At 41.3% G+C, this 144,179-nt stretch overlaps 1 protein-coding gene across 1 annotated transcript; it reads left to right on the top strand.

Annotated features, from left to right (window-relative positions):
- The first annotated feature begins 10,133 nt into the window (after nucleotides 1-10,133).
- LAMC1 (laminin subunit gamma 1) lies at nucleotides 10,134-118,449 on the top strand. Its single transcript, XM_033092756.1, has 28 exons — nucleotides 10,134-10,784; nucleotides 77,118-77,422; nucleotides 81,421-81,551; nucleotides 83,543-83,709; nucleotides 86,166-86,354; nucleotides 87,150-87,267; nucleotides 87,642-87,740; nucleotides 87,840-87,976; nucleotides 88,354-88,476; nucleotides 88,565-88,754; nucleotides 89,061-89,173; nucleotides 90,974-91,195; nucleotides 91,317-91,505; nucleotides 96,641-96,886; nucleotides 97,382-97,535; nucleotides 98,088-98,230; nucleotides 99,442-99,620; nucleotides 100,730-100,886; nucleotides 104,661-104,866; nucleotides 105,299-105,378; nucleotides 106,501-106,638; nucleotides 107,192-107,336; nucleotides 108,551-108,700; nucleotides 108,953-109,067; nucleotides 110,547-110,746; nucleotides 111,789-111,947; nucleotides 114,247-114,346; nucleotides 115,951-118,449. The coding sequence occupies exons 1-28, from the start codon at nucleotides 10,373-10,375 to the stop codon at nucleotides 116,205-116,207; spliced, it is 4,824 nt and encodes a 1,607-aa protein (XP_032948647.1). The 5' UTR covers nucleotides 10,134-10,372; the 3' UTR covers nucleotides 116,208-118,449.
- Nucleotides 118,450-144,179: the final 25,730 nt, after the last annotated feature.

Raw genomic sequence — 144,179 nt, forward strand, 5'->3', positions numbered from 1 at the left:
CAGATGAGGGGATAAGGCTGATCAGGAGGGCAGCCTCATGACAATGATTCTTTCATGCACTCAACCGACATTGATATGATGGTTTCATAATGAGCTGTCTTAAGACGGAAGTTCCAGAATAAGAAATACTCCAGTATTTTAGAATAATGAAAAAGCTATCCTGTTACTTAAACCAATCCTATACACAGAGTGAGGGGAAGTACTATAATTCTTCTTACAGCTTACTTCCATGAAAATATTAGGATATTATTATACACGTTAAGTGAAGAATATTCATTCTTAAAATTACTGAAACTAAACTTTAAATACCTAAAAGCATAAGCGTTAGAATATACTTTAGAGCTACGGGCACACAGGATTTTGACATCTTGTTGTTGTAATTACTTGAGCTTTACTGAGTAACAAGGAGTTACTGTTATTGGTATATGTTAGAGGTCAGTGAATATTAGATTGTGACAGACTTGAGCGTATGAAGATATAATTTATTCCTGTGTTTAGGATCCACAACCGATTAAGAAAAAAAAAAAAGCAGGCTCATCTTTAGTACTCCCAGAGTCACAATTTCTGAGAGAGAGCAGGTCCACTCTGTGTCCCCTTGGTGTCTACTGAAACAAAGTGAAGGAAGTTTTTAATAACTGTATTAGTCAGCCCACGCCGCCTTCACAAATACCACAGACTGGGTGGCTCAAACAACAGAAATTTATTTTCCTACGGTTTTGGAGGCTCAAAAGTCCAAGATCAGGGTGTTAGCCTGGCTTGTGGACAACCACCTTCTTGCAATGTTCTCACATTGCAGAGCGAGGAAGAGGGGTGTGGGAGAGAAAGAGGAGTGGGAGGCGGAGGGACATGCTTGCTCTCTGCTGTCTCATTTTACAAGGGCACTAATCCCATCTGACTGTAGCCCCACCCTCATGACCTCATCTAACCCTAATTGTCTCCCCAAAGCCCATCTCCAAGTACCATCACATTGGGAGTTAAGGCTTCAACACATGAATTTGGGGGAAGGGGGGTGGGGCACAAACATTCAGTCCATCACAATAATTTAAAGGGTTTTTTTTTCTGGAAGCACTTCTGGCTCTTGGGAGTTGCCATGGTACCCATTTCCAGAGTGTGTTACTTTTTTTACATTCTGCTGGTTTTTCTTTCCCAAACTTGAGCAATTTGCTTTGACCTTCATGTTGTGACATCCTGAGAAGAATTCTTAGGAAGTGGTTATTTTCTTTCTCCGTTTAGGAAGCCAAATGGGATTATTTTCACTTGCCTGATGCAATGATTATATAGGATTCCTGCTTTACAGCCTGGGATATTTTCTTTGCTAAAACTGTGATGATGTCACAGAGGACCCCTCTATTCAGACTGTCCTTTCCACAACTCATTCCAGAATAAGTGATCAGTGATTCCATTAGCACAAATGTTCAGATGCTCTTAAAAACAAAACAAGGGTGCTTTATGTCTAAAAAGTTCTACTGTCGTGCCTGTAAATGGGATATCCAAAAGACCCATATCCAGATCTTGGAAAGAAAATGGCATTCTTGTATTCAGTGAATACTCTGATGTCAAATTACTTCCTGGAATGAACTTTGTCATAAAATAGCTTGAGTCAGTGTTAATTCTCGCTTTGGAAAAGCATATCCTATGTGGTTAACAAATGGGTATAGTGAACACACATCAAAGATCAAAGGTGAAAGGTTAGTAGAAAACAATTATGACTTCAGTCAAATATGATTGGGTAAAGGATTTAGATCCCTATATCTAAAAATTGTGGCTCTCTAACATTTAAAAGCAAATTAAGGACTTCAATTACTGTATAATTTACTGGACAGTTTTAAGAAATGTCATGTGTGGAGAGAGGATTGTTCAACTTTGCTGTCATTAAGCTTAGTGGTTTATTAGGTGACCCTGTCCTTGGACTTGGATGAAAAAGGACCCTTTCCCCCTTCATGTGGAACTAACACCGCAGAAGCCTTGTCAGTACAGCATATTTATGAAGTCCTTGAGTAGTTTAACATTAAAGTTTAACTTTTAAACTTTAATAATTCAGGTTGTAGCCATGGAAAAAAATAACCTGTGTGTGTAACTTAAGGCAAATTGAAGTTTTGTTTCCCTCTGCTGATCTTATCTGTACCAGTCATTTCTTTTTGTCATTTCTATAACTCAAACTAAAAATACAATCGGTATTTTTGTGTAATGATATTTGTCCTAAGCTTCATTGTTGGCAGGCTATTTCTATTATGGCTGAACATTATGTTTTTAAATGATAAAAATTGGAAAGAACTTCACAAAGACCTTGTTTATGAGCAAAGCATCCATTCCAAAATAAATGTCTCATCATTTCTGACATAATTATCAAAACCTAGGTGAATGTTAGTTTGATCTTGTAATACATGTGGACCGATGTGTTTGATGCTGGTGAAGTCTTTGGTAAGTCAGTTTGGGAGGCAGTGCTTTGTAATGGTGAAGACAAAGACTCTGCAGCCAAACTGCCCATGTTTGAATCTCAGCCCTGCCTCTCACTAGCTGTGTGATCTTGGGTAAAGTACTGAGCCTCCCTGTGCCTCCACGTGCTCATCTATAAAATGGGATGATAGTACGAATACCTACCTCATAGAGTTATTGCAAAGATTAAATGAGTTGATCACTTACAATGTAATTGTGACCTAGAAAACTCAAAATAAATATTTATTATTATGCATAGCGGTTACGTGCATTGGCTCTAGTGTCAGACATCCTGAGTTTAAAGCCAGGCTCCACCAGCAGCTGAGTGACCTTGGACAAGTTCCTTAATATCACAGTGCCTTCATTTCTTCATCTGAAAATGAGGATAATAACAGATATGAGGACTAAGTGAAATAATAGAGGCAAAATGCTTAGAAGACTGCCTGGCACCTCGTAAGTGCTGAGTAAATACTAGCAATGGCTGTTACAACCACACTAGGAGACTAAATCATATTCATGTCTCTTAAAGGTCAAATGAGATGTGATATAATAAATATGATATCAAATGAAAAATGTGATATCCTGTTCTGTGAGCTTGAAGCATAACTTAAGGTCACATATTTTTAGTAGTATTATGACTCCAAACATATATCCTGACTATTATGAGGATGTCTTTCCTTTTCTGGGTCCTCAAGTCCAGGAACCCAGGGGTTGTGACTCGGTCTCAAGGGGTCCGTTCTGATGGCTGTTCTCTGCTATCGAAAGGCCATTACCGCTCCTGCAGTTCACCCTCAAGGTCCTGGCTCAGAGAGGTTCTGGTGCCAGCCTGCCCTTTCCAAGTTTCTCAAACCACAGAGTCTTCTTTCTCACCTCTTTAAAGCACAGCTAGGGGCAGACTCCATGATCAAGCAAGACAATCACAATAATCAACAGTACCTTTCCTAAGGCCCCCGTTATCCCTTTCAAATAATGATATCATAACAAAGAGCATCATAACATAGAGAACTGAAAAAAATCCCCAAATGTTTGGAAATTAGGCAACCCCCTTGTAAATAACCTATAAGCCAACGTAGAAATTGTAACAGAAGCTAGACAATATTTCGAAATTAATAATAATGATATGGCACATCAAAACTCATGGGTGTAACTAATGTAGCATGTAGAGGCAAATGTATATCCTTAAACACATATATGAGGGGAAAAAAGGGCTGAAATTAGTTCTGTACGATTTCATCTCAAGAAGTTAGAACAGGATGTCAAACTCAAAGTTGAAGGAAGAAAATAATAAAAAAAAAGAAATGAAGAACATAGTGAACAAATAATAGAGAAAAATTACAAAGTCCAAAACTGGTAATTTGTAACAATTAGTTAAACTGATAAGCCCTAGTAAGTACAAAAAGAGAGAGAAAGTACCAGTTTACCAGTTTCAGGCATGAATACATTTCCTGCCATCATTAAAAAGAGAATAAGAGGTAATTATGAATGACTATATACCAATAAGTTTGAAATTTAGATAAAATTGTCAAATTCTTGAAAACCACATGTTATTAAAATTGACTGTAGAAGAAATAGAAAATTTAAATGTTCCATATTTATTTTAAAAATGGAATTTATTATTAAAAAATCTCCTCCTCTCCTTTTACCCTCTCCCCCAAGAAAAACAGGCCTAGTTGGCTTCGCTGGTGAATTATTCCAAATATTTAGAGATGCAGTAACATTTGAAATTATTATTCCGGAGAACAGAAAAAGAAGGATACTTTCCAACTTGATTTATAAAGCCAGCTTAATCTAGATATTAAATCCTGACAGGGACGTTTAAGGGGAGGGAATAAAAAGAGATTATAAGAGGGCAATTTCTCTCATTAACATAGATGGAAAAAATCCTAAATATAATATTAGAAACTATAGTGATAGATAAGAAGACAATAGCACAACTAAATTGGGTTTATTCCAGGAATGCAAGGTTGGTTTAGCATTTAATAATTAATCAATGTAATTCAGCACAACAGCAAAATAATATCGTACGGTATGTATAATAGAAAAGTCATATGAACATTTCAATAGATGCATAAAAATCATGACCAATTCCAACATTCATTCATAATTAAAAAAAAAAACACCCATCAAACTAGGAATATAAAGGAATTCCTTAATCTCATAAAAGGTAAATATACAAAATGGACAACAAACATTATACTTAATGGTGAAATGTTAAAATGCTTTCCTCTGAGGTCAGGTACAAAATAAAGATGTCTATTGTCATCATTTCTATTCAATATTATATTAGATGTCTTAATCAGTGCGTGTTGAGAAGAAAATGAACCGAAAGCTATTAAAAAGGAAAATGAGAAATAAAGCTGTCACTATGCACAGATAACCTGATTGTGTAATGGAAAGTCAAAAAGAATTTACAAACTATTGGAAATAAGTGAATTTAGCAACGTTGTTTGGAATAAGGATACATGTGACATTTGAGGAGAAGGAAGGGGAACTGATTGTCAGGGGACAGGATGGGGCTTTTGGGTTAGGGTAATATTTTATTTCCGAACGTGGGTAGTGATTACACAAGTGTGTGCACTTTGTGATACTGTGTTTCCCCAAAAATAAGACCTAGCTGGACCATCAGCTCTAATGTGTCTTTTGGAGCAAAAATTAATATAAGACCCGGTCTTATTTTATTATAAGACCGGGTCTTATATAATATAATATAATATAATATAATATAATATAATATAATATAATATAATACCAGGTCTTATATTAATTTTTGCTCCAAAAGATGCATTAGAGCTGATGGTCCAGCTAGGTCTTATTTTCAGGGAAACACGGTATGAACTATCAAACTATACTCTTGGAATTGTTTTCTGTATGTAAATTCTTCTTCATTAAAGGATGTTTATTAAACAAAAGCATGATATAGGCTAGGAAAGGGGATTCTGATAAATGAAAAAGTCATTTCAGTGTAGTAGAATTATGGATGAAATTTTAAAAGCTTTGCTTTAATTTGGTTGTTACAGTACATAAATTTTGAGGGGGAGGAATAAGCAATTTAGCATTTATTCAAATGCATTTGGTATAAACTGGAGATAGAAACCCTTGAGTTCGGTGCCAGGACCATAACAATTTCAGCCAGAAAATTTTTTAAAGCTAGTGTTGTAATAGCTTCCCAAAGAGTCTTGAGCTATGAACTCCTAATTTTGACCAATGTAATTTCCAGGCACACCCTCAAAAAAATCCTAAACTGTTGCAATATATATCTGGGTAATTGAATGAGATAATGAACAATAAGGCAATCCAATGTTAGAAGAAAACTACCAAAAATAGTAACTTTGGTTTTGATTTGAAAGAATTACCCTTTCTTTCTTCTTTTTTTTTTAGAGTTGAAAAATTTTAATTGAGGTATAATTGACATATAACATTAGTTTCAGGTATACAACATATTTGTATATATTGTCACCACAATAAGTCTAGTTAACATCTGTCACCATACAGTTACAATTTTTTTCTTGTGATGAGAACTTTTAAAATCTACTCTTAGCAACTTTCAAATATGCAACACACTATAATTAACTATTCGCTATGCTGTTACATGTATCCTTTCTAACAGTATTTAACCATCAGGGTCAACAATTTATTAAGGATATTGAGTTCCCACAATAAAACCATGTCATCTACCTGTAAAAGATTATTTTTCTGTCTGTTCTCTACACTGGGATACAGTCCACATCTGGAAGTAGAATAATACAATTTTTGAGATGTGAGGTTCTCTGTTCCTTTGATGGGAAGATTTTGGGTTGGGGAGTGGTTTATCCTCATTTTGGGAAATATTTTCTTTTTTATTGTCTTTGTAATACAGTTCTAGTTTAAACTTTATGAACTATGATATATGTCCTTTTCTCTCTTTTGAAACTAGTATCACAGTATAGAGGTGGTTTCAATTGGGTACGTGGGGCTGGGTGGGAAGGAAGGGCTTTACCTCACACAAAAAGAATCCTGTCTTCACCTGAGCATGGCCACAAAAGATATCTTATCTTGTTATGCTTGGACTTGTACCAAGGACCCAGGCAGGATCTATAAACCTAACACAAAGAGTCATGTGTAGTTAGTGTAACTTTGAAATTGATATTGTAATTCTCTTCTAGTATCACATTAATTTTCACCTAATTTAAAATTTCCATTTGATAACCTCAAAACCTTGGACGTTTGAGACATCTCTTCCTTTACCCTCTTCTCTACCATGACCTTTACACAACAGAAAAGAAAACAGCCCTGGACAGGGAGCCAGAAAGGGCAGGCTGCAGTCTTGACTTTGCTGCTTATGAGACGACAGAAATTACTCAATCTCTTTGAGTCTTAATTTCCTCAACTCTATCTACAGAGTTAGTATCTCCTGCTTCAGAGTTATTACATTTGGAAAACTTGAACAGAATGCAAATATGGGCTAACAACATTAGAAGTTATTACATTTGGAAAACTAGAACAGAATGCAAATATGGGCTAACAACATTATATTATTAGTAGTAACTGTATCTTTAGGTTGCATTCTAAATATGAAAGATAAAGCATAGAGCATTAATGGTGCTTAGACTTGGGAAGAATACAGGGAAATGAGGACAGAAAAACTAAGGAATGGAAAAATAAACACATTGATAATTCTAAAAGGATAAAAAAAAAGGGCAAAGTTACAATCTTAAGAGGTCAATACAACTTTTAAATTGTTTTTCTACTTATATCACAGATTCTCAATCTTGATGTCGTAGACATCTGTTTTTTGTTTGGTTTGGGTTTTTTTGTTTGTTTTTTTCCTGCCTTATAACCTGCCCCCTTTCTGGCATCAGAACCTCTTTCTTTGGAGAACTGCTTTTCCCAGACTCTGTGGTTTTCTGGTGGGCTGCTTAATCATGTTAAGTACTGTGTGTGCCTGGCCAGGAGGGGGTATGTCCTGGGATTTGCAGGTGACCCAGGCCAGGAAAATCAGCATCCTTCCTTGAAATTGTTTATGTAGACCCTGATGGGGGAAATCTCTTTTCTCTGTAGTTCTACATGGGATTTTTAAAAAATGTGGAGCTCTTCTGTCTGTACAACAAACAATTACATCCTCTCATTCTACCTTTCTCGCTGCATAGAGGCACTGGCGATTGGGTACCACCACCATCTTTTGAGGCATCCAAACCCACTTCTCCCACACCTTCACATTTTTCTTCTGAGTACCACATCTGTTTACTAGATAATGGAGTTCCCAAGCAGTAAGACCATGTGTTCAAGGGCTCTGGAATTTTTTGAAAAGACAGGGTAACTTGAAGTAAAAGAAAATCTCACATACTTCCAATCCAAAAAAAAAAAAAAAAAAACCACAAAAAACAAAAACAAAAAAAACCCCTGCAACTATTCAGTCAACAGTACCATGTCCAGTACCTAAAATACTTATTTTGTTATCACCCAATATCTAATTAGTATTCAAGTTTCCTTAATTCCCTTAAACAAATTTGTTTTAACCTTTGGTTTGTTTGAATCAGGATTCACATAATGAAGCAAAGGTTTTTTATCAAGCATAGTGGGCTGTTGTATTTTACTTCTTTTCAAAATAGGTATTTCTTTGTCACTATAACACATCCGCATGAGCAACAGAATTTATAAATTTATTCAAAGTCTCTTTACGTGCTTTACAAATACCAGAAGAGGTTCTGGTAATGAAATTATGGGGTAAATAGCATAAGCAATAGCTCAAAGGTACCCTCACTCCTGAGAACCCACAAGAGAGCAGTGACAAGGAAACATTTATGCTGATTTTGCAGCTTTTGGGGTCTCTTACCTTTAACTGTTTTGACTTGGTGACACCCAGACAAAAAGACCCCACCCTTTTCTTTGCCAATATCTAATTTTTAAAATGATTATTTATAAGGCAAGTGCATTCATATAGTTATTAAAAATATCCTTGGCTGTATTGACAACTAACATCCTTATCTTTGTCCTATATGCCCTCGTTTGTTTCCGAGTACAATCAAGGACTGAGAATATCATGCCCTCTAGGTATAAATGAATATATTTATTTTGCTTCCACTCAGGCATGAAAGGATTAAAACATTGTTACCCACAGCCCTTCAACTTTCTGCTCCCACAGAGGAGGCGCCGAGTGGTGAGGAGTTAGAGCCGGTTAGCCGTGCACCATCTCCACCCACCTTATTAAATAAATGAACAATGTAAGTGATCCATGTACTTGCTAAGCAAGTTCAGCATTTTGACAAATCCCCTGAACCCCTCCCTGCCAATCAGACCTTTATTCCTTAAGGTCCTTTAGAGGTAACACTGATTCCACCATAGTAACCTAAAATTTATTTTATTATATCAGATCCCCACCATTCCTCTTAACGGGACTAGTCGGTCCAAAACCAGGTATGGCTCCCGCTCCCCGCGCCACCCCCCTCCCCATGTGTTTATTATTCTCACTTTACTATTAAGTTCTTGAAAAGTTTTCTCTCTCTCTCTTTTTTTAATCTGTCACAGGAGAATCCCTATGTGCATCCCCTTAGCCTGGGGACTCCAAAGGTTTAAAACCACCGCCTTGGGCTGTTGACTTTTGCAGCAGGCTCCGTTCCCTCCCTTCCCGGTCTCTGCTGGTGCTTTCAGCACTGGTAACTGCGCAGGTTCTGACCTGGGAGTAACACTCCTGATCTTCTGGCTCAGGTTCTGTGAACTGAGTCATTCTGGCACGGAGAATATTCCGTGACTCAGCAGGCCCGAAAAGGAGGATGTCAGATCCAGATAATTTTGAGTCTTTTAAAGGCAAGCTGGGGAACATAAACAACACAGTGGAAGAATTTCGCAGTGGGTGCGTACCCAGGGGAAAAATGTCATTCCATTCCCAGCCTTTTCACTTCCTTCCCTGCCCCTGTTAAACGACTGGTTACACTTTAATATAGAGGCAGGAAATCGCTTCAGAAAATTCAGACTGATGCTGCTGCAACCAGGCCCTTTATGCTCCAGGGATCGGGTCAGCCCGCTGGACACCCCGGGCCCTCTCCTCCGAAAGGGTTGGAGCGGGGCCCCGGGCGGCAGGGGGCGTTCCCCCGGCAGCCGCGGGGAAGAGGAGCCTGCAGGCCAGGCCGCTCCCACCATCTGGCCCGGCAGGACGCGAGGACCGACACCTGGCGGGCGGAGACCCGCACTGCTGCGGCCCTGGGTGGCGCGGGGCCCGGAGGCCGACCCCGAGCGACCTCCTCGAACCGGGGTGGCCCCTTTAAGGCCACCTCCATTAACCCCTCCCGCAATCCGGAGTCATCCCGGGGCCGGGGACCCCGCTGTCCAGCTCGCGCCCGGCGCCGGCTCTCCGCAGCCTCCCCTGCCCTCCCGGCATGCACCGCCCCGCCGCCCCTCCCGCTCCCCCGCTCCCCGCCCACCCCTCGCGCCCCTGCAGGCCCCTCCCCGCCGATCCGCGCCGCAGGCCCGAGCGCAAGATGCCACCGCCCCCGCCACTGCCGCGAGTCGCCGGGGCGGACGCGCAGTCCACGGCGCGCGGAGGGCGGGGGAGCAGCGACGGGGGCCGCGGGCGCTGCTGAGAGGAGGCCGGGGTTGGTCTGGCTCGGCGGCCAGACCCCACCCCACCCCGCCGACCCCACCCCCTGCTCCTTCCTCCCCGGGGGCGCGCGCACGCGGGCACGCGCTCGGAAGTCGGGGGTCGGCGCCGAGTGTGGGCAGTGTCCCGGGTGGGTGAGGGAGGCGCGGAGGCGGCGCGCTGGGCAGTGGTCAGCTAGCCGCACGGCCCTCGCCCGCGGTGCCCACGGGCCAGTCTTCCCCGCGTGAGCGGCCGCCACCGCCTGCCTCGCCCGTCCGGCCCCAGGGCCCCGAAGCTCAACCCGCGGAGCGGCCTCCGGGGGACGCCGCTGGGCGAGAGGAACGCGCCCTTGCCTTCGCCGTGGCCCAGCGCGCGGGCAGCGGGATGAGGGGCGGCGAGCGGGCCGCGCGGGCGCTGCGGGCCCGGGGGCGGCTCTGGCCGCTGTTGGCGGTGCTGGCCGCGGCGGCCGGCTGCGTCCGGGCAGCCATGGACGAGTGCACGGACGAGGGCGGGCGACCGCAGCGCTGCATGCCCGAGTTCGTCAACGCCGCCTTCAACGTGACCGTGGTGGCCACCAACACGTGCGGGGCTCCGCCTGAGGAGTACTGTGTGCAGACCGGGGTCACCGGGGTCACCAAGTCCTGTCACCTGTGCGACGCCGGGCAGCCCCACCTGCAGCACGGGGCAGCCTTCTTGACCGACTACAACAACCAGGCCGACACCACCTGGTGGCAAAGCCAGACCATGCTGGCTGGGGTGCAGTACCCCAACTCCATCAACCTCACGCTGCACCTGGGTAAGCGGTGACAGCCCTGTCCCCCTACTACTGCTCGCCTACAGCCCAGCGTCCCGGCCACCTTCACCTCCGGCCCAGCCTGCGGGGCCCCAACATCCGCGCGCTGGCTCTCCGCTCCCTAGCGTGGGCCACACACACATTCCCTTCTCCAACTTCTAAACTAGATCTAATACTTCACCTCCCGCCAGGGCCAGGATGCTTCGCGCCAGCATCTCTCTGTGTGCTTCTCTGTTCTAACTTAACCGAATTCTCGCTCCCTTGATTATTCGCCATCCCGACTATTGTGGCCCCTCTTTTTCTGAAGCATTAATCAGAAACCCCCATCCGCGCTTTTCTCTCTCCTAGCAGGGCCATCACAACGCATTCTTGGATCAGAGACAAGAAGGTCCACGGTTACCTTGTTGCAATGTCTCTCCAGGGTTGAGGGTGGTTGCTGTTTGCTCTGTTGAATAAACTAGAGAGGAAAGGTCTAAGATTAGGGAATTTGAGGAGGAGCAAATGCGTCTACTTCAGGTAATACCTATGTGTAATTAAAATAGAAATTCACTTTTAAAGTTATTGTTCTTTAGAGTTGTTCAGCCTGAGGGCCACAAAACTATTTTACTGCTAATCCTGGTATAGAGAAAACAAAAGGAAGTGTCTGCACTCACTATAATTGCCCGGCCCAGGTTTGTCCCCGGGTGAAAAGGCTCCCCTTAGTGATTTCCTTTTGCTTTGATTCAAAGCAAGTGTAGAAACATGTATTAGTGACCTTTTGGAAATCAGGAAAGGGATGTATAGGAAACGTCTTTACTGGGGAGTGAATGAGGATGGACATGTTTATCCTAAAGTCGCAAACATCATGATTGATCTAGGTGAGTTTTCCTTCATCATTGAAATATGTAAACAAACATTATTGTGTTTAACAAAGTAACAAACCGTGTGAGAAACCGACATTTGATTTGTAGAGCTTCAATCCCCATTGCATTGAGAAACTTGATTTTACCGGTAGCTGGTAGTAATGAACTTCCAGAGGGAAGAGAAGTACCAAGCCATTCTTTGGTCAAAGCAAGATAATTCTGTAAGGCTAATGACATTATTTGGGGCCTTTGAAAGGAGTGTTTTGTAGGCAAATGGTTGTTGTGGTCATGGTTTTGTATATTTTCTTTCCACTGCTCTGTGGTATACTGAACTTTTATATAAGTGTCAAGATGCCAGAGAAAGAATATGAGTTTACAAAAAGTGCTTTGAAAAGTGGAGTTAAATTATTGTGTGTGGAGTGAGTTTTTAAAAAGCAGTATTTTAGCAGCTTTATAGTAAATACCATTTTATTTGGAGACAAGTCATTAGGAAGATGAAACTTTTTGAAACTAAGTTCATAAAATGAAAGTCTGAGATGCCTGTTTTTCAGACATGGAGGGAGTAAATTTTACTGAGTTCCAGTTTTTCAGAGGTATTGGAAACACACAGAACTAGCAGTATCTTGTAACAGGTGCCTCTCTACAGACTGCAGGACACCTAGGGTCTCCTATAACTTTGTGGGGGGCTCTTTAACTATTTTCTCCTAGGTGTTCTATTTTTATACTTGGCCAAGATTGCTTTTGAAATTTACATCCAACTATTTTTGTTTCAATTTTGACTTGTTCAAGTGTGTTGAATTTTGAATGCTCACAAAATCTTATTTTATCTATTTTCAAATAGTAAGCATTTTCAAGCAAAGGGGTTGCCTTGATGTCTCAGGAGTGCCTGAGAGTCCATTGAAAATTTCTGAACAAGAATCTTATGTTGGTAAAGGGAGGCTGTCAGTCTTGGCCTTCTGAGTTTTCTGCGGTGGGTACTATGTAGCAAGAGGTTATTTCAGGTGATTAAAGAGGTAGGTAAATTACTTAGAGATTGCTTCTCTGTTACACAGATAATGTGGTAGGTAAGAAAGTATCAGTGAAGTTAGGTTGCTACTACTGGGCGGTAGATACATTCACTCTGGGTCCTGGCTGCTTAAAAGGTCCAAAGAGATTTTAGAGTTCACCTACTTAGGACTCTAACATGACTTTTTAACTCTAAAAATATTATATGTTTGGACTTGTTTTTGCTGGAAACTTCTTCAGTTTTTGATAATATTCTTGGTAAATGAAATTCATAAACTGAATTTAAAATTCCTAAGTAAAAACAAAAAGTGATTTAAAATAGTTTTCATGTGAGGTTTGCGATTAACTCTAAAAACATTTAACTGTTCAGAGAGACAGTTTCTAAAAACTTGATTAGAACTTTATTGTACTTGTTCTTGGATCAGAAATGATGTCCTGGAGGAAATTGTGTGTGGTGGGGAAGGGGAGGGAGATTTGCATGTAGTCCGGTTGATGTCTCAATATCTCTTTCTCCTTCTCTCTCTCTCTCTCTCTCTCTCTCTCTCTCTCTCTCTCCCTCTCTCTCCCCCCCTCTCCCTCTCCCTCCCTCCCTCCCTTTCTTTCCCTCTCCCCCTCCCTTCTTCCTTCCCTCCCTCCCCCCCTTGCTCTTTTTAAACGATAAAGATATGTGTATACATGCATGCTATGATCCATTATTTATGGCAAATAGGCAAGGCTTTATGGTGTTCAGCCTATTCACTCCCTAAGTCCAGTTACTCCATGGACTCCAGCTAACTAATTATCTCCCATGAATTCAAGTGCCATGACTGTTTGTGCATCTATTAAATCTCCCATCCAGTTCAGATTTCACATACCCTTAAACAAGTGATGCGTACTATGCTTCGCCCTTCCAGAGCATGTGAAACTGGAAGTGCACAGTGTGAAAGAATGAGGGCTAGCCACCACTTTTCTAGCCTGCCTTTTCATGTTGATCTTTAAACACAGTAAATTTTCAAATAAGCAAAGTCAGATTGTACTTAAGTAGTCACATACGTGTTTTGGCACAGATTGTAAGTCATTTTTTTTAATGGTAAAAATAAAACATGACATGGTAAAGTAACGCAGTAAGTATAATGCCTAGTGAGTCTAGCTGTTAAGTTGCCTTGGAGACCACCCTGCACATTTTCTTACGTAACCTTCTGGAAACTTTTTCATGCACACACATGTATACCTAAAATTACATGATCATTTTAACTGGTACCTTTTGGGGGCGGGGGGGTGGGGCTGAGGCACATTTTAACAGATGGCAAGTACAAATTAGATCTTTGTACAATTAGCATCGCTTATACAAAAGCCAGGAAAATCAGCGTTGATTCTGAAAGTAGCCATGTCTCAAATAGCATATACAGTGATTCAGGATGCAGGGTGCCATGTATCCTGGGATAACATGAGTTAAAGTTGCTGTGGGAACCAGAACCACATTTTCTGCCTATTGTGGAGAGACATCTCAGCCAGGCACCCTTTTTCTAAAGAGAAGTGTTTCCTATTTTGCCTTCAGCTTCTGTATGGATTAAGTTTTCTGTGTAAGTTTGGCTTGTGTGTTTCATAATAAGTCATAACAACTTTTGTCAGTATCACTGGGGCAGTTGAGAATTTGCTTTTTATTAAATAGCCATTTTAATGAACTTGATGGTCATTGTGGATGGAAACTTGGCAGAGTAGTAGCTCTTGATCTTAGAGGAAGGTAGCGTTCCCTCTTTCTAAAAACAATTGGATTAAGGGAGCGCTTATAAAACCAAGTCAATCAAAGTTTATGGAACTCCTAAAATTTACACCAAGATCACATTAGTTTCCAAGCTCCTCAGAAGCTTTAGGAACAAATAGTTGATCAAATGATGCTTTTTAGCTGTATCTTAATATCCTTTTCGCGTATTTATATCAGAATAATTGATGTATAAGGACATTACATTTTATTCTGTTTGGTCCTCTGAGCGTATATTTAACATGAAACAGACAGCAATTTTCCCCCCCAGGAAAGTTTTTGCAAGGTAGGCTCTGACTATGTCAGGCAATAGTTCACACAGGTGACTTCACTGTGGTATTTGCGCACCCTGAGGGGACACTATTTTCGTTTGTCTCACAAAGGCCTGATTTACCTTTTTGCAGGTTTCAACTTGAGTCGCGAAGGAGCTCTTCTTTAATGGCCAGCGGTTGTTGAACACAGTTTTATAACAGTTGCTGTTTTCCAGTTCTACAATTCACTGCTTTTTCCTGTAGATACCTTCTCTGTGTTTCTAAAGCATTCAGAACGACACTTTACACCTTAGGAGAGAAGTTGGAACTAAAAGTCAGTCCCTCCACTGACACCCCCCATAATTTTGTCATTGGCCACACTTGTGGCAGGGATGAGGTCTGACTATTTTAATTCTAAATCCTTTTAGGAAGTTGGATTTGCCTTTTGCTAAGCATGCCTCCCCCCTATGCATACATTTTCATGTTACTGCCAAATATTCTGCAAACATTTTTTAAATACCCACTAAATACATAGCATGGTACCTGGTAGAAAAGTGTGGAAGGCTGACGGTCCCGTCTTCACAAGTTTATACTCTATTAGACGGGATTTTCATACTCAGTTGTAATGCCATTGCAATAATAAATCAGGAGTGCCTGTGTAATAGTTCACGGTTTATAAAGTCTCCAGTTTGTCACTGGTGAGATTTTCACAGCTTGGTGCAGGCACATGTGAGGATGCTAAGGTGTGATTTGCCAAAAGTCACCTTGGAGGTAGGTTTTGACTCCTTGATCTAGAGCACTAGCCCTGCACCTTTCAGCTTCTCCAACAGATCTCTCAAAAGAGTCGACTGCTTTATTCCAGGGCAACTTTAAAATGCAAGTTCATGTACACACTGGTTCAGAGATACCAGACTCCCTCGGGTTTCCTTCTAGTCCTTCTATTCCTTTTCCCTTCTGTTTTCTGGAAGTCTTTTCTTCATGCCGCTCATTCTCCCTCAGTGAACTTCTCTGAATCTCAAGGCGTCATTTGCTGTGTGCAAATCGCTCAGTTCTCAGTTTGTATCTCCAGCTCTTTCTTTCTCCAGCACTAAAGACTTGTTGGACAGCATCAGTTTGGGAGGTCCAGAGGCCATGTCCAAAACTGAGTTCATCCCTCGTCATCGTCTTACCCAGCTCAAAGCCATATCTTAATGAACCACATCAAGGTTTATGAGGCTCTTTGATCCACCTTTTGCCAAGTGTCTCATGAAAGATAACCATGGTCGACAGGCTGTGATCAGTCAAGGTTACTCTTTGGTGAGCAGATGGGCCCCACTGCTGGGAGGCGGGTCAGTTGTGGGCAGCTGTAACTCCTCTCCTTCCTTCCCCCATCCTTCCTTCCATCTGCCGAAGACTCGACTCTCGCCTCCTATATGCAGCCACTGCATCCCTGGAATCCCCGCCTCTCTCTCTGCCTTACTGCAGCTCCTCGCCGAATTCACCTGGATTACTGCAAGAGCTTCCTAACTAACTGGTGGTCTTTCTGCCTTCAGTTTTGCCCCTCGTACTCAGGCAGCCACACTTTCGACCAAGCGATGGTTCTGAACTGCAAACTGATGATACCACCTCCCAGCTAAAAGTTCTGCAGTGCTTCCTCAAGCCTTTAGGATCAAGTCCAGACTCCTTGGCATGGGGTGTAAGGTACTTTAGGATCTAGACCTTTTTAATCTCGAGGCTGAAATTTTGGCATTTTACATGCTTAAAGGCTGCTGCTTTGGTTGGGAATACTTGTCCTGGTGTCACTATGTGCAGGAATCCTTCCCCAGTTTCTCTCTCTCTCTGCTTTCTGTCTTACTTCCTGGCCTGGCTGAGGTGATCCACTCACACTGCCCTGTACGGATCTGCCACAGCACTTATAACATGGCATTGACTGTTTCGTGACTCGTGTCTCTCCGCTTCTGGGCCATGAGGTTTTTGGAGGCAGGGTCAGAAACTCAGTCATCTTTTCAGTTCCGTGCAATGTAACTAACATCAATTACTGACTTGCTGCACCTCAGCACCCGGCTGGAATTTATAGTGATTCACAAGACATCACCCCGACTTCGGGACCTAGGTCTAAATGAGGGGTAGGCAGATTATAGCCCGCTGGCCAAATCCAGCCCAGGGCTGCCACCCATATTTGTGTGGGCCATGAGCTAAGAATGGTTTTTACATTTATAATTAGTTCAAAATCAAAAGACAGTAATATTTGATGATGTGAAAATTATATGAAACCCGTATTTTTAGAATCCATGACGTTCTATTGGAACACAGGTTCATTTATTAACGTGTTGTCTGTGGCTGCTTTTGCGCTACAAAAACAGAGTTGAGTAATTAACAATAGATACTGTGTATCCTGGCCCACAAAGCCTAAAATGTTTACTCTCTGGCCCTCAGCAGCACAAGTTTGATGATCTCTGCTCTAGACTAGTACATTCAATGTTATATAGTAAATTCTAAGTGAAAGGTGCACGCACAGAGAGCATTGACTCAGCTTCCCATTGGGACGGAGGCTGGAGGCTCTGTATCTCCAGAGCTTCTCAATGTGTCTGGCAAAGTGTTCAATAAAGATGAGTAGAAGGAGGGAATAAATGAATGCCTGAATTATTAGGAGTCTCCAAACGTTGCACATTATCTTAAATTCTTCTGAACCTGTGTTTATTTTTTTCAGCGCCATCTCTCCATTTTGGGGGTATATATGTCACGGTAATAGGTAATATTAAATATGGCACACGATTGTTTTATTTCTGTAGCTTTTTTTAAAAAAAAATCCTAAGCTATGGAACTGGTACGGAATTGAAAGATCTATAACTGTCCTTGTTTGGGTAACAATTAGACTTTTATGTGATTTTGAAGTCAGCTTGGTAAATTTTATGAGAAAGATGCTCATAAAAGTCTAATTATTACCCAAACAAGGATGCATCTCACATGGGAATATGTATTTCTGGAATTTTAACGTTAATATTGTGTTTTTTCTTTAGAAATGGACACAAACACACTTAAAATATATAGTCCCATGTCTATTACTGAAATAAACTATTAAGAGGGATTATTAATGAGTGGTGGGGAAAGGTTACAATGAAATATATTATTTGCTTACTGTGTGTGGCATTGTTTTTAGTCTAACTCATTAGGGGTACAATTAGAAGACGGACAGACTGGGGTATGCCTTCTCTTTCTTTTCAGAATCACGGAGAACTGGAGACATGCAGTACAGTGTAGCCTACTGTATCCACATTAAAGCCGTTAGGCAGATGAACAACAACCACTTGTTTGTCTAGAATTAACAGGCCGCGGAACCAACAGATGCTTCTTCACTTGTTCCTTGTTTCCAGCTGTACTTAAGTGACAGCTCTATTGCTGTTCTGTTTGGGTTTTAGGGAAAAGTGTCAAAGTTTAGAGCAGAGCTGTTTGTTTGTTTTCACTGCCCAAAATTCCTGAGAAGATTTAAAAAAAAATAAATAAATAGGGGATTAATCTGCTCCTTATCTTAAATTGTCAGTTTCAAAGGGTAAAATTTCAAGATGGCTGTGTGCTGGTCCTATTCCCCTGCCTAAATCACTTGCCCAAAGATTTGTGAGAGGGACCTGCTGGGATTTGCAAGCTGCCCTTTTCTTGTGAAATGATAAAGTTAGATGTTTGCTCATTTGGGCCTAAAATTGACAGCTTGCTAAAAGGGGTGACCAGAAAACGCATTTATAGAACTGTCCCTGAGGTTTTAGGGTATTGTGCCAAACCGTGGTAACACTAATTAAGTATGTCTGCTTTTCTTTCCATGGGCTCTTCCCGGGGGCCATCCTAAAATAACTGGGCCCAGTCAGCCTGGTGCCCTGGGCAGCTACATATTCATGAAATAAAATAAAGCAGACTTATCTCTTTCTTAGACAATGACTCTCTCAGATCTCTTGTGGGAGGAGAACCTTGTGGCAAGGCTGGTGGATGAATTAGGGGATTTACATGATTTCTTTTAAAACTTTAGGAGTTATATTCCCTCAGCTCCCTTCTTTTATTCTTTGTTTCCCACTGTGTTGCTGCTTCCTGTTCTAGTGAAGGCAACACTGGATTTTTGTTATATCATCTTGTTTGGACTTTTTTTTTTTGTCTTTGGATTTTTTAATTCTTTGTTATCCTCTTTTTGTTTTGAAAGTTCTTGGAAATATTCATTCAGAATCAGCCTCATTCACATTTTTTTTTTAATGTCTTAAAATTAAAAATACAGTTGGTTTTGTAGAGTTTGGGACTCAATGAATTTTGTTTCGTGATGATCAATCACAGGGTATGTGAAGGTTTCTGCTGACCAGAATGATTGCCCATGGCAGTGAGAGAGAGACACCTGTCAGTGTTTTCAGAGCTGCAGTTAATGACCAGTCTCTTTTTCTTTATAAGTTCTGCCTTTATGTCTTATACCTTGACTTGGGTAGAGGTTACATGGGTGTATAGGTGTGTACAAATTCAGAGCTCTACATTTAATATTTGTGCACTTCATTGTATGTAAATTATTCCTCAAACTAAAGAAAAAAGAATTAAGAAACATTTTGACCAATCATAATACAAAATAATATGTAGGAGATTTCCTTTGGTTTTCTTCTTCTTTTGTGTGTGTGGGTGTGTGTGTGTGATTTTGGCTTAAAACAGGAGAGCATAGAATCTGAGAGTTACTTGTCAAAGATGTATTTCTGTTACCATCTTTCCATTCCCTACCAGCAGTTGCTGGCATTAATAGGTGTTAACAAATATTTGCTGAGGGAATGGACAGATAAGTGAACCAGCTGATTTTAGTTGAGGTTTTGGCTGGTTTGAATCGAAGTACCTGCAGAGTGCTTTCAGAAGAGCGTCCAGCTGAGCCTCACGCCAAGTGCGAGGAAGTGGAGTGTGGTGACTGTGTGAGACGAGCAGTTCTCTTTGCTTCTCACTTACCTTTAAGCAGGTAATGGTTTTGGTTGATGCTTTGTGGTTTGAAGTAATAAGATAGTAGGTTTGTGGTTTGTGTTGCAGGTAGAGAATTCTCTTAAGAGTGTTTCTTCATAGCATTTGCTTTGGTTACAATGTCTAGTTTTTATATAACTTATCATTTAATTGTTATGGTGAAAACTAAATGTTCCACAAATTACTTAAAATGTGTAATGCGAAGACCTCATCTTTCCTTTGGCATGTTTTATGTAGTGGTTTTCTCTCCTTGAGCCTTTTAGAAATAATAAATCTGAAGCTTGAATTGTGTGGCTTTCTGAGAGAAGTTGATGAAATTTTGTGAAGTATTTCCAACTAAGTGAAAAGACCTGCCCACTCAAAATGAGGTGAGCATATTGGCTTGGGATTCTTATCAGTGGACAAAGGTTGTGGGGACAGAGCCCCAGAAAGCAGTTTCCAGGCTCTCGGCCTCATGTGGAAAGGTGCTGGCTCAGGTAGTAGATAGCCGTCAGCTGTGGCTGGTTGGCCGTCAGCTGTAGCCATTGAGCCATTGGCCACTAATATAACTGCTGCGGCTATGGAGGGAAGTCGAGGAGAGAGGAGGAGACTGAAGGAGAGTGGAGGAGTGGAGGAGAGTCGGTCGGTTGGCAGCAAAGCGGACAGCAGGTCGCACGTCGTGTAAACCCAGTGAGACCATAGTGGTATGACTTCCCTACCTATGGCTCCGTGGGTGTTCCTTTTTGGCCTAGCCATATCCTGCGTTCTTGTGTGGGGAGCGGGACCAGAGACCCCGCCGGACACCCCACGTGACAAAGGTCTTATGTAAATAAGGCAGCTAGTGAGAAAATTCTTCATTTCTGGCCATGGTAATAGATGATATCTGGGTAACAAAAGACTTCAAACATTCTTTATCCTCAAGTAATTTGTAATGTGTTTGAGGAGTTGAGACAAAAACATTCACATACAGGACATCAGTGTGACAATCTAAGCACAGTAACAATAATTCAGTTGCAACTTTTTGAAGTGCAGAGTGAATATCTGCAAAGCACTTTGGAGAGGGTAGATTGAAGTTAGCCAGGAAAAGCTTCTTGGGTCTTGAAGAAAAGACCCAAGTGGACATGAATGGAGGGTGAGTTGTTTGAATAAAGATCTAAAAGTAACCAGTAATTGTGAAGGTATCGTTTGCTTTTCATGGAGTAGTGGAGACATGTAAGATGTGTTCTGGGGAGATAAGGATCTTGAAAACTAGGTGACAAAAGAAAGTAATTACCTTTCATTGCATGTCTCCTGGTTACCTCTTTGAATCCTTAAAACAATCTTGAGAACTATTGTCCCCTATGGAAAAATAATATTAGGTGACTAGGGACTTCTCCAAGGTGCAACGGGCCGAGTTTAGGTTGGAATCCAGACCTGTTGTGGATTGATTCTGCTCTTGCTACTTGCCCATGTTAAAACAGACCTGGGAAGTGATAGAGAGCTTTTCAAAGAGCTTTAACTGGGGAGTGAAATAAATGTATATGAAACCAAAGACTGAACCTGGAGTCTCAGACAGACCTCCACTGGAGGAGCTCTGGATTTGCATTGCTTCTCTTTAAAAGGGCTTTGCACTTATGTGTGAAAAACAGAGATTGTTGGTGGTGGGAGAATTTTAGGGTTTGGGTACTTAAACTAGTTTTATAATATTTAGCTGTTAATGTCTATAGGAATTTCTAAGGAATTTATTGAATTTCAGAATGAGATCCTGGGTTTTGTCAGTGTCTCCTGACAGGAAAAGTGTACCACATACCCCGTTTCTTGAAGGGTGGTCAGGGGAATGCCACCTTATCTCCTTTCTACCTTATCCGTGACTCCTTTCTGGTTGTTGAGAATTGCCGAATTTAGTTCAGTTGCTTACTTTATCTGACATCTTTGAAGATAAGGGTGCCAGGTCAATCTCCAGGTTCTGTTTCATTTCCCTCTGCTTCAAGTCAGCTCTAACTCTTATGGGGAGGCTTTTTTGTTGTTCAAATTGCTAACTGAATAGGTCTAACCACCTTTGATTGATTGATTGATTGATTGATTGATTGATTGATTGATTGATAACCACTGTGGTTCTAGGAGATTTCTTTGTCAGAAGTGACTCCCTTCACCTTGATTTCTGTATATGTTAATTTGTAAATCTCTAACTACTCAATCTGTCTTTTTATGTATCTATCTCTTTTTCAGTCTGTATTTCCTTAGTTTCCCCAGAGTATTGCTGAATGAAGATTCAATCAAGGGACCGTAGATACCTTTTGAAATGTTTTCTTCTTTGCTTTATCTCTGAAGAAGGGGGTCGTAATTTCCACTTAGATTTTGTGTTTTGTTCTGCTCCCCCACTACGGACTATCTCCATTTCTAGAACTCAGTGGTTGTAGGGTGGGTTTTTCTTTGTGACTGATTACATTTGAAGTATTACTGAATCACAGCCCTGCTTTCTCTGCTTTTGTCACAGACCTGCTTAGTACACATTGTATTTCTGTGGTGACAAGTGGTTAGTTTACATTGTCACATCCTAGAGACCTGAGGTGATTTTTAGATGCACCTGCTCGATTTCCTCTCGTGGAGAGGTTGGTGGAATGGTAGCCACTGCTACATTTCAGCGCTGAGTGTTGGTTTCCAATGCCCCCCCCCCCACCCGCTTCCTGCCAGTTGGTAAAATATAGAAGCATAAGCATTTTCTCAAAGCTTCTCCATCAACTTTTTCGAAGAGAATGGAAGGATCTAACTACAGTGGACCCTTGAACAACATGGCTTTGAAATGCATGGGTCCACTTATATGCGGATTTTTTCCCAATAAATATACAATTGGCCCTCCATATCTGCAGTGTCACATCCCTGATTCAACCAATCTCGGATCAAAACCAGTATTTTTCGATCCCTGGTTGGGAATCCGGGGATAAGAATCCTCAGATGCTGAGGCCAAGTGTATGTATTCTGCGTTTTATATAAGGGACCTGAGCATACACGTATTTTGGTATCTGTGAAGGGTTCTGGAATGAACCACCTGCAGATACTGAGGAATGACTATAGTTTTTGGGGAGTCAAAAGTTATACGCAGATTTTCAACGGTGCGGGGATTGGCGCCCCTAGTCCCCGTGTTCAAGGGTCAACGGTATTTCCAAGAGAGAAGCTTCATCATTTTTGAAAAGCGAGTAGTGACAGCTTGATGAGATGAGTTGAACAGCTTTTTTTGGGCTTCCTAATCACGGGCAGGGTCCAGGAAGTGATATTTTCCTGCTGTGGCGGCACAAATCCTCATTAGAGGCAGGAATGGTCATATTCTCAAAACCTGAGATCATCTTCCTATCAGAACTACTAAGGAATACGTGATAGTCACTTGGCAATGTAAAATGATTAGATCTAAATATGGAGTTTGTTTTTTTCTGACCCCCGTCCCTTAACAACACTTAGACCTTAGTTTTCTGGAATATTGGCATCTAATTTTGGAGTTGGAAAGAAACAGAAAATTTCAAGCTATAAAAAGTTTTATTTGGGGGATGGGTCCCGGTTTAATTTATTTACTCTTTTACCAAAGAAGTTGGGTATAGTTGCCCTGGTTTAGCCATTTAACTGTACACCTGAGCTCCGTGCTGTGTGCCATTCCTCGTTCAGTGGTTTCTGCTCACCATGGACCTTCTTCTGATAGACAGATGACTTCTCCTGTTGTCTGGTGTCACTACATTTTTAGATGATTATTGTAATGCCAAATCATGATCTGGTAGAGATGAACATCCTGAAATTTTCATTACAATTGTGTATTCTTTGGGGAGGTGGGAAGAAACAAGGGACTAAGGGCGAAGATGATAGAGAGAAGGGGATGGAGACCAAAAGAACAATTGTAGACTTTCATCGCTTTGGCCATGTGATGGCCCCTTCGTGGAAAAAGGGTCCTATTCTGTGGGGTTGCGTGTCTAGTATTAACTTTTAGAGCAGCTCTATACGCGGTTTTGAATTTATAGTGAGTATTTTAGATAACTTCGTGGGGTAGAAAGTCTATTAAAGACTAAATTCTTAGAATTCTACTACAGATTATGAAAGTTTGTGGGCACATCTGTACTACAGCTGCAATAAAATTTGTTTACTTTATCAGGATTGCTTTAGAGGCTCACACTGGTTTGCTTCCTGCTGTTTTCAGCATTTTTGCCACATGCCAAGAAAGAAGTTAGCATCGACTCCTGGTGGAATGGGGATCATTCAGTTTTGTGGCCATTCTAATAAGATTTTGGTTTTAAACTTGTGCCCACTTGGAAGCTTTTCTATCCAGGCACAAGACGGGGATGGTGAATCCAGGATATCAAAAGATGGACTAATTCTGGACATTAACACGTTTGCCAGATGTTTGGAGAATGTAGACTTGTTTTCTAGGCTGCTTTTCGTGTGTTCTTGTGTGCGTATCTCTGTGTTTCTGTCTTTTTATAGGAAAGCCCCTTGGGGAAGGGAGGATCTGCTGTTTGGATTGGAAAAAAAAATAGGTATTAAGCTTTCTCGTGACGGCTTTTGCGTTGCTGTTGCCGTTTCTGTGACAGAAAGGACAGTCAGCTTTATTCCCATGAGGGAGACTCTTGGGAAGGGTGGGGTTGGGGTGAAACTCTAGGGAAATAACTAAAAACAGACTTATTCGCGTCTCTAGTGAGTTTTCAATTATGAAATGGGCCGCTTATCCTCTGAATCAGCAGCTTTTTAACCGTGCCTGACTAAATAGACCCTGGTTTTGAAATTCACAGCAGTGCGCTAGATCCCTGCTGTCTTTTTGTTCATCCTGCTAACACACAGCTGGTTTTGTTCATACATCATTTTGTGTTCAGCTGCCTGGTTACTTCCTCAGGTCCCTTTTATGGTGAATAATGGACACATGGGAGTTTGAACACCCAAGTGTGTGCTTATTCAAACAGGAAGTCTCAAGGAAGCACAGTAACCTTGTCAGAGGAACAAAAGATGGACCAGGAAAGGCCATTGATGATTCTAGGCTTCAAACATCTGCAGGGAAACATCTGACAATTTCTGAGATACAGACATTTCTGCAGCTTCCAAATGGGGTGGTTTGTTTGCAACTTGCTTCATATTATTTTTTTTAACGTTTGAGGTATGAAGCCCTAATCCGTAAAAGACAGAAATGGAGGTGAAAAAAGTCTGTAATGTGGCATCATTGGCATTCAAAACAGGAAGGAAGCTGTACCTGTGGGGGTGACTGTCGATCTCGGGGAGGAAGTGGCAACAACTCATCTTTACTGAAGGTAACAATGAGGCTGTAGGAGGAACAAGCGAAGAGGTGGGACTGGGGCTTGACAGGGACTTCGAGAGCTGAGGGGATTGCATTAAAGGATGATTTTAGGCAGAGTTTTTGGTGAGTGAGCACTGGAGGAATATGAGATAAAGAAGAATGGAGGTTCTACATAAAGAGCATGCATTCTAGTGGGAGAGCAAGCATGTGTGTACCAACAAGTACACGCCAGGACAAAACGGAAAGTGCCCTAAAAGATGGATAAAAAAACCCCATGTGACTGCAAAGGAGATCTGAATATAGCTGATCAAGATAAATGACTCCTCAGAACGTGTACGTGGTGACTTTTCAGATTCCTACCAACTTTGAGATTCTTTGATTATAGGACAGAGGACTTGTTAGAACTAGTCCAATAAATCCTGATTTTAGATTTCAAAATGAAAATTAAATCTGAAAGTTAAAGAAGAGGGAGGTCTGGGTTGACAGCAATTCATAATTCAGCGAGTAGGATGATGTAAATACTAAAGGATTTCAGTTTTGGGGCTTAACGAGAGCATTAGTAGCCATGTAAAGGGGTACAAGCTACGTTCATTGTAGGATTGCAACTGTGCCCTCAGTTCTGGTTATAGGAAACATGTTCACATGGCATAGGTGCTGCATCTTTTCCTTTTTTTTTTTTACATTTTCTTTGGGAAACTGTGTGTTTTTCCAACACCCATCAGCTCCAAGTCAATTTGTTGTTTTTTTTTCAATCTTGCTGTGGAGGGCACAGCTCACTGGCCCATGTGGGAATCGAACCAGCTGTCTCAGCGTTAGGAGCACTGCGCTCTAACCAATGGAGCCCACCAGCCGCCCCCTATGTCTTTTCTTGATTCCTTTTTTTTTTGTTCAACTCCAGGAAGATTTTATTGATTTCTCATTCCTTCTGCCCTTCTGTAGCTCTCGCCATTATGTTGTTTGATGTTCACATCTTCATTCGTTTCTAAAAATCCTGAAACGTTGCATGCCCATGATGTCAAGAGGTGCTATATTCTGTTGTTTTCTCCATTTCTTTCATTAGACTGAGTTCCTTGAGGACAACTTGAATTTATTGATCCACCTAACCAATATTTATTGAGTGCCTGATATGTGAAAGGCACCGCAAAGTGCTGGGGACAAACGAGGGCCTAACTTCTGGGTGAAAAGCATGCAGTACCGAGGGCCTGACCCAGAGAGGCTTTCCTTGGCTTTCCTTTTCCCCCGTGGTTTTTAGTAGCGCATAATGCCGTTTCTCTAGGTGCTCAAAAGTTTGCTGAATGAATGAATTCCTATTTCTACAGAGGCTATGGCCAGAGAATGCAGATGTGGGTGAGAAACGGCAATTTTGTTTAGATTTTTCCCTCGGTGGGGTTTGCCTTTTGGATAGGGGTGTAGACGTCGGACAGGTGGAATGGGATGACCAGTACCTGGTACAGCTGCCTTACCTACACTGTTAGGTCAGCACTCAGCCACAGTAGCAAGGAGCCCCAACAATCCAGTAGTTTAAAAAGCACTGAGGTTCGTTTCTCTCTCACACGACAGTCCTGAGGAAAGTGGGCAGCAGGGCAGGTCTGACCCACACAGATGTTCTGGGACCCAGGCTCCTTCCATCTTTATGATCTGCCATCCCTTACGGTGTTGTCCTTATGTGTGTAATGCAGGTTGGGTGATAGACTCCTCCGTGTCCCAAATAGGAAGATACTGCCAAGGAGTGTGTGCTCAGTTGTTAAGACAGACCCGCACGTGGCACACATCTTCGCATCATCTGCCATCGCAGAGCATGTAGTCACCTGGCCACCTCATATACGCAGGGGAGGCTGGGAAATGTTGTCTGACCGGGCAACCTGTGGCCAGCCACAAGTCTGTTAATGGTGACAGAGGGTGAACTGGTTTTGGCAGATGGTTCTGGCATGCTAACACTTCTACTCCGGTGTTATACTTGCCAGTCTTGCGTAGAATCCTACCTCTCCCAAATTTTGGTCTTCCTGGAGCTCCTCCTTCTAGGGGCTCCCATTCTGTGGCTCACAGTTTTAGAACCTAGATCTAGAAAAACTAACAGACATGCTCTCTGTGGACGCTGCCACCCTGGGTCTTCAGGAGCAGAGCCTTTGAAGAAGAAGAATGCATGTTCTTCCTGCTCTCCTCAACATGCAGCCTTCACTCCCTACCTTTGCAGAGTTCGTTTATCCTGAGACTACCAGTTTTCATGTCCGTGGTCTCCTCTTGGCACTGAGACCTCACAGTATTGGTGTTGCTACTTTATATTGACAGGTTCTGGATCAGATCCGTCTTGAAGGAGCACATCCCAAGGAGGATCATGATTTTCGTGAGTGACAATACGCCTCCCGTCAGCTGTGATGAATGAATCAGAGCTATTTAAAAACCCTGATGTGTTTTAGAAATGAGAATTCCAGGAGGGATAAAACAGTGTCTATTGTTCGTACCCCTTACTGGCCACTTGACCATACGGTCTTGTTCTGGAACCTTTTTAAATGTGTATTTCTCTTTTTTTTCAAAATGAGTTCATGGAAGGCAGGAACTGTGTTTTAACCATTAATTCAGTGAGCAGCTTAGAGCTGGGTACTTGACTTACGGAATCCTAGTAAATTTAGTAAAATGGGTGTCTACATAACAGCCACAGCAGTCCCTCCAATCAAATGCTTTCATGTTCCTGCAGTGAAATGCATTTACACGTTCGAGTAATGAAAGGCTATAAGGGTCTCACACTAGTTTAAGTCATGTTTTATGGTCAAATGTCAGAAAACTCTGCTCTTTAGCACTTTTTGACTTTAGAAACAGATTCAGGATGGTGAACTTGTGTCACACTGGCTTATGTTATACGACTTCTACAGATAGTGATAATAGAACTCCTGAAGATTTTGCAAAAATTTGGCCCCCAATAGGCATTTGATAAATTGGTTATTATCTAAATGAAATGAATAATGTCCATGTAATGGAACTACTGTTTCATTGAAAGGATAACTTTTAACAGACTTATTCTGAGAATTTGAGTGGATGGGTTACTAAATTATGGTAAGAATATTTAGAAGTACGAATAAAGCATTACATAAATGTTTCAAAGAAGTAATAGTGGTTGAAGTCTAACCAAAAAATACCTAGTGTAAACAAACAGTACTTTTCCTCCTCTATGGACATTAGGTCATTTTTTGTTTTTGTGTGATTGTTTTTTGTAAAAATGCAATTTCATCTCCAATGTCTATGCATAGTTTTGTTAGGAAACTGGCTGGGCTAAAGCCATTTCATTTGAGAGACTTTTTGAATTGGAAGTTAATTTTGAAATTCTTGTTCTCTGAAGTGGATCGTTTATTTCAGTGATGTTGTGTCCTTACTCTCTTCACACTTGATGTATCTCTCTATCTACCTACTTATCTATCACAGCTTTTCTTCTTTCTGTCCAGTTGTTATAAATCAGTGCTCCAGGAATCTTTAAAGAATCACTCATGTTGAAGGTGACTGTATAAATGGTTATAAATGATTGCTTTGCCTGTAGGGTTCTCTCAGCTTGGTTTATGCTTTCTAAAAGATTGTCCTTGAATTCAATCTTTTCTTTTTATTTCCCCCTTCGTCAAACTCATTGTCTTTATTTGTTCAGGGTCCTTTGCCATCACCCTTTGCCTAAAATATATCATGTTCTGTGAGCTAATTTGTCATCCTAGTGTATTTTGGAAGGAAATTGCTTTCTCTACAAATTCTTTTTTTTTTCTTTTTTTTTACAAATTCTTTTCAGCCGTTTAGAAGTGGGGTACAGCATTGCTTATTGTACCACTCATTGGTCACTTGAGCACACCGTCTTGTTCTGGAATCTTTTTCATGTGTATTTATTTCGTTTGTATGAGCTCACTGAGGACAGAGGCTGTGCTTTAAACTATTAGGTTAGCAGCTTAGAGCTAGGTGCTTGACTCGTGAAATCTTTGGCATTTGAATACTCTTTGGTTGTCTTTGTGAGTCAGAAAATGCAGTTCTAAACAGATCGAGAAGCATAGGGCTAAATTCATCCATTAAAGCCATGTCCAGACTATGGCTTGGGAAGAGTGTTTGAAAAGAGGCGTGCTCACCAATCTTTGGACAGAGGCCACCGAGCTGTTTTCTCAAAGTTTAAAAGTCATCACCCTTGTTGTGGACAGTAATAATAGAAGACCTGCCTGTTTGTTCTGTGGAACTTTCAAGAACACAAAAATAGCTGAAACCAACAATAAAAGTGTTTGTTTTGTTTTGTTTTAAGAAGCCCCGTCCATCTTCCTTTCCAGGATCCTCAATGCCAAGTTAAATACCTTTCTTTTTTTAGGATAGCAGAGTTTCTCAGACTGAGACTTTTAAGAGTTTCTGTTTCACGGAGTATAAGGTCCTGTAAAGTAGGTGTTTAAATTCCTTCTTCATGTCATTTGAAGGTTATTACAACGTGACACTTCCCTTATAAATTTTTAACACCAATTGCCGGTGAACCTGGATATTATTCCTCTGGGAGGAAATCTCTTGTCACCTAGGCTAGTTGTTCCCAAGTACTCACCAGTGACAAACAAATTGACTCATCTCTGGAGTTTTTGGTGTTTTGTTTTGAAATACATATGGTCAGCTTTGGATGACTATGAACTGTTGTTCTTGTATATACAGGTAAATACAAGACAAAATCAATAATTCTAGTATTTGTGCAGCAGATACTCTTTTAGAGGCAGAAATCCGGAGCAGACGTGAAAACTTTGCTATGAAGCAGATGAGTGAGTAACTCACTGCTTCCCATCCTCCCCGTCCTCGGTACCCACTACCCTGGATTTTGGGTTTTATTTCCTCGCTTCTAAAAGAAAATCGTTTTATCATTCCTAGACAATGCATTATGGCCTGTTTTCGAGCTTTCTAACAATGGTTTACTGCGTGTAGTCATCTACAACTTGCTTTTTTTCCTCACTACATTTCTAAAGCATAGCTGTCATTCAGTGGTTTGCCTTCCTGGGTAGTATTCTGTCAAGTGCTTATACTACGGCTCGTGTATTGATTATCCTGCTGACGGTCTTCTTGTTGTAATAGTATGAGTAATGTTCCACGAGCAGTCTCATGCATGTGATGCTTATGTGCAACCCAGATACTAACTGGGTTGCTGGCTCAGAATAAGTATTTTTGGTATTGTTAGAATTCTTAAATTTTGCCCATTTGATGGTGTAAAATTATGTCTCATAGTGGTTTATTTTATACGGGTGAGTACCTTTTCATGTGTTTGTCGGTTTTCATATTTCCTCTCCTGTAAAATGTCTCTTCATGGTTTTTTTGCCCATTTTCCTTGTTGATTTTTAGGATTCTTCATAGATTCTGGGTTCTAATCCTTTATCAGTTACGTATTGTCTGTGTATCTTCTATCAGTATGTGATTTGTCCTTTTTATACACTTTGATATCTTTGGGGCAGAAAGTCTTAATTTTAGTGTGATCAACTATGTCAGTATTTTCTCCAGCAGTTAGTTTGCCTTTTTGTGTCTTCCTATGTATTTTCTTTTAAGGATCTTCTAAAGTTTTAAAATTGGCCTTTGACATTTCAGGCCTTAATTCATCTGAAGTTGATTTATGTGTTGTCTTTTTCTCCTAGGGCAAGTCCCTTTCAAAATTATTCTTCTAATTTAGTAATATCCTAGCTGTTTTGGGGCCTTTGCTCTTCCATGTAAATTTTAGAATCAGGTTGTCAAGTTCTTCAGTAATCTCTCTTTTTGGATCTTGATTGAAATTACATTCACGTTATGTATCCATTTTGGTTGAATTGACATCTTGACAATGTTGAGTGTTTCTATCCATGAGCATAGTATAATTTTAGGCCTTCTTTAATGAATTCCAGTAATGCTTCATAATTCTTTCCAAGTGAACCTTGGCCTTTTCTGTTCGATTTATGCTGGGTACATTTTATTTTTTGTTGCTATTATAATCTTTTCTAAATTTTATTTGCTAACTTTTTGTTGCTGGCATATAAAAATGTAACTGGTTTTGGTGTATTGATCTTATAATCAGTTGCTTAGTTCTCTTATTAATTCTGATACTTGTCTTTAGATTCTCTTAGATTTTATGTGTCGACAATCATCATCCATAAATAATGACAATTTTTTTACTTCTTACCAATCCTTAACTCTTTCATTTATTTTTTTGTTGTTTGTCGATTAGAATAGTATACAAAGTTTCTGTTTAAACACTCCCCTTAAGTACTGTGATTTTACAAAGCTTTGCTAATTTGAAAGATGAGAAATGTTTTTATTTTAGGTTGCATTTCTTTTGTAATTGTGGAGGCTATTTTTTATTCTGTGGCATAACATTTATTTCTGTACGCTACCTCACTTCCTTTTTTTGTAAAGAGATGTAGTATTAATACAAAAATATTTTCAGCTTAGTTTCCAACTTGCACATCCACTCTGGAAAACAATTTTTTTCTATCAAACCACTTTAAGGAATGTTTTGGGCACAGGTTTCACTGGATTAAAATAGCTCTAAAATATTAAACTTAGTAATAACACAGGTATTACCCACCTGTTTGGTAAAATTTGTTACCAAATTAGTTGTTCTTTGACATGATAAGTGGTAATTTGGAAAATGAAAACATTGCTATTTATAAAATCCACTGAAGACTTTATTAATACATTTGTTTCCTAAAACTCAGATCAGACTGTCTCCGTGGCAACTCCAGGAAGCACTGATAGAAGGACCTGGGTTGTATTTTGGTCTTCATAACTGAGTTGTTCTTGATTTCATCGTTTGATAAATTTCGCAAGCTCCTAAGATGTATCAGGCCAGTCTATCATTAACGTGGGCCATATACTTGAAGCTCTTTCCCATTCTTCTCTTTAAAACTGTCCTAACTCAGAATCCTTATTTATATCTGAGAAGTGGATTGAATTTAAAGGTCTTCGAACAAAGGATGGTGAATCTGTGGGACTTTATAGAACTGATTTTCTTGTACAATGTAAAATGTGATACCTGTGCAGTCTTTCTTGGGGTGGATAAGCCCCCTATGTCATTAATCTATAAACCCCACAAGGAGTATGGAGTATGGTCCTGTCTCTTCAGGGGCATTTAGTGGACAGTGGGGTGGGAGGCAGGCAGTCCCACACAACAAAGAATTGCCCAAATCCTGCCTAACTTTGGGATTTCTCACTCAACATGTGTGCTTTAAAAAAACTGATTATAAATATCTGAGCCTAGAACATAACTTTGCCTTCATACATAAACGCAGAGGGTTTTTTTTGTATCATGTTATTATATACAATTTCCCATGAATACAACTACTATGTAAATAAATAAGTTTTGAGCTTAGCAAGAGTCAATCCACCAATTAGGAAACTCATTGCTCTGCCATCAGCGCCCCTTTCAGGGTTCAGGTTGCCCATACAACACGTGGATTTCCAGCACTCGCAATCAGAGGGGCTCTGTGTCTTTGTATATTCTTATTTAGCTTCTTTTTTCCGAAAGTATCAAATGTAAAGGAAAGTGTTGCTAACATTCAGTTGAAATTTTGAAATTTGCCTTTACAGCTTTTCTTACAGGTGAATAGCTAGTTACCAACATGTCTACCTGCCAACATGATTTTTTTCTTATGGAGCAGCGACATCATTAAAATTAAGTGAACATTTTATAAGGAAACATGCTGACCAAGTTGGCAGACAGAGGTTTATCATTTTTCCTCATGTCCTCCGCTTTGACAGTCTGTGACTGTCCTGACGTGTTATACCTACTCAGTTACAGGGATATTCCTCTTTACCCTAAAAACATGTGGGTAAAATCTGGTCTGTTCTTACTTCTGCTAACACCAATTTTTATTGCGTTGTTCATCTGTATCTCTGTCCCTTCATTTTCTGTGTGTCTTGTACAGAATAGCATCCAATCCCATTTCTTAATAATACGCAAACTTAATATGTTATAAGTCAGTAGGTACAAGTGTCTGATGGGTTGGTTATGCCTTCTGCTGTAGCAATTCCCGAGCTTTTACCTATTGAAATGTGTATGTTTCCTTTTAATTTCTGCTTTATATTATAGTTAAGGCTACACACACACACACACACACACACACACACACACACACACACAGACACACCACTTGGAAGTTATATGTGTTGTAGATTATGTAGCTTAGGGATTTCATTTTGGGAGGATAAAGGGGAGGCCTTACAAAATGTTTGTTATAAAAGGGGGCAGGAGTCTGGTGGGCTTGCGAATCATTCTGCAGCAACTGATCTTCACACATGTGGGCTGACTGTCTCCTGCCTCCATGTTCTCTCGCCCTTTCCGTCTGCTGGACACGGGAAGCCAGAGCCGTCTTCCTAAAATACTAGGTGTCACTTCTCCAAGTGCTACCTTGTATTAACGTTTTGGTGTATATATTGTCTCACCAACTGGAGATATGGTAGGAGGGACTTTATCTTAAATTTCTTTCTATCTCCAACACTGACCTAGTCTTGGGATACGCTAGGTGCAACTGAAGTTAAAGAAAGATCTCTGTGTTTCCTTAGTAACGCTCCCATTTGTTGTGCACAACTGCTCTTTAGATGAGCCTCAGCAGTGAGTGTCACCGTAATGTTTCCATGGTGGAATGGCCTGTAGGCCAGCCCTGGATGTGGAGAAAATGTATAGGGATGGAAGGGCCTTCGCACCGTCCGATTGTAATGACAGTGTTAGAATAAGTTGTGGCACAAGCATGTCTTTTTTTAATTTTTATTCTTTAAAACATTTTAATTGTGGTAAAAGAAGCCTTAGTTTTTAACTTTGTCTAAAAAAGTTATGTCAGCACTAAATGCTTGACTTTTGTTTTGGTAGCTTTTTTCTCCAATTTGGAATTTGATTTATTGTGTGAGTTTTTATTTTTGTTTCCTGTCGAGGGAATTTATTTCTTTTCTCCTTAAACACCATACTCTCCCATTCTCACCAAATTAAAAACATATGTATGTGTATGTGTGTGTGTATATATATATATATATATATGTGTGTGTGTGTGTGTGTGTATACATATATATATACATATATATGTATATGTATGTTATCATTCTGGACCTTCTCTTTTCTGTCAGTTGTATTTATTTTTTAACCTGGGTATAGCAAGAAGAAGAATTTGGGCAGTATCCGTGGAAAAATTCGATCTGTAGTGGGTAGCATTTTATAGGTGTTTCTATATATTAGTCTTTCAAATTTAATATCCTTGCCTGATATACTTAACGTCCTATGTGTTGGAAATACAGTTTCCAATCAAGATACTATTATCTACTAATTAATCTTGATCCATCAGATTTCAAAGTTGCTGTTGATCACACAGTAGTATAGGGTTTTATTACCTGTTTGCTCTCCGTGTGAACTTTATTATGTAGTTTAATCTTCTTTTAAAAGACACCTTTGTCTATATTTACATATTTAGCCCATCCCTTGTTAGAAATATAGGTTACTTCTACTTTGTGACGATTGTAAATTGTGCTTTGATACATTTACCTAACTTGATGTGCCTTATGATTGTTTTCTTAGATAGAATTATTGAATTAAAGCACATGAATATTTGTAAGGCCTTTAGGTGTGTTTGTCTTCAACTCTGAGTAGCAGGGTCTGAGTGTATCTATTGCTCTGGAAATTCCCCTTTCCTCCTCTCCTTTGAATGTGAGGTAGTCACTTGAATTTTTCTTCATCTGAGTTTTTAAAATTTGCGATATTCAGTAATTCACAAATCATGGCTGCCTAGGGCACAGGTCTGCTTTTGGTTGTTACAGTGGATTCAAGATGACCACAAGTGCTTTGACACTGCCCCCTTTGCCTGTGGGCTGACCCAGTATGGGATAGCAGATGTTCCAGGCTTCACCTTTGAGAGGCGGGCAGGGCCGCCATGTAGAGAAGTCCGACAACCCTAAGACCACCAGGCTTGAGAGGGCACGGACAGCCGCTCTGGTAGGTATTCCCAGCTGTATCCAGCCTTCCTTCTGTCCCCACCAGGGCACCAGGATGACCAGCCCAGCCGCCAGCTGAGTACTGTCAAGTGACTTCTCTCAACACCTGTGGAGAGCAAGAATCACCCAGCCAAGCCCTCCCCAAATTCCTAACTCAGAATTAGGAGAATTAAAGACGGTGGTTCTAAGTCACTGAGCTTTGGAGTAGCTTGCTGTGCGGCAGTAGAGAAGTGGGACAGTTACTGAGTCTCTGGGTATTGAGTTGGAGCGTCTTAAGCTGTTTTTCCCCAGGAGGAATCAGCTTTTATTCCTTCCTGGAACAGTTACTTAGAAAGAACCTGTGGATTCCCAGCTGGAATTGCACTTCTCCTTGGCTTTACCTAGAGCGCAGCGAGAGAGGAGCCAGGAGTATCCCGAGGCTGTGTGTTTCTGTGTGAGAACTGAAGCTTGGCAGACGTTTCAAACCAAGTTACGATCCTGTGTCTGAGAGAGCAGACTCGCTTCTGGTCTGTATCCTTTTGTGTCTACGGACTGGGAGGCAGGTGCAGGGACCCATCTATAAAGATGATCTCCAGGAGAGCTATAAGTGGGGGTAAAAACAAGCTGTGTTTAGATTCTCGGTACCCATAGGTTCCTGACATTCCCCCGACCAGAAAGCTTCTCTTTCATTGCCTGCCAAAGAAAATATACAGCCCCTGGTTGCTGTTCAAGGCACTCGTTCCGTGGGCCCAACACAGAAAGCACAGCCTCAACACACACCGTGATCCTACAGGTGTCCCCTTAGCTACCTCTGCGTTCTGATATCACTCTCATGCCTTTCCTGGCTGTTCTCTCCTGCTTCAAAGGCACCCCACTTTCCACCCCTCATCCTGTCTCCCCCAAACCGTGCCAGTTGATACTCTAGTCTTACTCGAAGGCTAATTCCCGTTGCTGCTTTCTTCTTAAAAATCTTTCATTTCTTTCTCTCCCTACTCAGGTCCCTCTCTCTCCCTTACCTTCAGCACAGTAAGCGTGGCTTTTTGGGTTTGTCTTGTATCCTTCAGTAGATTATAAGCAGCCTGAAGACAAGAGGAGGTCTTATTTATAATACAAAATAGCATTCGTTAAATTATTTGGATTAAGAAGAAACCTTTTATGTGTTTGATTTTTCTTCTCTCTTATTCAAAGAAACGTAAAAGTTCTTTGGGGGTGAGTGGAAACTTACGGAATGATTGTCTTGAGAGCATCTGGGTTTCCTTATGCAAACACAGGTCGGTGAGGTAAGAGGCTTACACAACGCTTGCTTACTACTACCTACAGTTGCCTGGAGTTCTCTGGAGTTCTGCTTCCTGCCCAGGAACGTAAAAAGTGAAAAGGAACTAAGTCATAATCAGAAGTCATCTTTAGGATTTGCTCTTGTTTAGCAAATATCAGCACCTCATCTCTTTCTAAAAATAAACCGTCAGTTTAGGTCACTGAGTATATCTGACCATGCTAAAAAGAGACTCCGTCATTCTCTCTTACACGGGAGGACATTTCTTATTTTTTTTGTCTGTGATGTAATTTTCTAAAAGTTCATCACTACTGGCTGCTTCATTCTGTTCTAGATTTATTAGTAAATTCTTGGAAATATACGTAAAGAGGCAGTTTAAAGCTTTTATCTCAAGCCTGCTGATTGTGTAATGGAGTGGATGCAAGTTTTGGTTCAGTGTATTTCATACTGATAGCATTGAGATATAGGGGGTGACTGGATTTTACAATGCTTTGCAGTCTTCTACATCTTTATGTCTGCCTGCTTCTTGAAATGAATACATTACTATTTGTGGTGAAGACTCCTCTGTTGTTATTTTAATGTGCTTGGCTGATGTAAGTGTAAATCTGGTCTTTTTTCTTCTCAGAAATTAATAAAATAGGTATATAACAGATAATAGTGAGCCAGATTGTTTTTTGTCCCCAGAAAACACTGATTGAAGAAAAGAAGGATAGATTTGGTGATTTGAGAGTCTGGTGTGTGAATGAATCCTTAGAAAACACATCTTAAAGGATTCCAGTTTAAGTGTTGTAGTTCTTATATATCTTTCCCATTTTCCTGTAACATTTTCTTATATGTCAATATGTAAATATTTTATCTTTACTCATACTAATATTCCTTGCTAACCACATTATCTCCTAAGACTGTTTATGTAGACTTGAAGTAGTTTTTTTATGTCTCTGGGTGTGGGTGTTCTAAGTACCTCCCAGAAAACCTCCAGGAATTTTTGCCCACCTACTTGGTTTCCCTGGAGGGTGAAAGAAGGTGATTAATGGAGAAGAAGGAAAAAAAAAAGCTACCAACAAAAAGCTACTTACATGTTTATTAAAGATAAAACCCATCAGCTGCAATCTCAGTAGCTAAGGGCTTTCCAAGTAGGTAATATCTATATATTGTTCTGTTTTATAACCTGTAAAATTTTCCTCTCTTGGAATAAAGTCTCAAAAGATTCTCTTGAAAGATCGATATAGTAGGACAGGATCTGTTTTGTGACGTGTCTCAGTTTAGTGGAAGTTTAACTTAGGTAACTGCTTCCATTGTGTTCCCTGCAGCCCTTTGCTGACCTTGTGATTTTCTTAGCATCAACTGGTAGTGATGTGGCCTCTAATTCAAGCCTTCAGAAGCAAAGCATCCAGGCTTAGAGGAGGCTGTATTAGCAGAATAAGAAACCTGCTCAGAGGGAAGAGGGGGCTTCAGTGTTGATGATTTTGTTCATTCAGGCTTGGCTTCCTGGTTTGAGTGATGTTCTGCATAAATGTTGATGGATGGACGATGGATAAATTCTGTCATGGTGGACTATAGCATCCTAGGTCGTATCAGCCCACTTGCCCTGTTATATGCCAGCATGTGTGGTTTGTAGTAACCCCAGCTGTGCGGCAGGAGATAATGGAAGTGATGTGAGAGACCACCTGGTCGAATTCTTCATTTCAGCCAAGGAAATAGCCAGGGTGAGTGACCTGCCCACTGTAAGTCACAACTACTGTGTGACCACCCTGGGCATAGAAGCTGCGTCTTACAGCAATTAACAAGAGATAAATAGACTGGGAGAGGACAAGGGGAGTGCAATCCAGGGTTGGGTTCTGTATGGCAGAATGGATGGAGACCATGGAATCTGGAGTTAGCTTTGAATGGCATCCACCACTACAAGCTGTGTGATATTTGGACAAGAAAAACTTAATTTTTCTGACTCTGTGTTCCTTTATCTTTCAGATGTTGTAAGGATTAACTAAGATGATGGTACCAAGTGTCTGGCACAGTGCGTGGGCCATAGCAGGTGTTCCGTAATGGCAGCTATTACAGTTCTGGTAGTTCTAGGGGGGAGGGAAGCAAGGAGAGACGTGAGCAGTGCAACAGTAGGGGATGTTCTAGCCAGGGCTTTCCAGAGCAGGTGGGAATACATACATGAATGAAGAGATGTGCCATGAGAAATTGGCTCACGTGGTTACGGAGGCCGAGAAATGCCACGATCTGCTGTCTGCAAGCTGGAGACCCGGGAACGCTGGTGGTGTAATTCCAGCCTGAATCCAGAGGCCTGCAAACCCTCGGGAGCCAGTGGGGAAAATCCCAGCCCAAGGGAAAGAGAAGCAGGCAGACAGGAAGCGAAAAGTGGTAAATTCTTCCTTTCTCTGCGTTGTTCTGTTCAGGCCCTCCGTGGATTGGCTGATGCCCACCCACGTCTGCTTTACTGAGGCCACCGATTCAAATACTGTTGTCACATGGAAACACCTCACAGACATACCTAGAGATAATGTTTAATTTGAGCACCCCTCGGCCCAGTCAAGTTGACACATAAAATTAACCATCTCTAGAAGGCTCTGTTGATCTTGAGAGTCTATTCAGAGCAAGCCTTTAAAAACCTCATATTTGATCATGTCACTGCTTAAAAATCACCTTTTGCTCCTTGTGACGTATCTAGAAGTTCAAGCCTACGTGAACGTACTTTCCAGCTTTACTTGTATTTTAGTCATGCCGAATCTCTTGCGGTTTCTGGAACCTGGTATGCATTTTCATTTTTTTCTTAAGTAGTAGTTGTCCCTTTATCCTGTCCCACCACTCCCCATGAGTCATCTTTTAAGATTTCATTCAGATTCATCTCTTGGACCATGGTCTCCCCATCTCCTACCTTCCCTTGTGGTGAATCACTGCTTCCCTTGCGTTTCCATAGTATCCTGTACACAATATTATAGCAATTGCTAAACTGTGTCCTAATGATATGTTTACATGTCTGACTCACTAAATAATCATTATATTCCCTGAGGTCAAGGACCAGGTCTGAGGTCATCTTTGTATCCCTAGCACTCGATTGGTGCCAAACACATAGTAGATGCTCATTACATGCTTGTATGAATGAATGAATGAATGAATGAATGAATGAACGAACGACAACAGAAATTATCCTAATTAGAGGTTATCCTACATGGATATAACTGTATGAGCAAAGACAAGGGTGCAAAATTAGCATTATTTTGATGGGAAGCATGAGACAGTTTACTTGGAAAGAAGGATTTCTGTTGGGGAGGAGGCTTGTGTAAAAGAGAGAGAAAGATATGATCACTTCATTGGGAGGCTATACTACGAAGCAGAATTGAGATGGGCTATGGAAAGGAGCCGCCGAAACTTTTTTGTCAGAGGAGTGACATGGTTACATAGCAGAGTTAGAGGAAAATATGTCTAGGGGCTCGCTGGCTTGGACTGAGGAACATTTGGATCCTGGAATACTAGTTAAATTATTGTAGCAATCCAGATGTGAGTTAATGAGGGCCGAGAAAGGCAAGAGGACAGACACGTAAAACAACAAACCACAAAACTCTGGCAAACTAGTTCACTTTGAGATTTCTCACATTTTGGTTTGCCAAGGTGTTTTTTTTTTCCCTCCCTCTTCTCTTCAAAAGTAAAGTCCTTTCCATTTGAATCTTGGACATTAGTGTCTAAAAACTCCACCTAAATCTGATACTCTCTACCCTGATTTTTCAAAGATGAACAGAAGTTCTTTCTGTAATAACTCTTATCTTTAGTGTTTTGTTTTGTTTTTAATTTTTATTTATTTGTTGTAGGCTCATTTCTCCTGGGCTATGGGTCCAGAAGGAAACTTGAGAAATAACTTACCGGTTCTCTTTTTTCATTTACGAGATGTCCTTATAGTCTCCTTATAGCATGGCTTCCTGACATTTTGTCATAGTTGTCGTTGACAGTGATTATTGGAAAACAGCTTCTGTACCTTTTTTTTTTTTTTAAGTGTCTATATTTTTCAAGTTTTATGTCTCTTTGCATTATTTCTGTAAGGCCTTTTTTTTCATGGATTATGAGAAATGTCAAAAGGAATTCTAATCAAAAGTCAGTATTGTTCCATGAACTTGTACATTGAAAAGTCAATGATCGGGCGGTCAGGTGGCTCAGGCGTTTGGAGCACCGTGCTCCTAACGCCGAGGTCGCCTGTTCGATTCCCACATGGGCCAGTGAGTTGTGCCCTCTACAGCTAGAGAGAGCTGTGAACAACAGCTCTCCCTGGAGCTGGTCGGCATGAGCTGCCATGGGCTGCCGCGGGCTGCTGTGCTACCCTGGGCTGCCAGGAATGGCTGGTGGCCAGCATGCGTGACCAGCAGCCAGCGTGAGCGGCCGGCAGCTGGCGAGAGCTGCCTTGAGCTGCTGTGAGCGGCCGGCGACTGCCTCAGCCGGGGGAAGCGCAAGGCTCATAATACTAGCATGGGCCAGGGAGCTGGGTCCTACACAACTTGATTAAGACACAATGGCTTGAGCCGGAGTAGGGGGAGGTGGAAGAATGGGGAAAAAAACATAAATAAATAAAAAATAAATGATCAGGTTGATAAACTTCTGTTGCTCAATTTCACTTACTATTGAGGTAAACACGCATGGGCCTAAGAAGGGAAGGGGAACGAATATCAGTGGCTGTCTGCCCCAGTCTCCGAGCTGATGTTCACAGATGTTGTATTGAATGATCACAGCACCTAGCAGAGTAAATTATAACCTAGTTTGTTAAGGAAATTAAGGCTTTGAGTAGTTAAGTTGTGTCACTGTGCACAGTTGGGAAGTGATAAAGGAAGACCACATCTTTTTGAATATGCCCAGTTGACACAGCACCTTGGCATACAGCGCTTCTCAAACTTTCTTAGTAACAAGACCCTTTATCCAATGAAATCAAGCACCCGATGCGTAAAACGGACAAGAAAAGTGTTCAGTTATATACGTTTATTCAGTATACTAAATTGCAGGATGAGAGTTATTTCTGTCTTTAGTCAGTTTCATCTTACAACTTTTGTTTGCAAAGAGTTCAAAGTCACGTGACTAATTCTAATAGCTTTTTTTATGTGTATCAATATTACTGTTTTTCTTGTCAGAAAGGGTTAAAAATTACAGCGTGAATCTTTAAACTAATAGCTTTTTAAATAGTTTGTCTTGTAGTTTCAGAGCAGGGTCTGACTACACTGACCCAGAAAACTTAAAGGAGAAATAGTAGGAAATTTTGTTTTAAAGTTGAATTCCTAATCATATCTAGTGATTGTCCACATTATTTCTCAGTTAAGTCATTTGGGGGTCAGACAGCGAGTGAGGGAATGCCTCCACATCCAGTTTCATCACTGACTGTTTGGTAGAACGTGGTTTTTGAGTATACCTTGTAACATTCTAAGATGTTCATGGTTACTTAAAAAAATCAAAAGCCCATCAGCTTTTCACTCAAAGTTTCAGCGTAATCAAATTTATTTTATTTTACATGTTGATTACAAACTAACACTTATCTTCAGTCCTTATCATATAAGATTGGAGCTTGTTCAGAAAGACAGACAGGTTGTTTAGTGCGGACAGGTGTTAATTAATGGAATTATCAGCAAAAAAGGATTTTCAAACTCATTAGAAATATTCAAATTAGCACATTGCCTCAGAGCAAATAGCAAACTTAGGTATAAAAAAAAGTTGAAATTGTTATGTATAGGTTTAGACATCCTGGAAAATGAGCGTTTCAAAGACAGCTTAGTGAAATTGACAGTTTTCACGGCATTGTCCATTACTATTTGGAAGATGCTGACATCTGATGCGTGTTATCGACCACTTGAACACATTTTAGCAGTCACTTTTGTAGGGTTGTGCTACTCCTGAAGTCTGTTCTATCCCTGCTTTAAACAGGACAGTGTAATGACTTGTAAATCTTCCTTATATTTTTTCTGCAGAAACATGTTGCAAAAACAAGCAAGACAGAGGCACATCTGTCTCGTAAAATCGTATTGCTTTAAAGAGTTTAGCCAATTTCAGACATGGAATAAATTCATCATACACAAAGGGTGTTCTGCTTGGAATTTTCCCTGGGTGGTGTTATGAGATAATGCTTATTAGTTTTATTTCCATAATAGCTCATCCATCTAACTTGATGCTGTGTTTTTTGTTTTTTTTGTTTGTTTTTGTTGGCTATGTTTGCCACTTGCATAGCTCATTCTGTGATATAGATATAGTCATTTACTTTGAAAGACAAAGTACTTAAGTTTTTATTGTCAGGTTGTAAGTATAAAAGACAGTAAGATGTGAAACTATAATCTGTACTGAGGTGTTATGAAGCTGAGTGGGTAACATCTTTATTATTGTAGGATTGACTCTTACACTGGTGGGTGGAGGTACCAGGTGAGCAGGTGTGTTTAGGCTTTCCCTGACATTTGACTGTGGCACCCAAGGACAGTGAGAGTGTGCATGCTTACAACATTTTACACAAGTGGACGTGCCCAAAATGGAGTTCACTTGAAGACAGAGCAGAATTATAACCAACCAAATTAAAGGCACATATGTATAAGTTAAGATATACCACGGAGGTGGAGGAGAGTTTTCCCAATGTTTGCATAAAAACAAATTAACTTGTCGGCATAAGTTAAATCACTTGATGGTAAATTTAATATGTAATATGTCATATATCTAAGTATATGTGTAAGTCGGGGTTCTCCAAAGAAACAGAACCAGCAGGAGATAGGTACAGCAACATACGGGCATATCAATTATACTCGTGTGTGTATAAGTCAGTATGTAATACATAAACACATATGTATACAAATTCAGTATATAATACATAAACACATATACTAATTTATTCATCTACATACACACACACACATATATATATATATATATGTGTGTGTGTGTATATATATATGTTTATTTTTTAAGGAATTGGCTCACATGTTTGTGGGGACTGGCAAGCTTGAAATCTGTAGGGCAAGCCAGCAGGCTGGAAATTCAGTTACGAGTTTATAGTGCAGTCTTGAGTCCGAAAGCTGGAAATTCAGCCAGCATTTCTGTGTTGCAGTTTGGAGGCAAAAATTCCTTTTTCTTAGGGAACTTTAGTCTTTGCTCTTACGGCCTTCCACTGATTCGATGAGTCCTACCCACATTATAGAGGGTAATCTGCTTTCTTCAGTCTACTGATTTAAATGTTAATCACATCTAAAGAATACCTGCACAGCAACATCTAGAGTGGTGTTGAACCAACCATCTGGGTACCATAGCCTAGATGACACATGCAATTAACCATCACAGTGTTTATTTTTGATTATAAGTTTTGAAATATTAAAAATATTTTAAAAATTAAACTTTGTTCAATGTGAGTACTTCTTTGGAAGTACAGAGCTCTGAGAAGAAATAAAAGTACTTTACTCTGAGAGGCAATATGGTGTTGAAAAAGCAAGGATTGGAACTGGGAAACTTGGGTTCAAATCCCAGCTCTGCCATTTTTATTTGTATGACTTTTGGCCAAGTTTCTTAAACTTGAGTTTCAGTTTCTCATTTATAAAATAAGGTATTACTTCATCAGACTACTATGACAATTAAGTGAGAGAATGCTCGTAAAATTCCCAGTATAGTGATTGGCGTATAGTGGCATCCAGTACATGATAACTACTTATCATTGTGATGATTATTACAGACTTACAGTTATATTGCATTTTAAAGTTTTCAATTTCTCTTCATATTTTTTACACTATAGCCTTATACATAAGTGTCCTGTTGAGTACACTAGTGGTGTTATTTATAAGGGGGAAAATGGAATAAAAATACAGCATCTTTCAATTTTATCATTTTCCCTTTTAAAAAGAATATTATAATTGAACAACCGAAAAGATAATTGATGTTATGATCTTAAGGTATTGTATAAGGATTAAATGAGAGATCCTGAAAAGGATGTGCTGCAGAGCTTAGAACAATAAGTTTTGTTTATTGTATTTTTAGTCATTGGAATATAATTTTGTTGAAGTCGTGGATTACAGTTAAGTAAATTCTAAGGGTGCATCTGAAACTTAATTTTTTGTTCTTGATACTGGTGTTCATTGAAATGGAACCATATTGTCTAGAAAAATCTCTAAAGTAGACAATATTCTTAGAGATTTCACGCCTAGGACCTTGTCTAACTATTGATGACTTACTAATCAGCTCTGGGATTTTGCTCAGAAATAAAAAGTAATCTTTGATCAATAAGGTTTTCAATTTTGTTTGGATTTTTTTTTTTTGTAATCGCATTTTAAAGTTATGAAAGCACTTTGATTTTTTAAAAGAATGATTAGTATACTTCCTCCGAAAGTTGATCACACAACTGCAAAATGTATTTTGTGCATTTCTTTGTTACTGTAGTTACTGAGTGTTCTGTAGGTTGTCATATTGACCTTAATATTAATAGTGTTGGGAGAATCGTGATAACAGAGAGGACTTTGGGAAGATCTGTTGTTGGGGGCTTCATATGGGTGCTGCTGTGACAAATGAATTTGGTAAAAAGAGACTTAACTGTGTATAGTAGCTGTTGCTTTTGCTGTATCTCCCAGAAAATCAGTGAATGGGAGTCCGGGACCCTGAGCTTCCCGGAGCATAATGGGAGATGTGCTTAGGGTCTGTTTCCTAGTTACCTCCTGAGAGGGAGGCTTAAGGGCTAGATTGAAAGTACCTGGTAATACTCCGTTTCTGACTTGAAAATGGAATTTTTTTTTTAAAGCCTTTGTTACAAACTTATTGCCTAAGAGGATTTACATTTTAATGGGTTATGCATTTTGTACTATGGATTCTTTTTGTGTGAATGACACTGGAGGGAGTTGTCCTAATCTCCGATGCTTAAATGAACTTGAAGTATAAAGATGATTATTTTTATGCAAATTGAAGTAGCACCAGGGATATTATGGTCCAAGGTAAGAAATAGTGAGCTAGTACTCCACTGGGGTGCGGATGGAGAGGAAATCAAAACGAGGAAGGTTTTATAGGAGTATTGGTGCTCTTCAAATTGGTCCAGGAAGGTTAGAAGCACGTGTGTTTTCTAAATGTATTATCCGCAAAAGCACTCTATGAAGTAGCTACTAAACGACTGCACATGTGCAGGCACGGTCACCCTTGGGGCAAAATGTGGTTCAAAATTCATGGGGTTTTTTAGAGTTTTAGAAAGGTAACGTAATGCATGTACTTTCTATTATATATTCTCCCTCCATCTGCAGTGTTTGGCCGTGTCATCCTTTTTCCTCCCCCGTCACTCCTGAAACATCCCATGTCTATGGCTGATAGAGCTTCTCAGTTGCAGCAGGTGGGGTGTGGGGAGTGGAGAGGCATCTGTCTGGGGGTGTCATCACACTTTAGGGAGTCTGTGGTGTGTTGATTTGTTTCTGCTCCATTCTCTGGGGGCTCTACCACGGAATCGGTGAATAAGAAGTCTTAGTGGATCTGTTTGCTAAGTTTCTTGTTAGGATGTTTTTAAAAATATTTAAATAATTAAGATATTCACCTCTGATGAGAAATGTCCCCAAATCCATAGGAGGTAGATTAGTGTTGCCAGGAGCTGGGGGGGGGGAGGGAATGGGGAGAGACTGGTAGTGGGTATAGGGTTTCTTCTTGGGGTGATAAAAATGTTCTGGAATTGGATAGTGGTGATGGTTGCACCGCCTTGTGAATGTACTAAAAACCACTGAGTTACACACTTTAGATGGGTGCATTTTATAGTATGTGAATTATGTATCATTAAAAAAAGACATCTTCTCAGCACCAGGTAGGTTATACTTGGCACATTAATTTAAATCTCTTGGTCTTTGTACATATTTTTTACTTATGCAATAAATATTGAGTTAATTCAGTTACCATGTCCCATGTACTGTAGGGAATAAAGAAGTAGAAGATAGGGAGGGTGTTCCAGGTAGACAGAATACCATGGGCAAGGGCACTGAGTCCAAAAAGAGAACGAATGGTTGAGTAATTTTAAGTATCCAGTTTGGAATGGCACCATGCCCGGCAGAGTAGACTCTTCATAATTACTCAAAGAATGATTGAGTGAGTGAACAGATGAATGAATGTGCTGGATTGTCGGATGTGTATGGAATTAGGTAAGAGATACGTAGACTTGGCCATAAAAATCTCTTATGTCATATGTTAACGAGCTTTTTATAAGTCCAGAGTGCTTTGGGGAATTATTGGAAGATCTGAACATGGGAATGAAAGGACCAGATTTGTATTTTCTAAAACGGATGATTTTATTGCCTAATAAATCATCCTTCCATTGCCTTTTTATGAGGCAAATACAGAGTCCTATATAGTTCAATGTGTGATTCAATAGTTGTACTAGCAAATCATTTAATCTCTGAGCCTATTTCCTCACTTAGAAATGAGGCAGTTAAGACTCTTCTATTCCTTCCACCTTAGAACATCTGTGATTTTCAGTTAAGTGACAAGTATCAGTTCTTCGTTGGGCCTTCAGAGCTGAGCCCCTTCTGGTGGTTCTCTTTTTTCTGGCTCTCGGCATCACTCGGGCCAATCGCAGAGTCTGGATGACTGAGATGCTTTATGGATTTCCAGGGGCTCCTGGGGTGCTTCCAGTTTTGTGGGTGATAATAACATCTGTGTGTTCTCTTCCTTTATTGTCTGGGTCATGAGCTCATGTGTATACCACCTTTTGTATTTATTTGGACACTTAGGTCTCTGCGGTAGTGAGGTAAAAGCTCCTGTTCGATTTTTATAAGTGGAACGAAAGCTTTATCTAACTGGTAATTAGGAAACCTTTACTCTTTAGAGGTGGTTAGGGGAAAAGGGTTCAACAGTTAGATATTAATGTGATATTTTTTTAAATTTGGGGCTTAAGGAGAAGATGGGCTTTTAATTTAGAGAATTCGGAATTATTATTTTCTTTTAGGAAATAGGATTTTGTTTTTCCTACTTGAATTCAGTGGAGTCTTTTCGCATTGTAATGTCACCCTTGGCAAATCTCTTTTGTTGATATGTAAAGAATTGTCTGGTGAAAGGGTAACTGAGCAATGGGGAGGGATAAGTTAAAGGAAGAAAAATTCTACAGGTGGTACTGGTTGGATGCTGAAAGACGGGGGATTGTGTGCTGTGTGTTCCCTGCGGTGGTCTGCAATTCTGTGTGGGAGACAGGGGTTCTCATTTCCTGTTTCATCACACCCTGCCACCTGCTGTGTCGCTATACAAAGTAACAGTACTTTTCAACATTGCTGTTTAGGAAATCATGTTTTACATGTCAGGAAGCTGACTTTGTTGTTGTTGTTCCACAAAAGGCTGATCCCGGAAATCTCTCTCAAGGCTCTAAATTTATAAGGTGATGTGTGTGTATACGTTTAGGTTGTCAAGTTAGGGAATTGATGATTGATGGAGGAAGAGACATAATGAGTAACTTGGACTTGTGCGTGTTTGGATGTTTTCTCTACACGGATGTAGGTGGAGGAAAATACTTCACATTGTGTTCTGTGGCTCTTACCCTGTGCAGTTTCTCCCTTGCAGATTGAAACTGTAGGCAGATACAGCTGTAATTTAAAATAATAATAGGGTTGGTACAGTCAGTATTTTTCTTGTTGGGACCCTGGGAAGGCTGAGACTACAACTGTGTTGCTATTGGAGCTACATGTGTAGATTCTGGACAGTCCGTCCCCATTAGTCACAGATCTGCTATTTGCAAAACTGCCTCCTCACTAAGCTTTATTTGTAAGCCAACAATCAACCTTGCCATCACTTGTGCCGTTATTTGGGGCCATGCACAGAACAGTGAAAAGTGTGAGTCTCCCGGCATGCCCGTTCTCAGCTGAAGGGGAAGGTGATGGTCTACCTTCACCTTATTCAGCTTGTTCAGGCTCACATGCTGTAAATGTGTCCTTTTCGTGGTCTATTTAGTGCATGTTTTCACATTTTTGTGCTTTTGATTTTGCTACGCAAAATGGTCCTCCAGTGTCTCGTTTTCCTAAGCGCGAGAAGGCTTTAATGTGCTTCAGGGAAGAAAGACATGTGTTAGATATGCTTTGTTCAGGCAGGAGTGTGTAGCACTGTTGGCCACGAGTTCAATGTTGGTGAATCAATGACATATATTAAATGAGGGGTCCTGAAACAGAAACACATATAAAACTACAGTTATGTATCGATCTATTGATGAAATGTGACCAGAGGCTTACCAGAATCGAATCTTTTATTTCCTCTAGGAGCAGTGCTTCAGTATTTGCTAATTCAGTGTTCATAGCAACTTTATAGAACATAACTACCAAGAATAATGAGAATTGACTGTATTTAGAGTAGAAGCTTATTGCTCCTATTTACTCATGGTTCAGATGGCTGGGTAAACATGGGGAATTTTTATGCTTTTTTAAAAGATAAAAAAGTATCTCTTGAGAATTAAGGGAACTGTTTAATTTGGAGCTAAGAATAAATAATAGCACGTAGGTTCAGTTTGACTTTCTGAAGTCTATTATTTGGAGGCACTATCTGTGATACTGTGGTGGTGATGAGCTTCCGAACGTAGATAAAATCTTGCTACAACACATTCCAAAAGACTGAAGCCTGGGGACATTTAATTCAAGTAGTCCTTGCAAGGGCCACAGACAATGCTGACTATCTTGGTCTCAGGAGTTCCTGGCTAACTGTGTGTGTATCTCCACTTCAGTCGAGGTCCTGAGTTGACAGCCAGGCAGCCCCTCGTTCTACTGGTTTTCAGACTCCTTTTATAGAGACCCTGGAATAAGCCCAACTTGGACATAATGCAGAATCTTTTTTATATGTTACTGGAGAGGATCGACTTCCGCTTCTGGTAATGTTTTGCTTGGTTTTTTGGCACAGTCTTTTTTTTTTTTTTTTTTTTTTTAAAGATTTTATTGGGGAAGGGGAACAGGACTTTATTGGGGAACAGTGTGTACTTCCAGGACTTTTTTTTTTCCAAAGTCAAGTTGTTGTCCTTTCAATCTTAGTTGTGGAGGGTGCCGTTCAGCTCCAAGTTGTTCTCAGTCTTAGTTGTGGAGGGCGCAGCGCAGCTCCAGGTCCCGTTGCCGTTGCTAGTTGCAGGGGGCACAGCCCACCATCCCTTGTGGGAGTCGAGGACTCGAACTGGCAACCTTGTGGTTGAGAGCCCACTGGCCCATGTGGAAATCGAACCGGCAGCCTTCGGAGTTAGGAGCATGGAGCTCTAACTGCCTGAGCCACCGGGCCGGCCCCTGGCACAGTCTTTTTTAAGGGCAAAAAACATCTCAAAGACCTAACAGAATATGTAGGACTATCTGGATATAAACCTAAGAAAAGGCAGGAACCACAGAGGAAGCCCTGAATGCATTTTCCAATCTGGAAGAAATAGCTACACAAAGGTTTTGGCAGCCTCTCAGGGGCAAGGGAGACAGAGTCAAAGTTTAGGACTTGTGAAAGATAGGCGATCTGATGGCCCTCCCAAACTTTTCATCTGGTTTCCTAAAAGACTTTCTTCTTCTGGGTAAGGGGAAAACAGAAATATACCATCCCGTGAATGGACTTAGATCCAGCTTTGCATCACCTAGGTAATCAAAAGGCACTCAAGCCTTGAACTTGGATTATGATTGGGCCAGTTCGGTGTCACTCTGAGGTGCCTGGCATAGGCAATTGAACATTCTTTTGTAGGACGATACCAGGTCTTAAATTATTCACATATATACAGAGAGTGCCAAAAAATGTATATACATTTTAAGAAAGAAAAAACTGTATTAAAATTATGGTGATGGTAACCACTTTGAGCACCTCTTGTAATTGCAGAAGTCAAATGTGACTTGTATTCATCTTTTGTTATCGGTATATAGTGAGTATTACAATTTTAATACAGTTTTTTCCTTTCTTAAAATGTGTAAATATTTTTTTGGCACCCTCTGTAAATATATGTGCACGTATATGAATTGTATGTATATGTGTACTTTAAAATACAATGTCTAGCACACAATCAGAGATAACAAGGCACATAAGAAAACAAGATGTGATGAAAGAAAATCAGCAAAATAAGAGGCAAGGGAAGTACATACATTCTAGATGTTGAAATTATTAGACACATTCTATAAAACATCTTCTGTTGTATACTCAGAAAAAGGACAAGTTTGAAGATTTCATACGGGAAACAACAAAAAAGTGACATAGATTAGAAAACAACCTCGTCATTCTAGAAGTGAAATAAGACATTGCTGGGTTTAATTTGCTGGATGGTTTACATCTATTTCACAAGTGATAATGGCTTGTAGGTTTTCTTACTCATCCTGCCCCTATGTGATTTAGCATCAAAGTTATACTACTTTCCTACGATGAGTTGAAAAGTATTCTTTATTTTTCTATTCTCTAAAAAATTCTAAAGAAAATTTAACTGAAATTAAGTAAGAAATTATTCAAATCAGATGCATAGTAACAGTCATATGTGTCTTTTATAGACTTACAAGTCATTGCTATTGAGAATGCATACATTTCTGTCATTTATAGAGTATTTTTATAAGGAAAAGTGATGCATTTAGTTCTGCTTCTTATGCTCTTATTTTCTTAAGCTCTATGAACGTACAACTTAGAAAAGGCCAAATATTCAGAGTTCAAGAATGATATTTGCATGTAGGAAACATGTGCTATTATCTAAAAAGTACATCCATACAAGCTTACCATACAGTGTGTGGTTCACTCTGTGATCATGCGTAAAAGGCAAACATGTATAAAGCCACATAAGCATGGCTTGTTAGTATTCCTTCAGTCTTCACAGGACCCTGGTTTAAAGCTGGAACTCTCTGGCTGTGAAGGACTCTTGTCCGTAAGGACCTTGAGAAGAGAGGACATTTTCTGTATGGACATGATTGTACAATAATATTGAGCCCGAGTCACATGTTTTATTAACGAAGAAGAGGTTGAGTACTTAAATAAGGAAGAGCTAAACATAGGACACCTTTTCCGTTTTCTCCGTTAGAGAGGATGTTGACATTCTACATATTAGAAAAAGTTATCTTTTACATTATGACCTGTTAATTTTATATTTTAAGTCACAATCTGATTGGAGTCTATAAGAAAAAAAAAATCTCAGAAATTCTCTATTCAGTGCTGTGAGCGTAAAAGATGAAAGTTTACCTATATATCAGGTAGCTGAATAGAAGTAATTAAAACCTCTTTCCTTTATCTACCTTTGGATATACAGATTGGACTTTTCCTCATCTAGTTTTTTAAAAAACTTATTTCCTCCCAAACTCAAACACAATCTCAATTCCACTGAAGTCTAAAAGAATTGTACTGAAATAAGGCTTGTCCACTGCTTATACTTCTCTCGTCTAATGGAAAATATTTTCCAAAACCAGGTTATCAAAATTATAGGTACATTTGAGCAGGACTGAAAGGAATTTAAAATTAGGAAGAGAACTCTCAGATTATGTCAAGGGCCTACCCAATGTTTGAGTTCCTTCAGGCATGGGCTCTTAAGTGGCTATCTGGCCCTATGATCTCTAATAAACCTTTTTAATCAAGCACACTAGTAGTATAATATCTCCTGGCATACACCCAAAAATGTGGGTATCAGTTTACTTATAAATGATACACATACATACTAATATATTAGGTACATTGCAAGTATAGTGAATGGAAAGTTTAGAAGGATAAGACAAAACAATATAAATAGGATTTCTACTATTTTTCCCCACACATCCCAATGGAGTATCTTGTTTGCTCATTTTGGATAGCAATATTCTGGCCTCCCCATCCTTCCCCAGAGATAGGGAATTTACACCTTCAAGAGTTAGCCTACTTCAGGTATGGTGGTAATTGTGTAGTGTGGTGATTGGAATTGATAGTTCTAAGCTTTTGGTAGAGAGAACGCTCATCTCCTTGGAGAGTTCTTAAAACTTCATTTTCTTTAAAACAAATCCTCAAAGTCTGAAATGTTTGGCTTATGGCTCTCAGCTGCCTCCCACGTGGAGAGAAAGAGGAAAGGAAAGAGAGAGATAGTACAGTAACAGTTTCTTAATCTCTTGGCGCACCGGAACGTAGGCAATCCATGCATTGCACATCATGTTGTCTGGCCAATTTCTATAAATGTTTCTGCAGCTGTCATAAGCAATGTATCACAAAACCTGTCATTGTACCAGATCTTATAGCTATTATAAAGAGAGAAGTTTGTTTCCGTGGCCAGTCCTTTCCAACAGTGAATCTGTAAATATGCCTCCGCAGTGGTAAGCAGGATGGAAATGAAGAGTTCGTTTACCACTCTGCAAAAGGCTGTGTGCTTTCCAAGGTGTTTTGTTGTTGTTGGGCACACTTCATGTCAATGCCTTCAGCTCCTTTTTGTTTCCCTTCATCCCTGAGTAGGGAAGAAGGACAGAAGAACTGAGCTTTGCCATTTTTATTTTTCAGTAGTAAGGAACCATAAAATGCTGCCATGGGATTTTTGATGAAGAATGAAAAACACGAGGGAAAACGCCTCAGTAATTATACTTTATTCCATCAATGTGTCCAGTGACTCTTCATTCATGCATCCTGCTCTGCCGTCTTTGTCCATCAGCCTAGGAGAACAGTGGAGCCACTCTGGGGGTGGGGTGGTGAGGCAGGAGGGGTTACCCTCCTTTCTCTTGTCCCTTGTTCTGTGATGGCTGAGGACCAACCTTCATGCTTCAGCACGGTTGTAGACCTCTAGGATGAGATGGGGTGCCTGGGCCATGCTTCATCTAGTACCACGTCAGAGCCAGGTCCGTCTCCACGCATTTTTCTTGCTTTCCTGCCATCTCAGATGGTAATCGATTACATGAGTGTACTCTTATTAATGTTGTAACTTTGATCACTGGTTAGTTATTGAAGCGTTGACGTAAATTTTGACAGAAAATCACTTGGCAGTCACAACATTTGTGCATGTGCAAAAATTAATACACCTTCACCCTTAGGGACCCCAATGTGTCCCTCCCCACCATTCAGTGCCTCGTCGTAAATATTTAAACACAGAAAAATATTTTAACTTCATGCACAACTAGTTAAATCAGGGCCTGTTGATTTTAATGGTTACCTAGTGACTGACTTTTTTCCCCCTAGTCTTGAAGTAGCCTGAAAGGCCACAACTATGCTTTATGAGTTCATTTTGGTAACTGGTGTAATTAAGAGGTACTTTAGAGAACAGAAGAAAAGGACGTAAAAATGCAAAGTCTCAAACCTAAATTGCCCCTCCATTTCTCCGTATTTTGAAAAGCGGGCTCACTTGCTGAACATTTTGGGGAAGTGGGGATTCCTTTGAAGTACGTGACAGAATAATTCTGTAACATTTTCTTTGCACATAGTGATCCCAGAGATAATCCTGTTGAGTCACTTGGAACAGAGGAGGCTCATAGTGGTAGCCAATGGTGGCTCTGAAGACCGCCTTTCTCCTGTTCTGTCACGTCAGCTCAGTGCTGTTGCTTGTGTGGACTAGCTGTGACCAGTTTTCTCTCTCCTCTCGTTGGAGTTTACTTGTTTGAAGCAATAAAGTTCCCTCTCAGACTTATTGAACTCTGGTATTATTATTTTCTTAGCCATTAACAGTTGTGTTTTGTGTTTCGTTTGTTTGCTTGTATAGGTATTTTAATGTACCTTTTCCTTGATATTTTATGCAAGATTGGTTCCAGAAAGATTGTTCTTAACAGGAACTTTTTCATATCTTCTTTGACTGGTTATGGATCCTATGAATTTCTGCATCTGGAGGTAAGGTGTTAAGTGGAAAGATATGTATCACATTGGAATGTTAATTGTGTTTTTAAATGCTCTTAAGTCTAAAAGCTCCAGTAATGAGATAAGATCCTCAGATTCCCAAATCTGGAGTCAAGGTGAGAAAACTAAACCTATAATAGATGAGTCATTTTAACTCATTTTTAAGATACGGCAACATTGTGAGATTAAGGAGATCATGACATGTAATTAATGTAAGAAACTAATAACAGAAGCTTTCGTGACATATAAGGGACATTGACAAAGGAGAAATGAAGAGTAAAATTCTTAATCTGCGTCCCATTCTCTGGGCGAGAGAGTGCTCTGATTTTAGACAACTGGTCTGATTGCTTTTAGAGAGAACCATCTCTAGACTAGAGAAGGGTACTTTGCCATAACTTGATAGAACTGTTGCCTGAAAATATTCCATTCCTTTCCCCCTCAAGTCTCTGCTTACCAAGCAACCTTCTGGCCTCCAATTTGGTCTTCTGTGAGGACTTGTCCTGTGCAGGTATCTGGTCCTACTGTTTTAATAAAAAGAGCTTCATCAGAAATGAACATGCGGTTGTTTATGGTTTATAAATCAAGTGTGCCTTAGTTTGGTTAGCACAAGTTAGTTCCCCAGAGTTTAATCAGCATTTTATCGACTGATAACAATTATATTTCTGGATTTGAAACGCTACAGATCAGATGATTTTGCTTGAAATAACTAACCAATGTTACCAATCTTTATAGTAGATTCCACAGAATTCTACTGAATAGAAACATAAAAGTTTTTATTACTGTAGACATAATGAAGGGATATCTTATTGTGTAATGACAGCACCATGAAAATCTAAAAAATATATATGCTGGGGTGCCAAAAAAATGTATACAAGTGGACTCTTTGGTCAATATTGCTCAAGCAGTAGTTCGCCGTAATCGGAAGTGTCTGGACACTGATGGCAACTACTTTGAGCACCTCTTGTAATTGCAGAAGTCAAACGTGACTTGTATTCATCTTTTGTCATCAGTATATATTGAGTATTAACAATTTTAATACAGTTTTCCTTAAAATGTGTATACATTTTTTGGCATCCTCTGTATATATATTTTTATTGTATTGGCTATTTTATCCACAGGTGATATTTAGGGTACCAAGATGGTTTCTGCAGTTTCTAGGCAGTATCCTTCATCTTTGGTCATCCATCCCAGAAGGCACTCCACTGAACAGTGATGAAATACACATGAGCTAAACTTGGAGTTCTCAGAGGGTCAGCCCCCCCTTCCTCCAGCCCCAGTACCTGGCCCAGCCCTTCCTGTGGAAGCCAAGGCTTCCTTGCACCCTGCCCCCCTTATTTTCTCATTGTGGCCTTGGGGCTTAGAACCATTGAGAATTACCCCCAACTACACTTAGTGGTCAGTGTGTTTAGACGGACCTTCTGGGGATTAGAGATTTTATTTCCCCGTTTGTTTTTCCCAGATTAGTAGTTAGTAAGTTTAGTCTCAACCATTATAGTTTGATGCTAGTGTTTTCAATTCTGTGTTAAATAGAGACACTTATGTTGTTAGACTGTGTAATTTTATTGGTGTTATTTATGTTGTTAGATTGGCAAGATTTTTTTTTCTTCCCAGTACAATCTTTATCTTTACTTATTTGGACTTAAAAAAGTAGCCTTAGGCTGGCTGGCTCTCTCTCTCTCTCTCTCCCTCCCTCACTCTCTCCCTCTCTCCCTCTCTCACCTTCACTCTCTCCCTCTCCCTCTCCCTCTCTTCCTCTGTCTTCCTCTCCCCCACCTCGCTAGGCCCATTCTCTTCCCTGAGAATGCATCACTAAAAAACCCTGCTTGCATATTAAAAATAAAAACTAGCCTTAGGACAACTTTTTGGCAGTACTAACGTTCTGAGATTTTAATTCTTTTGAATGAAAACTGCCTTTGAAAGGCGATTACAAAGTTCATTTGGCTTCTAAAACAAATCTTTTAAATGAAATTTAGTAATGCTTGTTTTTAAATTCTTAGGTTTTATTTTTAGAGCAGTTTTAGGTTAGCCGCAAAATTGAGCTGAAAGTACAGAGATTTCCCACATACTCCCTCTCCCCATCCACACATAGCCTTTCCCACTTGTCAGCATCCTGTACCAGAATTTGTCGTTTGTTAAAATCGATGAAACAACATCAACCCATCAATATTCCTCAAAGTCCGCAGATTACATTAGGGTTCACTCCTGGTGTACATTCTGTGGGTTTGCACCATGTTTCATGACACATATCTACCCTTACAGTATCATACAGAAGACTTTTCTTGCTCTAAAAATCCTAGGTGCTCTACCTATTCATCCCTCTTTCCTCCCAGGCAATCACGGATCTTTTTACTGTTACCATAGTTTTCCTTTTTTGTCGTTTTTTTTTTTATTTTCCAGAGGGTAATATAGTTGGAATCATACAATCTGTAGCCTTTTCAGATTGGCTTATTTCATTTAGTAATATGCATTTAAGGTTCTTCCATATCTTCTCATGGTTTGATGGTCATTTCTTTTGATCACCGAATGATATTTATTAATTCACCTACTGAAGGGCATCTTTGTTGCTTCCAAGTTTTGACAATTATGAATAAAGCTACTGTAAACATCGATGTACTGGCTTTTGTATCGACATAAGTTTTTCACCTCATTTGGTTCAATACCAAAGAGTACCACTGCTGCTGGATCATATGGTAGGAGTATGTTTAGTTTTGTAAGAAACTGCCAAACTGTCTTCCAAAGTGACTGTACCATTTTGCCTTCCACCATCAGTGAATGAGACTAGCAATGCTTTTTAATCCCAGCGAGATTGGTATGCTAAATATATTTTTGATGACTTCTTAGTGAGGATGTCATCTTGGCAAACGACTGTGAAGTTTGTAGGTCAGGCTAAGAGGGTGGACTGCGGTGTATGCCGTGTGTGCACACTCATGCAGGTGCCTGAAAAGGGAGTGAAGGGGGAGGACTTCCCAAGAGCTTCCCTTTTCCAAATTACCACAGCTCATCCCGAAACTGTGTCTTACAGTTTGGGATCATTGTGGGAAATAGTCATGGTAATGTGATCATAGCACTGATGCTTTAATGTAATGAAAATATCGGTGGCATTTTAGGCATGTGCCCGGACCTCTAAAGATGGCTTACGTTGGGGTTTATTAGGATCCGTGCCAACCTTATCTTAGTGCTGGGAGTTGAAGAGAGGACTGTGACTTTGGACAGAGCTCTTGAGAATCAGGGTGGTTTCCTGGGGAAGTTCCCCCGCCCCCCCGCTCGAGCCTTGATATGGACAGGGTCATCATTTGTCCCGTTAGTAATAGCAGGGAGCAAGGGCTCTCTGGCCTTAGGTAGCACAGCTCCTGAAACTCAGTCAAATTCTCAAATGCTCACATTCCTGCTGTCTGTACTATTGATTCTTCCCACGTTTTTGGCTTTCACAATGACTTGTGTAGGTGGGAGAACTTTGGAGGAAGCAAAGAAGAGTGATAAGTTTTTGAACTGGTGCAAGGCAAATCAGAGAAAAAAAGATTTTTCACCCATGTTATTCTGTTACCATCAAGGGTACATTCCACAGTCCCATTCTATACTGATCTCTATACTGCTGCTCTTTCATTGTATTAGTGTTGATGATGATTGATCTGCCTTTAAAGTTTCCTTTTTAAAGTAGGAATAAAATGGGATGGGACTGGACGGGTCTCGAGCAGGACATCCTTCCACCTGGGCAGCTTGTAGCTGCTGTGTGGGAACATACATACAAAAGTCATACCTGGATGAGTGGCTGGCCTGCCACCCAAGTGCTACCTGACTTGGACTGGTGTCTTCAGGGACTGAAACTGGTGTGGGTACCACTCTGTTCAATATTGAAGAGTTCTCATACAGAATCCCCTTCGGGCTATCATCTTGTTTCTTTTGAGTCATAACATGAAATTTACCATATGAGTATGTGTTAAAGACAATCCCAAATATTAATCCCATTTTTCATTTTTCCCTTTAGGAAGATTTTTTAAAATAGGTTTTTACCAACTCGAATATATAAAAATTATAGGAATGTAGGTAAAATAATCAGATGTCTATTTAAAATATTTGATCTACTAATTTAATGTTTTAAGGAACATAAAAATTAGGGTTGTTTTCCACATCTTTACATCTTTACATTTATTCCAATGCTTTACATACATCTCTTTTTTTTTTTTTTAAGATTTTATTGGGGAAGGGGGACAGGACTTTATTGGGGGAACAGTGTGTACTTCCAGGACTTTTTTCCAAGTCAAGTTGTTGTCCTTTCAGTCTTAGTTGTGGAGGACGCAGCTCAGCTCCAGGTCCAGTTGCCGTTGCTAGTTCGCAAACTTGTGGTTGAGAGGATGCGCTCCAACTAACTGAGCCATCCGGGAGCTCAGTAGCAGCTCAGCTCAAGGTGCCGTGTTCAATCTTAGTTGCAGGGGGCGCCGCCCACCATTCCTTGTGGGACTCCAGGATTCGAACTGGCAACCTTGTTATTGAGAGCCCGTGCTCCAACCAACTGAGCCATTCGGGAGGCAGCTCAGCTCAAGGTGCTGTGTTCAATCTTAGTGGCAGGGGGCGGAGACCACCATCCCTTGCGGGAGTTGAACCAGCAACCTTGTGGTTGAGAGCCCACTGGCCCATATGGGAATCGAACCAGCAACCTTTGGAGTTAGGAGCACGGAGCTCCAACCGCCTAAGCCACTGGGCCGGCCCTACATACATCTTTGACATCAGTCATTGTTACTTTGTAGCCGTCAGCAGCTTTCCAGATCATGCTGTGTATATTCATTTCCATGAATAAATGGTTTATCTGTATGCTATTGCCATCATAGAAATTTTATCTTAAGCCGTATGTACTGATTCATAGAAGACTAGTATGTATTGTTTCCCTTTTCTTCTTTTATTTTATGTTTGGGATCTTCACAATATAACTACTTACTCTCCTGACTAATAAAGTACCCTTTAAAAGGCTTATTATTTACAATATTCATCACTTTTAATTTTAAAGGCATACCTTCCAGGGATAATTACATAAATCTGGGTTAATTTCTTTGCCTCTTAAAAAACAAAACAAAACAAAACAAAAAACCGTCTATTGTGTGCTCTGTATAAGCCTCCAAAACTTGTATTATTTGAGGTCACTTCAAGCTAATTTGGTTTCCCTACAGTAATTTGTGGTCTAAAATGAAGTCATTGAGAAGCTTTGTAAGAACTGGAATACAAAGCAGTTCTCCCTTTTCTGAAAAGATAATTTAAGGGAGAAATTCTTTTTATTTTTTTCAGGCATATGTGGTATTTAGAACCACTCTCTGTCCTTATCTGTACATGTACTCATTTAAGTTCTCTGTAGCTTCCTTACAATGCTCTCCTTTTAAAATTCTATCCTGAAGAGTGACAACACCAGGCATTTTACTCAATATGAATATTCTTACAGTTCATATACTGAACCATCAGGAGAAGCGCTGAAAACAACAGCAGTTGAGGATGTGCCCATTGTATTGGTTTATTTTGTCCAAAAACACCCACTGTATTTTATCAGTTATTCAGAAAGAAGGAATCTAAATTTGTCCATGACTACTTTTTAAAAGTCTCTGAAATCATCCATGTGGGATCAGTCGCCCTGTTTATGCCTTTCCTGAAACTTAGCCCGGTGTTGCACAAGTGTCAACTTTCTGAAGGCCGAGGACACATTCATCCTTATATAGTACTCCGTTCCTTTAGGCATTCAGCCTGTGCTTGGAAATTAAACTAGAAAGGCGCCACTAAAAAAAGCGTTATAAACATGCTTACTCAACTCTAAAGGCATAGAAAACTGGTGACAATTGGTGTACGCTCGTGCTGTCCTTTTGCTTTTGTCTTCTGCCACTCAGCCCTTTTTCTCCTTCCCATCTACTTTCATTTTTCATTGTAATATTTTTCCTTTTAGGCCGTCACTCGACACTTAAGAACTTGGAGTGTTTGACCCTTAGCATGTGTGTCCACTTAGGCTGGCCTTTGAGGAGAGGGCTGAAAAGGTGGGAAACAGCACTGAGTGTAAGCAGGCAAATTGAAAAAATGTAATGCTTGTGTCTGTTTGAAGATACAGAGACCGGCCTGTTTTAGATTACATTGCCCATTCATGTGATACGGTGAACTTTCAAATTATATTGCTGTGGAAAGAAGGAAAACGGAGAGAAATCTAGGGAAGGCTGCCTTGACTTATCGGGGTAGAATCACTGTGCAGTAATGTGCTACATGGCTGCAGTGCAATTCTAATCCGCCTACATGCATGAGTCAATGAGGTCTTTGTTCCCAACTTGTGGAAGAATGCACCAGCCAATTAGTGGTGGGAGTTCAGTTCAGTTCCACTGTTTTGTGGATTGGGCTACTTTTCAAAGGGATCCAGACATAAACTTTTTTTCAAGTGAGAGAAGCAAGAGCCGCAAATCCATTCTTTCTTGCGACTGAAGAACTGCTCGGAAAGATTAGAATGTGTCATTTGTCCCTTGTGGCTCGATATGGACCGAGAGATGTTTCATGATTTGTTTCGAAACGATGAACTGCTTCATCCTTTGTGGACAGAGAGAGACCAAAAGTTATCTTTTTCTCACCCAAAGATGGAGCAACGGTTTGGCAACCTTGTGCTCAGTCAGAAAAGTTTTGACCTTAAAAATGATTCTTTGCAGATTATTCTGTATGAGCTCAACTGCAGCTGGGAATGTAGGACCAGGCATAGAAGATTGACAAAAGCATTGTGTAGGTTCAGAAAATGATCGAAGTCTTTATAGAGCTGAAGTTCATTGGAAACCAACTGATACTCTGTCTCTCTGATGTCATTTGTCTTTGTGAAATCAGTTCCAATGGCATTTTAGCATTTCTCTGGAATGTTACTATCAGAAAAAGTATTGGAAAGATCTGGTGAAGGGAGGTATGCTTAGAAATGTCACTGACACCAAAGATGGTAGAATCAAACTTTTTGGATCTGGTTAGAGTTCATCTTGTCAAACCTATTTTACGGGTGAGAAAAATAGAGGTATGGTTGCTCCTTACTCCCTAGTTTAGTACTTCGCTGCCTTTGCATTTTAATTTTTTGTGGCTTCCCTTATATATCATAGGGAATTCCTTTAGGGCAAGGATTGAGTCTTATTTCATTTTGTATCTTTAGGTACCTCACCTGACTGGCACACAGTCAGTTTTAGTCTATGTTTGCAAAAGGAATGAATCCGTGAATGAACGAACCAAACGATCGAACCTACTTGCCTAGGTTGCTCTATCCTGTGGGGCTGCTGCTTTTACAAGTCAAACACTTCTCTCTCTTTAAAAGGCAACAACAAAAGTAAAGGGGTAGCAGGCCAGGGTCCTGGTCCTCAAAAGCTTACTTACTCTCTTGTGTGTATGGGGGAGGGGGATATAAACAAAACATGCAAAAAATAAGTGAGATAATTCCGGGTACTAATAATCCAGTGAAAAAAGGGCCATGAACATGTGACATGGAAAACCGAGTTATTCAGTAAATACTCGAATGTCTTTAGTAGAAATCTCAGCCCCAGCACTGGGCATCACCAGCCCACCTACCCCACAGAGAGGAAACCATTGCTTCTCCCCTGAAGGCGTATACATGCTCATGGTGAAGGAGTTCTTCTGGAACCAGAGCTACTGAAAAGAATTTCTTTGGAAGGATTGGTTCAGGCAGGGTTGGGGGCTTCTGGCCCTCTTAGGGGTGCCATGTTGATCAATGGAATTTTTGCCTTTTAGCTTTTGGAAAAGTTTTTTTTTTTTTCCTTTGCTTTTGTTGAAGACTGCCACATACAAAGGCTCTTTTTTATATTGTTCTGTTTTTCAAATAATTGGAAGAAGTTCTGGGAAGGCGTTATCTTACACTGTATGTCAATATCCAGATAACATTATTTAATTGTAGAATTTTGACCTGTTGTGTGTAGTAGGTGAGTCCACCTACAGTAAACAAATATTTATTCAGCACCTTTTTGTGTCAAAGGGTGCCCAAGAGACTGCATAGTAATGATTTCTAAATTGTGGGTTGCAACTTCCTAATGTCATAAATCAAGGTAGTGAGCTGTGGCTAGCATTTTCTAACAAATAAAATGGAGAATAGAATAGAATAGGATATCAGATTGCATTGTTTTTATGAAACTTTGAGTGTGTGTGTGTGTGTGTGTGTGTGTGTGTGTGTGTGTGTGTTTGGGGGTACAGTGTAAAGTGCCCTTTTTACTGTGCTTCATGGCCAGATAAGCTTGAAAAATACCATTGTAGAGAATACCCCAAAAGTATATATAGATTTCTTGCTTTCGAATAAGTTAAACTCTTGAAGGGGAAAAGAAACTTACACAGAGAAGTAAATACTCAGATACTGAATTGTGTGGTTTGGATGGTAAGTCCTGTGTGTTCCATAAAGTAAATGATAATACAAGTTGGAAGTATCATGGAGACAGTAGCACTTGAACTAAACCTGGAAAACTAGGTAGAGTTTGCGAGGAGCAGAGGCTAGAGAATGACTTAGAAGTGGGAAATGGTATGTGGATGAAACAGACGGCACGACTGGCGTAGAGGTTTCAAGTTATGCTGGCGAGTTTTAGTATCTGATTTGGATGTAGAAAATGAAGCCCAGTTGTTCAGACTTATGAAAGCCTTGCAATAACACGCCTAGGGAGTTTGCACAAGGTCAGGTAACCTGCATGGATTCCTGCACTGGGGAGTGATATGATGTAGGGTGAGTTTATAGAATATTTTCCAACTCATTCCTAACTCTTCTTTAGTCGTGGCGCTCCTAAGGGAATTCTTCTAGATGGGTGTTGGATACCGAGTCGCTGGCATCAGATCAAAGAGAGCTAGAAAGGACTTTGGCAGCTCCCCAGAATGTAAATAGAAAGGTAGAGGGAGTCCCATTGTGGGGCATGTGAAATTCTCCCAGGGATGAGAACTGTAGCACTGTCTGTTTGAAATATGGTGAAGGATGGATTTGAAGAACGTTTCTTCTGATATCACCACTAAATGTTTGCTCTCGATGTAGAAGGAAAAGCAGATAAGAAAGGTTCCTGTGTTTGAAGTACTGGCAATCTGACCGACCCACCTGAAGTATGCTACGTAAATAATTTGTCATGGTCTTCTTTTTGCCCCCAGTATCCCCTCACAGGATGGGGTATATACATAATTTATCAAACAGTTTCAGGAGAGATCACAAAAAGTTTCTCCTCCCTGAAAAGGGACATTGAAATTCTTGACTGCTTTCCAAACTCGGGGGGCAGGGAAAAAGACTCTTTACTTCTTTACTAGTTTCCTGATGAGAAATTTAAAATTAAGAAGTTTCTGAAATTAGAATGTACATTCAAGGGAAGGTGATTTAACCGGAAAAAGTGCATTTAAATGTGATGACTATTAATTAGGAAAATCGTATTTAGACACAACTCTTTAATCTTTAAATACCCCAGTAATTTTGATTGACTTCTGGTTGGAAGCTTTGAGTCTGTGTTGTAGTAGACTAGCCAATGTTCTAAATTGAGGCTCTCCTGGAGGGTATTCAGTGTTTAGTCTGCATCATTAGAAAAAAGAAGCCAATCCTGACATGGAGGAGTGCAGCTTTGCTTACACATAATCTAGGGAGAGTGCATGCATCTCGGATGTTCGGTGGGGCCGTAATTTAGTCAGCAGTGCAATAGCAAGTCCCAGCTCAGCCCACGAGAGAGGAAAGGATGTGGAGAACCCAAACTTTGTGTAGCGTGTGCATTTCCATGCCTCTGCAAAGAGGGCGGGTGAAAAGAAATGAAAAGGGGGTATATTCGTTGATACTCATCTGCTCACAGTCAGTGGCTTGTGGAGAGAGTACCAGTTGGCAGAGTATTTTCGTGATGGAAATGGCCCATCCGCTCAGAAGAGCAGAAGCACAAGAGGCCTGTGTGAAGGACTGAATGCCTTCAGACCCAGAGGACAAGGGAGGGAGGTTCCCGCAGAGATCTGAATGAGAACTGCTCGCGTTTTCCATGTGGGGTGTGGTTTTCGACATGTCAGTGTTCCTGCTACCCCAGCGACGATTGCTCTTTGACTCGAGTAATCGAGTAATCGGTTCCCCTCCTTTCACTGCTGCTGCTGTTTATTGAGTCTCCACGTGGGGTGGGTGTGAGAGGGGGCACCCCTGGACGAGTGAGGCTCTACTGCTTCATTTTTGTGGGCTGTGGAAGAGCTAAAGGTTATTGTTACAGATTGGAGTTTGGAAACGAATGGACTCTCTGTCGGCCCACCATTACCTTTTTCTCCTTTTTAACCTGCTAAACTTTTTGCCCGTTTATTTACCAGGAAAATTGGTTTTTATGCAATAATGAAAGAAGTAATTCTAAATATTAAGTGCATTTGAATTGTTAGTAATCTTATAACATTTCTGACTAGGCTTCCTCCTTCTTCTGTACTTTTTGTGGCAATAGAGGAAAACTTCAGATTTCCTTGGATCAAATTTTAAAACAGTATGCCCTGCAGAAAAGAGGTAGAAGGGGTGTTAGTAGAATTCTTTGTTTTTATATTCTTTGATTTCCTAGAGATGGATCAGCAAACACTTTCCATAAAGAACCACACAGTAAATATTTTAGGCCGTGCAGCTCTGCCCTTGTAGCCAGAAAGCAGCCACAGACAAAGTGCAGATAATGGACATGGCTTTGTTCCAGTACAACTTTATTTGCACACATGGACGGTGGGCTCGGTGTGGTCTGCAGGCTATCATTTGCCAGTCTCAGATTCCAAACTACTAACGGTGTGTTGTTCTAAGGCCCAAGTCTAGAAGGAGATGGGATCGTGGACCTCAGCATATTTCTAATATGAAACGAGAAAAGTTTGCCCTATAGATCAGATATGAATGTTAGGAGAGAATTTAAAATCCAGAATATCACGTGTGGATTTTTAGAGCGTTCTTATAATCCTTCAATCAGTCTCAATCTCCCCGCTTCCTCTCTCTCTGCCCTTACTCCTTCTCCTCTCCCTCTCTCTAATATCAGTACAAGCATCTGGTACTTCGCTGTATTAAACATATACATATATATACACACACACACACATATATTTTTTTTAATACATACCTGAAATTGCTTCTCTGAAAAGTAAATATTTCTACATCGGTCTTTAACCAACAGAATGTAACACCCTCCCTGAAAATACCAACACTACCCGACACAGACTGGGATTAAACAAGTCTAGGCTTCTAGACAAAGAAGAAAAAGTGTTTTCTTATCTTTTTGAGTGTACAGAAGCAGAAGTTAACTCTTTACTTCCAGATTTGTTCCTTTGCCATTGAGAATTGCTATTGGTCTTGTATCATTTTATTTCAATATTAGTAATTGTTAGGGGCAGGAGGAAGGAAAGACGAGCCAGAGGGGATGGGGAATTTGGTTTACAGGGAATCTCGACCAGCGTCTGCATGAAAAGAGTAGCGCTGTGAAGCCCCCTGCAGTAGGTGGGTTTTCTCAAAATCAAACATCTATTTCTACTTGCCTGGAAAAATAGGGCTTTGAGGATACAAGTTGAATGACAAAGGAAATTGGCATGGAGAAAAACGCTGGGGAGTTTGGGTTCAGTTGGCCCAGTCACCCCAAGCCTTCTTGGATATGGAGTGAGCAGCTCCTGTAGAGTTCAACATCTGTATGTGTCTTAAAGAAGATGGACTGCTATTTCTCTGGTTCCCTGCTCAGATCAGCACAGTTAACACCTGCAGTCAATTTCACCGTGAAATACATGACACGTGAAAGAGCCACCACTCTGAGTGCCTAAGTTCCTTCTGCAGTGCAGCACCAAGGTCAGAAGTTTTTGCCTACCCACATCTCTCAAGGATGAGAACCAGGAGGTAGAAGAGTTTACAGTAGGACAGTATTTCTCAAATGTACATAACAACCACCTAGGTTGCTTTTAAAAATACAGATTTGGGCAACTCGCATAGAACCTACCAAAACAACTTCTGGGGAGGAGGTGCAACAATTGCATATTTTGGGACGCTCTCTAGGTGATTTCAACAGCCAGGCTGGTACCTTATCATGGGCCAGATTCTGGGAACCACTGAAGCAGGAAAGCGTAGACCTGGTCTGGCTCTATTGGGGAGGCGCCTTCCAGAGCTTCTGTGGGTTTTGAACGGTGTGGGTACCAGATAACTCTCTTTAGTCTAAATAGGTACAGTGATCCTATTAATTCCATTATTTCTTCTTAAGAGAAGTCTTTGGGAAGGCTCTCTCAGAACTTCACTGTGGACCAAAGTGGGTCTCTTTTACCCACTCTACTCCATCTACGTCACCAGAGAAGAGCCTCGCTGTTCCCGCGTGAATTCAGCTGCTGCATTGGCTCATCTTATCCACATGACACAAGCTGTCTTCCCACGGTTAAAAGCAATTTCTCCTTGAACCCCCTCTTCTTCTCTCCATCCACCATCTCTTCTTTTTTAAAAGTATTTATTTTTTCAGTTACAGTTGGCATTCTGTATTATTTTTTATTAGTTTCAGGTGTACAGCACAGTGGTTAGAGGTTTATATAGTTTTGCAGTGATTCCCCCTGATTAGTACCCACCTGGCACCATACATAGTTGTTGCAACACTATTGAGTATATTCTCTATGCTGTACTTTATACATCCGCACGACTATTTTGTAACTACCGATCTGTACTTCCTAATGCCTTCACCTTTTTCTTCCAGCTCCCCAACCCCCCTCCCCTTGGGCAACCATCTGTTTGTTTTCTGTATATGAGTCTGTTTCTGTTTTGTTTGTTCATTTATTTTGTTCCTTAGATTCCACATATAATTGAAATCACATGATGTTTGTCTTTCTCTGTCTGACTTATTTCACTTATCATATTACCCTCTAGTTCTATCCATGTTGAGAACGAAGAACAAAATTGGAGGTATCTAGCATGATACTGATACCAAACTATACTACCAGGCTATAGTAATCAAAACAGCATGGTACTGCCATAAAAACAGACACATAGATAATGGAACAGAATAGAGAACCCAGAAATAAACTCATGCTTATATGGTCATGTAATCTATGACAAAGGAGACAAGAATATACAGTGGGGTAAAGACAGTCTACTCAATAAATGATGTTGGGAAAACTGGACAGATACATACATGCAAAAAAATGAAACTGGACCACCTTCTTACACCATATACAAGAATAAACTCAAAATGGGTTAAAGACTTAAATGTAAGACCCCCAAACCATAAAACTCCCAGGAGAAAACATATGAGCAGGCAGTACACTTTCTGACATTGCTCTTAGTAATATTAGGTTGGTGCAAAAGTAATTTGGTTTAAAAGGTTAAAAATTGCAAAAAAACACAATTGTGTACCAACCTAATTTTTTTTTCCTTATCCATCTCCTCGGGCAAGGGAAACAAAAGAAAACACAAGTGGGACTACATCAAACTAAAAAGTTTTTGCACAGCAAAAAAAACCATCCACAAAAATGTAAAGACAGCCTACTGAATGGGAGAGGCTATTCACCAATGATACATCTGATGAGGGATTAGTATGCAAAATTTATAAAGAACTCATATAACTTAACAACAACAAAAAAAACCCCAAACAAACCAATTAAAAAATGGGCAGAGATCCTGAATAGACATTTCTCCAAAGAGAACATACACATGGCAATCTCATTTCTTTATAGCAAAATTATTTGGAAAATTGTTTGCATAAGCTGGCTCCAATCGCTGCCCCACCGCCACCCCCACCCCCACCCCCACCCCCAAACATTCTCTGGCTCTCATCCCTATCATTCTACCAAACCATTTGTTGTCAAGGCCATCAGTTGTCAAGGTCACCTCCAGGTGGCTAAATTCAGTGACCAATGCTCAGTCTTCATTTTCTCATATTTTCAGGCGTATTTGACTCAGTTGATGATTCCCTTCTTCTTAAAAAAGTTTTTTGAAACTTGGCTTCTAGAATTCTACTCTGTTGATTTCTTTCTGCTTCAGTGACTGTTCCTCTTGAGTCTCCTTTGCTGAGTCCTCCCTGACTCCCCCATGTCTAAAAATTTGTATGTCCCAAGACCCAGCTCCGGACCCCTCATCTCTCTGTGTTCATTCCCTAGGTGTTTTCATCTAATCCCATAGCTTTCAGTTCTGTCTGAATGCTGCTGACGTCCCCGTTTCTCTCTCCTGCTCGGACCTCTCCCTGAAGTCCAGACTTGTGTGTCTTAATTGCCTACTTGATATCTCCACTCAGATGTTTCATAAGCATCTTAAACTTAAAATATCCAGTATTGAACTCATCTTCAACCCTCATTCCTCCCCTGTTCTTTGCTAACTCGGTATATGGCAGCTTCCTCTTTCTCATTGCTTATGGCACAGCTGACACCTCACATCCAATCCATCAGTAAAAGTGGTCTGCTCTTCCTTCCATATGGCCACAACCTGATCACTGTTCACGGCTTCCACCCTGGACCAAGCTTCCGTTATCTTGTGCCTGATGATTGCAGGAAACGGGACCAGCCTTCTTGTCTCTGAAGTCCCTTCTATAGTCTTTTGTCATTAAAGCAGCCAGAGCGATCCTTTTAAAATACGAGTCAGATCATGGTACAACCTTGTACAAAATCCTCCAGTGGATTTTCATCTCATTCAGAGTAGAAGCCAGTCTTACAATGGCCTCCAGGCCTGCGTGACGGGCAGTCCCTCTTCTCCTCATCTTCTCTGATCTCATCTCCGATGCTTTCCTTCTTGTTTCCCTTACTTCAGCCCCTCTGGCCTCCTCATCCTCCCTGGAACTTCCGGCGTGCTCCTACCTCAGGGTATCTGCCTTTTTCCTTCCTGGAATGCTCTTCCCCCAGATGTGTTTCACTTTTTCAGCGTTCTCCTCAAGTGTCACCGTGTCCCCATCAGTGAGGCCATCCCTGATGACGCTGCATTAAATGGGACTCCTCCTCCGCCATGTTTCTATCCCCGCTTTGTTCTTCACATCGTTATCATCTGATACACAAAATTTTTGTTTTTATTTTTGCTTTTTATTTTCTATCCTTTACCTACCTCCACTCCCTACAATACCCTGAGCTCGACAGAGTTGGGATGTTGTCTGTCTGATTCTCTGCTGTAGCCCCAGTGCCTAGAACAACGACATAGTAGGTGCTCAATAAATGTTTGTTGAATGAATGGAAAAAAAATTGGACTTGGAATTATCCAGACCAGTTGTGACTATTAACCTTGACCTAATGGGTGGGTGGCTGTGGTAAGAAATTAAGCAATTGGGAAAACTGAGAAAAACATTTTAGTATTTATGTGCTGGTATTTGTACTTATTTCTTTTTTGGAGGACAAACAAGTATATGATCTAGGGACCAAGTTTATTAGGAATGAAAGAAACTGGAGAGTAAAAGGCATTCTAGCAAAACGAAGAATGGGGTATCCTAAATCGCTTATCATGGTGGACTGTTGCTTAAATTCACTTAGCAAATAGTTGTTGAATAAATAAAAAAAGTACACTGTTAGTCAGCTGTGACTTTGTGTGTGGGGAGAAGAGGGTTACTTAGAGTTGATCTGTTATTGCACCAGTATGATTATATATTAGAATCTCTTTATTTTCCAGTCAGGTTTTCTCACTGTTCTTTTACCTTCCTCACTCTTCTATTATGGACGAAAGTCAATGTGTAGCCAGGTCCCCATATTGTCTGGATGTCACAGGAGAAATGGCTTCCCATCAAATGATGGTGTCTTTTTCCTTTTCATAGCTTAACAATGATATATTTTTAAAATAGGAGTTTTGTTTACGCACTTATATTTCATTGCCTGTTTATTTCTTTATTTCCTTAGTCTCATAATTGACGTTGCTTTCCTTATGTGACTCCATTACATCCGACAAGTCAGCCAGTTCCCTGTAGTTAGAATTCTGTTGTCCAGCGGGTAGATTTTTTGCCTCAGCTTGGGTGAGTGGGAGTAAATGCTGGCTTCGTTCCTTTAGCTCAAGGATTTCTGGCATGCTTGTGACCTACTAGCCTGAATTAGGGCTGGTATTGAGTCTTGGAAGCGTGAGGTTTGGGTTAATAAGGCATATGCCCAGTTCTTGGCTTAGAATTTCACGTGGGAATCTTGTCTCTCCTGGTGACGGTTTCAAATAAAATGACAAAGAGGTACAAATTAGGGTAAATTTATCGTCTATTTCAATAACGGAAAATATCTGTAGCTTCTAACAGTAATTTGCACCTATTTGAAATTACCCTCCAAGAGGGTAATATTCTAGTGTTCCATTGGGAATTCTAATTCTCTGTGTTCACATAATGGCTGTCTGATGATCTCATATTTAATTAGCGTGTTAAGCCAAATCAATTTCCACCCTTCAATTTGCTGAAGAGTCTATGGCAGTTTTGCATATTACAGCTGGGTAATATATACAGAAAGATTTTATTTTTGGAGGATCGCTGCATTCGGTTAGTGCCATGGCCTTAATAGCACCAAGTGGTGGTTTGGGGGATGATAGGGATAGAACTGTCTTCTTGGCTTCAACTTTAAATTTGGTGCTTCATGGAAACATCTAGTTTCCCCAAGTGATGATGGGTTTATCTTCCCCAAGTCATGCCAATGTTTTTCAAACCTTTTGTGTTCCCTTTAGCTCTGTTGTATAGCCATACCGTTATTTTTATAAATAGCCTATGTTATAGAATTTTATTGGCTTTAAAAAAAGATTCAAAATGGTTCTCTCTACTTCTCCTCTTTTTATCTACCTGCTCTATGATGTTTTGGGTGACCGCTTGGAATCGAAACTCCCCCTGTGCCAGCACTACTTGTCTTAAGCGTGTCTTTCTGTCATGACAGGAACCCATGTGTGATAGTAACTGCTCATTGCACGTACTTGAGAATTTGAACCATTGAAGCCTTTTGCTGATTCATTGGAAAGGGGGACTTTCTCCCATTGCAAATTCCATTGCACTTGTTTTAATACATTCAATTAAAAATGACTATGTTATACAATGCTGTAAAGGTTGCTTGTCCTCATTCCTAAGTTGTGCTGATTTAGATGTGCTTCCTCTGGGGTGGTCCCATTGCGCTGTTGGCATTGAGCTGATGGATAAGAGTGAGGCCACGGTAAAGGAGCACTGAAATTTAAAGGAAAGGACCGGGATAATAAGTTTTCGTCAACAGTCTGTGTTAAAGATGAGCTTTAGGCAATAGAAACGGGGCTTTTAAGAGGCCGTTAGGGAAGTTTTCTCGCAGTGGAAGTGACTGACTGTGCCCACATCATCTCAACACATTCGCCTGTGCTCAGCCATTGGTCTGTCTGCTTCCTAATCACACGTCTGTGTCTAGTTGAGGATGCATCACTCAGCATTAAGTTGGCCCTGGGTCATCTCGATTGGCAAGGCCGTATTTGTACACTCTGTCTGCCGAGGTGGAACAATAACAGCTGGTACGCAGCTGGACAAGTTGTCCTGGGAACTCTGATTCCAGCCAGCAGTTATACTAACAAAATGGAAAACGTTTTCAAATAGTTGCTCTCTGGGACTACTGTTTGTGTTAACTGTTTAGAGGATCCCATTTAGTAGCCTAAACATCTATCATCTGTGGTGGACTTCATGTGCTACAACCTTATTCAAGTTTTATAGTCCTCAGATCAAGTCTGGCTGCAAGGAGAGCAGTCATTTTCTGATTCTAAGGGGTTAGCACGTAGGAACAGTAGTGAGTCAGTGACTCCGAATTTGGTACTTAAGAATGAACTCGTTTTCTTCGTCTAATTCAGGCCGGGGAAGGGCATTTGGAAGTTTTGTAAAATTCTGTGTGGCCATTGTCGTTCATGACTTCATTTTAGACAAAGCTGTTTTACAAGAAGCTCATGGAATTCTTCCGCGCTGCACATAACAGAGAAGCATTTATGTTTCCCCAGCAGTCAGTACTTGAATCCAATTCTAAGACAGGAAGGGTTTCTCCCCTCCTCAGAGCGATTAGAAATACTTCACCACGTAGGAGGCGTAAGCGGAATTCCTTGGCCTGGCCCTGCATGAACAAAGGCTGGATGCTCATTGTTTAGGCGGTCCCCTCCCCTTCTCTCACTCCCTCAGCCAGCAGGAGCTGTAGGATTCAGAGCAGGAAGTCTCCGTTAATTTTGTGTGCTTCATTCTAAACATCTGCACTTGAGTCTTTTTGTTTATGGAAGGAATGTGGCAGGGGGAGGGACAAAGGCAGTAGAACATTCAGAAGCTAAATATTCTCCTGAGGGTGTGTATGACCGTGGTTGGTCTCCGTGTGCATGAACATGAGGTTGCGGGGCGGAAGATGGTCTAGTTGGTGTAGTTGTCGGAAGACTTTCCAGACGTGTACTTACTGCTTTTCGTAATGGTGTGCTTGGCCTCTTTACTGTCAAGTCATACTGTCTACTTTTACAATCTCCCACGGTGTGAAGATAGTATAGTAGCTGTCTGACATTGGACTGGAAATCAGGAGACCTGGTCCTGTTTTCTAGTCATCTGCCATTTAGCTAGATCTTCGTTCTTTGTCAACTGTGAAGTGAATAGGATGAACAGATAAAAAGTAGGGATGTATGGTGAGAGAGCGCGCGCACATGGTAGGTCTCAAGTGTAGCCGTTTAATGAATAAAAACTAGCTCCTTAGTTTTCCAGTGCTTGGTTATCCATGGTTGAAGGCAATTCCAGATAGCACAGATAACGTAAGCCGTGACTCTTAACACTCCATTTTCTGTCTCTGCTTCCTTATTTATTCAGATTAGATTCCAGATTCCTTGAAGTAACATCAGTCCCCTTATCTTATTGTCCTTCCCCTGCAGCTTTAAAGGGGGTGCTGAGTGCTGCTGCAGAGAAATCACACCTGCACAGAGATGTGCGTACAAAGTCATGACCTCCTCCCGTCTGCTCAGCAGCCTCGTCTACCCAGCGAGCCAGCTTTTTCTCTAGTCAGCTTTCTCTGCTAGTCTCTACAGTGGCTCTTACAAAGTTCCTATACTCTTCTTCAAATAATCCCCACCCAACATTCCCCACTGGCTTTCCCTCCCAACCCCTTATTTGATTTTCACTGCATAGAAATAACAGTCATCAATTAGAACTCTTTCAACTTTCACCCCTTGAAACCGACAGGCACTTTGCATTTGCACCCAGATAGGAAGCAAGGATGCAGCTGTCCTCCTGTTTGGAGCCAGGCCTTTCTCCAGCACTGGGTCACATTCTTGTTTCCCAGCCTGGTTTTCACAGTCAGACTTTCCCTCTCTGTTGACCCGAGCACAGCAGCATGTAATGCAACCTCTTATCCTATCTAAAAAACTCAAAAGGAGAAAAACCTTCCCTCGAACCTGTGTTCCCTCCAACTGTCATCTTCTCCTCCTCCTTCTTCCCTTTGGCCAGATGTCACAATAAGGTGACGACACTGGTGTCTACTTTCCCACCTCCTGTCTGCCATTCATCCTCAATTTCAACCCATCACGATCCCTGCCCATGGGACTGTGCCCACTAAGTACAGCGATGACCTTTGTGGCCTGAAGCCAACGGGGCACTTCATCATTATCTTACTTGACTCTCTTAGCAGACTGGGAGCACGGATTATTTCCCTCCTACGTCTCTGTTGGCTTCCATGATATTTATACTCTTTGACTTGCCCTCTTCCGTCTGGCCTTCACGATCTCCTCTGTTGTCTCATCTTCTTTCTCTGCTTTAAATGTTGCTGCTGTTCAGTGTGACCTCAGAAGTCAGCTGTCTTCTCACTCAACACACTTGCCTCATTGGTGTCAGTCATACCCAAATCTTCATCATCCATCTACATGCTAATGAATGCCGGATCTATATATCCAACTCAAACATCTGTCAGGAGCATTCAGACCACTCATACCCAGCTCCCTAGATGACCCACACATGCCTCAAAACTAGTGTATCCAAGATGGAACTCATCTCCCCATCCTGCCCTCCGCCCCGCCTCCAATCCTGCTTACCCTCCTCTGTTCTCTATTTCCGCGGATGCTACTACTCTCCATTTTCTTGTTTTTAAACCGGAAAACAGAGTGTTATTTTTAATCCTCCTACCTTATGCAATGAGTGAAAGAAGACTTGACAATAAAAGAGAATGTCAACGGGGTGAAAGAAGAGGAGGCTTTCAGAAGTGGCCCCGGTTCCCCGTCACCTTCCATCAGTTACCAAGTTCCTGTTGATGTCTGCTTCTTACGTTTCACTCGCATCCATTCATTTCTCTCCATTCCAACTGTCCCCATTCTTAGTTCAGCCACTGTCACCGCTCCAGGATTACAGCCACATCTTAACTATTTTCCCCCTCCTGTAGTTCGGTCTCTTCTAACCTAATCTCCGCACAGCGGCCGGAGTGATCTTTCTAAAAATCAAATCAGATCATGTATTTCCTGACATAAATCCTTCAACGCCTTTTCATTGCCCTTAAATTGAAGTTGCTGTTGCACACAGCCTGGCATGCTCTGCTTCCTAATTAGCGCATTTCCAGCCACTCTTCTAGTTTTAGCTGTGCTACAAAACCTGATTCCTGCGATGACCACTTCTCTGTCCTCTGGGCTTTCATACATGCCCTTTCGTCTGCCTGGACAACTGATCCCTGTTTGCTTAGCTAGTTCCTCTGCATTCCTCAGGTCTTGGATTTAGATGTCACTTCCTCCAGAAAACATTTCTGGACCTCACAAATCTGGCTTAGGTGGCTTTCCTCCATGCTCCCAAAACGCTATGCACTTCCCCTGTCATGACACTCAGCACATGGAATGGCGATGGTCTGTATCCACTACTGGACTTACTGCAGCTCTGAGGCCAGTGTGCCGTTACAGGTTGCCACAGCGGCTTTTCCTCTTCCAGCCGTGGCGCTCGGTTAGGATGAGAAAGGCAGCTCTGAAAAGGAGGCTGAGGAGAAAAGGCCAGCACCAGCAAGCTAGGCTGCTTCGAAGTTTAACTCAGGAAAGTTGCTTTGTGGATAGGTCAGCAGTGAGAGTGACTGTATGTGCTCATTTCTCTCTAAGTGTGGCATTCTGGTGCAGATGTTGGCCTGGAACGCAGGACACCCCGATCCATCTTACCTTCTCTCCTTTGATCCAATCTGCAGGTTGGGTTGCTAAAGAACCATGAGATGTCATCAGGTGAGACAGACAGAGTAGAAAAGCAAGGGTAACCTATAATCTAGAGATAGTGAGTAAGCCTTTGAACATCCCAAGCCGCCTACCTACTTCTGAGTACAACTAAATTGTTTTACCATTCCGGAATGTCTTAGATAGTCTCTGGAATGCCATAGATACTGTAATATAACCCCACCCTCATTCAAAGGTGATGGCTTGACATTTTTGACATAGTAAAGAGATAGAGGTTACATTTGCATTCTTTTAGCAGGAGGGTTGTAAATTGTATTTCCATGCCCTGTGTCCAGACAAAATGTGTATTGCATCCGAGGTAGAAGGTCCAAGCTTGTATAATATCCTTTGGTAACTGTACCAGGTAGTCCCTGGTACAACCGGGCCCTGATGTGTGAACACATCCAAGATCCTAGTTCCGGAATTCTTTTCAAACCTTAGATTGGTATAGAGTTTACAATTGATCAAATATAGGCAAGACTTTAGTTTGACTTTCCAGCTCTTTGAAGTAAGTGGCATAGGGATTCTCATCCTCCTGTTTTCAGAGGGGAGAATGGCAGAGCAGAAATCACACAGCTAGTGATCGAAGGAGCCGGGACCTGAGCTCAGGTCTCCCAGTGCCCAGTCCTGTGTTCTTTTCGTCATGCCACAGGCCTTTGTGTTCCAGAGAGTGTGTGTGTGTGTGTGTGTGTGTGTGTGTGTGTGTTATGTATACCAAGGACAGTTCATCAAACCTGTTTTTAAGATCTGGACGAGTTAAAAACTAGAATCAATCATGGATCCTCATATCAGTTTTATTGTAGAAAAAACAGGGTTGAAGACCAGAGCCTGGACACAGAGCTCCCTCACGTGGGCTCTCTGCCCTGACGGCCCCCCATCCCCACCACTCCTTGCCCGTGACACTCACCCACTTACCGCCCCAGATCCACAGCAGGACAGCTGCAGGTCCCCCCTGCATAGAGGCAGAGGTGTTTTGCACTGAGTGCAGGAGAGGGAAGGGACTCAGGAGGGCGGCTGGAGAGAGCTGAGGCAATTCCAGGTCACACCTCAGCGTCTTTCCTTCTCCCCTGGGGATGAGTGGGTACGAGGAAGTGAGAGAATGGCAGAAGTAAGTGTCTCCTTAACACCTTTAAAAATGCAGGAGTTGGGGGTGGCCGGTGAGCTCAGTTGGTTAGAGCGTGGTGCTGGTAGCACCAAGGTTGCCGGTTCGATCCCCACATGGGCCAGTGTGAGCCGTGCCCTCCTTAAAAAAAAAAAAAAGTTTATTATAAGAATGCAGGAGTTGCTGTGGGCTTTGAGGGAGAGGATTAGGATAGTTCTTCCTGTGGAGAGTCAATTTACTTGGGGAGAAAAGACCATAAGCTCTTTGAGTGCAAGGACCCCTTATGTCTAACACATCCTGTCCCCCAAAGTATATAGCAGAGGACTGAGCATGTCGTGGTGCCCAGCACATACGCGACCAAATTGTGATCTTCACTACAGCATAGAAGCAAAGTAAAGATGTGGTCAGAGATATAAAGACTCAATTTATGAATGAATGGTGATGAGAAACATTTGCATAGTATTTCTTTTGCCCACCTGAAGGCGCTGGCTGGCAACCAAGCTATCCTGGCCGTCAGACCAAGGTCTGGCAGCTGCAGGGAGCTGTCTGACCCATTGACTCATCTTCTAGAGGGATGACAGTCCGCTGACTCTTCTTTTTGCTGCCTTTCCCTGATCAGAGCTCACCTCTCACATGTTGTCTTTTGAGCTTGTTCAAACACAACTTGAACCATCTTGCTTCTGTTCTTTCTTTTTTCATGTCTTCGTTTGGCTGCTGGAGGAATTTTTTTCTCCTTTCCTACTGTACTTCCTGCCCCATATCTCAATCACTGTCCTTCCTTTCTCGCATTTCTCTTTCTTAACCTGGTAGATAATAGCACAGTAGTTAGTGCTGATGACATTCTTCCTGCATTAAGAAGTAATATTACAGTTAAGAAAGGGTGAGTTTTTTAAAAATTTGAAAGGGCCCAGAAGACCCATTTAGAAAGTCAACAACCATTTTCTTTTTTATCTTTTAAGGAAGCTTTTGCTGAAGCACCAGCATTAAGCATAAATGCACTTTTTATTCAATTTTATGTTTGTCAGGTAGTATAAGTACCATGCTAATAATATATGCTACCATTTTTCATGGTAAAAAAAATTTCAACAATGTGCACCATAAACAGACTTTCATGAGCCAACTTATGAAGCCAGCTATACCTTGTCATTTCTGTGCGAACATGTGCACTGATTCCAGATTCAGAATAGCCGATCGGACACAGGCAGTGTGTTGTGTATCTTGGAACCTTCTCGGTCCGATGTGCTCAGCGCCGTTCAGCTCCTCTTTCTTTGTCAATCTCCAAAGCAAACTGGGAACACTGGGGATTTCTTCACTGCGTACGTATGACTTACGCCCTGTGATGTGTTTGTCCCACAGGAAAAGCTTTTGACATCACGTATGTGCGCCTCAAATTCCACACTAGCCGGCCAGAGAGCTTCGCCATTTACAAGCGCACTCGGGAAGACGGGCCCTGGGTGCCTTACCAGTATTACAGTGGCTCCTGCGAGAACACCTATCTGAAGGCAAACCGAGGCTTCATCAGGACTGGAGAGGACGAGCAGCAGGCCTTGTGCACAGATGAGTTCAGTGACATTTCCCCTCTCACTGGAGGCAACGTGGCCTTTTCCACCCTGGAAGGGAGACCCAGTGCCTACAACTTTGACAACAGCCCTGTCCTGCAGGTAGGCGTCCGGTGGTTGGCTTGGGAGCCAGTCGGTTCTTCTTCCTACAGGAAGCAGGAAGAGTGCTGTCATGGGGCCCTGTGGTCCCCCTTCTGAGGGAAGGGGTGGCTCAGGCGGGCAGGGTAGAGTCTGCTCCAGCAAGACGGACAGCTGTGTTTGATCCTGCTGTCCTGTGTCCTCTTCATAAGTGACATGTTTGGTTCCTGTTGCCCAGTGGATGTTTGCTCTTATGTTCTCGTGCACTTGCAGATGTATCCTGGGATATATAAACTTTACAAACTTTTTTAAAAGTTGGACAATTTTAACTTTCGTGTCTGTACTGGAGGCAGAAACATTTTGCTTTTGACCTTTCAAAGAGGATATTTGAACTAATCTACCCAGTTTCCTTGCATCCTTTCTTCTCTCTTCTTTGGACAAAACAAAAAATAGTTCATTAGCAATTAGAGGAAACAATTGAAGCAAAAGAGTTAAGAATGCCATCTTCCTTCATTATTGTGGAAATTTTGATTGGCTTTATTTGGCACCATTGCCAATCATTATGAAAACTCATTGCCTAAAAGCACTGGTGTTTGTGACAGGATGTGAAATGAGGTATCCCTGGTATAATGCTTAAACATTGTGATAGAAATTTTTCCTATTAAACAATGGAAAGAATTAAAGTTTCCTTTTTTTCTCTCATGAATTCTGTGTGCACATTCCTTATACACCATAATGTGGAATCTTTCTGTAATGTTTAGATTTCTGTAATTTTTTCTTATATTCTGGCATTTGATCATGCAGAGACTGGTAAGCCTCATGCTACACTCGGCACATTAATACAGAATTGGAGACATTTCTCTCACGTGGCCAAAGCTAATATCTAAATGGGGGCAGCCTGTATTAATTGGCTGAGACAAGAAATACTGGACGTGGGTTTGCAAATGATATGTACATTTTATGAAAAGCTGTTGTGATTTCTCAGTGGAGAATCCCCTCTTTTGATGTGTGGAGGTGCTTTATGCTTTTGTGTCGTCTCGGTTTTTCTCTCTGGAATTTATGAGGTTCACGGCTCTTTTTCTAATTTGGTTGAATGGTTTTGGTTGGTGGCAAAAGATGAGAATATATTCCTCTGTGAGTCCAGTTCTTCCCCTCTGTATGTTGTATAGTACTTCTGTAAGTTGCTTAGGAGATGATAAATCTTGATCTTGGTCAACTCGGAGGCTATGACGAGCAACGAGTATGTTTGCAAAGGCCTTTCAGAAAAGTGCTTTTTGCGTTGGCAGTAAGAGGTGTTCAAAATGAATGGCAGGAGGAACAGCTGACTTTGACAGATGAAAAAGCAAGGGACTGAATGCCTCGGAAAGATGTGATGTACACACACTCTTTAAGTCGATCAACCAGCAAACATTCGCTAGCTTTGTTTCTTCCCATGCAAGTTACCGTCCTGGAGAGGCAACAGTAGGAAAAAGCAGTGACATAATGTTATGACTGTGGTTTTTCTGGCACCTTGGCTAACTGTATGCCTTGTCAGCCTGTCTTGAAGCAGTTCCCCAAGCTATAGCAATTCTGATGTTTGCTGCTCTCTATTCCTCAGGAACTCAAGAGACAAAATGTGGTAAAAGTGCTATGGGTATCTGCCATAGGTTTGGTCAGTTGGTATCCTTATGCAGAAACATTAATTATGTGTCTCTGGATGTAAGCGCCCTGGCTCTGATATCCAATTGCCAAGGGGGGTTAACTGATTTGACTTTTAGCTGATCTGAAAATGAGGACAGAAGTTGTTGGCATCTGCTCCTTGGGCCTCCCTCCAGACGCTGTGATCTCGCATATGGGGGGAGGAGACTTCTCCTGGTTTCACTGTATATGAATATTACTAAGCATGTATTGATTTAGAATAATAATTAGCACTATGACAGCACTTACTGTAATGGGCCACAATGTGACAAGCATTGTTCTAAGCCTTTAGATGTATCAGATGTATGAACTCGTTAATCCTCACAATAACTGTAAGGTAGATGCTTTTGATGGCTCCATTATACAGATGAGGAGTCAGAGGCCAGATAGGATCAAATAACTCGCCCCAAATCACACAGTTTTAAATGGCAGAACCGGGATTCAAAACCTAGAAAGTCTTGCTCCAGAGTCTGCTCTTTCTAAGGTGCCCATTATGAAAAAGAAAAAAGGCTTAGCTTCAGCCCTTGAGAAGTATTTATTCAGGAGACCTGTGAGAAAGATGAAGGCTGTAGAAGATATACCAAGCATTAAACAGAGATATGTTTAGCTGTTTACATTACAGACGCCTAAAAGATTCCTAACAGTGTGGCCATGAGTGGGTGTAGTCATTGGAGTGCCAAGTTTGGATGCGGTGAAATCATCATCTCTTCGCCTTTCTAATTATACTTGGAGGCTTCACGGAGATTAGCTTTTCTGAGCTCTCTGTGTTATTCTATCTGCCGGGTGTTGGGCGTGGTTTAAACAGTGGTTCTTAATCAGGGGTGTGCCTCCCAGGCTCCTGTGGTGTGGAACCTTCTGAAAACACAGACGCCTGCAGCTCTTGCTTGTTCCGGCTCCGTAGGTGAGATGCAGTCCCAGGAGAGGACTTAAAGTGGAAATGATACCTTTGACTGGTGCAGTGTAATTTACCACTCCAGACTTAATGGCTTTAAACAACCATGATTTACTATTTCTCATGACTGTGTGTTGTCCTGGGCTTGCTCACTGACAGGTGAGCAGTGAGCTGGGTTTCTCTCTCCCTGTGGGCTTCCATCCACAAGGAGGCTAGACTAGGGTTCTTCACGGGATGGCAGAAGTATTCCAGGAGGGTGAGTCCCCGTGCACAAATGCTTATCAAACCTTTGCTTGTGTCACATTTACTGATGTCCCCTCAGCTAAAGCAAATCAGATACGCCCAAGCCCAGCATCAGCGTGGAAAGGGACGACACAGGGTGTGGAGACTGGTAGACAAGACTCGTTGGCATCATTATTATAACAGTCTACCTGAGATGTAGACGTCTGACTAACATTAGTACAGGGAAAGGGCATTTATTATAAGGGTCTAGAGTTCATAAAACTTAGGGGGAAGCCATACAACCTTCATTCTTACCTCTGCCGTTATGGTGCACCTACCACGGTGATCAGCGGTGGTTTCTTCAAATCCGTTCATTTGCTCAGCGAATGTTATTTGAGCAGTAGGGAAACGGCAGTGAACAAAACAAAAAAAGCCCTGCCGTTGTGGGGCTTATAAACTGGTGGTGATGGTGGCAAAAAGAGACAATATAAATAATGATTAAAAAAAAGAAAGAAAGAAAGAAGGAAAGAAGGAAAGAAAGGAAAGAAAGGAAAGAAAGGAAAGAAAGGAAAGAAAGGAAAGAAAGGAAAGAAAGGAAAGAAAGAAAGAAAGAAAAACAGGGACGGGACATAGGGAGTTGGGGTGGGGAGCAATTTTTGATGGGGTGGCCAGGGAACGCCTGACAGAGAAGTGAAATTGTGGGAAGGGTCAAGACAAAGACAGACTCTGATTGGTTCAGGCCAGTGTGTTGATTTATTCCTCATACTTGCATGTTTCTGCCAGATCTGTCAGTCGTGGATTGGGTTTGGAGTGAGAGATAGATGGTATAAAATGGGCAGGCGGAGGTAGTGACCAGCATAACTAGTACACGTGTGATATTACATGAGGGCTATGCTGGTGTCTCTGACTGGATGTGGGGTGTGGATAGATGGTGGGGAACAGGGACATGTGTATTGAGTACTAACGTATGTTAGGCATTTGAAAGTATATTTCATTCAAGCCTCTGTGGGGACTCTGAGTGATAAAGTAGCAGTTTATATCAAAGCAATTTACAAAGAAGAGACGAGTCAAGAAAGAGAAAAATATTAGGAAACTAAAAGAGCCATGGAGTATCACAATAGATTTAACGCGTAAGCTAAATGACACATTAACTGGTGAGAAACTTAGATCGCATTTACGTCTGTCATCTTCGGGCCTGTTACCTATAGTTTCTGTTTTTGTTTTCTGACAGGAATGGGTAACCGCCACCGACATCCGAGTAACGCTCAATCGGCTGAACACTTTTGGAGATGAAGTGTTTAATGACCCCAAAGTTCTTAAGTCCTATTATTATGCAATCTCTGATTTTGCTGTGGGTGGTAGGTAAGTAAACTATACAAAACTGCGAAAGTAATTGGTTTAGAAGTGAATGTAGCAACTTGTTTACAACTATATTAATAATATTTTTAGGCCTCATTATCCTGGAAACACAGTAATTAGGTTTTCTAAAACCTTGGCAAATCCACACACTTTGTGCATTCTTATTGAGTATTTAAATGTAAAGCTCTATTAATAGGCACTTTGAAACTACCAAGGAAATGTGAGAAAGCCCTGGCCTTGTAGGATTCTAACCATAAGTGGGGTAGGCAATGGGTGAATATGTGAAAAATTAAACACTGATACAGTCACAATTTTTACGTAAAAAGGTGCCATATGTCAGGGAATACTACGGAACTGTCAGGCTAGAGAAGCAGATGGGCTCTAAGCTGCCCTTGTAGAAGGGGTAGGGTTTGAATGAGTGGGGAGAATGTCTGTGTTGGGTGCAGGAGGATGCGTATGTCATGAACAAAAGTTTAGAGTTGGGAGAGTAATATAAACCCACTTGACTTGAGGAAAGTCTCTTATCTGAATTCATAGAGTTGTCAACCAGAGAGGAAGTTTGGTAGCCAGAGACCTCAGACAGCAGGAAATCGTCTTAGACTTACCTCCCTTGTGTTAGACTAGGAGGTCTCAAGAGCAGAAACATTATTTTTGTATACAGTGTTCCTGGTGTGGGAAAGTTAATGGAAATGGTAACCAATGAGAAATTGTGTGCTTTTTGGAGTAGTGCTATCAAAACAGTGGGTTAGGAAGATTAGCTGTGGCCAAGGTGAAAGTGGAGTGTGATTGAGAGAATTTATATTCCTGTGATGAAGTCGTGTGATCTAGGTGTTAGGGGATACATTCCTGACATTGGGGTGGTGACAACAGAATGAAAAGGAACATTTAGATACATTTTATTGTGAAGGAAGAATTGTCAGGACTTTAGTCAAGGATGATTTTAAGGTTTAGTGATCAGAATGATGATACCGTTAAAGTAAATGAAGAAGGTGAGCTAATTTCGGGGCATGATGAGTTTAGGTGCAGACATGTAAAACTTTAGGTCATGGAGGACATCAAACGTGCGCAGCAGTCAAGGAGCTTGGGAGACGCATGAGAGCTGGAGACATAAATCTGTGACTCATCCTGGTTACACTGTAGATGTTTCAGAAGTGTTTGGGTGCAGTTTGATTAAGTAGTGGTTGAAGCTAGGGAGCTGATCGCTATCTTGAGGGAAGCAAGTGAGGGAAATGTCAGTACACCAGCGCGCACGTTAGTATTCACGGGGATTTCCACGAGTCCTTTGTTTCCAGTTGTATCTGCATCCTGCATCAAAGGTATCCCTCAGGGATGCTTACCCCAAACAACCTGAGGGATAGCAGGGTACCAAAGATCCACATGGTGGTGAGGTATCTAGTGTCTCTTACTACCTTCAGATCAGAATACTTTAAAATCATTATGGCAGATAATTGCCGACATAATTTTTGACTCGTTATTTGCCAACACAATTCTAGGCACATAAATAAAGCGTCTTGATCCTTCCAATAGGAAATAGGCTTTCTCTTCATTCCTATTGTACAGGTAAGACGCAGAAGTTAGGTTACATCAGTAAGTCACAGGGCTGTGGGTCAAACCCAAGCAGCCCGGCTTCAGAGTCTGTGTCCTCCTTAACCAGTACACTTGGCTGCCTCTCGACACTCACGTTTGACTTTAGGAAGTGAGCCTACAGATGTCCTCAGATATTGTTAGGGGCTTTCTTCTCACCTCTGGTTAATGCCCCATCCCGTGTGAAATAAAAACTACCTTTTTTTTTTTTTCTTGTTTAAGTTTTCCTCAGACCTGAAAACTCAAACAGCCATTACTTAATTTTGCTCAGTTCCTCAGTTTACCGTTTTGGATGGTAAACTTAAGAACATTCAGAGGTGGTTTTTAGTTCGCTTTGGGCATCCTTTTTCTGCATTCCTTTCTGGGATTTGGTGCTATTTCATATTTTTGAGTGTCTCTTCTCTTCCCAGGTGTAAATGTAATGGACACGCCAGCGAGTGTATAAAGAATGAATTTGACAAGCTGGTGTGTAACTGCAAACACAATACTTATGGAATAGACTGTGAAAAGTGTCTTCCTTTCTTCAATGACCGGCCCTGGAGGAGGGCAACTGCCGAGAGCGCCAGTGAATGCCTGCGTGAGTAGCCCTTGGCGTCAGTCTGTCAAATTATCTTGAGGACTTTTCAGAGGTGGAAGAAGGCATGGGTGACTTCGTTTATTCCTCCTTGAAAGGAAAACTCTGAAAGGCATTATTTCTTCCGCAATTTGAGAGTGCAGAACAGTCTACTGCATGCGCATCAGAGGAAAATCATAGATGAGAACAATCGCTTGTAAACATAAACTGTGTTGGTTTTTGTGTTTCCTTCATGAATACACATACCAGAATGGGAACAGCGTCTCCAAGGTTTGGCACTTTGCTTAGATCCAGATACTGACTCTGGGTAGTCGACTCTAAAATATGATTTCTCTGGTCTTTTCTTCGTTGCCCTTTAAAATATCTTTCTTCCTGCTAATGTTTATTTTTTCAAGTAGCCAAGGTCATTGATTGACATGTCTCAGGCATGATGAGTTCTAAACTAAGACTGCCATTCAAAAGATTATTTATCAAAATTATTTTTCCTTCATCTCACTAAAGAGCACATGGGGAGACCCCCACCATGCAAAGGGGGGTCGCTTTGGGAGGAAGAGTAGATACTAGTTTTCCAAGGAAAGGGTAAACTGAAAAAGATAACACATTATCCCCTCATAATGTCTTGGTTTACTCTGAACAGATAAAGGAATCTCAGAAGAAAGGAACTATGAAACCATGTAATTATGACTTGCCAAGGACTTAAAAATAAGAAAAGTTTAAAGCAGCTGTAATTTTCTTAATGTCCTTATAACTATTCTGCGTCATACTGTCTTGGGACTAAGAAAGAAGACACTTGGGACTTGCAGGAATTATTGGCGGAAACCTTGAGAAAGAATTGATGTCTCATCTTATGACTATTTCCCTTAGCTGCCTAGAGCAGATTTTCTTATTCATCTTGTTTTTCTCTCAAGAAATCTCAGATCAGCAGATAAGTTTTATAGCCTCCTCCAGCATTCCTAAGTATTTGCTTGAGCTTCTTTTACTGAACTATATCCTATTCAGTGTTGGAAGCTACATGACAGAGGCTGGCAAAAGACAGAATGAAATACTCCTAAGATGTAACATCTAAGTAAATATACACATGCGTTTGGAAAGTGTTCCGTTTAATGGTGTGGTCCTAAGTAGAGTCTATCCAGGAACGGTATGAGAAAAACAAGTACAATGTGTTGCCAGTTTACCACTAGCAAATGAACTGAGTGCTGTAGCTAAGTCAGTTTGCTTTCCTCCTTGGTGCTTTCAGCACTGGGACCCCTCACAGAATGATATTTCTGGAGGTTGTGACAATTGCACGGCATTGTCCAGAGACTATGGAGGAGCAAATTACAGCTGCCTTCTCTCTTACCAGCTGATGATGAGGGAGCCACAACATCGGCTTCGGCTGAGGGTTAGCACAAAGCAGGTGAGGGAATCATCATGGCTCCTAGTTTCCAAGCAGCAGACTGTTCAGGTGGGGCTGCCTGGGCTGATTGCGGGATAATCTAAGGGAAGAGAAACACCTAAAGAAGAAGGGAAAGGAGCTATAAAAGTTACTTTACATAACTCTAACTTCCGGTGCCAGTGCTTCGAGTTTCTGAAAAGTTTTCCAGTATAATGCCATAAAAGAACCGATTGTAAATGAAAGCAGAAAAAAAGAAAATATGTCTATTCAAATATTCTTTCAAAACCACTTCCTGATGTATCTGAAATCAAATGAAACTTTATTTCATGCTCAAGGTACTGCCTGTACTATGGGCAGAAGCAATAATTCTCAGAAAAGTCATCTTAGTAGAAATATAATAAAGAATGTATGTGACTACAGATACTTACTTGTCCTAAAGATGTGGTTGTGCCCTGTAGGGAATAACATTACGTACTTAACAGATGACCCAGTTGCCCCTGTGGTTCCCCAGTGGATGGATATATCTAGATTTCCCTTCAATGCTACCCCATCTCCAGAGGTACTGATTTTAACCCATACGTCTCGGGTTACCCCAGTCTGGATATGCAAGTAACCTGGCACTTTGAAAGTTAGTATCTTAATGTCTTTGAATCATCGGAAGCTTAAAAAGTTAAGGTAAATTGAAGCCGGCGTATAAATTGGCACCTTGTTCTTGGAGTTGGTGTTGGGATGAAGGATAAGATTCAGAAAAATTCTAATTTGACGTGGCTTTTACTTGTAGATGAACAATGACCTAGAGATTCCTTTGTCAGTGTAGGAATTCCTTATAGTTAAAGATGGTGCTAGTTTGGATAAGGCTGACTGTTTCTTATTCTTAGTAAGCTGATAAGCTGGCTGTGTCAACTCTTTATTGACATGCCGTGTTTCTTTGTTTAATGAGCAGTGTACCTGGTGGCCATTCTTATTCTACCACCCCGCGTCTGTCGCAGAGATGTGGGAAATTATGGTTTGGTCTTTGAGTCTTGTACAATGCTATTTGTAAAGGAACATGGATCTGACTTGACGCATATGTTTTGGCCAACAGCCTGTGACTGCAATGGCCGATCCCAGGAATGCTACTTTGACCCTGAACTATACCGTTCTACGGGCCACGGCGGCCACTGTACCAACTGCCAGGACAACACCGATGGCGCCAACTGTGAGAGGTGCCGCGAGAATTTCTTCCGCCTTGGGAACAAGGAAGCCTGCTCACCGTGCCACTGCAGTCCTGTTGGTAAGTGACAGGCAGTGTCTGCTTCAGACCGATGGGTTGAAAGATAAAGTCAGCGTTCCCTGTACCCCCAGAAAAACAAACCTAGGTGTTCGCACACGTTAGGTACGGAAATGGGTACCTTATTGTAACATGTAAATGATACAGGATCTGCCTGTACCTCCCACCTCCACTCTCTTTAACCACGTTGAACTTTCAGATGATTCTCTGTGTGTATAAATCTGGGGTCGGCCTGTGTAATGACTTTGTAAATAATTCGCAGGGAGATCATAGAGACCATTTGAACTTTGACTGTAAAAGGTTAGCTGCTTCGTGAGTTCGTCCTTGTTAATGATTTTGTTTAGTCTAAAATCCTCAGAGGGCAGAACAGTCTCATGTTGGTGTGTGTTCATAATTGCAGTGTGCTCTTAAGCCCTTCTACTCTTTCAAGAGTTTGGCCTTTATTTTTGTCGTTCATGCCAGTATATGCTTCAGTGCTAGACGTGGGTCTTAAGGAGCTGTGCTTTCCCACAGAGAAGTGACTGGCCTTGTGTCCAGTTTGTCGTTGGGTACACAGTGACCGGTTAGTATTGTTCAACATTGATGAGTAGGGTGTATGTCTGGAAAGTTAAAATGTCAAGGCTTAGAAGAGTATGATTTTGAGAGAATTCTAATTTAAAATCTGATCTTGATTCTCTCTGTAACCATCTGGAAATTGCATACTAGCTTTCAGGCATTGCTTTCAGTTACCAGTTTTCTTTCCTCAACTTACTAATTTTGCTTACATAGCTGGTGGTTGACAAGCTCTTTACATTTTAGGTTCTCTCAGCACACAGTGTGACAGCTATGGCAGATGTAGCTGTAAGCCAGGAGTGATGGGTGACAAGTGCGACCGTTGCCAGCCTGGATTCCATTCTCTCACTGAGGCAGGTTGCAGGTAAGAGTTTTCAAAACCAAAAGCAAGGGGCATAATCTAAATGTAGTCGATTCCTAATATAATAGATTTGTGGCCTATCTGCAGCACTGTACACATTTTCCCCCCAAAATAATTATCAAGGAGATTCTAGACTTCTAATTATCATGATGATCCAGGATTGTTTTGTACAGAGATCAAGTGGGGTTTTTAATATCTACCTGTGATGGGTATCCTTGATTGAAACCAAATTCAAATACTGAAACGACTTGAGGAATCATTTTGCTTACTATGTATTTCTTATGTTTAGAAAGTCTGTTAACCTATAAAACAAAAGGGTTGGCTTGAAGAGTGGCGTTCTCTTCTCTCATTGTTGTATTCCACTTTGTATCCGACAGGCCATGCTCATGTAATCCTTCTGGCAGCATTGATGAATGTAATGTTGAAACTGGACGGTGTGTTTGCAAAGACAATGTAGAGGGTTTCAACTGTGAGAGGTAGCGCATGCTTTCTCGAGCTGTATTGTGTTTTCTCTGTTATCATATTTCAAGTACAAAAAAAAATAAAATGCCTGATTGTATCGTCATCTTTTTCAGATGCAAACCTGGATTTTTTCATCTGGAATCATCTAATCCGAGGGGTTGCACACCCTGCTTCTGCTTTGGGCACTCTTCTGTCTGTACAAATGCCGTCGGCTACAGTGTTTCTTCTATAACCTCTACCTTTCAGATTGGTAATTTAGACCTCTCTTCCTATCCCCCTTAGAAATGTGAGACTAGACTTACCAGCATTTTTTAAAAAGCAATAAGGATGGTTGGATGGTGGCAGCACTTCACGTTTTTTTAATGCATGTGATTTTTCTTCCTTGGCTTTTTAATTGAAGCATACATATGGTTTTCGAATATACCGTAGTGAGTATAAATGTTATATAAAATAAAGCAAACTATAGTGTGAGGGAGGTAGCGTCTATAGGTACTGTTGTAGGAGCTATTTATTCAAGCACGTTCACTGATGTCTTTCCATAAACATATATTTTGTGGTCCGTAGAGGACCTGAATTCAGGGTGTTTGCAATGTTAAAGGCACTTGCATTTTCATCCTCTGCTTACAGGTGAGGACGGGTGGCGTGCAGAGCAAAGGGACGGCTCGGAAGCATCGCTGGAGTGGTCCCCTGAAAGGCAGGACATCGCCGTCATCTCAGATAGCTACTTTCCTAGGTACTTCATTGCTCCTGGTAAGTGAGGCTCGAAAGCAGTCTGGCTGGCATGTGCTCCTCTGTAGTCTCATTCTCACGTTCTCGCACCGTTGTGTCTGCGTTCCAGCGAAGTTCTTGGGCAAGCAGCTGTTGAGTTATGGTCAGAACCTCTCCTTCTCGTTTCGCGTGGACAGGCGAGACACTCGCCTCTCTGCAGAAGACGTGCTGCTGGAGGGAGCGGGCCTGAGGGTGGCCGTGCCCTTGATCGCGCAGGGCAATGCCTATCCGAGTGAGACCACTGTGAAATACGTGTTCAGGTAAGCCTGTCTTCTTGGTAAAATCTGGCTTGACCAGAATTATAAAAGTGGTTTCTTTATCTAAGCTTATCAGGCCTCAAGGTGAACGTTGAAGAAAATTTCTGGGTTTCAAAGGGGGCTGTTGTAAAACGAAGGCTTCCCTTTGTTTACCTGTGCCAACAGGTACTGTCAAACTAACAGACTGGTTTCTGACTTGGTGAGATTGTCAGAGTATTGCATTGTTGGTGGCATAAATGAATAAGACATGCTCTCTCAGCACCCAAATTGTCTTTACAGAAGTTCATGGCGCCCTTTTTTTCTCTCCAGGCTCCATGAAGCAACAGATTACCCTTGGAGGCCTACTCTGACCCCTTTCGAATTTCAGAAGCTCCTTAATAATTTGACCTCTATCAAGATCCGTGGGACATACAGTGAGAGAAGTAAGTTAGGATCTAATTTAGAATTGTTTAGGAATACAATTAGGTAGAAGGATACATAATAATGCAAAGTTTATTTCTAAACTCCTGATACTATAATACTGATCCTAAAGAAGTGGTATAAACTAGCTCATTAGACTTGAGTTATGTATAAAAAGAATGTATTTTTTAAACTACTTTCAAAGACCTAGAGAAAAGTTGCTAAAATTAGTAAATAGCATTATTTTGTAATGAATAAGCCTGTTGCAATTACATTATACATAAATAGATTCTTCTAAGAATTCTAAATATGATTCCACTGGCTTACGTTGCTTGACTTTCATTTCTTTTTATTTATTGCGATGTACTTAACAAGGCTTTTAACCACTGGCTAAATTATGACAAATTATAAATTACTGAACGAACATTTGTTATGATTTTAGATAAACAAAGCTGTTTTAAGTATGCCTTTGAAATTTTTTTCCTATAAACTTTTTTAATGAGGACCTTTTTCTGTAGAAAGGTAAAACTGGGGAAGGTGAGTTAGAGTGCTCGTGTGGCACTGGGGATAGCATCAGCAGTTTGGATGTATTGATTTTTTTTTTAATTGGGGTATAATTGACATACTACATTATATTAGTTTCCAGTATACGACATAATGATTCAGCATTTGTATGTATTACTAAATGATCACCACAATAAGTCTAGTTAACATCCGTCACCATTCATAGTTACAGAATTTCTTTTTCTTGTGATGAGAACTTTTAAGATTTATTCTCTCTTCACAACTTTCCGATATGCAATACGGTATTACTAGCTATAGTCACCATGCTATATATCACATCCCATGAGTTATTTATTTTATAGCTGGAAGTTTGTACTTTTAGACTCCCTTCACCCATTTCACCTCCCCTTCCCGCAGCAACCTCCAGTCTATTCTCTGTATCTATGAGTTCGTGGTTTTTTTTTTTTTTTTTGCATTTTTTTTTAGAGTCCATATTAAGTTAGATGACATGGTATTTGTCTTTCTCTATCTGACTTATTTCACTTAGCATCGTGGCCTCAAGGTCCTAGGCTGTGTTGATTTTTGAGATGCCTGCATGAATATTCAGTTGAGAATGTCTTATAAGTAATAGTTATAAATATGGACCGGGGGCTTAGGAAGATCGAGTTCAGGCACCTACTGGAGATCTAGAATTAAAAGGTTGTCAGCATATGGATAGTAATTTTTAAACTTGAAAATATGACAGAAAGTATATTTGTCAAAGTAGCCCTGAGTATTAGAACTTGTTTACTTATTTTTGCGGTTTCGTGCAGCACAAAAAAATATAATTGAGCCGTACCTGTTGACAGGCGCTTTCCCTGCTTTCTTGTCCTTGAACTCTGCAACCAATGCCTGCTTTTTGGCAAGAGAACAAAAGCACTGCTTAATGGCTGCACACGTAAACACTTTTTGTCCCCCCATATTCTTGCTGTTATCTCTTTTTGCCCAAGACTATTGTCTAATGCTTTTGATTTTTCATATTAGTGATTGGGAGAACAGTAAAATCCACCTCTTTGTGTGTGTGTGTGTGTGTGTGTGTGTGTGAGTGTTTAAAAATGTAAATTTGCAATACTGTCATTCCAGACACTCAGCATCAGCTACCACATGATTGTTCTAAATGCTATTTTTTTTTTAGTTATCTTCTCCAATACATGAATTAAACTAATGTTTGATTGTCTCTGGGATTTGGGGTCTGGTTACTCTTTAGCATTATTGACTTTTCGTGAGCTTTTACAAAATGGAAGCCAGGTCAGTGATTCTCTTTTCTACACCACACCCAGGTGCTGGATATTTGGATGATGTCACCCTGGCAAGTGCTCATCCTGGGCCTGGGGTGCCTGCAACGTGGGTGGAGTCCTGCACCTGTCCTGCGGGATACGGGGGACAGTTTTGTGAGATGTGCCTCTCGGGTTACAGAAGAGAAACTCCGAGTCTCGGGCCATACAGCCCGTGTGTGCTTTGTACCTGCAATGGGCATAGTGAGACCTGTGACCCTGAGACAGGTGAGCAGATGGTCTCTGGGGGCTGCGAGACCTACATTCTCTTTAGCAGATGGGTTGGAAATGCTTGCTGTCTTACGTGTTTGTGTACTTGCCTGTTTTCTCATACCCGCTCTCCAAATAGGTGTGTGTAACTGCAGAGACAATACAGCTGGCCCCCACTGTGAGAGGTGTAGTGATGGGTACTACGGAGATTCAACCACGGGCACCAACCATGATTGCCAACCCTGTCCGTGTCCGGGGGGCTCTAGTTGTGCAGTGGTCCCTAAGACACAGGAGGTGGTGTGCACCAACTGTCCTACTGGTACCACCGGTAAGTTGGCTCTTTCTCTCTGCTTCCAGTGTTCCATCCTATGAAAAGACCTTGGGGAGAAAGAGCTTTGGCAGTGTCTAGATTTTTTTCTTCATGTTGGTTCAATGATTACAGTTTTCCTAGTAGGCGAAGTTTTGTAGGAAACAGCTTCCTTATGGATTTATGAAACGCATATCAGACGCTAATAATAGCTAGCATATTGATGCCCGGGTACTTTTCTGAGCACTTCCCCATCTTCTGCCTCACTAACCCTCACAACCTTAGGAGGTAGGTTCTGCTATTGTCCCCGTGTTCCAGCTAAGAAAACTGAGGCACGGAGACATTAAGTTTTATGACCAAGGCTGCAGGCGAGTCATTGGAGGAGCTGGATTTCCACCCAGGCATTCTAGCTCCAACCGTGATGATCCCTAGAATATACCCTCCCTCAGGTGAGGAGAACCAAGACTTGACGTGCAGTGTGTGGGGATGTCCGTGATGTTGGGATTCTTGCTATAAAGTAGTAATTTTTGAATTCTTTCCATTCTTTCTTTAAACAGTCCTTTCAGTGTATCAGAGCCCATCTCATTTAGTTGGGAAAATATGTTTCTTTTTTATAGTTTTGGAGAGGCCTGTGTTCCCATTCTCTGAGTTCCTTTCTTTGTGATAAGAATATGAAACTAGCTCTTCCTCAGCTACTCACGGAACGGCCTGGGGCTGCCTGACCGAGGAGGCCGAGGTTCACTGGTGACCGTTCCCCTTCTGCTGGTATTGCCTGCAGCCTCCACGGAACGGAGAGGTTCTGGCCAGGCTTCTGACATTACCTTTGGCTCCCTTCCAAGCCTGTTGTCCCAAACATATTGCTACAGAGCATGAGAATAAGTAAAGCCCCAACATTCTGACCTAATAATCTGCACCTCTTGTGTTTCATCAACACATTCTTTAATCGTTGGGACACAGCCAAACCCCATCTTACTTCCGCTCCTCCTCTGACCCCCACGGTGAGCGCAAGGGCAGGGCGGCGTGGAGATTCAGTCAGTCGCTTAAGGAAGTCGAGAAAGAAGGAGTCGCAATTAGGGTAGAATTACACTGTTTTTTACTCTTCTCTGCTTTTTTATTCTAAACCGTGGCCCAGCGGAGTCTTGGAGTCTCGCACAGACTTCTCCCGCCTCGTTCCCCACCCACCCACTTGCACACTCTGCCCCAGTTCTCCTGGGCTTCTTGTCCCTCACAGGTGCCAGACTCTGGCTGGCCATATTCTGTCCTCTTTCTTCAGAGTGTTTACATTTCTCCTTCCCAAACCTCACTTTTCTTGGCCAACTCCTCCTGTCTCTTCTGTGGGGTTGGGTTGAAACATCACTTTCCCAGGAAGGCTTTCGTCTCTGGACCCTCCTGCCCTCCCTCTTATCCCAGGTCCTCAGGGCCCTTTCCTTCACTGCTGTAGGGTCTAGTGAGTACCCCACTTACAGTACTTACTCGTAGAGTTACTTACTATACACTCAGTTTGTTGTTCCACTGACTGGGTAGACGGCAGCTGCAAAACTAAACAGAGTTAAACAGAGTGGAGTCGTTCTCATGTCGATATTAAATAATACAAATGGTGAATCGAGACTATTTGAGATGATTCACGGAGAGATGAGTATAATATAGAAGATCTGTCACAGTTTTTGCTGTTTCTGAGCATCTTAATCAGGGTGTAGCGGTCTGTATGAAAAGCAGCATAAACCCTGTAAAAAATAATGCTGTCACTCTTTAGCCCTGTATCTTGCTTTACTATTTTCATAGCACTTTTTAACCACTTGATAGTTTTCCATTTATTTACTTGTCTATCTTCCCCCTTTATTCCTCCACCCCCAGTTTATGCCCCATGAGAGGAGGGACTCTTGTCTGTTTCATTCACTTTCGTATCCCTAACATCGAGAATAGTGTTTGTCATGTGTATTTGTTGAATGAATGCAGATATTTATTGAGTAAATGAATAGAGGTTGCAAATACAAGGTAAGACGTTCTTCACTTAGAAGACTTTTGAGGAATGTAAATAACTACCGATAGTCTCAGATCTTTATGCATCACATGTGGTAAGCTTTCACATTTCATCTTCAGAACAGTCCTTTGAGGTAAATTATTAATAATCTTTTCTTTTTTTAACAAGTGTTTGAGTGCATGGCTTTGGGAATACAAAGATGAACAAGGGTGGTCCCTACTCTTCAGAGGCTAAAAGTATGGAGAGAGGCTAACAGTGTGCTTAGTCCATTTAAAAGGACACACACAAAAGAAGGAAGACTAAGGCAACAAAAGGTATATAACCGGCCCGACATCGTATTATTCGTACAGCCAGAACTTGAACCTACATCCTAGCCTCTAAGACAAAAGGTAGACAAACTGCGGCTGCCAGAGGATATTTCAGAGTGGGCGGTTTTCGTGGGCTACCATGTAGCTGTGTTAGGTCGTCTACCAGGTTTGTTAAATTAAGTGTTATTCAAAACAGGTTGCAATCATTTTAAATATGGATTGTATCTAGAATAGCTAAATTATCTGATGCAAAAGCATAACTGGAATACTGTCTTCATCCTAATCTGGAGAAAGATCTTGGATGAGGGCCTGGGGACTATTTACATCAGAGACAAGCAGGGCGCCAAGCTCCCTCTCCTCTCTTAACATCCTATTTCTTCCCCTCCACCCCTCCCCCAACCACATTTTCTGCTCACCTCATCAGTGGTCTCCATTTGCCAACTGCAGTGGTCAGTTTTCAGTCCTCATCTGACCCGGTCTCTCAGCAACACTGGGCACTGTTGACTGCTCACTTTTCTCCAAACATGTTCTCCTCTTTTTTGACACTTCCCTCTCCTTGGTTCCCTCCCACCCCTCTTCTCTTGGGTGTCCTTTGAGCACTTCTGATTCTCAACCTAGGACTTCCGTGTCAACTTTATCTCCTATAGTCTCCCCTCAGGGGAGCCAACCTCTTCTTTAGTCTTCAAAGCCTCTCTGTGCTACAGGCGAAAATCTGTATCTTCAGCCATGACCTCGCTCTCCTGACCACCGGCTACCTGCTTGCCATCTCTACGTGGATGGTGGGCTGGCAGCCTTCCACGTGCCTCTCCACATCCATTCTTCCTCTTTCTCCATCCTGACAAGACCTGCACATACTTCATCAAATAGCAGCCCCCATTCGAGTTCAGGCACCTACAGGAGATCAGAGAGAGGGGGTCGAGGATGCGGGCAGAATATTTATTCCAAGGCTCTTTCTCTGTAGGGTCCTTGTGGTTTGGTGACCTTAATCAAAGTTCTCAGCTCCTGGCAGGTGGCCTCCAAACAGCTCTTTCTAGTAAAGTGAGAAACTATTAGGTTCTGGTAACTGCTCCATCCACCCACCTTCTGAGGCACAGGTTGTGGAGCCTCTCCCCACCCCCTGCAGTAACTGCAGGTACTACTCTCTCCTGTGGTTCCCCAATCTGCCCGCACTTCTGTGGACAGTATCTTTATTAAACGCTACTCAAGTCTTGCTGACTTGAATGTGCCAATTATTTTCTGCTGTGATCTGGATTCAGATGGCTAAAGGAATTCTCAAATTTCAGCAAATCCAAGATAAATCTTTTGATTTCCTCTGTCTCCAACCGCAACACTGTTCCTTCCCCAATCTTGTTCATCTCAGTAAAAATACTGCTGTACACCTAGTTGCTCAAGCTAAAATAAAATCCTAGGCGTATCCTTGATTATTCTTTCTTTCATTTCCCAGAACCAACCATCCAGCAAGTGTTATTGATTCTATCTCACATCTTTACCACTTTTCCCTACTTCCGCTGCTACCACCCTGGTCTGCCTTCTGTCATCTCTCCCTGTTTCACTCTGCTCTCCTATAACCCATTCTCCATACAACAGCCAGCATAATACTTTGGAAATGCAAGTCCGATCGTATCACTTTTAAAACCCTCTAGTACCATCTCACTGCACTTTAATGCAAGCCCAAATTCCTTCTTGTGACCTGAGTGGTTGGCTCTTACTGCTTTCACAAGCTTGTCTTGCTTTCCTGGAACATTCTTCCCTTGGATATTATCATGACTGGTTTCTTCTGTCTTTCCATTGTCATCCCAAGTGTCTCCTCTTTACAGAGGCTTTCTCTCACCACCCAATCTAAAGTAGCCCTCACCTGTCACTATCATGTCACGGTTTTGTTTAACTTTTTACGCTTCTCTCTCACTGAAGTGACCTTGTTTATTTATACGTCTTGGATCGGCCTCTCCCACGGCATCGTACGCTTCATTAGAATGGAGACCTTGTCTACCTTGATCGCCATGTCATCCTGACAGCCTAGAACCTGCCTGTGTATAACAGATGCTCAGTAAATATTTGTTGAATGAATACATGAACAGAGAAACTCTGTTTCTCTGGAAAGCTTAGGCTAGTTCAAGTCCTGTTGGGTACAAAAACATTAAGAACCCAACTTGAGCTAATAATGGTGGGAAAGTGGAACAGGAAAGAAGAGCAGTGGATTTAGTACAGCGGACAGGGCCCTGGATCCTACTAGCTCCGTCTCTCTTACTATCCGCTGTTTGGTTGTGGGCAAGTTACTTAACCTGTCTGTTCCCTTAACTGCAAAAGAAGTGAGAGAAGTGAGCGGCACGTGATGATCTCTAAGTTCTCTCCTAAAATGCCTGGATTCTGTGCTCGTTGGCACTGCTCAGGGAAAGTCTCACACGCCTTTTAGTTTTTAGGAGAATGACCCAGCCCAACCCTGTTGTATAGAAGATTTATATTTATGGTGTCAAGAGTCGTCTTTCATCTTTCTTAAGGTTGTCAACAAACAAACACATATGAATGTGCTGTCCCTTGGGATTGGAGAGTTTTATAAACCCTGAGCCTGACTCATTTCCAAAGCACTTTTAGTGCATGATTTCAGGCAATCCTCTGAACAGGTGAAGTCAAGTAGGCAAACCAGGTGCTCTCTTTCTAATAAGGAAATGGAGATGTGCCCAAGGTCACCCCACTGGTCGGGCACAGTGCCAGGTCTGCAGCCCAGGTCCTGTGCTCTCCTGGGTGGGTGCCATGTCTGCTGCGCCGTGTTGCCTCACATCTGCTGGTGACACTAGACCATGTGTAACCGGTAGCACCGAAAGTGTCTAAGGCCTTTCTCTCATATCATCGCCTTGTCTCGTGTCCAGGTAAAAGATGTGAGCTCTGTGATGACGGCTACTTTGGAGACCCTCTGGGGAGGAACAGCCCCGTGAGGCTTTGCCGCCTGTGCCAGTGCAATGACAACATCGACCCCAACGCTGTGGGCAACTGCAATCGCCTGACGGGAGAATGTCTCAAGTGCATCTATAACACGGCCGGCTTCTATTGCGACCGGTGCAAAGATGGATTTTTCGGAAATCCCCTGGCTCCCAATCCAGCCGACAAATGCAAAGGTAATGAGCCATGGGCCAGTCTCAGTCGTACTCATTTCTTCTGAGAACTCACTGTGTGGGCTCTTGAAATGTGTACCGTTGTCTGGCCTACAGCAGCACCATTCAACAGAACTATAGTGCAAACCACATATGTAATGTAAATTTTTCTAGTAGAGACATTAAAATAAAGAGAAGCAGGGAAAATGAATGTCAATAATTTATTTTATTTAACCTCATAGATCTAACATCATCATTTCAGCAAATAACCAATAGTGAATTGTTAAGATGGAAATTCCTTCTTTTCTCCATACCAAGTCTTCCCAATCCAGTGTGTGTTTCCTGTTTACAGCACATCTCAGTGAAAAGCAGTCACATTTCAGGTGTTCAATAGCTCCCGGTGACCGGTGGCTGCTGTATTGGACAACACAAGTCTAAAGAATCGACTTGTACTGTTTGTAGTTTAGTCTTTCTCTCGGGTGAGTTGCATCTCTTGCTGTCTCTGTCTTCCCACCTTAGCCTGCGATTGCAATCCCTACGGGACCGTGCAGCAGCAGAGAGGCTGCAACCCCGTGACGGGCCAGTGCGAATGCCTGCCTCACGTGACCGGCCGGGACTGTGGGGCTTGTGACCCTGGATTCTACAACCTGCAGAGCGGGCAAGGCTGTCAGAGGTAAGACGTCAGGTACCTTCGGTGGAAGTCATTTTGCTGGTCTTATTCGAGGAGATGAATTCTGGGGCTTGACTTTGTCCAGGAATGTTTTTGAGGGCCTCATACAGGCGAGGGACCCTGGCAGGCAATACTGAGGAGGTGGAATGAAGCTAATGAGAGAAAAAAGTGAAATGCAGGGGCCCCGGCTGTGACAGTCACCTGAGCAAAGTTTTAAAAAAATACAAATGACACGGTCCGTTCTGAGACGCTTAGAATCAGACCTTGTAGAGTGCCAGCTGGGGAATTCCTGTTGTCAAAGCTTCTGGCCAGTACCTGTGGTGTTGGACAGCCACTGCTAATGGTGCTAGTAGAGGAATTGCAGTGTCTGTGTAGGTTAGGTTAGAAAAAGAGGTTCTGAATAGAACTGAGGAAAATTACTCAAACCTCGGGTTTCGCAGCCCTTACGATTCTGTTTTCTAATACAAATGCCGTCAGTCCTGTGCTGAAAGGGAAAAGTACAGCTTGCTTAAAGTCTGTTTTGCTTACCTGAGAAGTGTCATGTGTTCGTTTCAGGTGTGACTGCCATGCTTTGGGTTCCACCAATGGACAGTGTGACATCCGCACTGGCCAGTGTGAGTGCCAGCCTGGCATCACCGGTCAGCACTGCGAGCGCTGTGAGATCAACCACTTTGGGTTTGGGCCCGAAGGCTGCAAACGTAAGGGGTTTTGGTGGCATGAGCTCTAAGTCTCCCCAAATTCCAGTAGGAACCAGAAGTCCAGAAAGGACTCTGGCAGCCTCAGTCTACCCACACGGCTCCCCGTCAGGGCTGCCGCTGCCTCTTTCGCAGGATTACTTGATTTCAAGCTTTTGTGTTTTTTTCCCCAAAAGGTGTCAGAAATCCACACAAAAAGCAAAAAGTTGATAATTTGATTATTTTATGCATTTAAGAACAATTTGACCTGCTTTGTATATAAAGGACATTATTTTTATGTATAAAAATTTCAGATATATTCATTCGGATATATCCAACCGTCGTGTTCCAAGGGCTAAATCAGCATAGATGCTTTATTTGATTAATATGATCCTTTTCTAAAACTCTGGGGATCGAGAGCTTCTGTGGTTGCTTTGCCGCCACCTTCTATATGTCTACTCTTGTAGTGTTTCTGATTCTTCCTTTTTTCCGATCTTTTATTTTTCCAAAGAAAAGCCTCCCTTTGATTACCGAGCTTTCCTACTGTGCGTAACAGAACTTTGTATTGATCCCAGTCTTACTGCCGTTCATGCAACAGTGAGGGATTCTGCTCCCACCGTGTTTGTTGACTTACTGGCTGCATTCGCGTCCCGCCCTTGAGGCCCTTTTGGTGTGCTCACGTCTAAACATCTGCTGTCCTTGGCATAAACACTTGCCTGGAATTAGGCCTCAGAACAGTTTGGGGTTTTGCTTTCTGAATTCCTTCATTTCTTCCATGGAATGTAGCCTAAGTCATTGACTCAGTTCAGAGAACAAAGTGAGTAAACAAAGTATAAAATAATACAAAATAGCCCTTAGAATTTGGGTTTTGTAATTCCTTAGTGAGAGAAATATTCAACAGCGGAGAGATGAAGGCAGAGATGAATTCTGAAAGTGCACGAAAAGGGCACTGATGACTTTAATAGGCTAATTTCTGTGCTTTTTAAGTAACATGAAATGTGCCCTCCTCCCGAGGATGCGCATTTTACTTTAAAACTTACTTTTGCTACGAAAATGTCTGTCTTCTCTGCTAAGCAGACTCACCCATGTAAACACTCATAAACAGCCTGTTTTTCAAAAACAAAACGTCTAGTTATAATGATTGTATAGTCAGCTTATTGATACAAACTGAGTTAAAAGACAACGCATTCTTCCTCCTTTTCCTTATTATACACTCTTTTCCCTTTATGCTGCAGCCTGCGACTGTCATCCCGAGGGGTCTCTCTCACTCCAGTGCAAAGACGATGGTCGCTGTGACTGCAGAGAAGGCTTTGTGGGAAATCGCTGTGACCAGTGCGAAGAGAACTATTTCTACAATCGGTCTTGGCCTGGCTGCCAGGAATGTCCAGCATGTTACCGGCTGGTAAAGGATAAGGTAAGCTGTCACAGTGTCCTCATTCATTCCTTTATTCACTCATTCGTTCATTTATTCAGCAGACGTTACATGGCTACTTCCTGTGCATTAAACCCTGGAGAAAAAAATGGTGCATAAGACACACACAGTCTTTGTTCTCAAAGACTCGTGTTCCAGTTGAGAGACAAATAATAAAAATTAAATAAAGACATCCCAAGAGAAGTGCCAGAAAGAATACAAACAGAGAATAACTAGGAGCGGGGAGACGACTTTACAGAAGGCCTCTCTAAGGAAAGTGACGTAGGTGAGATCTTAAGGGTAAGAAGGAGCAGGGGAGCCTTTCCAGGCAGAGGGAACGGGTGCGGAGGACTTGAAGCTGGAAGGTGCCTGGAGCCTGCTGAATGAGGAGGGAGCAGTTTGTGAGAAGATTGGAGAGGTTGGGAGAGACAGCTTATGTCACCCCGTGTTGACCATCGTCAGGAATTTAGATTTTATTCCAAATCTGATGGGAACGCACTGAAGAGTTTTAAGCTAGGGAATCCAGCTTATCTTTTAAGAGGAACACTCTGACTTCTATGGGAAGAATGATGGATAGAAGCGGGGCAAAAGGGGAAGCCTAGATTGAATTGGGTAAATATGTATATTGGGGTGCGGGGGCAGGCGTTAGAGGGGGCAAGGATTGGGGAAGAGAAGAAGCAAAATGGATCTTGGGTTTTTTGCTTAAGGTAGCTGGAGACATTATTTATTGTAATGACTCAGCGAGCGCAGATTTAAGAGGGGAAAAAAAAAATCAAGAGTATAATATTGGATGTTAAGTTGTGATACCTATCAGAGAGCCAAGTGGAGATAGCAGGAAGGAAATCTAAAACACGAGGGAGAGGTCAGAACTGGTGTTTATCAGCAAAGAATGTTTCAAGTCAAAGGAATGGGCCTGACGGGTTTTCTTCGGAAGGCAGAGAAATCAAGAAAAACGATCCACGTCATCTATTTACAAGTAGACGTGAGTGGAGTGTACAGACCTGCGCATTACAGCGTGTCCTCGGATTATAACTCCTGCAGGAAGTATAACTGAGTTCTTTAGGAATACTTGTGTATCCTCCCTTTCCCTTCTCTTCCTTCATTGTGCTTAGGTTGCTGATCATCGAGTGAAACTCCAGGAATTAGAGAATCTCATAGCAAGCCTCGGGACAGGGGATGAGGTGGTGACGGACCAAGCCTTTGAGAATCGACTAAAGGAGGCAGAGAGGGAGGTGATGGACCTCCTGCGTGAGGCCCAGGATGTCAAAGGTACACATGATGAAAAGGGGGTAGCTCCTAGGAGGCAAACCGATCGTTAGAGGCGCCTCCTAATTCAAGGTGAATTCGTATGGGTTTATAAAATTTTCTCGATGTTAAACCATTTGTAGAATAAGATTTATTTTATTTTTTAAACAACAGGTAAAAATACAAGAACCCATCAACGTAACGTTTTAAGATGCAGTAAGCATGGCCTAATTCTCCCAACATATCGAAAACTATTAGATGTTAAAATTCCACGTGTTTTATAAATCTGTTCCATTACGGAGCATTTTAAAATAGTTTTAAAAAGTCATCAAAGGTATGCAGTTGGGGGGTGCATTATTTTAAGGAGAAAATTTAAACTTGGATTTTCTGTCATTCTAGTGAGTGAGAATTTATTTTAGGTACTGTTTCATTTTCTTAGAAGTATCATTTCCGACTACTGCATAAGGGAAAAATTATGGTCTTCATGTATTCATTGAACAGCTACTGACTATGTAACACTTAGTATTTACAAAAGTAAAGATTAGAAGTTAGTGTCTACTTACGAAATTTTCTGTTTCGCCAACAAATATGCTGCTAACATATTAAGAGTACATATTTTATATATTAGGTGCACATTTAATGTCATTTGCAATTCAATAGCTAAGTCCTCTGGACATTGTCTGATGAGACTGATGATAAACAAAAGAGGGGTTAACTGAAGTTAAAAAACAATTGATTTTAAAATATTGACAGTAAAAGGCACTGAGTTTTTAAAACTTTGAAAGGAACAAAGTTACTTTAAATAATTTACTTTTTAAATCACTTTAAATTTTTATTTTTATTTCTTACTCTCTGAATTAAGCTTTTTTCTAAATCTGGACAAGTCCTTTTGTACACTTATTGAGTGCCCCTAGTATGCTGGGCTTTGTGCTAAAAAAACACAAATAATGAAAAGATGAATAAGACACTGCTCCTTCTGTCCAGCTGCTCACCATCTGGCTGAGGTCACTTTTGTTCTGGGGCTTTCCATCACTGAGATACAGGTGTTCACAGACACGCATAGTAAATGTGCACTTGCGACCGCAGTGATGGAGTTCCCTTTTGAGTGCATATTATCTGCATCCATTTGGAGGTAGAGAAGTCTTCCTGTCAGAATACAGGTCAACAAAACTAAACGTACTGCCTACTTCTTGTTGTCAATATCTCTACTAAATAGAATTTTAATTTTATAAAATTACTGATGTAGAAAAGGGATTATTGGATGTGTCTGCTTCGGGCCAGTTTGTTTAATTTTTATATAAGAGTCCAGAAATCCTGTGAGGTAAATTTTTAGAAACTGGAAAATAAAATGAGAGATGGGTAATAGCTTATGTTAACTTTAGGTGTTTGTTTTGATTGTTACATTTTAAGTGTTAAACATAGATAAAAAAGAATTTAAATGTTTCCTCTTCTATATAAACAATAGTTGGGGGTTCGTTTTTCAGCAACAATGTTAAGACACACATTTTGCCTTTAATGTGTTGTGTTGTAACAACAAATTCACATCTGTCCTGCCATATATGTTGAAGAATTGAATGTGGAGTTATCTTTTTTTTATTAAAGTTTATTGGGGTGACAATTATTAGTAAAGTTACATAGATTTCAGGTGTACAATTCTGTAATACATCATCTATATATCACATTGTGTGTTCACACCCAGAGTCAGTTCTCCTTCCATCACCATATATTGGATCCCCCTTACCCTCATCTCCCACCCTCCTCCTTTACCCTCAGGTAACCACTAAACTATTGTCTGTGTCTATGCGTTTTTGTTTCTTCATTTGTTTGTCTTGTTCTTTTGTTTTCAGTTTTATATCCCACATATCAGTGAAATCATATGGTTCTCTACTTTTTCTGTCTGACTGATTTCGCTTAGCATAATCTCAAGATCCATATATGTCACACATGGTACTATTTCATCTTTTCTTATGGCAGAGTAGTATTCCATTGTGTGTGTGTGTGTGTGTGTGTGTGTGTGTGTGTGTGTGTGTGTGTGTGTGTGTATCACAACTTCTTTATCCAGTCATCTTTCGAAGGACACTTTGGTTGTTTCCATGGTGGAGTTATCATTCTTAAGTGCCAGTCAGTCCACCTGAGAGATGGGTTTGCACGCAGGTCTGATGCCAGCACCACCAGCACGTATGAGTAGTGAGGGTGGTAAGAAAGGGAGGTCAGCCAGTACCCCGCCTCAGCTAAGGTCTTCATCTCGGGGCAGACTCAGCTGTATCTAGCTCCCTTTGGCCACCGTGACTACTTTCCTCTGCCAAGCAGGTGATTCTGTTGGACGCAGGCTCTGACAGGAGCCATGGCCATCATGGTCCCCTTGAGCCTCCTGAAAGGCGGGGAGCGTGATGAGCTGCTACTTCGGATAGATTTGGGAGCACCACGGTGAAGTCGGGGTTAACATCCTGTCCCACTTCGACCTCACGCCGTGTTCCTGGCTGAGCTTTCCTACTTAGGTTCAAACCAGCCAAGGTTAAAAATATCTTCGTAATGATTTCTTTTCAGACTATCCCGAAGCAGTCATTTATAGTTTCAACATGTGTTTATTCTGCAGCTTTAAAAGGAGATTATATGATGCAATTGGGTCTTGCAGTTAGACACAGGCATTTGAAGTGATTCTCCCAGTTAGGCTGTCTTTCCTCTTGTCAGATACTGTGTTTCCCTGACGAGCTATCCAGAGAGATTGATATCTGTTACGTTCTGGAGCTTCTAAAGGGAAGGGGGTTTCCATAATTTAGCTGGATGCTTATGCCTCCTAAGTCCAAATGATTTTCTGTGATTTCAACTTGTTTTTATCTTGGGTATTTTCTTAAAAATCTTTAGCTTGTCAAAGACTTGTTAAAGTAATCATCTGAGCAGGGCCACTGGAGATAGTTAGACAAGAGTTTTGCCCATGGATTTGGTGGCCCTGCTCACAAGTGGCTGTTTTCCAAACCTGTTATACATCTTTATTGACCTTGCCTTTGCCCTCTCATCTTTCTTACATTCCTTGGAAAATTTAGACGCCAACACTGAGCACCGTGCTGAGAATAAGAACTGGTCAGTTTTGAATAAGACTTCCTTAATGGTTCGTGTATATTCCTATAAGCTCATGATGTAAGAATTTTAATAATGACAGAATTATATTTGCATGGGCTTCTATTTATCTTTTGATTTATTAGGATCAGGTATGAGGTGTAAGTTAAATGGGCTGAATTCATAGAGAATCATTGGAAGAACTATTCAAAAACAGAAATCAGTTTGGAATACATTACGTGGGTATCCCAGGGGGCCTGGGGTGGCAGCGAGAGTCCATTTAGTTTAAAGTACGAACTGAATTTAATTTGCCTACTTCAACATCGGAACCTAGTTTTTTTCCTAGTTTAGAGAAATGTCCAGCTCTCAGGGCTCGTAGTACTTTTAACAACTTTGCATTTTTATGATGAAAGTGGGCAAGTGCAGGAATATCAAAGTCTTTGCTTTATCAGGCATTGCTTGGGTATCGTCTCTTTGCCAGTCACGGTGTAAGCCTGGGGATACAGTGATGAGTAAGAAAGGACAGGTACATAGTGTGATGCATGTAACTAACAGAGGAGGTGCTACCGGGAGCAGTAATGACTGACCAGCGCTGCTGATGGGCTTAGGGATAACGTGTCAGAAAGACGCCGTGTTTGGAAGAGTAAAGATAAGTACAAGCAGTTCCTCAGATTTCGTGTGAGATGACGTGACTCCACCCCCCTTCAGATAATTTATGCACCTTCTGCAATGCCATTGCAGATGTGGACCAAAATTTGATGGATCGCCTCCAGAGAGTGAATAACACCTTATCCAGCCAAATTAGCCGTTTACAAAATATCCGGAACACCATCGAAGAGACTGGAAACTTGGCAGAACAAGCACGTGCCCGGGTAGAAAGCACTGAGCAGCTGATTGAAATCGCGTCCAGAGAACTTGAGAAAGCAAAGATTGCAGTTGCCAACGTGGTAAGTGACTTTGGAGCCCTGAGGTGGGGGCAGGGGTCCCTTGGTGATTTGTAGCAAGTGGAGTGCTCCTTCAGCTAAGTTGACGCCTTGTATCTTTTTGTCTTGAAACATGGAGCAAGAAAGCCACATGGCTCATAGTAGTCATGAAATACTTATCAGGAACTGGATACAAACCAAAGGATACATGGCTCCTTTCTCTAGCTTTGTTCCCTTTATGGCACTAGACAATTTAAACTTCCTTTAGCCTTTACTGAAAATAGAAGCAATATGCTACAATCAAGGATGCTGGTATGAAAGTAAAAATCTCTGAAATTAAGAAGAGGCATTCTTTTTGCTAAATGATGTTAATAGAAATTTAGTTTGGACACTTGCTTTATTAAAATTAAGCAATGCAACCCTTTAAGATTGGTGCTTTGTTTATTTGCTGGTTAGTCCATCACTCAGCCAGACTCTACGGGGGACCCAAACAACATGACTCTTTTGGCAGAAGAGGCTCGAAAGCTCGCTGAACGGTAAGCTGCTGGCTCCTGTTTAATGGTTAAGTTATGGCTTTCCTTATGGTGTGGACATGTTGTCCCATCCTTGACCTGCAGACGCTTTCCACAGAACCCACTTTTGCGAAGTTTGCTCTCTTTTCTGAAATGTTACCAGCTACATGTATTCTTTTCTTCCCTTTCCTTTGAAATTGGAATATTTACTTTGAATATTAGAATATGATGATTTAAAGGGAAATTATATTTTCACATCTGAAAGAAAACCATAACATTTTTAGATGTGTCCAAAGCAATTACATGGGCTTCCTGCTTTAACATACGCTCTCTTTCTGCTCTTTGTAAATGTGAATGTGTACACTGTGTGGTTTAGTTCATAGAACAGTCATGGTTTCATAGCTGGATTTTCTGATTAAAAGAAGACAGGTGGACACATTACAGAAAGCGCCCAAGAAAATTAGGTCTTGGAGATCAATTAATGCTGTTATACTTCATATGTGAATTTTGATGGAAAGTTTACCGTACCCAAAAGAATGGCCACATATTGCAGTGTGACAATGTCATGTGAAATTTTAGAGCTAAAAAACAAACTTAGCAGTTACCCAGCTAAAATGCATTATTTGGCTGGAGTCCCTATTGATGTGTTTCTTGCCGTTTGGTGTTGAGTTGCTTTTCCTGGCCAGTAATTAGGTTGCATGTATGAAATCTGAATAGTCAAAACTATTTCAAGACTAGTAGTAACTGAACCAGAAGTAGTGATTGAAGAGATTATCGGTCTGGGGTTTGTGTTTATGAGCAGATAAATGAGTTTTTGTAGCATACGTGTTTTCATATGTAAATTACTCTTAAGTAACTTTTTTTCATATAAGTAACTTTTTAAAGAAATACGAACATTTGCTCCTATGTATTTTATACCATTAATTTTCTTGGGAACTCATTTTCTCAGATTACAGAATGCGATTTGTAAACTCAGGCCCACTGAGATGACTGCAAAATTCCAAATTTATACGATTTCCCAATGTTTGTAAAACTCTGCCCCCATTAGTATATGTATGTATAATAAAGTAAGCATTACTTAAATTCTACTTCTTCCCCGATTAGCTGTTTGTGTTTCACGATTTGTTTTTTTCTTATGTGTTATAGCCACAAGCAAGAAGCTGATGACATTGTACGAGTGGCAAAGACAGCCAATGATACATCAACTGAGGCATATAATCTGCTTTTGAGGACACTGGCAGGAGAAAACCAGACAGCAATTGAGATTGAAGAGCTTAATAGAAAGTGAGTGCAATTTAAAATTGGCTTATAGCCCTTCAATTGTTCTTGTAAGTAACACCAGTTCAATGAAAAATTAAATGCTGGCATGTTCAGGGTATGCATTCATGCAGTAAGATTTCTATTGTTAATCATGCTTTTGAAATGGTGCTGTAATTAGAGCAGGGTATGTAGAGCCACGGAGAATTTATCTGATCCAGTTCCTGGTACTGCAGAGAAATGTAAGAAGACTAGCCATGGTACTTAAAATTCTGCATAAATGAAAACAGAAGAAGAGAAAAACAATTCATAACATAGAGAAAATATACTTGAGCTACAAATATTTAAAAGGTGTCCAAAATAAGAAAGGATCAGGTAACCCATATGTTATAAATAGATGTGATGAGGTGATGTATGCATTTCAGCTATGTTGGTATTAAAGAATAGCATTTTAATCTCATGTTTCCTTTGAGGTTTTGGAAATACTGTCACAGTGATTTAAACTAGAATGAATCTGGTTAATATTAAGATGCCCAAAGCAACTGAGTTTTTCCATTAAATCACATTTTTTGTTCCTTAGATATGAACAAGCAAAGAACATCTCACAGGATCTGGAGAAGCAAGCTGCCCGAGTGCATGAGGAGGCCAAAAGGGCTGGTGACAAAGCGGTGGAGATCTATGCCAGCGTCGCCCAGCTGACGCCTGTGGACTCAGCAGCCCTGGAGGTATGGGGCTGACAGCCTGTGTGCACAGGGCTCGTCGGCAGTGCTCCCACACACACACACACACACACACACACCTCAGGGCCCACACACACACACACACAACACCTCTCAGTGCCCACACACACACACACACACACACACCCCTCAAGGCCAACACACACACACATACACACACACACACACACACCCCTCAGTGCCAACACACACACAACACCCCTCGGTGCACACACACACACACACACTCTCTCTCTCTCTCTCTCTCTCTCTCTCTCTCTCTCTCTCTCTCTCTTTCACCCATCCCAGTCTAGGTATAAGAGCTCTTCTGTCTGCCCAGCAACTATCCCTGGTTCCTACCTCCACTTTCCTCCAACTGACTCACTGGTGAAGTTCTATTTTAGATATGTTCATAGAACTTACTGAGGTGAATAATCCTGTGACTATAAACATTAACTAACAAAGACTACTTTAGTGATATGAATAGTCGCTCCAAAGTCTTTGATATAAATCCAAATTACAATATCGTTGGATTAATTAAAGCAGAATACAGCTGTACCGTTACTCCTGGGCACTGCTAAGTTGAGAATGAGAGGAAAATAAAAGAGAATGGTTTAAATGAAAGAACTACATCAGAACTAAAATATTTCGGAATTGGTAGTATTTTATTTCATTTGTACCCTAATCATGAATCCTCATACCAGGCTCTAGAAAAATGGTATTTGTGTGTGTGTGTGTGTATTTTACATTAAACTTGAAATTTATTAAAAATTTCACTTCTTACACCCGAGGCTTTGACTTGATTTTCACTATAAAGGTTTAGGTCTTTTCAGACATGTACACACTGTATGATTCCACATATGTGAAATTTGAGAAAGGCAAATCTAATCTATGATGATAAATTGGCAGCTGCATTGTTGGAAAGGTGGGTGTGGAAATTCACTGGAAAGAGATACAAGGAAATTTCCTGGGGTGGACACATTCTGTGTCTTGATTGGTGTGTTGGTTACAGGTAAATATAGATCAAACTAAGCATTGTGTGTTTTACCATGTGTAACGTATACCTCAATTTTTGAAATAACGTCCCTAATATTGTGACCTGTGCTGTTCTTTTAAAAATATCTATTGAGTGTTAAGTGTGATAGCATTACTTAAGCCTTCCTTTTCATCAGTTTAACTGTTTAGTCTAAAAATATAGTGATCTTACTTGGTTTTCACAGAATGAGGCAAATAAAATAAAGAAGGAAGCTGAGGATCTCGACCGTCTGATTGACCAGAAGTTAAAAGATTATGAAGACCTCAGAGAGGACATGAGCGGGAAGGAACTCGAAGTAAAGAAACTTCTGGAGAAAGGAAAGATCGAACAGCAGGTTGGTTTGCTGTCCAGTTGCTTCATTTCTTGAAGCAAAATTTGAAACTGTCCAAGCGTGAGCTGTGCCTGTAGGTGTGACCACAGTTGGAGGGGCATCAGACCATGTAGTGTTCCAAGGAGGGCTTCCTGCGATGCCCTAACCTACAGGTGCTGGCAAGTCTCCTGCTGGTAGCCTGGAGGTGCCTGGTCTGTTAGGAGAGGGGGCATTTGCCTTGGAGGGTCCAGCCTCTCATATGCCGTGTGTTTGCAGACTGCCGACCAACTCCTAGCCCGAGCTGATGCTGCCAAGGCTCTTGCAGAAGAAGCTGCTAAAAAGGGACGAAATACCTTACAGGAAGCCAATGATATCCTCAACAACCTGAAAGGTATGAAGGGTCAAGTCGGGAAATCTGTCTGCTTCCTCCACAGGGGCGCGTTCTCGCTCTTTTTTTTTTTTTAATTTTTACCAGGAGATGCTCTGAACATGCGCAGTATGAAAGGTAATATAGTAGTCCGCCCTTAACATGGGGAATACTTTGCAAGATCCCCAATGGATGCCTGAAACCACGGATAGTACCAAACCCTATATATACTACACTATGTTTTTCCTGTACATATATACCTATGACAAAGTTTAATTTATACATTAGGCACAGTAAGAATTAACAACAATAACCAGTAATAAAGTAGAACAATTATAATAATACACTGTAAGAAAAGGAATTGAATGTGAGCTCTCTCAAAATATCCTATTGCACTGTACATATACAGTGTGGCTACTGGATAAAGGGATGCTTCAGGTTCCAGGTGGAACAGAGCAGGGCTGGTGCAAGATTCCATCACACTACTCTGAAGAGCATGCAGTGTAAAACTTATGAATTATTTATTTCTGCAATTTCCCATTTAATATTTTTGGACCATAGTTGACCGTGGGTAATTGAAGGTACAGAAAGTGAAACCATAGATAAGAGGGGACTATCGTATAATAAATTCCAACTACCCATCATCCAGATTCAGCAGGTATAATTGTTCCTATATTGACTTCATCCTGCAAAACCCACCTTACTTTTTTTATGAAGTATTTCAGAGAAAAATCCCAGCGCTCATTTCATCTTATGCCTGCATACCTTAGTATGAAAATCAAAAGAAAAATGGAATTTTATTATGTTAGGATAACTTACATAACCAAAATATGCCAATTTAGCTGATTTCTGTTGGTAAATGGAGATTAATTTTCTCTGCCAATTGTATCTCAGTCTTTTTGTTTTCTTCTTTCACCCAGATTAAAAAAAAAAAAATGTGCTCAATTCACTGTGTAGTTCTGGACTTAACCTCTGATAAAATAGCCACAAGTTCTATAAATATGGAAGCTTTATAGGATAGTGGTTGAATGTAGAGTCCTGGTGTCAGTGGATTGGGTTAGAATCCCCAATCTACCTCTTGCTGTCTATCTTTGGGGAATTTATCTACCTCTTTAATCCTCAGTTTTCTCACACATAAAGATGATACAATGCCTGCATTACAGACACATAGAACTCCTAACTCAGTACCTAACACATAGTAAACACTAATAAACTGCAACTTTTAATATTGCTTGAGATGTAGTCATGGCATACTAAGCACCCTGCATGAAAATACATTTTTCAAGTCAGAATTTGCATTCCAGTAACAGCTGTTCACGCCTCTGAATCTTCCCTGTAGAGCTGTGGGCTTTGTCTTTCTGAGATTTCAGTCCATGCTGTTCGTCATTTTACTCCCCTGACTGCCGTGGTTCATAAAACAAAATCCAGTTGCAGCTTCTCGAAAAGTTTCCCTGTGGGTTTGTTGAGAGTTTAGTTCAAATGCATTCCTTGACCTTGTTTCAGACTTTGATCGGCGCGTGAACGATAACAAGACTGCCGCAGAGGAGGCTCTAAGGAGAATCCCTGCCATCAATCAGACCATAATGGAAGCCAATGAGAAGACGAGGGAAGCCCGGCTGGCCCTGGGCAATGCTGCCGCCGACGCTACCGAGGCTAAGGGCAAGGCGCACGAGGCTGAGAAGATCGCCAGTGCCGTCCAAAAGGTGTGTGCGTTCCTCTTCTCAGAACGGTCTTTGCTCCTGTATTTCTCTAGTCATTTTCCAGTTTCTTTCTAGATCCCCAAAGCCCTCGCAGATTTTTTCCTCAATTCCAGTAGCGTTATCTGAAACCATGCTTGTCGTTTATTTATTTACTAAGCCTCCGAGTACGTAACACATTGATCAAGAGGGAGACTCATCGAAAAAGCTCTTGACTCTGAAATTTCTAGTATGTCTCAGTGGCAGGGTCTGAGTTGTGAGGAGGTGGATGGCTTCAGGGACCCACGGAGCCCTCTCCTACAAAGAATGAGACTCTTCCTTAAATAAACAGTTCTTTAACCTGGATAGTTGACATTTCTTTTTTTTTTTCTTCTTCAGTCTCGTAGAGAGTGCCAAGTCAGTACAACTTTCAAGCCGCTCATTCAAGCATATTGTCGTATCTGAGCCCCACCCATTCAGGATTTCTGTAGCTACCACTGCTGGATTCTTTCTACTCATTGTAAAGAATAATTTCTTTAGGCTGTCATTTTCCTACTTAAAGGTCAACCTGCTTGTTTTTTTGAAAGGAGAGATTGGAGCTGATTCTAAAATGATGTATTTGAGAATCACACACATCTTTTAGTTTCTTTAGAACAGTCGGTTTTGGATTAACTGTATTGTATAAAATACTCGTATTTCAGGATTATGTACTTTTTGTACATTATGATGAACTGCCACGTAGAACAAGGCCTGCTTGAATTTAAATGTTTTCCAAGTGAAAGAATCTAATCAATATGATGTGATGGAAAGTGGACACCATTTGAATGTTGAGCATTTGCTAGCTGTGTGAACTCAACTAAAAATGACAATAATAGAACTGGAAGTTTTAAGGATTAAATAAGAGGAGGCAAAAATAAACGATAATAAGTCAGCTTACAGTACAAATTACTGTCCTGTTCATTCTGGATCATCTTTTCACACTACTTTACAGAGTAAGGAGTGGGAGCGTATTTTAGAAAAAGGGAAGCTGTCCATTTGGTTCATTACGCATTGTTTATTTTGTGCCCAGAATGCTACCAGCACCAAGGCAGACGCCGAAAGGACTTTTGCAGAAGTTACAGAGCTGGATAACGAGGTGAACAATATGTTGAAACAGCTCCAGGAAGCAGAAAAGGAGCTGAAGAAGAAACAAGATGACGCTGACCAGGATATGATGATGGCAGGGATGGTAAGCCGCTTCGGCATCATGTGCTCAAGGGCAAAGCGAAGGGTGTTTAATCAAAGCATCACTTTCACATTCGCTTCTTTTTTTTTTTTTTTTTTTTTTTTTTTTTTCCCCGTTGCATTTGCTCGTCAAGAATTTGGTTAGTAAGCTTACATTGAAGACAAAGAACTTGGGTCTTCTGCCCGGTTGTTGCATAATTGTCCTGTCCCAAAGCTCCTCTCGGTTAAAAGCAAAACACTGTTTTGCACATTTGAGGTTTTAGGATATTTAAAAGTACGTATTCATGGTTGTGAATGGATCATTCATAGACAGTATAAAATCAAAAGGGAACACAAAGGGATGCAATGAAAAGTTCATTTCCTTCCTGCTCTTATTCTCCCAACAGTCTGCTCCCGAGAGGCAAAGACCAGTTTCTTGTGTACAAGGACGTTTCTGAAGCTGGCAAAACATACTAAACTTACATCCAATGTAATTTTTCACCTTTCATGATCATGTGTATACATAACACTGTTTGTAACAAAATTGACTTGTGATGCATGGCCCAACAAAGAACGAGGGCCCATTTTTCTGTTTTATGCCATATTTTACGTTTGAAAGACTTCAGTGTACTCAAAATGGAAGTATTCCTTTCCAGTTCCTTCTGATTACAAACCCCGTAATAACAGCCATGGACTTGTTTAATTGTGTCCTTTCAGTGCAAGGAAGGGACCCTTTTTCCATTCCTGTTAAAAAAACAAACAAACTGGCCCTTCCCTCTGGGTCATTTTCACCTTGAGATAGAAAGGGGAAATACTAAGCCAGTTAATCTAGATAAAGAAGACTCTAGGGAATTGATCAAATGAAGCATCCCTGTATAAAAACCTTATTTTATTATGCCGTATCTCCTTTTTGTGTCCTCATTTTCGGTACCAAGGTATGGCTCAAGTGGAAATTCCCATATAGTAAAATTACGTATTTCTTATGTGTGCTGAGGGTCTCTGGATTTCATCTGTAATATGGTTGTAGAAACATTAGATTTAGAGCCTACTGAAAGAAAGAGAAGGTTGTGTTCTTTATAAGCTCCAAAAGAAAAGTATGGACTCAATTCCAAAGGGTGGAAAGAAGATTCATTTTTTTTGTTCCTCTTGGTAAAATAACTTCTAAGAAGCACACAACACTGTCATATACACTGTCCCATTTATGTTTATGTCCATCCTGAAATAAACATACGCGTTGGGCCAGTGTTGTGTGAGTCTGTAACAACATGTTTTTTTTAACCAGAAGAGTGCAGGCTTACGGTTGTTCCTGGAAGAATAGGTTAAATGCGTTGGTATCGCTCTCGGAGGCCACTCCTAGGTCCTTACCCCTCTCCTCGTATCCACACAGCCACGCCTGTGAAGGCTCAGTAGGAACGGCTGTGATTTGAACAGACATTAATCATTTATTTGTGAAGGTTTTTTTTTTTCACCTTGCTTTTTTTTTTTTTTAATTTTCATATTGTTTCTATCTAAAGCTTTTACACTGTCTTGATCCAAAACCTAGGAAAAACAATTATGTAGTGTGGAGCTCAAAGCCACTCGTGTGTCTCCTGACTAGATTTATTTGTGAGAGCATCTGTTTTCTGATATTTAGACACTTCCTCTTCCATGGTCGTTTCCTGTGACTCACGCACACGTGTATTTATTCAGGTTCCATGGAATTTTCCCAAATGTATTTACCTTTGGTTGATTGTTGAATGTAAATTGTATTGTCCCAGTATGTGTGTGTGTGTGTGTGTGTCTGCAGGTCACGGAGAGGGAGTTATAGAAGTTTTCTGGTAATAGGACAGTTCTGAGAATAATAAAGTTTTCAGAGAATAGGACATTTCTGATAAGTCCCTAAGAGTGCCCTGAAGGATATGTTTTGGGTATAAAATGTAGTTTTTATGCTCATTCTTTAAAAATAACTTGTTTCTGCTTAACGGGTTTTATTATGAATATACCTCCATGTATTACTGAGTGAGAAAGTGAGAAAAGCAGATCATATTGATCTTTGAAATAACCAATACCGTCAGTGCAGGCATACTGACTGCTTATGCATGACTGTTGTATGCATGAAAAATTGCAACATCCTCAACATGAAGATAGGACCGCCTTTCTCCACCCCACCCCACCCCCCCAAAAAAAAAGAGATCCTGCAGTGAGAGATTGTAGTTTCATGAGTTAGGAAAGGGGACAGCATATGAAAATTAGATTTGTTGGCTCATTGGGGAAAAAAATAGTTGAAGAAGATGAAAAACACCATCAGGACTATTTGTATCCTTCATCCGTCTCCCCCCGTGCAGGCTTCACAGGCCGCTCAGGAAGCTGAGATCAATGCCAGAAAGGCCAAGAACTCTGTCACCAGCCTCCTCAACCTCGTGAATGACCTCTTAGAGCAACTGGGTGAGTAGCCAAAGAATCATTTTACAGTTTTTGGAGGTTCTGATATAGTTGACTCAAAAGCAGATATTATATACAGTGTGAATATTATGTGAACTGAATCATTACTTTAGGTTGTATTAATTCAACAGATACTTACTAGGTCCTTCCGTGGACCTAAGAGACTTACTAGGACCTAAGTATTGGCAACTGACTGTGGTCCAAGGACTTAACAAAATTTTGAGGATGTGCTGCCAGCGAGAGTGGCTCATCTATGGTCGAGGTTTATAATATAATTGAACAGAGATTATTCTTAGCTCATCCTGCTGGCAGAGTGTCTTTAAAGGATTTAAAATAATAGGATAAAAGAACAGTGATAGGATAAAAGAATACTTTCAACTGCCTGGAATTCTCTTCATTGGCTACTTTACAGGATAATCTGATGAGATGACAGTTTTTATGCCAAAAGAGAGAAAAGGCTTGATTTTTTTGAGGAAATCTAAGCATACTGACGCGCTCTTTTGATCCAGTTTGATAGGTAGCAGGCTTCATGCTAAGACAGATGTACTTTTGTCACCAGCCTTCGTTATAAAGTTGTAGTAACAGTCTAATCAGTGTAGCTTTGCAGCAAGGCCTTATATTTTAATGTCCTAGCCTTTAAAGCTCGGTCAGTGTTTTGTTTCTTGGGTTTTTTTGGAGGGATGGAGGGGTGTATGTTTTTTATCTGTCTCAGATGTCAAGAATAATAAATTGTGTGCCATCAGATGGATTTTTAAAATAAAAGTAAGCTAGAAGAAGTAGTTTTTTGTGGCAGAAAGAGCTGGATTGTAAAGTTCGTCAGGCTTGGGTTGGAATCTTTGCTTTGTTGCCTGTAAACTGCAAACTTGGACAAATTACTTAGCATCTGAGAATCACTGATGGAAAATGGTCTTGTGGGACTCTAATCAAGTGCTGATTGCTGCGTGGCTGCCTGCTTTCGCTTGTTATGGAAACAATTCCTTTCAAAAGAACCTCTTTTTTTCTTGCTGGTTTGAAAGAGAAGCTTTGCAGAAATGATTTCGGCATTCCACCCTGGCCATTTTCCACAGGAGAGCTCTGACCAGTGTGAAACTCCTGAGAGCCGGATGTCACTCCCAAAACCAGCCCAGCTTGCCTGGAGTCTAAGTGCTGAGGGCTTAGGGTCCCAGCTTAAAGATTTCTACGTGCGTTAGATGGCACTGAAATGACACACAGATTGCCTACATAAACACGAAAAAGCTATGCTTACCAGATGACAGTCCAATCCACAAGTCTAGAACATGGTAGCTACGTATTTAGAAAACATTTCACAAAAACCATTTTCTCAGGGGAAAAAATACCATCCAGCCCAATATTCATTATATGCCCTCACCCATTCCCGCTGGGTTGTGTCAGTGGTGGTCCTTGGTATACATTGTTTATGGCCCAGTACCACATGAATAATCGGCCCCAAATAGCTAAAACAGAGAAGTCACGTTGGCAGGCCACCTCTGCATGGTGGCAGCGGTCGGGTCTTGTTTATAAAAAGGCTGATGGCGGTACCTGTGCAGTGACGTTATACTTCTTACCCCGTGCATCTGTTCTCTTCTGTGTCCTTTTGGGCTCTACAGGGCAGCTGGACACAGTGGATCTGAACAAGCTCAATGAGATTGAAGGCACCCTGAACAAAGCCAAAGATGAAATGAAAGTCAGCGATCTAGACAGGAAGGTGTCTGATCTGGAGAACGAAGCCAGGAAGCAGGAGGCCGCCCTCATGGACTATAACAGAGACATCGAGGGGATCATGAAGGATATCCGCAATCTAGAAGACATCAAGAAGACCTTACCGTCCGGCTGCTTCAACACGCCGTCCATTGAGAAGCCCTAGCGTCTTCCGTTGGGGCTGGAAGGCAGCACTCCCCGACCGGGGAGCCACTGTGAGCCCGCAGTGTGCCTTAACACAAAGATTACATTTTTCAGACCCCCCCCACTTCTCTGCTGCTCTCCACCGCTGTCCTTCTGAACCAGGAAAAGTCACAAAGTTTAAAGAGAAGCAAATTAAACATCGTGAATCGGGAACAAAGGGTTTTATCTAATAAAGTCTCTCTTCCACTTACGACGCTCCCTTACCCACACTTTCCCTTCTGAGTTGCGTGAGGACATGGCCCCCTGCGTTTCCGTGCAGTGGCAGGAGCACTTCGTGGGAACCTTGTGTGCCGGGGCTGGGCAAGGAGCCCCCGCTCGCTCGGTGATTCCAGCAGACCCTCCGCAGTCTCAGTATTCTTGTTTCTATGAAGGAAAAGTTTGGCTACTCGTAGTAGCATCGTGATGGCCAGTATTTCCAGTCCATAGATAAAGAAAATGCATCTACACCTCCTGCCCCGCCCCCCTCCCTTTAAGCGAAAGGAACTAACCAACCATCCTGTGCCAAAGGTATCGGTCCTTTAGAATGTCGAGAGCCATCACCAGTCGTGTTAGCTATTTTGAGAATAGGACATGGAGCCATCCACGGGTAAGGATGCAATTATGTGTGACAGTCTCCGGGGGAACCGAGACTGCAGACGTAGGCTGACCTTTTTCTCATATGTTACCAATTGACTAGGAAGATAAACTTTTTTTCACATCTTGGGGCAGCTGGTTATGTAAGTCTGGATGGGCAGGTTGTACTCGCCAACAGACATCTTTTGATATTCCTATAAATGGAATTTATACAGAAGAAATAGGGATATGATAACCACTAAAGTTGTTTTCTTTTTTGTTTTTTTCCAAAATCTACTTCTTAGAGCTTTTTTAGGATGTTAGTATGGGAGCTAGTATTATCTGACAGAGAGCAGTTGGTCCCTAACATCTTGACAAACGAAGCAAAAGCAAAACAAGTCTCTTTGTCCTAGTCTTTGCTAGCAAAGGAATAAAACCTCGGTACAACGTGTATTGTCAGGATCCCATACACCCATTTTTCTTCCATTGGGAAGAGATGAAACATTTGACCCTCAGCCTCAATTTTCTTCTGATGTTCCCATCTTCTAGAATCCCTCAAAAAACGTGGTTTGCCAAATCCTGGTGGCAAATACTTGCACTCAGTACTTCACACAGCTGCCAGACACCATCTAGTTCCTGCACTTTGTGATTTAAACCCACTCTAACCCTTCCCTCTAAGTGCAGAGGGAAGACCCTTTTGTGGAGTTTCCTAGTGGGCTTCTCAACTTCTGATCCTCAGCCCTGCTGTTGTCTTCTAAGATCACAGTGTGACATCTCCCTGCCACACAACCCCTCCCTCCTACCAACCCACCACTGAGATTCATATATACCCTTTAACACTATGCAACTTTGTACTTTGCGGGGGAAAGAAACTATTATCTGACACACTGGTGCTATTAATTATTTCAAATTTATATTTTTGTGTGAATGTTTTTTTTTGTTTGTTTGTTTATCATGATTCTAGAGTAAGGAGTTTATGTAAATATACTTGGTCCTATTTCTAGAATGGCACTGCCTGTTCACTGCTTCTCTCCATTTTTCCTCTTCACTGTCACAATGTGTCTGTATACCTCCTCCCCTTCCATCTGCAATGCTTTGGATTGTATCTGTTCCCCACTGTTTTGTTCTTTGCAGCGTCCCCGTTCTCGCACACGAATATCAACCTGCTTCCCTTCACACACAACCACTGTAAAGAGGTGCTTCAAACCCTCTTCCATCGCAGCCCTCGCGACCCCAAACTACGGCAGGCTGTTGCGAGGCTGACGGGACATGGTGAAATGAGGACATTTCGCTGAAGGATACCTTCAGCAGCAGTGTGGGTCTAGCCAGGAATGAACTAGAAGTGCCGTTTCTGCAGTGGTTTGAGCTGGATGGGTCAATGTTATAAGCAATTGCGTAGGTACCACGAGCTCGCAGAGTCAAGAAGAGTCCCACAGAGAGTGGGGAGGCCGTGTCATTTGGTTCTTCCCCTTGCACACGGGAGTCTCCTCTTGCACACCAGAATTAACTACAGATGTGCTGCCTTGGCGTACCCCTAAGCTTCCACTCTGCTGCTTCTCTCAGGCTTCTACTATCCCAGGAGGCATGGCTCTTTCTTGCCAAGTTTTCACATCAGTGTTTCCTAGCTAGTTCCTCTTGTCAAGTGGCCACATCCAAACAGAGATTTTGGTCAAGGTTTCGAGAAAAGGACTGAAGACAGACTGCTAAGTTCGCTTTCCATCAAGCCTATGGGTTAAGTTCACTCCAGGAGGTCTTAGGCCACGGTGAAATTTGTTTGGTTTTGTTGTTAACTTTTTTTTTTCTCCTCCATCTGTGTGGTATATTTTTAAACAGAATTTTATTTTTAAAATGAAAGTTCTTTAAAAGATGATACCTTAATTACACTCCTGCAATATAGCCATTGTTTTATTGTATAGTTCCAGTTATCTGTATTCTACGTAATAAAATTGACAGGTGGCTGCTGCAGAAAGCTGGGTGTCACAGGGAACACAAACAGCTGTCCCCTAGAATGTTTCCTCTTAATTCCAACTGTGGCCCTTTTACATGTGCCTTCTTCACTTTAGTCGTTTGCCTTAATCTCTACAGTCTTGCTCTCCAGGGTGGTGAATAAAATGCAACACTTGGCATTTTTTTATGTTAAAAAAATAAACCAGTATTTTATTTATAATAAAATCTGAATATTTGTAACCCTTTATATTTGGTGTGGCTTAAGTGTGGTACTGGGTACATACGATGTCTTAAAAGGTATGATGAAGGTAAAGCTGATCATGTCTTTTTTAGGTTACTTGAGAACAGTGTGTGTGTGTGTGTGTGTGTGTGTGTGTGTGTGTGTGTGTGTAGGTGTGTGAGTGATTTTTCTTTTACCCTTCTCAGATTGGAGTACTTTGGTATAGTCCAGAGGTGGGCAAGCTTTTTCTGTAACGAGCTCAATAGCAAATATGTTAGGCTTGCAGGCCATCCATTCTCTTGTGACTACTCCGCTATGGTAGAAGGAAAGCAGCCATGGACGATATGTCAACAAATGAGTGGAACTGTGTCCCAAGTAAAGTATTTACAAACACAGGCCATGGGCCTGCGGGCTGTGGTTTACCGGATCCCCTGGTGTAGTCTCAATACTTTATTAATGACTACTGAGGACTATTTAAAAATTATGTGGGCTTCCTAAATGAGCGGCTATATGCAAAATGTGTCATTCCACCTTGTAAACATGCACGTCTTCAGCTAAAGGTAGTTTCTTCAGATGATGAGAAATACTCTCAGTCAAACATAAAATGGAATAAAAAGAAAAGGTAAGTCCTGTGCTAGACCAGCATGCCAGAAGTAGCTCCTTGTACCTCGACCCATCGGGAGGGCTGACCCAGCGGGAGTAACCCGAGACCAGGTGCATGGTGCTGGAACTACAGTCAGCTGGTAGGCTTTGGTTCCCTCTTTAGTGCTCTGTTTATAGACCCACATCTCTGTAGATGACATGTTACCTTTCCTGTCTTATAAATCATTGTAACTATGTAGCCTTTAAAGAAAAACCTGACCTCATCCCACTGGACTAGTCCATTTGTATTATAGGATCTGTTTTATAGTTACTATGTCAGAGTGATGAGTGGTATTTTAAAAACTTGCTCCTATTCCTTTTGTTATTTCAGGGTCAGCAGCATCTCCAAAGTTGGTACCAGCATAATGTGATTCAAAATATCCCCAAAGCCTTACTCCTTAAATAAACAATCCAACCCCTAATAAATCTGGGATGGAATTCACCAGCTCCGTCCCATTAAGCTCCAAATGGAATCCCTGAAGAAGACCCCTGGGATGGAGGCGAGTCATGAGGTAGAAAAGCAGGTGGCACCTTCTTCCTAAGGTGAGGAAAGACCCAGCACAAAGATCAAATCTCTCCAGGCCCATAGCAAGAGCATTGTAAATGGTAGGTAATTTTGCCTGTTCACACTGAACAGTTTTAAACGAAGTGAGTATTTAATAGTTGGAGTGTAAAATAAGAAACTGTCTAGTTAGTAATCTAGCTTCCAGCGTCATCAACTCAAGTGCCTTATATTTGTACTGAGTCTCCTAGAACGATTATACCTGCTCCACACGAATAAATAAAATTTGAAGTAGAAATCAAATGCATGCTTAAGAAAGGGAAATATCCAGCAGAAGTCCAAAGAAAAGCTAAAAAGTCCCTGATACGGAATTCAAGTGCAAGAACATTCAACATTTCAAATGTTGTATAAAACCTCCACATCTTTGCTTTAACTCTTCTCTCTGCCTAGAATGTCCTTGCTTCCCACTCCCCCGTATAGGAAAGCCTGAGGTCAAGTTGTCACCTCCTCTGTTGAAATCTGCGGCCAATCCTTCTTTCTGTCCACCACCCCATCCACCTTGGACTGGCTTCTAGCACAGCCCTTGGACACGTGTTTATCGATCAGGTGTCCGTCACCCACCTCTGACGCCCACCTCCCTGCCACTCCCCAAGACCCTCCTCTGTGTTATTTGTGTCCATGTCCTCAGGGCTGGAAGGCAGAGCAGTCACAGGTTGTCTGAATGGTGTGGAGGTAATCAACCTTTCCCATCTGCCTTTTCTCTCATTCTGTTATTTTTCCCTGCTGTGAGCAGAGAGGGAGGTTTATGCATACTTGTGACTGTCTCCTTCCAACAGCATTCTGCTCTCTCAACACTCCCACCTAAGCAGGGATTTGCAGGGAGATAAGCAAAACCGCTGTCTTTCACCGAATGGCACAGCACACACCACACACATAGCTAGGAAGCCAGCAACCAACGGTTGGATCTGCTCTGCATGGCCTGTTCGTCCACCTACCAGGCTCCCACTAGCCTGTCCCAGTGCTGTGTGCGCGTGTCTGCAAGTTTCTCCCACAGCCCCTTCTCTAGGTATCTCTGGCGTCTGCCCCAAGTTATAACATTAATAATTCCCCTGCTTTTTCTCTAACTCCTGGGAATGGTCCTGGTCATTTTAAACAGATTAGTTGGTGTTTTCTCCGTTTGTATAGGTTCCTTAGAAAGCCTTGTAATAGAAGCCACGAAGGTATAGCTTATGATTAATCTAGTATGGTTTATTTTTATTTCTATGAAAAGTTGAGTTTCGGGTCATGATCAAGAATGCTGTAACCGTCTGTGACAGCATCGTTCCCACAATAATGTCCAATGAATTTAAGGGATTTTCTGCAAAACGTGCCTAGTCATACCCTTGAGGACCACCCTTCCATCCTCCCATAACCCTTTTCCACCATGGCTAGTAACAAAAAAATTCTACTTGGACTTCAGATATGTTTCCGGGGCCCATCCCATGGTGTCTGTTCTTACACTGAAATCCTGTGTCACTGCAGTAACTAAACTCATCAAATTTTGTGCTGTGGCAAGGACTGTTAAGAATTTTTAGTGCAATCCCTTTCTAAATATTCAGGGCCCATCTTCTAGGACATGCGATCCTAAGTTTCCTTCCTCTTTTCTGTGAACTGATCCCCGCCACTTCGTCCATGGAGACGTCTGTCCTCTTGAGCATAGGTTCCTGCAGCGCAAGCACAAGTCCAGCCATGAGCAGAAATGTCTGGGAAGGATGTGCTGTCCTCCTGTGGATTACACCTTCCTCGGTTGCTGAGCCAGCGTCCGAGATAAAGGTTCAGGAGGAACAGCTGTGATTTTGGTGATTACATGTTTAGCGTGGTCAGAGAAGTTTGTGTTCCAACTTGCTGATCCCTCTTCGCTCAGACAGTCTGCTCCCCACAGCGTCTCGGTCCGGATGATGCAGAGGCTCCGACCCAGCCAGAGGGAGGGGTTTCGCCGCGTAGATTTTAGATGGGCTGCCCTCTTTAATTAAGTTTCTGAGGACTTGGAAAGGACCAGCATTATCAAGAAGGTTTGCATTATATACCAGGTTTGAAAAGCCACCTTCGTAGTTATTTTTGCTCATTTGCCCCTCATTTGATTAGGGTTTCCACTTGACCCATGAGGAAATTCAAACCATGGTTCTGTTCCATCACCCTAACCACTATTGTAGCCTGTTGCCTTATGCTCTTGCATGATTTTGATCCATTTTCCTTTTAAGAACCTTTCTTATATACATGTATTTTATTATAAGCTTCCTCAAGTCCCTTTTTTGGAGAGATCAAGGCAAGATTTAAATATATTAGTAATTTGCCCACTATTATTAGAGAACCAGTTAGTGGCATAATTGTGACTTGGAACCTGATTGATTGCCCTCAGACAGTCTGGGCCATATACACGACCCAGCTCACACCCCTTGCCCCCTGCTCCGAGCTTTCCCTCCCTTTCTGTTCCCCAATATGGTTCAGGGATAAGGAGCATAAAGCTGGTTCACCTGCCTTTACTGCCAGCTAGCTTCCTCTAATGTTACCATCTTGTATAACCATGGTCTATTTATCAAAACTAAGAAATTAATATTGGTAGACTACTCTTAACTAAACTACAGTCTTTTGCCTGCTTTTAAACACCTTCTTTTTCAAGACCCCCATTTTAAAAGTGATACTGAATTTTAAAACAGAAAATGAGAATACTCAGCATTAATACACAGGCTAGGGGACAACAGGAGTGTGGGTTCTGAAATAATTGATTTTACTTTCATAATTCACACCAGACTCCCCAATGTATAACATATCCATAGTTAATTGCAAATAATGTCATTAAACTACTTGCTAAAAAGTCCTTAGAGTTTCATAGGCTATTGTTAAAGATCCATCAGAATGAATATTTCAGTTCATAATAATATGCCACATATTTGAGTATTTATTAGAAATAGATTTACTTATTACAAAGGTTACATTATTTTTTGTTATTACATAGTTTTATACTTACAGAAAAAATGGCAAGAATAGTACAAAACATTCTTTGATACTCTTTGCCCAGATTCCCTAAATAGTAACATTTTAATATTTTACTACATTTGCTCTTTTGCTGCTCTGGCTCTTGTTCTCTTGTTCTCACTCTTTGGAGAGAGAGAGAAAGAGAGGGATAGAACTGTTTCAAATTGCAGACAGGTTGCCCGTATACCTATAATGACATCAATGTATATTTCCTAAAGACAGGAAACTTTCTTACATAACTACAGTACAGTTGTCCAAATCAGGAGATTACCGTTGATACAACACTACTGTCTACAGCTATCATTCAGATTGTACCATTTGCGGTAGGCAGACTAATGCCCCCTGCCCCAAAGATGTCCAACGTCCTAACCCCTAGAATCTGTGCATGTGTTAGGTTACACAGCAAAGGGGAATTAATGTTTCTGAGGTGAATCAGCTGCCCTGAAAATAGACATATTATATTGGATTATCTGAGAGGGCCAATATAATCATAAGGATTCTTGTCATTGGAAGAAGGAGGCAGAAAAGGAGGTCAGAGTGATGCGAGGTGATAAGAACTTGGCCCAGGTTGCCAGCTTGAAGATGGAGAAAGTGGAAAGGAGCCCAGGAAGCGTGTGCAGCCTCTACAAGGGGGAAAAGACAAGGGAATGTATTCTCCCCTAGAGCCTCCAGAAAACCCTGCTGACACCTGGATTTTAACCCAGAGAGACCCTTCTCAGACTTGTGACCTATAGCAAATATAAGATAATGTTTTAAGCCACTAAATTTAGGGTGATTTGTTACACAGCCATACAAAACAAAGACATCATTTGTCTCAATAATAAAGAAAATATGAAATCATGTCTTGTGTTCATGGAGTCAGGTCTTTTTCATGTCCCTTAATCTGGAACAGTTCCTGAATCTTGCTTTCTATTTTATGACATTGACATTTTTAAAAAATACAGTTATCTTGCAGAATGTTCTTGGTCTAATGTTTTCTCTTGATTAGATTCAGGTTATGCACTTTTGGCAAGGAGATATTAGAAGTAAAGCTGAATTCTTTTCAAATCAGGAGGCACGTAAGTTATTCCTGGCAATGTTAACTTTGACATTTGATGGGGGTGGTGCCTTCTAGCTTTCTCCATCGTAAAGTTACTCTGTTATCCTTTGTAATTAATGAGGATCTTATGAGGAGATTCTTTGAGACTATAAATATCCTGTTACTTTTTATACTTTTACCGACTAGTTTTAGTATCCATTGATGATGGCTGCCAAATGGAGATTTCCTAATTCCATCATTCTTTCTCTATGTAATAATTGGCATTCTACTGTGAGATAGAGCTTTTTCTTCTCCCCCATTTCATATGTACATATATGCATATATGTATATATATTGATTTATATCATGTTAGGGTCATGGATTCCTGTTTTATTTAATGATAATGAGTTACAATAAGTTGTTCTTGATACTTATTTTGATTCTTAAATGTCCTGTAGTTGGCCAGTGGGAGGGGGTTCCTTAAAGCTGGCCCCTGTGACCTTTTGATGCATCCCATCATTCTTTGAACGTGGTCTTACTTTTGGCACATCAAGACATTTCAGGTTCATCTTGTATTTTCTCTGCCTTAATCCTAGAGTCAGCCACTTCTCCTAGGAGCAAAATTAGGTTTTGTTAATTCTCGAAAAGCTAATAGCCCCCCCCACCACCAACAAAATAGACCATGAAATGAATGCAAAACTGAAAAGTGGTGCTGACTTTTAAGCAAATAGTTCATTAAGCTAGTTGGCTGTAGGCAACCAGGCCTGTTGTCTCCCCACAGATGGCTGCCTGTTTTATGCATTATCGACAGATAGTTTTGGAGCACCCATTGCTCTTGCAGCCCACCTCTTACTGGTACCTAAGGGGTTAACATGGTGACAAAGGCAATTATTGCTACTTTGAGAAAATTACTTAAGTAGGGAGGCAAGAATACAAAACATAAAAATCATACAAACAAAAACAGAAGATGCCATATCTCTTATAAAACAGGAATGTATAAGTAGGTTGGTAAACATGCACAGGGATGTTTTATTTAACTGTATACTTTATATGTAATATACGCATGTATTTTATATTTTTTATATTGATATATTTCTAAAACATATAAAAATATATAATGTATATTTATATAAATATATTAAACAAATGAAGGCTCAGGACTGTTCATCACTGGAAGTCTCTGAAGGACAAATTCTATTTGTATGACGGAGCATATTTTTTGCTATGTTGGCGAGAATGCAATATGAGAAATGGGCTTGGGGACACTGATACGAAAATGCATGGACAGAGAATTCGGTGATGTGTAATCCAGTGGTTGGGTTTTCCTCCCATCCGTTGCTCTCTGTGTATTAAGGTTGTTCTGGAACACCAGCCCTATGGTCTCTAACCCCAGGGAGAACTCTTGTGCTGTGTGTTCATTTTCCACGTTCCGGTTTTTTATTGATTATTGTTGGCTGCTCTTGCAGTGTGACGCTGTCTTCCCGTAAGATACCATGGCAAATTATTTGTTTCAAACTCTCATTGCTTAATTGAGGCTGTAAAGAAGTGCCTGGTCATTAATCAGGGTCCAGAGTAGAAAGACCTTGCAATGTTGAGCTCAAAAAGGTAATTACCAAACCATTGTTAGCCTGTTGGTGTCTCCGTAGAGTCCAAGAGAGGGCTGGCAAAAACAACTGTTGTGGCTTTCTTGTGCTCTTGTGCTGAGCTTTATGAGAGTTGAATATGTAATAAAGTGAAGTTTGTATTCACATAGCACTGTGGTCTCAGAACATCTCCTCGAGCAGTGGTTCTCAAAGTCAGGCCCTGGGACCGGCCACCTCTGCTTCGCCTGGTAACTTCTTAGAAATGCACATTCTCAGACCCCACCCCAGACCCACTGAATGAGAAATTCAGGGGTGGGGATAGGGCTGTAATCTGTGGTTTAACAAGCCCCATCCAGGGGATTCTGATGCTAACTAGAGCAGCAGAGAGTGTTATGTCGTGGTTCTCAACAATTTTCCCCCTTGTGTTATAACCTTCATTGCTGGTACATCCTATGTGTCTGCATGTTGGACCCAATGAGGCATCATCTTTGCTTTCAGCTCACCCGGCTAGGAAACAGGTGGTCACATCTTTGAATCGGGAAGAAAGAAGTTCAGTGCGTACCTGTGCTAATCACAGAGTTAGAGATAGCCAATCTTAGCTCTTCTCTGTTCTTCTTAAAACTATCAAGAAACTCTAAGTATTTTATTAACTTCGAATGGGTTAAGTAGCCAAGACATTCCATCTATGGACTACACAAGCCTTCTTAAAAAGTAGGTGGAGACTGACAGATCTATTTTTATAATCTTTGAATATAAGTATTTTCATTTCCAGTTGGTTTAACCACTTTCCCCAAGATCTTCTAAGTAATAATTTCTATCTACTAGCTGTGAACAGACCAAAAGATGATAGACTAGACTAGACTTTTTATGATTCATCATTACTGTCCAATGCTATGAATTTGGTGAGCTTGCTCCAAATGGTTCCTCAAGCATAAGATAAAAGAGAGCCCAGTCGTCAACGGTGGGAGATGCATTTGAAATTAGGATATCCAGCAAATATACCTGAAGACATCAAAAGAAGTTCAATTTCAACCTTAGGCCCTATCAAGTGGCCACAGTTCATGGACAAGTTCACTGTATGCCCTCAGCTAAGTCTCTCAGCCTTGCCTGTGTGTCCCATAAATGGAGCTGGCACAACCTTACAGAGTGGTTCACATAAATGGGTACGTGTGTGAAACTAGACATTTAGTATAGTCAGGTCAACTAAGTCGTTGTGGGGCCAGACGCTTGTACAATTTGGGGCCGTCTTTTAAAAAATATATAGGATCATGAATGCAAAAGTAAGTACAGAGCTGGAAAGGGACTTAGGAGCTCTATCACCTCCACACGGGAAGTCCAACAACAGTGGAGCTGTTATATTTATTTTAAGCCGGGGAAGGCAGAGCAGTTGCTTCCTTTATGTCACTTTGTCATTGGGCGTGTGCATGACTGGACTTCCTTTCCAGGGCAGACACCTCAGCCACCGCGAGAACCTGTTTGCTGTGCTCATTGCATGACGACTGTGGGTGCGGCTCAGATGGGAGTGCCCAGCCCCCAGAATGCGCCCAGAGGCTGCAGAATCAGACTCCTGCACAAGGAAGAGCAAGCGCCCCAAGGTGTGGATTCACTGGGGCAACGGGGCACAGCTTGACTGAGCAGAGCCTTAGCTGTTCTCTTCATGGAACGTTTTTATCTCGTAAATGGAAGAGGCAAAACTCACTTCTTAAACATCGCTTCTTAAAATAGAACTCCCTCCACTCCTGTCCTCAGGAAAGTGCATACCAGAGACAATCCGATCCTGGAGTCTTTTGGAGTTGCTGTCACGCCCCAGCCTGCTCTGAGCGCACACTGTACTTAGAGCGTACGCTCTGGACAGCAAGGGAGCAGTCCCTGATGTTTCAGGCAAAACCTGCTGCTCAGTTTGTGTTTATTAAAACAAAACGGCAACAATGACAGAAGCAAGGCTGTTTCAGTGAGTTAAAAGATCTGAATTCTTCAGCTTCCCCTTCTGAGTCCATTTTTCTGGAGCCTATGAGATGGTGGAGGATAATAATACTGCCTTTTATTTAGGAGGCCATTCCACTGGAGACCCCAGAAAACCCTGTGGATATTTGCTCTCGTAAGTGGCACTGTGAAGAATATTCTTGGCAGAAAACACTGAGAGGAGCTTCAATGTAGAACTAGAACACCCCCCTTAGTTCCCTTTTATCAAAGGAAAACGATTTTTGATAGTTATCGATCTAGTCACAAAACAATGGAACCAGTGCATGCCCACCTAGCACTCTGAGAGTCTATTCTGTGACTTTCTGGACTAACCTAGGAGAGAAGCTTGCCACCCTCTGAATGATTAACACACAGTTACCTAGGCCTATGCCAGCATCTGCAATAGGGCAGCTCTAGTTCTGTTCGTTGTGTTATTAGTAAGCACATTTGTAGCAAGTTTTTCTTACTGACTCTCGAGATAAGCAACTTTGATGACCTCTCCATTTTACGTCTCTATACTAAGTACCTCTGTGTGATGGCCTGTCCTATGTGGTAGGGATATGGCAATATAGAAAGCAGGAAAAAAACCAAACCAAAACAAAACAAAACAAAAACCCTACTCTTATGGAACTTACATTCTAGTGGGGGAGGCCTAATAAACAAAAGATGGATGAAATACATTAAGTGTTAGCTAACCATGCAGCAATTACTATGTTCCAGATGCTGTTTTAAGAACTTGATAAATATTAAGCCTGCATCCTGATGGAGCGGGTGCTATTATTATTCCCATTTTATAGATGAGAAAAAAAATGAAGAATACAGAGATTCTACCTGGCAAGTGACACAGCCAGGCCTTCAACTCAGGCCAACGAACTCCATCACCTACCTGTATCTCAACCACCACATTACATAGCCTCTAAGTGGCACACCAATGTCTAGTAGGGTAGAAAGTTCTGTGGAGAAAAATAAAGCAGGAAAGAAAAGAAAGTGTTTGGGATGTGGGATGCAGCTCGCAATTTTTATACAAGATGGTTGAGAAAGTCTCACGAAGAAGATGGCATTTGAGTCAAGGCCTGAGCCCCATGGATAGCTGGAGATATCCTGGTAGAGGTACTAGGAAGTGTGAAGTGCCCAGAGCGGAAGCGGCCACGTGGCTGAGGGTGAGGGAGAAGGAGGACAGGGAGGTGAGAGGGGATTCGGGGCGGGCAGGACACACAGTATAGGATGGTGAGGCTGTGACAAGGACGTTGGCCTTTACTCTGACGGAGACGAAACGCCATCAGAAGCTTTTGTAATAAAGTGTGATGTGATGTGAATTATACTATAACAGGAGTGGTCTGACTGTGGGAAGGTAGACTACAGGGGGGGTGGGCAAGGACCAAACCAGGGAGATGAGATAGGAACCTATCACAGGAATCTCTGCAAAATCTGAGGAGGGCTTAGCGTACGCGGCGACTGCAGTGGAGGTGATGAGAAGTGCTCCGACTCTGAGGATGATCTGAAGGTTGAGTGAGATGGCAAGATTTGCTGTGAGAGAAAGAGAAGAGTCACGAATGACGTGAAGGTGCTTGGACTGAGGGCCCAAAGCATGGGACGACTGAGCCGAAGAGGCATGAGCACAGACTATCAGGAGCTCAGCCTTGTATTACATCGGAAACATTAATTACCCACCTATTTCAATTAGGCAGTTGAATATGAGCCTAAGAAATCAGGGGAGCTGTGCAAGCAGAGTAAAGATAAAATTTTAAAGTCGTCAGCGGATATGCTTAAAGCTATGGGATTAGCTGAGAAAACCAAGGAAGCAAGCGTAGATGGAAAAGAGATGAGGTCCACGGCCTGAGCCCTGGGTGCCTTCTTCTGTGTTAAGAGGGCACTTCTGTGTTAAGAGGTCAAAAAGATGAGGGAGAACCATCAAAGGAGACCAAGAAGGGATGACTTGTGTGGTAGAAGATAAGCCACGTGAGCACATGATGTCCTGGAAACCAAGAAAAGTGTTTTAAGGAGAAAGGAACAGCCTGTTATGTCCAATGATGCTGATAGATCCATGAAGATGAAGACTGAGAATTAGCCATTGGGTTTTACGACAGGGCCGTCCCCGAAGGCCTGGGCAGGGACAGGTTCAGTGGAGTGGTGGAGACAAAGGCCTGATAGCAGTAGGTGGAGAAGTTTCTTGAAATCTAACTGCAGCAGCTTCAAGAGAGAGGGGTAGGAAAGAAACCAGAGAGCGCCAAGTTTGGACAACTCTTTTGATATTGATAAGGGACACAACTCTAAAAGGAGGCAGAAAAATAGGGCAGAAGCTAAATTAACTTCTCTAATGTGGGCTCTTTTTTTTTTTTTTAAGATGGGAAAAATCCAGAAGATAAAGAAAAGCCAGTGATGCAGGAGAGAGAGTGAAGAATTCTTCCCCAGAGGGTGAAATGGTGTCCTGGACAAGGAGAAGGAATGAGGTCTCCTGCTGGCCTTAGATGATGTATGTCACAGTGGGGACAGTGAAAAGGTGGACAGGCTGTTGGATGTGGCGGTACAAGCCTTCTCTTTTGGGTGCTTCTATTTTCTCAGTCTTCAGAAATAGATGCTGGAGAGTGAGATGGGGGAGGAGGTGTGAGAGGTGTGAAGAAAAGGGGAAAGTGTGAAATAGTCTTCAAGAAGGACAGGAGAACCAATGGGAAGGATAGGGAAATGGGGTCTGATCGCTCCGAGCCCGACTGGGGTTCATGAGCATGAATTCATCATGGGACAGCAAGTCGCGTGTGGTTGTCTAATGGAATTCTAAGGGAGGGAGTCTCATGACTGACCATGGCTTTGGAAATGGGTGAGGAGGGCTAGGAGGGCGCGAGGGGGTGGGAGAAGCACAAAGGTGGTAGGTTCAGTGGATGGTAGGTCCCAGGGGGGATGAGGTATTATGGAAGTTTGGGCAGTAGAGCGACTGACTTTCAAAAATCAGAGGTGGTGTTTAGAGATTGGGCGTTTGCAATTGAGGTTGCGGCAGAGGTGCCGTTACTTGGGACGGCCAGAGCGAAATGTGAGTGCAGGAGTGAGTCTGCTGTCTTCTACCAGACAGTTTGTTTGGTTAAGCAGTCAGAGTTTTCTCTTTCAATCTTGTCCCTGTTGAATGCAGCTTAGTAAACTGTCCACAAGTTTTATGTCTCCAATGAAGCTGAATGAAATCACTGGTAGCCCGTAGACCATGAATGACCCATCATGACTCACAGATGCCCTGGCCTTCTACATCCTGTACACCGACACATGACTGGGACATCTGTTGAGACTCCTTGATAGAAAAGGATGGGTTTGAATCCCCAGTGAAGATAAACATGCATATTTGGGGTTGATGAAGCACACGTGAGTAATTTCTGAAAAGCCAGTGGTTGAAGAGGGGATATTTGACTGCTCTGATCAAATGTCAGATTACTGTATTTTTATTTATTTTTTTGTGTATAGTTGCCATGGCCTTCTTTTATGTGTACGTCACTGGAAAGAATGTGAACACCATTTACCCAGGAATCCTTAATCAGAACCTTTCATTTAACTGGATTTTTTTTTTTATTAGCAATTGAGTTCATTGACAAGAATAGTATCTCAAGAATATAAATTATCTCACTGAAAAAAAAGACAAAGAACTATCTAAAGTTTCGAAGTGAGGTCAGAGGATGGACAAAAATCCAGCTTACACAGTCTGTATCAACTGTAGTGCTGAAGAGTAAAAATAATAGTTAAGAATAATCAAGATCCAAAATGTTCCAGAAAGCTGATGATAATCACGCTTTAGACAACGTGGGTGACACAGAGAGGGCACCTGTTTGTTCCCTGAAGGCATGAAGGCCTTAATCTGGAAAGGGAGTTGCCATAGTTTAGAAAAAAACCGTTAGCAGGGGTTTCGTTAACTAGATACCATGTTCGACCCCAACATCTTCTTTCCTGAACTTTCTGTTTCGTCAGGGACTCTCCATTTGCTGCGTTTAGAGGAAGTGGAAAATTGAGGAGGCTCTGAACGGGCCAGGGTCGTTCCTTTTAAAAATCTTTACCACGGTTACATGGGAGCTGGTCAAGGGGTTTTTCCCTTCTGCTCATTTTAATGGCCTGAGGGAACAGATCAAACTGAGGGCCTCAGGTGTTTGAGAAAGCACTGCGGGGCAGGAGAGGACGGGATCCAGGCCTCCACCTCTGGGAACGGATGCTGCTCCATGCTATGCAGTGGGTGGGTTTCCAAAGCAACGTGTCATCACTGTGGAATGCTGCCACCAGGGCTGTGCCCAAGTTCAGGGGGAGTCAAAGGAACCTGCTGAGCACATTCCAGGTCTCTCTGTCTTGAGGTAAATTTTGGAGAAATGAGCAAACACCCGCTTATTTCTGTGAGCCTATGCTTTGGAAGCCCATTTTGAATTGCTTGAAGACCAAACAAAAAAACAAAATAAAAAACATCCTGATAGAATGGAAACAAAGGTCACTGGAGTTTGATCTGACCAAACAGATAGAGAAACCTTATAGGCTGATCCAACTCATCTTTGGCCATTTTCCTTCAAATAAACAAACCCAAACATGTACTTTTTTAGTTTTACGAAGAAGTCTTTCTAAGGAAAAGTTCAAATGGATTTTCAGCTACCTAGCCAATTATTCTAATTGTAATCATTCTACTTCTAAGACATGGAATTTATTCTCAAGTGGTGTGGTGGTAGTGGTGGTGACGGGTGTGTGTGTGTGTGTGTGTGTGTGTGTGTGAGAGAGAGAGAGAGAGAGAGAGAGACAGAGAGACAGAGAGACAGAGAGAGAGAGATTTTTAAGAGCATGTTAATGCTAGATCAATCTAAAGATTGTATATTAGCAAAGCATAGAAATAGCTTCCTGTTTGAGAAGGACCAGGAGTCATGCCTACAAAAGGAACCTCCAAATGGCCTGGAATACTGAAAGCACATTTTCAGGACATGCTGAGGTAACCAGTTCAAACTTGCCAAAGGCTGCTTTTCCTCTTGGCTCACAGCTTTTCATTCATATTGGCTTTGACCATCCCAACATTTTATTTTTAAGTCCTTATTCATTTTCAGGCCTTTCCGTATAGGGTTAGCAAAGAAATGCTAATTCCAGAGCTGGCATTTGTTGACTAGAAGAAGATTAAGTCAGGTTTTAGAAATCTTTGTTTTTGTCATATGTCCCCCATGCCCAGCTTGGGAACACTCCAAATATGAATGTTTAATTACAGAAAGTGGTGAGTTGTAAGGACATCAATTTAGGGGAGGTTGGCTTTAGACTATTTTTCAGTGGTGCTTGGTAAAAATTAACTCATTCAAAGATTAGCCTAGAAAAATTACTTGAGAAAAGGCAAGTCTCCCATGCAGAAGAATTCCAAATAATTTATGTATACTCTGCCCTCGAGGAGATGGAGAGTAACTCCCACTCCTTAATTGTGGGCAGCGTGTAGTGACTTCCTTGCAAAGAGTCCAATATAGAAAGAGGGAGAAAAGAGTAACTTTACAGTGGAGAAACCTGGCAAACGAGACCTCAGCCAGGTGATCAAGGTCAGTTTACACGAATATCACGTACCTTTGATACGATGAAATGAAAATGGCACGTACCTTTGTGGTCTTCCTCCCAGAACCCAGAACCACAGTCTAACGATGAGAAAAATATCAGACAAACCCCAGTTGAGAGACATTCTACAAAACACGTGACCAGTCCTCCTCAAAAGTGTCAAGGTCATCAAAATATGAACAGTCTGAAAAACTCGCAGCCGAGAGAAGCCTCAGGAAACATGACTAGTAAATAACGCAGTACCCTGGATGCAATCCTGGAACAGAAAAAGACAGTAGGTAGAAACCTGAGTAAAATATAAACGTGAGTATCAATATTGTATCAGTATCAATTGTGTTAGTATCAATAATGTATCAATATTGGTGCATTAATTGTAATAAATATAGCATTCTAGTGTAAAATGTAATAGGCGAAACTGGACGTGGGGGATATGGCAATTCTCTGTGCCATACACTCAATTTTTTCAATAAATCTATATAGATTTACGGAAAAATCAAATCAAAATTTTTTTTTTTGAATCACTTGACTGAATGGTAAACCCCACTGATGTCACAGAGTCAGTCTGATGCAGAAAGTCTGACCATGAATCGGGCGATTCGGGCCATCAGAACCCTGTAAATGTGGACAACACAAGCACACAGTGCTGTGAAGAGAAGTATGTCCCAAAGCTCCCAGCTTCCCCATTTGGGACCCTATCCCCTCGTACAAATAAGTGCCAATACTTACAGAGTCTACTGTGCTAGGTTTTCAATCCATTTATTGCCTTTCACCTTTCAGCAGCCAACCCTATGAAGTCGGTGGATGCTGCTGTTACTATTTTATCCGTGAAGAAAATCAGACCGAGAGAATTCAAGATCCCTGCGCTTGGAAGGGTGGCTGAAGCTGGGATAAAAACCCAGACAGTCTGGGCCCCAGAGCCAGAGTTCTTTTAACCTCTATCGTTTGTGTACTTTTCTCCCCCATTCACGCCTTCTCTTCCGGGCATTCGGGGCCTCCCACTCTCCTCAACAGGAATTCTCCTTAGGATATTAATGGCCAGAGTGATTGCGACCCGTGGTGCCAGCTGTACTGTGTGGACTTGATAGAGAAATAATGGAGGTGGGGTGGGTGCCGTGAGCAGGGCAGGAAAGCTCGACTCTCTGAAGTCATGCCTGGTTTCTAATTACAGCGTTGGCAGGGATCCCACACTCAGATCTCCGCAGAGACTCGGGGTGATTCTGTCTCCCATCCTATATTCTAGCCGTAAACCTAATGTTGTACCCATCTGATGTCTTGGAAACAACCCAATCTTGGGGCATTTTCAAGTGGTTTTCGTAACGAGCATTAGCAAACTCACAGGTGTGCCTAAAGGAGGATTTGTGACGCTGAACATGTTTTCCCAGCCCTGTACTTCAGAAAGGTTGGCTCCCTTTTATTTACAAAATAAGGTGAAATTGTACGTACCAGCCCAAGTGAAGAGATGTGGGTTCTCTTTCATGTTTGCAAAAGAGGTATATGAGGCATTGAGAAAGCAATCTGAAACAGCAACTTCTCCAACTCTGCCCTTTTTCATAAATGGGCAAAAAGATCACAACTTAACAAACACCCTTCAAAAGGCTAGTCAAAGAATAGACCCATTCAGTAACTTCATAAAGATAGGGGGCTGAAAAAATAAAATATTCCATCATGACTTCCTGCTAGAAAAGTCAAAGCTAATTTAGATCACTTGGAGGGGAGACTGTACTGGTGGAACCAGCCAAGGCATGTTTTAAAAGTTCCCTGGGGTGTGGGATGGTGACCGTTTCCCCCCTCTCCCTTTGGTTATCTATGTTTTCTAATGTTTCCACAGTGAACATGTATTGCTCCTGTCACAACAGAAATCAACGAGAAAAACTACTGAAAAAAAAAAAAGGTCTGCTTGCTGTTTTGGCAGGAAATCGCTTACCTGGAAAAATCACGTTATGAACGTCAGCAGAGTTTCTTCCTGTGACTGACCGGGCATTGCAAAGCAGTCCCTTGGTTTGTGGGAGATTTCTTCTACAACTGCGGCAGGACTCTGGAGAATTCCATTTAACACTGTTGGTGGGTTGAAAATCTGGAAGAGAATTCAGTAATCTGTCATTCCCATGGAATTAACAAATAACTTGAAGACGACGGAGGAAAAAAAGGGAAAAAAACCATACAGGCAAGGTTGGAACACAGATCAATGAAAAGAACCGTTATCAATGAATCTAGAAGACAGATAAGTCAATGGACTTCAAAAACAAAGTCTTTCATTTCAAAGCTGCTGTGTTTATCTATTTTCAGCTCAGGGAAAAACAAGAGGGAAAAAATCCCCTTAGGCTGACATGGGAGGGACTTACCCTGACCCCACTGGGTCCAACTTTCTCTCGTTGGGTCAGGATTTAGGGGACTGGAATCAGCTCCAAAGCGGGCCCATGTTGACCCAAGCCGGAGGGTGGCAAACTTTTTCTGTAAAAGGCCAGGTAGTAGTAAATACTTGAGGATTTATGGGGCTTGTGGTCTCTGTTAGCAACCACTGGACTCGGCTGTTGTAGTGCAAAGGTGTAAAAGTAGCCATGGATAAAAGGTAGAGGAAGAGTGTAGCTGTAGTAAAACTGTACAGAGGCCGCTGGTGGGCAGGATTTGGCTCACCGTGTTTGCTGACCTCTGGCCTCGGCCAATCACACTTCTCTTATCCCTCTCGCCAGTGAGTAGGGTGTTGAGGCTTAAACCAATCAGTATAAAGCATTTTCCTGGTGACAGTTATTGGTTCAGTGACAAGCACATGAGCTAAATTGGCCTTATGAAGAGGAAAGATTTTTGTTTGAAGTTTGTGGGAGAGGGATTTGATCTCTTCCCCCTAGATGAATAAGGAAGCATATAACCCTGATTGTAACTGGCCACCAGTCTACAACCATGAGGGGAACCAGCCTTCAGATGAAGTGGACTCTGGATGATGGAAGAGAAAGACAGAACTTGCATCCTTGATGGTATCATTGGACCACAGGATAATTTAACCCTATTTTCCACTCAAACTCTGGATTTTCGATTATGTGAGCCTATAAATTTGCTTATTGTAAAAACCACTTTGACATGAGATTTCTATTCCTTGCAGCTAAATGCATCCTAGCTGATGGAAAACTTAGAAGTTTATGACTGCAAGTTTTCAAACTCTAAAAAGAATGCATACCTGTTTCTATAAAAGTTCTTTTCCAGCATTAAAAATAAACATGAAAAATAGGAAATAAAACTGCAATAACTTTTTAAAAAATTACCTAGATAGGTGAGTGTGGCTGTTCCAGGGGGCCGCAAATGCTTGATTAAATGACTAATTTATGGACTATCAGGGTGGGAGGAAACTTTTCTGTGTTGAGACTAAGAAGATGGATGCCAAGAGCCGCTGAGAATCTGGACTGTCTCTCTCTCTTCCATTAATACTGTTGGTCTTAAGTGCAGGTCTCTTTATTTCATCATTGTCAAGTTCTAAACATAAAAGTAGCAGTTTTCAAATGCACATCTAAAACTGCAAGATTGAAAATGATCGTACACCTTCGGCCTCGATGAAAAGAGTTTATATAAAAAACAAAACAAACAATAAACCACTTGTAAAATGTAAAACACAAAAATGCTTTTCGTAAGGAGCATCTCATTTTGAAGTTTAATGTTTCTTTTACCATTCTTGTTATAATTATATGTCATTCTTTTATATTCATGTTAGTTTCTCTTAGTTGTACGAATTTATGACTTTGGTGATCTATGCTATTATTTTAATAAAATGAGGGAATTTGAGTGTTAGGATTGTTTTTCTCCCAAGCAGGTCAAATCTCACCTTTCTTTATCTCAGTTTAAATATTAAAATTATGAGGGAAATTATATCTTATCTAAATTAAAAATGTTAGGAAGATGACTATAAGCTGTGGCATATTCAAATGTAAGAAGCTTTTACAATCTCTGTTTGTCAAGACGTTCATGAGACAGACGCTTCTCCCAACAAGACATACAAACAGCCAACAGATACCTGAAAAGATACTCAACTTCACTAGCTATTAGGGAAATGCAAATCAAAACCACAATGAGACATCACCTCACACGTGTTAGAATGGCTATCATCAACAAGACAAATAATAACAAGTGTTGGAGAGGCTGTGGAGAAAAAGAAACCCTCATACACTGTTAGCAGGAATGTAAATTGGTACAACCGCTATGGAAAACAGTATGGAGGTTCCTCAAAAAATTAAGAATAGAGTCACCATATGACCCAGCAATCCCTCTCCTATGTATCTACCACAAAAGTCTGAAAACATTTATCCATAAAGATAAATGTATTCTGATGTTCATTGCAGCATTATTTACAGTGGCCAAGACATGGAAACAACCAAAGTGTCCTTCAATAGATGATTGGATAAAGAAGATGTGGTGCATATACACAGTGGAATACTATTCTGCCATAAGAAAAGATGAAATAGTGCCATTTGCAACGACATGGATGGATCTTGAGATTATCATACTACTAAGCAAAATAAGTCAGACAGAAAGTCGAGAACCATATGACTTCACTCAAATGTGGGATATAAAACTAAAAGGAACAAGACAAACAAAGAAATAAAAACTCATAGACAGAGACAACAGTTTAGTGGTTACCCAGAGGGTAAGGAGGGTGGGGGGTAGTAGAAAAGGATAAAGGGAGTCAAATATATGGTGATGGAAGGAGAACTGACTCTGGGTGGTGAGCACACAATGTGATATATAGATGATGTATTATAGAAGTATACACTTGAAACCTATGTCATTTTACTAACCATTGTCACCCCAATAAATTTTTTAAAAAGCAAAAACGTTCATGAGAAAGCTTGAAAGAAACCTAAAAAGCAACCAAAATCGGGGGGTGGGAGATGAGGGTAAGGGGGATCAAATATATGGTGATGGAAGGAGAACTGACTCCGGGTGGTGAACACACAATGGGATTTATAGATGATGTAATACAGAATTGTACACCTGAAATCTATGTAATTTTACTAACAATTGTCACCCCAATAAATTTAAAAAAGAAAAAAAAAAAAGCAACCAAAATCATCACCAGGGCAGATTACTAGATGAGTCTAAAAGGCAAAGGGACATACAGATAAAACTTATAAAGGCATAAAATATTGGGAAATGGTGAAAATATACTGTTGTTTAGCAAATTCGAAGTACTAGAACAACGACCAATTAAGAGGTCCTTTTAATAAAATGAAAGAAAGTTGATTTTATATAGCAGATCAAAAACTTCTAGAAAATATAGTTAAAAGAGAGAGTTGCTTAAGTGTACAGATGCTAATTCCATAATATCCTAATAAGTAAATTTTAGGATATTTTGGACTTTACCCCTAAACATTTAAGATTAGTGTTATGGAGGCAGCCGGCCCCCAAAACGTCTCCAGTGCTCCTGTGTGGTCCTGCCTAATTCGGTGTAAGAAGATGTCGATCCGAATCAGCATGGCCTTTTATGTTTTATTCCTCTTCTGGCTCCGTCTGTGTTCCGGAGGGAAAATCAATTGTGGTTGACGGGTTAAACAAGATCTGATTCTGAAAGGAAGTTCATGAAATTAATTTTTATTAATGTAGATTGATAAATTTAATAATGCTTTAGAAAATTTCAGCAGGAAAGATTAAAATGTCGACAGGATTGGGACAGTTACCTCTCAGATGGTTTTTCCATCAGGCCCTGACAGGGTCTGAAGATTTGGAATTATTCTCTTCTTAGAAAATATTGAAGGTAAGATTAAAACCTGAAAACCACACCAACCAGATAAAAGCCACACTTTTTACTCAAAAGGAGATTTTCTACCTAGAGCTCACGTAGTACCAGGAGTGGCAAGAAAATATATATAAGTGACTTGTATTCATCTTTTGTTATCGGTATATATTGAGTATTACAATTTTAATACATTTTTTTATTCTTAAAATGTGTATACATTATTTTGACACCCTGTGCATATCTGTGTGTGTGTGTGTGTGTGTGTGTGTGTGTGTGGTGTAGTCTTTTGAGGTACGCAAAATGCAAAATGTATTCAATTCCATATAAACAATTCTGCTGAAAAACCAAGTAGTCGTATTCTGGCTTCGCTGAGATTGTCTAAGTTACTTCCAAGGGTTGTATTAATCATGGACCCTGAGATAATTAAACAGCAAAGCATTAGCAGCTTTGATAAAACAATGGCAGTTAACGCTTGCTCTGCTGTGTGTGTGTACAGTAAAAAGCAGAACAGTGAAACAATTGTCCAAATAATTCAGGCCTACAATACATTCACCTAAAATAGCTAGATACTTAAGGAAAATGTGTCATTTTGGTTTAAGTTGTCTGAACCGCTGCATTAATTCTCCTGCTAAATCGAAGTAGACGTAGTGAGTGAGGCTACGTGGAATTTTTAGGTTAGTGACGAGTGTCTCTAGATTATTCTGATTTCTGGTAGCTCTCTCTATGACTGCAGTGATCTAACAGTTCTACCTTTTAACCAAAATCTCATCTAATCTGCAGGAGTCCTCAGAGAAAACCACTCAGGAATGTTTGGGGATTTCTGTGTAAGCAAGCCCTGGAAACGCTGAAGCTGGGATATAGTTACTAGATCCTGCAGCTCTTGCAGACTGCTCAGACTCTTTGCACTAGGCCAAAAATAATTTCCAATTATTCTAAGGAGTTCAAGGATTGAGTTACTTAATCTAGTGCTCTTCTACCTGGATTAAGGTATCAGACCAAGAGAAAACCATCGAGACCTGATTGGATGATGTAAAAGGATGTTGCGTAAGGATCTGAAGTCATTGTGCACTGAAGATTCCGAAAGGTAATGTGAAAAGGAAAATGCACCCTCATCACCAACCTTTATTGCTGATCTGCAGGAGAGGGGTCTCCGCAGACTGCAGTACATAGGAATTTTATGTTTTATTTGACAATCCAATTCATTTTCGTTGTTTTTGTTTTTTAACGGGGAAAAAGGTGTGTTTATCCAATGAGAGCCTTAATTTGTTTTTATACTGTAGCCAAATAATAATTTTAGAGAGAGGTATTGGCATGGATTTGTGAGGGAGCCTGAGTGACCTTAAAATGAGGATGATAACAGCACCTACTTCCTAGGGTGGTGAAGAGAAATGAACTCCAAAGCCCCTGCCAGGTTCCCAGCACGGACGGAGCTGGGAACATCCAGCACATTCCGTACAGCTTCGCCCTCCCTGCTGTAGTTGTCAAAATTATCGCTAGATGTTTAAGATGTGTCCAAAGTTTCCTATCTGATGGCAGAGCACTAGACTCTAAAGGCTATAATTTTCCAGACTTCAGCATTTAAATTATTCCTATTCCAGATTGAAAATAAGAAGCACGTTTAGAAATGTTTCCTGGATTCTTTTCTGACTTCTGAAAGGCAGGGGTGGACACCTCTCACTTGCAGCTTATCTTGTCATGCCCTGACCCCCATTACTGAGACGCAGGGAAGAATTTTCAGTGCAGTGGGCTCCGTGGCCTTTCATTCAAATCTGAATATCTCCGGTCTGAGTACTGGAGTGGCTGAGGAACCACGGGCAGTGGCTAATCTACTAATTGACATTTCACACGGGAGAGGATGAGGAAATTTCAGTTTAAGGGAACACACAGCTGGTACACCCCTGAGTCTACCAAAGTTCCCTCTCTCAGGATCACTCACCCTCTCTTGTTTTTTGTGGGTTTTTTTTTTCTATTTTGTCTTTTTCTGAGGGTGTGCCCCCTTCGCTCCGGTCCTCTCTCATTTGTTGTATTGGTAAACAAGACTTGATTCGAATATTTCTGTCTGTAATGACTTGAATTCGGGTCTGGCCTCTACCGCTCCCTGAGCATGGGCTGTGGGAACCTCTTCTAGATTTCTGCATAAAATGGAAGCTTGCCACTTCAGCCAGGGTGCTTGCTTCAGAGAACATTGCTTTCTGGATTCCGGCCAACCTCAAAGAATTTACCCAGACGATCCAGGAAACACTGGATTTCCATTTATAGACATTTTCTCTTACAATTAAGAACAAGGGGAGTTGGTTTTTGTTGTTGTTGTTTTTTGTTTTGTTTTTTTACCCTGATTGCTTTATTTTACATTTAAGATTTTTATGCAAAAGGTGACGTAATTAGAACTATCTGGAGGAGATAAAGGGCAGAGAATTGAGACCAATGGCCCTGTCTGTTGCTGGCATGTGAATAGCCAGTGCTTCAGTTTTTATCATAAGTGACTTTGAAAGTGGGTGACATGCCAGACATTCCTTCTGAAAGTTAGCTCAGGTAATGATGAAACGCAAGGCAAAAATCAATAGGTCACTGGCAGTGCTATTTGGGAGGTTGCGGTGCAGCGATGACCGTTCTGTGAAGTGGCTTACACAGCATTGTAAAAAGAAAAGTCCCCTGGGTGATGACTGGACTACAAATGAAACAATGGACAAAGGGAACTTCCAGAGCTTCAGTCTTCCTGGCTACGCCCAGTGGAAATGCCCCGGTACCTTTCAGTCTCTCAGACTGGAGAACTTCTGCACAGATATTATCCCTACTGATACCAGGGGTTAAACTCCAAAGGAATGTGACAACTTTGGGGAAGATAAGAGGAAAATTCAAGGACTCACTTCCTGGAACAAACGTCCAAGATGGGTTTGAAATCTGTGGCCCTAAGCAAACATTTCAGAAAAGCATCTCTGACCTTTTGTAAATTGCCAAAATGGACAGGTTTCCAGAAGAGGGGTCCTCCTTGCAATTCTTGGGTGCTATTTCTGCCTGAAGGCCTGAGATAGCCTTAGAGCTTATCAGACAGAACAAGTGGGATGTCTGAATTCACTCGCGCCGTGGTGTCACAATTCATGCAGACACTGCTGTGTTTCTAGTCCTGGGTTTGAGTTTGCACATTTGAATTGAAGTATCATCTTAATTATCAAGTAGATTTTTCTTATTTTTTATACTAGTTTTATTGAGATTTAATTTATATACAATCAAAATTACCTATTTTAAGTGTATAATTTGGTTACTTTTGACTACTATCATATTTCAAAATATTCCATTCATCCTTCAAAATTATCCTCATCCCCATCAAAGCCAGTCCCCTACTTCTGGTAACCAATGACCTGTTTTCTTTCCTTATAGTTTCACCTTTTCTAGAAGTACAGGTAAAGGGAATCATAGAATCTCGTGTTTTGTGTCTGACTTCTTTCACTTAAGCCAAATGCTTTGAAATTCATCCATGTTCTATATGTATCAGGAGTTCATACCTTTTTATTGCTGAGTAGCAGCAAGGAGATTTTTTTCACATTTTTTTAAATTGGGTTAAAATACACATAATACAAAAATTTACCATCTCAATCATGTCTATATGTACATCAAGTTGATTTTTGTTGATTTGAAGGATGATGTATTTGGGTCACATGGAAAAGCAAATCGATTTTTTTGCCTTTTTGAAAAGCATGCATTAATTGCTTAAGACGATATCGCACATATTGTACTAATTGCATAAGAATATATTCAAACCCATCTTTACATTTTCCCCGAAATATAAGATCCCACCTGCCTCATTTAAGATGAAATTCTAAATGCACAATTTTTGAACCGGGCAGCCGACGAATCTGAATGTGACGGAAATTTCCAGATAGGTAGCAAAAATACAAATTAATTAACAGCTGCTAAGTAAATGCTGGTAATCTGGACATAAACCTGGATTAGACCAAGAGTTCCACAGACATTTAAAATTGTGATTGAATGATCAATTAGTAGAAAGGTTAAAGCAAACAGTGTCCATCTTTCTCATAAGATATGAGTTAGTAACTGTGACAAGGAAAAACATGGTGCTTAGTGAGAAAAGCAGCAACAACAATAATAATTGTAACTTACTTGTGTAAGACATAGTATATGCCTGGTGCTGCTCTGAGCACTAGATAGCTCATTAACTCATTTAATTTTCCCCAAAACCCCACCAGTTGAGTGTCCTATCATTCTCCCCATTTTGCAGATGAAGAAACTGAGGCTCTGAGACAACTAAGTCACCTGCCTTGGAGACGGTGAAGCCAGGATTTGGCCCTGGGAATCTGCTCTAGAGCCTTGCTTGTTGATGATGAGAATACTCTTCACCCCAGCAATGCACTAGAGAAAAATTCTCAAAGGTGAAAGGGGTTAGCCTCGCGGCCAGGAGCCTGCCGCCTGTTTTCTAGCCCAGGTCCGGGTGACCTCTGGGGATTTCACATGTTAGGAAAATCAGAAATCTTTGTTCAGAATCCATTGTGAATTGGCCTTATGGATGTGGGCCCAGAGTCCACAATCTGCTTGGGCTGTAATGGATGTTGACACAATACCATTGACTGCATTGGATTCATTCAGTATTGCAAATTTGTCTTTTTCATGGTGCTTTTTAATCTGGCCTAACAAAGATTTTATGGAGTCTGGAACTAAACTGCCTGGTGTTGAATCTTGGTTTCGTCACTTACTAGCAGTGTCACTTTGAACCTGTTACTCGATCTTTCCCTGCCTCTGTTTTCTCATCTGTAAAATGGGGAAATTAATAGTACACCTATTTCATAGTGTTGTTTTGAAGACTGAAGGGTTATCACCTATAAAGGATTCACAACAGTGATGACAAGTAACAGGTACTATATGTGTGTCAGCTCTCATTATCACTATCCCAAAAATGGTGGTAGAGGAAAATATGAGTTCCGTCTTTTGAGATATAATAAGCTGTAGTAATCTGTGGGAAATTTACCTTCAAGGTTTGTTTTGTAGGGCGCTGGTCTTTGATCCTGCAGGACTGTGCATGCACAACACCGATAGGTAGAAGTGCAAGGGGCAGGGGACCCAGGGACATGAGTTCAGCCTCTACAACACACCAGCTACTAGTAGGAAAAATTCTAAACACCTGGTCTCTGCGAACTGACACGTTAGCAGTAATTGGACACTGTTGAATTTTGAGAGAGAAGAATCTTTGTTATTTGTTTGAATCCTGGACAGAGTAGAAGAGAACCAAGCT

The sequence above is a fragment of the Rhinolophus ferrumequinum genome, chromosome 22 (genome assembly GCF_004115265.2).
Source record: "Rhinolophus ferrumequinum isolate MPI-CBG mRhiFer1 chromosome 22, mRhiFer1_v1.p, whole genome shotgun sequence".
Lineage (NCBI taxonomy): Eukaryota > Metazoa > Chordata > Mammalia > Chiroptera > Rhinolophidae > Rhinolophus > Rhinolophus ferrumequinum.

What these genes read in the sequence shown, in the direction of transcription:
- LAMC1 (XM_033092756.1), top strand. Translation starts at nt 10,373, where the DNA reads ATGAGGGGCGGCGAGCGGGCCGCGCGGGCGCTGCGGGCCCGGGGGCGG. An exon ending in GAGGGTTTCAACTGTGAGAG is followed by an intron (nt 87,741 to 87,839) that starts GTAGCGCATGCT and finishes CATCTTTTTCAG; the next exon opens with ATGCAAACCTGGATTTTTTC. An exon ending in TCGCCAGTGCCGTCCAAAAG is followed by an intron (nt 110,747 to 111,788) that starts GTGTGTGCGTTC and finishes TTTTGTGCCCAG; the next exon opens with AATGCTACCAGCACCAAGGC.